Raw genomic sequence first — 137,165 nt, forward strand, 5'->3', positions numbered from 1 at the left:
GAAGTGGGGGGCGGGCACGCGGGGGCGACGACGTGCGGTCCCGCCCAGAGGTGCGAGGCTCGGCCGCCCGGAGCAGGGGCGAGAAGGAGTAACGGGCCGGCGGCCAATGGGGAGACGCGCCGGCGGCGGGGGCGGGCCCGAGTGTGGAGGCCCCGCCTCCCGGGTGCGCAGGGCTGGGGGCGGGGCCAGGCCCGCGTCAGGTGGTCCCCGGCGTGCCCGCGGCGCGGGGGGCGGGGCGCCGAGAGGGGAGCGGCGGCGGCGGCGGCGGCGCTAGCAGGTACCGGCGGCGGCGGCGGCGGCGGCGGCGGCGGCGGCGGCGGCCAGAGCCCGGCAGGGGGCGAGCGCGGAGGTGCGGGCCCGGACCCGCCGCGCGCCCAGCCCCAGCTCGCCGGCACACCCCGCCCCGCCAGCCCGGGCCCTACCTGCGGCGGCCGTCGGGGGCAGGGCACGGGGGGGGGGGGTGCCCCCAGTTCCGCGGAGCCGCATGAACAATAGGCGGCGGCGGCTCCTGCGGGCGGCGGCAGCCCCGCACCCTATGGGTCGGCCGCTCCATGGAGCCCTCCAGAGCGCTGCTCGGCTGCCCGGCCGCCCCGCCGGGGCAGGATGGAGCCGGGGCCGAGGAGGAGGAGGAAGAGGAGGAGGAGGCGGCGGCGGCGCCCCCCGGGGAGCTGGGCTCCGACGCGCCGCTGCCCTACTGGACGGCCGTGTTCGAGTACGAGGCGGCGGGCGAGGACGAGCTGACCCTGCGGCTGGGCGACGTGGTGGAGGTGCTGTCCAAGGACTCGCAGGTGTCCGGCGACGAGGGCTGGTGGACCGGGCAGCTGAACCAGCGGGTGGGCATCTTCCCCAGCAACTACGTGACCCCGCGCAGCGCCTTCTCCAGTCGCTGCCAGCCCGGCGGCGAGGACCCCAGTTGCTACCCGCCCATCCAGTGTAAGGCGAAGGCGGGGTCCCGGGGGGGGGGGGTCCCCCGGGATGGGGTGGGAAGGGACGGCTGGGTCCCGGGAGGTGGGGGTGAGGACGCGCGCGCGCGCCCTCGGCCAGCGCCGGCTCTCGGGTGTGCGCCGGAGGAGCCGGGACCGACGGACACTGCAGGCCTTGCCGGGAACCTCTCCGGGCACTCGGGGTTCCTAACCTTCATCTGACCAGTGCGGCCGCCGCTCCTGGTGTGCGGAGCGTCCCGCCACGACCACCGCTCCCCCAGATCGGGACGGATCTCCGGCAAGCTGGTGTTTTCTGCCCTAACCTTACTCCCCAAATCAGAGACCTTGGCGACCTGGCCTCTTAAAGGCTTTATTATCATTATTATTATTTTTTGCCTGGAGGAATTTTGGGGGGCTGGTGTGCCCCGACGGTGGGGCTGGCTCACAGCTCCCGGAGCCCGTGTGAACTCCTGGCTAAAGTGTGAGATTTCTAGGATCCTAATATTGTAGTTCAGAAGTCGTGCCTACCGGAACCCACTGGAAAATGTGCTGAGAAGTGTGTGTGTTTGTGTGTGTGTGTGTGTGTGTGTGTGAGTGAATGTACCTGTGAGATAGTATGTGTGTGTCTATATGATCGTGAGTTTCTGTGTTGTGTGTCTCTGCCTTTGAGTGTGTGTGGGCTTCTTTGGGAGTGTGTGGGTGTGTCTGTGTCCCAGTGTCTGACGTTTGTGTCCCTATGTTATATGTGTGAGTGTGCCTGAGTGTGTCTGCGTGAGAGTGTGCATCTGCCTCTGTTGTGCGAATGTGCCTGTGTGTATGTGTGTGTGTGCGCGCGTGCGTGCATGCTTGCGCCCTTGCAGGCCTTTGGGAGAGAGAAATGATTAAAGAGGGTAAAGTGTGTCATTTCCCTGTGAGAGATCAGGGGCGCAAGGTACAGCGGTGGCTAAGTCCCAGTCTCTTGCGTCTGTGCCTATGTTGGTCAGACACTGGTTCAAATCATCTGCCTTCTTCTCATCCTAGAATCTTGCTTGGATTTGGTACTTGCCACATCTCAGGGGGACCCTGCCCATGGGTCCCTCCCAGGGCATTTCTTTCTATGCCCTGGTTTCCACCGATTTCCCAGGAGTATCCAGTTCCACACTCTGTAATGAAATTTTCTTTTTTTTCCCTCCCCAATGGAATTAAATTGCCACTAGAATCTCAAACGTTTATCCTAGGCCGTTTCAGAGCAAAGAAGGAGCTCTCAGGTTGTGCAGGTCGCACTACTTTAGATTTCAGGGTTTCCTTTGTTTCCTGTTAAAAAAAGTATTGTTAAAATATATTTATTATTGTTTATTCTTCATGGTGTATACTTTGTATCTTAATTGGTTTATCCAGGTGATTACAGAGCCTAACTTTAAACTTTTAGCTTTTTAATTTCCTTTCTGTTTTGGGTTTTGGGGCCACATCTGGTGACTCTACTGAGCTATTCTTTTTTTTTCTTTTTGGGTCACACCCGGCGATGCACAGGGGTTACTCCTGGCTCTGCACTCAGGAATTACCCCTGGAGGTGCTCAGGGGACCATATGGGATGCTGGGAATCGAACCCGGGTTGGCCGTGTGCAAGGCAAATGCCCTACCCGCTGTGCTATCTCTCCAGCCCTCCCTAGCTATTCTTGACCATGCATCAGGGTTCATGAGAGACTGGGGATCAAACCTGGACCTCCAGCTTGTCTGTATGCCACCCTGCTCTTTGAAACTATTTCTCTGGTCCTTAAAATTTTAGTTTTTAAATTTCGTGTGTAACAGATACCTTTCTGGCCCTACAACTTTCACCTGAACACCTTACATTACTTTATCTGAAGATGTTTTTTAAAATACTATCCTTTAATGTTAACATTTATATTAACCTCTTTCCTTATTTTTCTACTCCATTTTTATTGGCGTTCAGATGATTACTCTTTTTGTTTCTCTTTATCTCTTTTTATATTGAGTTCTTAAGAATACCTGGAAGCAACAAATTACTTGAAATTGTTTCTAAGTGTTACATCTTTTTTTTTTTTTTTTTTTTTTTTTTTTGCTTTTTGGGTCACACTTGGCGATGCTTAGCATTTACTCCTGGTGGTACTCGGGGGACCATATGGGATGCTGGGAATCGAACCTGGGTCGGCCATAGTTGGCTGCGTGCAAGGCAAATGCCCTACCCGCTGTGCTATAGCTCCAGCCCCATCTAAGTGTTACATCTTTTTGACACCAGTAGCACTGTAGCACTATCCTCTCCTTGTTCATGGATTTGCTCTAGTGGGCACCAGTAACTTCTCACAACAAATTGTGAGACTTGTTGTTACTGTTTTTGGCATATTGAATATGTCATGGGTAGCTTGCCAGGCTTTGCCATGGGGGAGGGATACTCTCGGTAGTTTGCTGGGCTCTCCGAGAGGGGCGGAGGAATCGAACCCAGGTCGGCCGTGTGCAAAGGCAAATGCCCTATCCGCTGTGCTAAGGTAAATGCCCTATCCGCTGTGCTGTCGCTCCAGCTCTTTGACAAAAATAAGTGTTTTTGACACGAGTACTGGGAAGATAAAGGCTGAGAGCTCTAGCATAGCTTGGGAATATGGTTGAAGAGTAACTTGATCACAGATTGGAAGACAGGTCTGATAGGTAAGAAAACATACATGGTACAGGACCAAGATGCTTACCTTGTATCCTGCTGACCTCGTTCACTCTACACCACAGTGTGGTCCCCAAGCACTGCCAGGAATGGCCCCTGAGCACAGAGCCACAAGTAAGCCCTGAGTACTGCCAGGTGCGGTCCTGAAACAAAAATTAACAAAACAAAAAAGAAACACAGTTGTAGATTTAAACTGAAGCCAGATTTCAGGTTCTTAGTGGGTGAGGGTTTGTGGGGTTTCCCCCCCACTGTAAACATTAAAGACTCAGTAGATGAATTATGGGAGGTTGATGAGGCAGAACTCAGTTGGACAGTGTGCGCCTCTGGCTTTTGGAGCAGTAAGGCATGACTGACCTGGGCTGAGAGAACCTGCCCAGAGAAGGTTAAACACACTGACCAAGTACCACTCTGCTAGTCGTTCCTTGTCTGTTAGGTGCGCAGCACTGAGTCAGCCGGAACAGTGACCTGACAGTGGATTCTGTGTATCTTGAACTCACATTGTGAGACAGTAGCCGGTTTCTTTGCTGTTTGAAAACTTGACTTGAAGAGCATGGCATTTGAAGGGAGGGATTTTGTTTCACCTTATTCAGAGGTTGCATCCTGGCTGGAATTTATTCTTAGTAATTCAGAAAACTTGACTCCAGTCAAAGATCAATGTCTGTACCCAGTGAGAGATGGAAGCTGAGTTAAATACCAGGGAATAAATGAATGGGGAGATCAGGAAGTCACTTGAATGCATCAAGGAAGATGGGTGGTATACATGCATTAGCTCTGGGCTCGGTGAGAAAGCTGCACAGGACATTGCTGAGGACTCTGCCTCTGACCCGTCAGCTCTGGCCACTTCTGGTTCACTTAGTGTCTCTCAACAAGTAAAGGTGATTGACAATCTGGACTCCAAAAACTTGGAATGAATTTGAGCCATTGACAACTTTTTCTGGGTTGCCTTTTGAACTTACCCTCTGGGGCATATATTATGACATTAGCTCAAGAATAGAAGACAGATAAGTGGTAATATTCAATTATAGCTTCAAATACTGCTTTTCAAGGTGATAATTTTGTTTCAAACAGAAGAGGGAGAAATTGTTAAGTTGATGAAAAATAAATAAATAATAGTGATCATAAATGACTAATCTGAATGAACATAATGCTTTTATTCTCTCCAGTGTTAGACTCCAGCTCTTCACTGGACTGGCAAGTGTATAAATAAGTCAGGAGCCTGCTCATCTTCTTCCTTTTAGTGAAGAGACAAAAATATGCACTTCCAAATTTATCATGTTAGAGATATGTAATTCTAGGTTTAAAAAAAAAATTCTATTATTGGAGAGTCATGCCTGTTTCTCAGTAGGGTATACATGAAGGTTATTACTAATTTATATCTTCTCACATCCATTCAAGATAAAAGGATTTATGTTCAGATGTACTTCAGATTTTTCAATTCCCCCATCATTCACCCGCTCCTAGCCCTAGCCCAACTCACCCAGACATGCCTGTATATTTAGTTTCCAAGGACTAAATAGGGGCAGTTAATACTATGATTTCACTGGTGAGTAAGGCCATGTTCCTAATGGTCCTGAAAAATACCCTTCTAGAGAATTGCAAAACTGTGTGACCACAACTTGACCTAATGCTTACAACCAGTTCTTGACTGGAGCAGGGAAAGGAAGGAGAATCAAGGTCCTCCACTGTAACTAAAGCATCTTCCTCCTTCCCAGAGGACCTGTTCAGTGGGGGAGGAAGGAAGCCCCGCCTACTGCACATTCTATCTTCTATCTTTTGAAAGCTGAGTTCCTTTGCTTGAAAATTGGTCATGATATTTCCTGAACAAAGTAGCAAGAATCTGAGAATTTTTGTTCTGTCCAGCAAGGCGTTATTATTGCTCTGTCTTCCCGACCGAGATGGTCCTTCTGGCAAATGCTACTCGCTCAAGGAGCTGTCCTTTCAGCACCCCTATAAAATTCTGTCTTTTCAGTCCTCACACGCTGTAATAAATATTCAGCACCTACTGTGTGCTCACAGCAATGCATTAGACAGGCGGAGAAGGGAGGGCACAAGGGAAATGGTTCATTTTCTTAAGGAGAATGAAAATACTCAACTGAGAAAATGGTAACTGTAAATGCAGATTTATTAAATAGCTCCATATCTTTTTTGTCAGTGTTGGGGCTGGTATGGAGAAAGCATCCTTTTTTTTCTCTCCTCTCTCATACCATGTATATTTCCAAGAGGGTATCTAATCTCTCTTAAACAAAGCCATACTTTTCTCATATAGATGAGAAAAAGCTAGAATTGATCATCAGACAATATTCATTTTATTTATTTTAGTGGGGTAGAATGGGAGTCACATACCCAGTACACAGGGCTTATTCCTGTCTTCACATTCAATAGTGAGCTCTGGGAGTGCTCACGAGATCATAATTCTGTGCCGGGGATTCGAACCAGGGTCATGGGTGGACATTGCCTCATGCAAGGCAAGTGCTTTACCTCTTGACCAATCTCTCCTATAATTCATTTTGGAGTCCATTTTCAAGCTGTTTTAGACAGGAAAGGAAGTGCTTATGAAATTAATTGGGAGACCAGTGAGCTGGTGGACAGAACAGATCCCAGAACATCATAGACCTGACCCACCCAGTGAGTGACTGTGTCTCCATTTGGGAAGATCCAGTTGCCACTGAAGTTGTTGACTGCAAGAACACCTTGCTATAGCTGCAGTGTAGAGATTAGGCAACTTCTTGGCCACACAACATTCCTCCTCACACCCACAATGATTGGACACTGGCATGCAGTTGCAGAAACCCCACTCTCAGTAGTCACGCGTCCCATGAGAAGCAGCTCAAGTGTAAGTAAGTAAAGTAAAGTAAAGGCCCTCCCGTTGATCTTTGATTTGCTCGAGCGGGCCAGTAACGTCTCCATTGGAGACTTTGTTGTTACTGTGTTTGGCATATCGAATACATCACGGGGAGCTTGCCAGGCTCCTCCAACTGAATTTCACCCTTCAGATATTATGCTTCATATTGGCAGAACCTAGTCTGAGCCAGTGCTCCTGCTACCGGAACGTCTGAAAAATATGGGTTTGAGCTTCCTAGCCTTCGGAGTGCTGACAGGCTAAAAGGATTGCCAGTCTATGGATTCCACCACACCTTTCATGCTTTAGGAAGAGGACTTGGTGGATGAGGCGATAAGCTTGAACAGTGGGAACTTTGCAGGGCTCAAAATCGGTTATACAGCTCTCTTTTTCTAAGACTTTGCTTTGTGCAGATTGCCAGTTATATCACAAAATGCAAATGAATGACTATTTATTTGTAGCCTCCCACTGGGAGGGAAGTACCACAATTAAACAGGAACAGTTTCTAGCACTACTGGTTTCCGCATGGACGGTGGAAGCACTTTAATGTTGCAGTGGGCATTTCCCCTTTTGGTCCATGAAGTGCGTGTGTGTGTGTGTGTGTGTGTGTGTGTGTGTGTGTGTGTGTGTTGGATGAATGTGCCTCTTCTCTGTATTTGTTTCAGGAGGTCTGGTTCAGTGTTGTTGCTATGTTTTCAGATCTATATTGGGTTCACATCCCTCCCCATCTTTCATCTGTCTCTTGGTCACCTGTTCAAGGTTCAGTGTGATGAGTACAGTGGCAGAAAAGACAGATGGAACACACCCTCTGGATCTTACATTGTAGCAAGATGACAGACACCGAACAAGTAATTGTAACCTTGATTAGTCTTGCCAGATAGAGACTGCTATGGAAGAGCTTCATGGGTTCATGGGGGCCTGACCTTATTGACTCAGGGGTTAGGAAAAGTTCCTCTAGGAGCTGGATATTTCAGCTGAAACCTAAGAAAGAAGTAAGAGTTAACCAGGTAAAGACAAAGAGACTGAGTTGACAGAACAGAAATTTCTGAGAAAAACATAAAATAGCACTTTTCTCATGGAGCAGGACCACATGTAGCCCAAGACTTTGAATCCCTGGTAGTTGCCATTACCTGTTCGTGGAAACCTTTTCTGGGCTAAAGACATCACTGAGAACCTTAGATTCAAACTGTGAACAGATGTGTAATACTGGGAATTATGTGTAATACTGGGAATGCAGCTGTGGCTTGGAAGGCTGCTGGAGGACAATGTCTCATGCACCAGGTCTTAGTCACCAGAATGCAATTGCACAATCAGGCTTTGAAAGTCTCCCAGTCTACCCCATAGATCCCAGCTCCATGGAACATCCTCATGCTCACCTGCTTGGGTCACCTCTGACCTCCTTAGAGACTCCTTTTATTATGTATGGACTCTCTTCTGGATTCTGTTATACACGGCTGCCAGAGGTGTAACAGAGGCTGCCTTTCCAACTCAGAGGTCAACAATAATCCTCCTTGTTCCTCCTCGATCCTCCTCCTCCTCCTCTTCCTCTCCTCCTCCTTCTCCTCATCCTCCTCCTTCTCCTCCTTGTCTTCCTCTTCCTCCTCTCCTCCTCCTCCTCTTCTTCCTCCTCTTCCTCTTTCTCCTCCTTCTATTCCTTCTCCTCCTCCTCCTCCTCCTTCTGGTGTGTATATGTTTGGGAGGGCTGTTTAGGTTTGTGGATCACACATAGTGTTGCTCATGGCTTACTCTTGGCTCTGTGCTCAGGGATTACTCCTGGTGGTGCTTGGGGGTCAGTTTGTGGTGCCGTGGATCAAACTAGGGTTGACCAGTTAAGGCAAGAGCCTTAACTCTAGTACTATCACTCATGCTCAACTGTCATTTCAGCTGTCCCTTGGTCACCTGTTGAAGGTTCAGTATGATGAGTGCAGTGGCAGAAAAGGCAGATGGCACATGTCACTTCCAGAACTTCCAGACTGAAGTGCAAATCCCTCAGACTAGCCTTTTTTTAATAGTATTTTTTTTCATTTCATTTATTTATTTATTTATTTATATTTTATTGAATCACCGTGAGATATAATTACAAGCTTTCATGTTTGAGTTACAATCACACAATGATCAAACACCTCTCCCTCCCCCAGTGCACATTCTCTACCACCAATATCCCTGATATGCCACCCCCCCCGCTTTCCCACCCTCCCCCTGTCTCCATGGCAGACAATATTCCCCATATTCTCCCTCTACTTTTGTCATTATGGTATGTAATACAGATACTGAGAGGATATCATGTTTGGTCCTTTGTCTACTTTCAGCACGCATTTCCCATCCCAACCGACAAACTCTCTTTAAAACATTTCATGACCTGGCATCCTCACACAAGGCTTTGAGCATCATTTCCTACCTGAATGCACGCGAGTTTGCTGCATGGCGCTCTCTAAAGCGCCTGATGAGTGCTGTCCTCTCCTGCTCCAGGTTCCTGCTCGTGTCTTGCTCTCCAGTTGAAATGTCCTTTTCCACCCTGATCTCCATTGACTGCAGGGGTCACTCCTACTCATGCTTTAGGGCAAACATTTCAAATATTGCCTTTCCTGAGTAGGCATCTCCCACTCATCCCCTGCCACCAGTGGGTGTTTGTCCTCTATTCCTACCACCCCGCAGGAACAGCTGAGGACGTTTCATAAGAATGATCTTTCCCGGGGCTGGAGTGATAGCACAGAGTGTAGCCAACCCTGGTTCGATTCCCAGCATCCCATATGGTCCCCCGAGCACTGCCAGGAGTGATTCCTGAGTGCAGAGCCAGGAGTAACCCCTGAGCATCGCCGTGTGTAACCCAAAAGCAAAAAGCAAAAAAAAAAAATGATCTTCCCCAATTTTCCCTTTCATGAGAAGTGTTGGTCCTGCCAATGAATATTTATCAAATGCATGTTGTGTGCTGGTTCTTCCGTATAGGAATGCTTCACCTTCCCTGCCTCTCTGGGTCTTACCTTGTCATGGGGGAGGCCAAAACCCCGACTGAGCAGTGGTGACAGTTCAGGTCAATGGGCGACCACAGTTCTGACTTGCTTCTTTTCCCCTTGTCTTTTCTCAGTGTTAGAGATTGACTTCGCGGAGCTGACGTTGGAAGAGATCATTGGCATCGGGGGCTTTGGGAAGGTCTATCGAGCGTTCTGGGTAGGGGAGGAGGTGGCCGTGAAAGCCGCTCGCCACGACCCTGATGAGGACATCAGCCAGACCATCGAGAATGTCCGTCAGGAAGCTAAGCTCTTTGCCATGCTGAAGCACCCCAACATCATTGCCCTCCGGGGCGTGTGTTTGAAGGAACCCAATCTCTGCTTGGTCATGGAGTTTGCTCGTGGAGGACCGCTGAATAGAGTGTTGTCTGGGAAGAGGATCCCCCCGGACATCCTGGTGAATTGGGCTGTACAGATTGCCAGAGGGATGAACTACTTACATGATGAGGCCATTGTCCCCATCATCCATCGTGACCTTAAGTCCAGCAACAGTGAGTATGGGGTAATGGGCTGGCAAGTTCCTAGTTGTGTACCTTCTAATAGGGTCCTAGAACTCCCGGTCTAAATTCTTCCTCTCCGGCAGCTGAAACACAGGGGTAGAATTGATTCTGGGAACCATGAGGAGAGAAGGATGAGGGGCCGTGGGATAGGGCTGAGTGCCTCCCAACACACTGGGTTGACAAGGTGTGATGCTATCTACTACAGAAAGTCAAAACTCAAAAACCCATAGATGAATTTTCCCACTCAAGGGAAGTGGTGTCTCTTATAATCTCAAAGGGATCATCCTCTTTGGTGGAATAGCTGGTAATTCAAACCTGCATGACTTGTTTGAATGTTTCCCTAAACATTTGAGGTACCTCCTTCACAGAGAAGGGGTATTCAGAATGGCAGGCCAGTGGTTTAGGTTCAGAGGTCAATGCCAGTGACTTGGGTCACAGACCTCTTTATAGCCCAGGATGGATGAACCTCATTAATTGGTGGACGAATTTATAAATTTCCATAACTGCCAAGTGTTTAATAGCTGGGAATTGAGCAGGAACTGTGTTTTGAAACATCCAGAATCTATAAACCTGATTGTAAAAGCAAGTGTTAGATATAATTAGGTGGTGAGCTGGTAGAGAAGGCAATCTCTTTCTTTGGCTGCATTGTCAGTGACTGGGAATGGGCTGCTTTTATGTGGTAATTTGTGCTTTCCTTTGCTGGAAAGGAGTGGTAGAGAGGCAGCAGTTGTTCAGCAGTTTGTACTGGAAGGATCCTGAGCATCCTTCCCAGGGAGGAAGACCTGAGACCTAGACGTTGTGTGTGCTCAGAAACTTTCTTCTCTGCCTCCATTGGCTTAAAACCCAGAAATCCTTCAGACTCGGCTTCCAAGCTGTTCAGATATGGTTTATTTTTTCTGTTGATGCTGTTGATGATCTGTTTCCTTTTTAAAGTACATTTGGGAGTGATATAAGTAGATTTTTTGGTTGTTGCATGAAAATGTATACATATAAATAAAATGAAGAGGAAGATAATCCACCATAATGATACTATATTTGGAATATTCTTGCAGTTATTTTGAAGATCTCTCTAGTTTGTATATACAAATATGCTATTGAATTTACTTTAAAATTGCACACATTAACGTCATTTTTTTTTTTACCTATACACTCTTTCTCCTACATAGTAGAAAATTTCTCCCTGTGAGAATATGAGAGATGAGATATATTTGTTGGGGGGCCAGGGGAAGAGCCTCCTGGCAATATTTGGGGTACACCAGGCTTCCACCTGGTGGTCTTGGGGAGTCATGCTATATCAGGGATCAAATGTGGGACCCTATGTATCCTGGGCATGTACCTCAACCCTTTGAACCATCTCCCGGCCACTGAGACTTGTATATTAGATGCCCAGTCATGGGTCACTACATGATGGGGCTGCGGTCTGAGAAATATGTCATTAGGTGATTTCACGGCCTTGTGAATGTAGTCGAGTGTAAGTGCACAAACCTGGTTGGGGCGGCCTGCTTCACACTGATGCTGTGTCTCAGGACTGCCTTCCTGTATGTAATCAGCATTGACCGCAATGTGGTCAAGTGACTCGTGGCTATAATCTGTGTGCAGGATTTAAGTTACATAAAATAAAGTCTGATTTCTCCTTGCCTCCTGCCATTAACCTCTTTACCACATAATTATCTTTCCTTCGAAAGTCTGTTCTTTAAATGACTACACTAAATTGACCTCTTTTAAAGTAATTTTCTACCCAGAGATCATTTTGGGTGATGGGATAAGAATAAACAGATGTATCGACGGAAAATGTAAGATGGAAGCTGAATCGCCTTCTTTTCTCTCTTTTTTTTTCCCTTCTTATTTTGCTGGGAGAACTGGGCAAAGTTCTTTAATGTTCTATAATCAAGACAATTAAAAAAAAAAGCAGGCTCAGATAACAGAAGGGTATGTGTTGCCTCTATGAAGTTCTTCAATTGAGGCCACACTTTTAAGCTCTAATTGCCTTTATTGGAAGTCCAGGCCCTACCAAGGGGACTGCTCACTTCTAGTGCTCTGCTATTGACCAGAAAGAAACTGAGAGACAGTGTGGCATTCTGGAATCTCTACTGGTGTTTTTTTTTTTTTAAATTTTTATTAGTGAGACACCATGAGGTACAGTTGTAGACTTAGAAATTTTTGTGCTTGGGTTTCAATTATACAATGATCAAATACCCATCCTTCCACCAGTGCCCATTTCCTACCACCACGGATCCCAGTATCCCTCCCACCCCCATCACCCCTATCCCACCCTGCCTCTGTGGCAGGGCATTCCCTTTTGTTCTCTCTCTCCTATTGGGTGTTGTCGTTTGCAAAAGAGGTAATGGGTGACAATCATGTTTGGTCTATAGTCTACTTTCGGCATGCTTCTCCCATACTGGGAGGATCCTCCCAAGACCCTTTATTTGGTGCTCCCTTCTCGATTTGAGCTCCCCTAGCATGTGTGGCTGGCCTCCAAGCCATGGAGTAAAATTCCTGGTACTAATCTCAGCCATTCTTGGGTGTTAGTCTGGTGTTTTACACTTATAGACAGGCACCTGTCTATGAACCAGTGGTTGAAGACCACTGCCACAGTCCAAGGGGCAAAGCCCTGCTTCTTTATGTATGCTGATATTTCTGTGTGTTATAAATTCTGCATGTGAGTGTAGGTAGTGCTGTGCCGTTCTAACTGGGTGAATGTTAGCGTGGGATTGGAGCTATACACACACACAGTATATGTGCATACATATGTGTGTGTATATATATGTATATGTATATATATACACACATATATGTATATATATATATCCTCAAGCTTTGATGGCACCATTGTTTTTCCTCCATTGCTGTATGTGCCTGACTTGAAAATCATTTTAGACATGTTGCCTCCACAGTAAAACATATGACTTCTCTACCTCTGGTTTGAGAGTCATAATTTTGTGTTTTGCAGACCCAGAACACAGGTCTATTGCCTCTTTTATTAGGCATTCTAGAGAATTGAATTAGGGAATTAGGGTCATCATTGTATGAGGACAGAATTCTATGAATCTGTGTGCTAGTTGACTTTGGGTCATTAGAGAAAATAATGTGTGTGTGTGTGTGTGTGTGTGTGTGTGTGTGTGTGTATGTGTATGTGTACGGCTTTGGTGGAGAAAAAGTAGTAGGTGATAAGTATTTCATTGTTACAAAAGGTTTGATCCAAAAAGTGGTTTAGGTATTAATTCCTTTGTGTTTCTGAGGAAGCCTGAAGGGCGTTAGGGTACTTCTGCAGTGTCACTAGGGTCAGGAGTCCTAGTTTACATATCACCATCCTTGTATATGACTTGGGGTGGCATTGCAGTCCAAGATTGCTGCTAACGCACCAACGTTTTGATCCGAGTCACAGGCCTGAATGAAGGAGAGTTGCAGAAGGACAGAGAAAGGTGCTCCTGGGTCATTGGTTACCAGAACCTTCCCCGCATCATACACCTGCATGTGCTAATGGCCAGATTGAAGTCCTCAAGCCAGGACTGACTTCAGGGGAGCTGGGAGAGGGAGGCTTGTATCTGGGTGACAGTGAGCTCAGGATCTTTATCCAGTAAGAGGCAGAGCATGGCTGGCAGGGGAGCCGCAGCTGCCTTGCCTTGGAATCTAAATGCAGGCTGTGTGTGGCCAAGAATGGTTAACTCACATACTTAGAATGAGATAGCCAAGAAAGTTAGCCAGGTGGGTGGTTGAAACTCCTGATTGAACTCATGCTCTGTCCCTGTGTTTCCCAGTTGCAGTCCAGATGCCTCCCAGTGGGTGAGGATACTCTAAGGTGGTCAGAGGTGAACATTACATGAATAGGGGGCCACAGCATGAGACTAGGGGGCCAACATTAGGACCAGGGGAGGACGCAAGAAGGAAGCAGTCAGAAAGGGACCGGAGCTGGAGCAATAGCACAGCGGGTAGGGCGTTTGCCTTGCACGTAGCCAACATGGCCAACACAGGTTCGATTCCCAGCATCCCATATGGTCCCCCGAGCACCGCCAGAAGCAGTTCCTGAGTGCATGAGCCAGGAGTAACCCCTGAGCATCGCCGGGTGTGACCCAAAAAGCAAAAAAAAAAAAAAAGGGACCTTGGTGGGAAAGAAAGGTTGAGAACTATTGGTTTATCCTACTTGACCACACTGTGCCATTAATTTAAATATCACATTTTAAAGCTACTTGTTAAAAAACAAAACAGAAAAACCCTTGGATATCAAAATGGATCTAGGGGGTCTCTGTTTCCCCAGATTGGGGAAACCAATTCCATGCTTGTGAGCAAAGGTGTTTGTGAAGGGTGATCTTTTAGTGGAAAGTTTGTTTTTTCCAGGAAAGTAGAGAAACTCCAGGATTTTGTGTAGTAGGTACTGTGGCTCAAAGGCAGAATAGCAGTTTAATAAACTGCTCATTAAAAGTTAAATGAGTCTAAAAATGGGATCAGAGGAATACACTTTGGAAAATGAGAAGCTATGTCAGTGTTATTACTTTTATTATTAAACAATGTGTTTTCTTTTCAAAAATGGAAAAGCAGAGAGGCGAAAGCTTGTCCTGTTCTTTTTGAGGCATTTGTTTTCACGCAGGAAACCTAAATGCCCATCCCTCCCGTGACAGCTTTCCTTCCCCACCCAGCCCATGGACTGGGGCCACTTTCTCTTGCAGACACAAATTCTCTGTGAGATCTGGAACAGTTGCACAGTATTCTGTTCCTTCGTTATTAAATGAAACTGAATCCCTAAATAATAGTGATCATGAATGATGACAGTATTAATAGCTGATGCTTACCCAGTGCTCCCTTTCGGTCAGACACTGTCTTTTGATTTGTTTGGGGGCTGCAGCCAGTGGTGCTCAGGGCTTAGTATCAACTTGATGGCTCAGTGATGACGCCCAGTGGTGCTTGGCCAAGGGTCTGGGGAGCATGCGGTGCTGGTGATCAAACTCAGGGCCGCACACTTGCCCGTTGAGGGCTTTACCACTGATCCACATCCCCAGCCCAGGTCAGGCAATGCCTTCGGCATTTTTTGGTGGATTCTCTAGCTGCCTTGCAGAGTGAAGATGTGTCTGTTTTACCAATGAGAAAACCAAGGCCCAGAGGGGGTCAGCCAGGTCTCTTGGATTTCACCGAGGCCAGATTTGAGTCTCAGGTCTGCCTTCCCAGATTGTGTTCCTCCTCACAGGAACATTGTCCACATGCCTTTGCTGGGCAGCTGGGAGGTTTCAGGACCTGCTGATGGCCCTAGCGTCTTGTGTCAGTGGAAACAATATTTGTCTCATGGAGCCCCAGAACTGTGTTTCCTTCATGAACGCACCTTTAATTTCTTGCTGAAAGAACAGGTGGGTGCTGAACCACCTTTGGTGTGGGACCAACCCTACTTGCCTTTCTCTTTTCAGCTATCAGCTTAAGCCCTTCTGGGAGGTGCTGCTGAGATGGCTCTGAAGAGCCTTCTGCCTCTCCTTCCTCTTCAGTGACTTTGGGGCTCTCTGGCAGTTCGCTCGGTGGGGCAAGAAGTAACTTGGGACGCCGAGCACCATGGAAGCATGTGTTGAACTTGAAGCAGAAAAGTGCACTGGCCACCTGATACATGTTCCTCTATGTTGGTTTTGTTGTCGCAGTGACCAGGGGTCCCACACACCTGAGGGAGGACTTGTGTGGTGGTGCTCACACACATTCTGGTTAGAATGCGCAGCCGCCGTGGCAAGTGCCTCTTGGCCATGGTCTGTGCATCTCTTTCTCATTGGGGCTCTCACAAGGCGTCACATCCCTTAGTTGCAGGTCTTGCACGTACCTAGCTGTGGTGTAAGAACCAGAGCTCCCCTCACACTGACAGCACAGTCCCCAGTAGACTCTCGAAGCTGTAAAGCTCTCCACTGGATGCTCCTCGTGAAATCCCCCACTTTCACTCCCTGCTTTTTTTTTTTTCTGGAGTGGGATGGGTGGTGTTGGGTCATATCTGGCAGTGCTCTGGGCTTACTCCTGACTCAGTGCTCAGGGGACCACATGGAGTGCCAGGAATCAAACTTGGATCAGCCACATGCAAGGCAGGCCCCTGTGCTGTCACTGTGATCCACATTCCTTGGCTCTGCAGATGTGCATTTGGGTTGCAGTGCCTGTCGGGGCCTCATACCTGGCGGTGGTGCTTGCACACTTCTAGTTGTGTTACTGGGTATCTCAAATCCCAGGGCTAGACTGCTGGGGGCAAGGGGTGCTTGCACTCATGGCTGCAGGTTCACCGGGGAGGCTCTTTGCCTTGGAGCTAACCCATGGGCCCCTTGGTAGCTACCTTTGGACTCTGGGAGAGCTTTACCTTCTGTGAAAGATAGGAATAGAATTAGGTCTCTGGACTCTGGTTTTCAGGTGATTCTTTCTCCTATCCCCTTTATCATCTTTGTCCTGATTTGAACCATGATTGCTTTGAAAGTATATTGTCCCCTTCTCTGCGTTCTTCCCCCAGATAGACCTGGGATCAGCTCTGGACTGACATCTACCTTTGGCCAATGGCCTGTGGCTCAGGATCAAGATTTAGGCTTCCTTATCTCCAAGGAGGCAAGACAAGAGCCACAGGTTCCTCTCTCCTGCTCTCCTGGGGAACTTTCCATCCTTAACTTGGTGCCGGGCCATATTGCCATGAGGTAGCTCAGGGCCTCTTAAGGGGGAAAAGTACTCGATCCAGAGAAAATGTCATTTCTCCCCCAGGTCATCTTCCCTAGGTTTCTTCCCAAGCTTTTCCCCTGCAATACCCCAGTCAGTGTCTTCTACCACCACCACATTTCTGCCTCTTATTGATGAGGGTTAGCAGGGGCCCGGGAGCCTGGAGTCTCACAGACTGAGTAGTTTGGGGGTGAGAGTCATAATTCTGAAAAATACAGGACTCCGGGGTTAATGAGCACTGTTACCAGTTCATAGAGCAAACTGGGAATCTGTCTGGGTAAGAGGGAGACTTACTCAGAGAAGTCAGAGGTCCTGGGAGGCACTGAAAGGGGTGCAGAGAGGACCCCCTGTTTCAGGCTCTGAGTGAACCCCTTGACTCTGACTGGCTGGGCACTTCAGACTTACCTTGCGACCTGTCTGAGCCTCAGATTGCTTCATATCAAGCAGGATGATCCCCACCTTTCCCAGGATGCAGTCTGGGTGCAAGTATGTAGGGGGACTACACACTCCCTCCCCGCCCCTCTCCCCCCCACAAATCTGTGTCAGACCTTGCGTGTCCAGGCTTTTCCAATTGCTATTTCCTTTTGCAGAGACCAAAGCTCCTGGGGTGGGAAGGAGTTGGGAGCTTTGAGTTGAGAAAAGGGTCGCTGAGAGCCCAGAGGGCTCCCTCACCCCCTTTGCTGCCCAAGGCATGGCAGATGGCCTTTCGGACCCAGCCACTTGCAGCAGGACACGGAGACCCAGTAAACCAAGGGCAGCCTTTATCCTATAAGCAAAACACAATCAGATGTCATTTCTGTCCTTGGAGGTGAGTGGGGGACCTCCTGATGTTCATCCCAGAGCTTTGCTCCTGGCTTGTCACACAGGGATAAGGCTGGATGGAACTTGGTCTGTCCACCTGCCCCTGCCAGGGAACCCCAGATGGAGATGTGCCAGAGGGCGGATGTCAGCAGCAGGCGGAGGGTGGGGGGAAGGTCGCCTGCTGCCTCTCCCTCCCTGCTTCTCAAACATGTTACTTTCTGTGGGAAGCCTGGACGCTTGTTTAAGAAGAAGGCATTTCCCCCTCCAGCTCGGTTTGGAGACTCACTGGGGTCTAATGGAAAGCACCTGGCTCGCTTCACTTTGAATTATAGTTGTTGGTTCGTTGGATCTTCAAATTTCAAGATTAAGGGACAGGTCAACAAGTAAAGCACGTGTTTTGTTCTTTGACTGCTGGGATGTTTTCCTCATTGGAGGGCTTGCTGTCCTTCTGGAGCCCAACACTGAGAGCTTCATGGTTCTCTTATAAACTGTGTATAGTACCAAAATGAGCTGTGTTGCTACTGTCACTTAAAAAATATTTTAAATTATAGTTTAGGTGACATGGTTATAATAGTGTTCAAGTATATGGCATTGATGTACAAAGTCACTGTACCCCAACCCACCCACCCAAGTGCCCAGGACCCCATCCCTTTCTGTGTCACCTCTTCTAAGCAGACTTAAAAGTTCTAGGTGCTCATGTCACACAAGACTACACTCAGCAGTGGGGAAACAGTCTTTTCCTTTTTTTTTTTCTTGTTTAAAAATACATTAAAAAATTTTTGGTATCACTCAGTGGTACTCCCAGCTCTGTACTCATGGGGTCTCTCCTGGCAGTGCTCTCGGGACCATGAGGTGCTGGAGATCTAATCTGGGTTTCTTGCATGCAAAGCATGTCCTCAGTTACCATGATCTGTCTCAGTCTCTTCCTCTTTTCACCGAGTAGGAGAAACATTCTGTTTCTGGTTATTTTAAGTGTACACAAGATATAGTTAGTTTTCCCTTTTTAAAATAACAAAGCTTTGGGGGTTAGTTTTGGGGCCATACCCTGCTGTGCCCAGGGCTTACTTCTGGCTCTGTGCTCGGCAATCTCTTTTGGTGGGTCTTGGGGGATACTACATGGTATTGGGGTTTAAACCTGGGTGCGCAAAGCACGTATGTAAAGCAAGCACCATGCCTGCCCTTCTGTCGGTCTATCTGGTTTTCCCTTTTAAAAAGAGGGGTGAGGAATATGCTCTTTTCTCCTTAGTTTGAAGCCCCTCTGGCTACTTGGGCCTCTTGCAGGAAAGACTTATGCCGCTCCTCTCCTCTGGACCCAGCTTCAGTTTGCAGCCTCTGGTCCCTTGGGAAGTGCTGCTGCTCCTTGTTATGGCCTTTGGCCTTATTGGACAGGGACAGCTGGCTGGTATTATGGCATTGCGGGCCTCTCGGCTGATTATTAAAATGCCTTTGCCCCAGGAGAAAGGCAATACATTCTTCTCCCTCCCCTGCTGGCTGTACTAGTCTGCTGCCCACTGAGGTCAAAGGCAATGCCTGCTGTCCCAGCCCCTCCTGACCTTCAGTTTAGCTTGTTCTTGCACAACCTCTTTGAGGACTCTGGGATGTTCGGGCAACTGGAGAGATTGGAGTTTGGAGAATGGAGCATGGTGGCTCCTTCTCCGTCTTTGGATGGGACTTCATTTCCCTCAGCTAATCTAAAACTGCTTTCGCTGGTGCTTAGCTGGTGCTCAAGAAGTGGTGGTGATTTTGACCAACACGGACACAAGCACTGTGCCTTTGCCCTAGAAGGGTTATTAGGAAGGTAGTAATAAGCCTTTTGCCAAGACATTCTCCAGGCAGTCCCCCAAACCACCTCCTTTGCAGCCCACATTAAGGATAGGATTCCCCCTTTCCCACTGGGGAGGGGCCCACACAAGCTCTAGATTTGAGTCCTAGTCATGTTAGTTGCTAAGCTGGAACTTTGACGCCATTCTTGGTGGCTCTCCTTAGCTTTTGTAATTGTAAAATGGGGACCATTGCAACAACCCCAAACATCTCATTGACAGGGTAAGATGGAGGATTGAGATGCATCGTCTAGTGAAGCTCTTTGTATGTGCTCCATTGAGTGATTGGTATGATTAGATTCCAGCCACTGCTTCTATCCAGCTATAGTTACTTAGACTTGGGGCCATACCCAGTGGTACTCAGGCGCTGCTCCCAGTCAGTTGCTTAGGAGTCACTGTAGGAGGTGCTTGGGGGACCACGTAGCCTGGGGGTCTGAATCTTGCCTCCTTCGTCCAAAGCACACGCACACTGGCCCTTTCAGCTGTCTCCTCAGCTCCCCCCTCGTTATTGAGAGGCACAGTTTAGGGCTGAACTTTAGAGTATAATTTGTCTTCTACGAGCATTTTCAATATTCTCGCCCTGTTTCATTATTCTCATCCACTCCAAGTGCACCTCAGACTTTTAAAATTCCAAATGCACGGCACACACAAAATGGAAACAGGACAACATTGAAATCCAAAGAAAAATCGATCTCATAACTTTGCTTAAACCTTAAGTTTACTTCTGAGAAGCAAATGTAATGAAGTCTACTGGCCTTTCCCTTTGGGGGTGGAGGGGTTGTTCTCTTAGAATAATTTTTTTCCCCTTTGAAAGCAGGAATCCATCATGCTGTCCATCAGATTCCCAGAATTTACATTATACCTGCAAGCTTATTCCTTTTGGCCAACTCCTCCACCCCACCCCGCCCTCCCTTTCCCCTGCTCCCTCCTCTGGCAGCCACCATTATGCTGTCCCTATGACAGCAGCATCCTGAGAATCTGGTTTAAGGTCTTGTCTCTCTCTAATTTATCTCTCTAACTAATCTCGTAGCTCTGTGCTCTCAAGGTTCATTGCTGTTGTTGCAAATGGATTTCTTCTCTCTGGGGCTGAATGATACTCCATTGCTGGTGTGTTTTTATATGCTGACTTCCTTTCTCTGCAGGCAGGCTCTTAGACTGCTTCTCTCCCTTGACTGCTGTGACTAATGCGGCAGTGAGCACAAGAGTGCAGGCCATGTTTCAGTGTTCTGTTTTCATTTCCTTTGGATTTAGACCCAAGAATGGAATTTTTTTTTTTTTAATTTTGTGAAGGGCCACATGACTGTGCTCAGGACTTACTCCTGGCTCTGTGCTCAGGGATCACTCCTGGCTGTGCTCAGGGGACCAGGTATTGAATCTGGGTTGGTTCGTGCAAGGCAAGCACCTTTACCCCGTCCTCGCTCTCTGGCTCCAGGAATGGGATTCTTAAATCACAAATCACATAGCAGTTCTCCATTTCGTTCTTTGAGGCATCTCGTACTGTTTCCATAGTGGCTGCTCTAATTTACATTCCCACCAACAGTGCCCACAGTTCCCTGCCAATACTTGTTCTCTTGTCTTTTGATAACAGCCGTGTGACTGGGTGGGTTGTATCTTAACAGTGGTTCTGATGTGCATTTCTCTGATGGCTGTCAGTGAGGTTGGGCACCTTTTCCTATACCTGTTGGCCTTGTGTTTGAAAACATGTCTGTTTTTCTTTTATGCCCTCTGTTCTGCTGTGTGTTTTTTAAAATTTTTATTATGGTAACATTGGTGCATAGACAGTAAATGTTTACATAAAGTATTAGGAGTATAATGTTCTCCTCCCACACTCATCAACAAAGTGCCAATCAGTAAAAATAATATCTGAAGCAGAAGATAGTACAGAGGTTAGGGCATGTGCTAGGCCTGTACCCAACTCAGGTTCGAGTTCTGGTGCCAAGTGGTCCCCTGACCGACTCTGGGTATAGTCCCAGGAGACCCAGGTGTCTGCAGCACTGCAGGATGCAAGCCACACCACATCCTCAGACCCTTGCACTCAACCATACGTCTGGCTGGCTGACAATCTCTGGTGGGGCGCCCAGGCCTCCTGAGCACTGCTTAGGAGCTCCTTTTAACCCCCCTCCAAATAATCCCCCTAATGCTAGTATCCCCCGCACCGTGGTCCATAAGAGCCAACCCCCTTAAGTCACCTCTCTTCTGCGTCTAATGTCTAAGCATTTATTTTCTTTGGATACTGTCTATTCTCTTGCTTTGTTTCTTTGTTTTTTGTTTTTTGTTTTTTTTTTAATGTGCAGGAGTGATAGTATGGAGGTCCAGACACTTGCCTCTCATACAGCAGACCCAGGTTTGCACCCGGGCAAACCACATACTGTCCCCCAAACACTACCGGGAGTGATCCCTGAGTGCAGAGCTAGGAGTAAGCCCTGAGCAACATAGGGTATGACCCAAAACTCCCCCAGCTTTTTTTTTTTAACATTTTTTCCCCATGCCAGGGACCCCAGACTCTGGGTTGGAATGTGCACACCACTGGGCCTGCAACTCAAGACCTCTTCTTAAGCTCTGGGCTCTCATTCCCCGGTCCCATCTCCCTGGGGACCACTAACAGGAGGTTGGCAGGATTTTCCAGGTACTTGCCTGCAGCACTGTAGTTTAATACAAGGCCTTGTGCTGCCAGGCCAGTGCTGTTGAGCATCTTTTGAACTTTCTCACCCCGGATCACAAACAGAGGAACTGTCCTGATCAGCTCAGCACAAGCACTGGCACCAAGGTTTGAACTCATGTCCTTGAGTTTGCCAGGCAAATGTTTGAAGCCACTGAATCATCTTTTGGCCTATACATTCTTTCTTTTTTTTTTTTTTTTTAATATACCTTGTGGGAGTTAGGTAATCCCGCACTTATCTTTCTTCTGATTAATTTTCCTTACAGTGACTCCCTTCTGTTCCACCCATGTTGTAACAAAGGGCAAGATTTCATCTCTTCTTACAGGCCAATGCTGTTCCATTTTGTTTATATACCATGGGTTTTTTTTATTCACTCATCTGTCCTGGGGCACTAGGTTGTTTATGCATCTTGGTTGTCATAAATAATGCTGAAATTAACACAGGTGTGCATCTGTTACTCAGAATGAGTACTTTTGTGTTCTTGGGTACTTAGAACTGCTGGATTTTTTGCTAATTCTGTATCATTTTTTGAAGGAATCTTTGTACTGTTTTCCATACTAGATGGAACAAATTATAGTCCCACCAACAGTGAACTTTTTTTGTTCACTGTTTTTTTTTCCATTCATTTTTTTTTCTCCATTTATGCCTCCACCAGCTCTTGTTGTTTTTGGCTTTTAAAAATATATATACAAAATCTTCCTTTAATATTGCCCCCTTTATTTAAACATTGTAGCTTACAAAGTTGTTCGTGATACATACAGGCAACCAATATTTCAACACCAGTCCCACTACCAGTGTGACCTTCTCTCCACCATTGTCACCATTTCTCCATTCCCCCCCCCCTGTCGCCTGTCCCCTTAGCAGGCACAAGATAATTTGTTTTATATTGCCTGTTATAACTAAATGGCTAATGGAATTATCAGAAATTACTTCAGTAAAAGAAAATTTGTGAAAATTTTTATATCTCAGGTGCCTGAGCAATAGCACAGCGGGGAGGGCGTTTGCCTTGCACACAGCCAACCTGGGTTCAATCCCTGGCATCCCATATGTCCCCCGCCCCTCAGAATCGCCGGGAGTAATTCCTGAGTGCAGAACTGGGAGTAACCCCTGAGCATCACTGGGTGTGATCCAAGAAAAGCAAAAAGAAAAAAAAAAAAAGAAAATTGTTATATCTCACCATGAAGTCATTAAGTTCTTGTCTGAGGGTTTACTTAGCTGTTGTTGCTAGTTGAGCCTTCTGTTACCACTAATTTGGTGTACTCCTACCGTAGAATTTGGAGGTGTTGTGCTACAAGTGCAGCCACATAACTCCAAAAACTCTAGGATATTTAACTGGGCCATGGGTGCAGGTGTGGCTGCCAGGACTTCCAAGAAGTATTAGGAGGTGAGGCTAGGCTGCCCGCCCCCAGTCCGAGAAGACCCCAGAGTTCTCAGTCTGAAGACCAACCCTCCCTGGAATTATCAGCAGATTGGCATCTCTGTAGATATTAGTCATGAGACAGTGAAGCTAGGCTGTGGGCATGGCAGCAGCTGTGGGGGTGTGTGTGGGTGCTCGGGCTTCAGTAGGGCAGGAACTCAGCCAGCCCCCTCCTCAGGGAGCCCCAGTCTTCAGCCAGGAGATCGGTGTACCATGAATTTTTTTGCATCTTGCTTGATCTCTTCCAAGATTTAATCTTGAATCTGTAAAGCTGGACTGTTGGATGAGCTTACCTGGCGATGGTTGTGGGATGTGGGCCTATTTCTGGCTTTTTGGATTTAGGCCATTTTTACCGGTGTGAGAAGCTATCTAGTTTACTTTGTTTGTTTGATTTTGGACCCTGACTGGTGATGTTCAGGGCTTTCTACTGACCCTGCACTCAGATATCACTCTTAAAAGTGCTCATAGGACCATTTGTGGTGGTAGGGATTGAGTCTGGTTCTGACTGCAAGGCAAGTGCCCTACTCGCTGTACTATCTCTCTGGCCCTCTGATATTTTGACTTACATTTCCCTAATCGTCGGCCATGATAAGCATTATTTTTCATGTGCCTGTGACTACTTGTATGTCTTTCTTGGTGAAGTGTGTTTAGCTCTTCTCCCCATCTTTTGGGCCATACTGGGCTGAGCTCAGGGACTAGGCCAGCTTCTGTACCCAGAAGTGACTCCTGGTGGTGCTTTGGGGGCCACATACATGGCAGGGATTGAACCAAAGTCTGCTCCATGCAAGATGAATGCCTTATCTCCTGTTCTATCTCTCTGGCCTTCTTTCCTCATTTCTTGATGGGATTGTTTTGTTGTCATCCAATTAAATATATATGTGATATATATATATATATATATATATATATATATATGCTATTAGCCCTTTATTTGTTACATAATGTGTGAATATTCCATCCATTTATTTTGGGCGGTGGGGAGGGTTTTGGACCTTCTCAACAGTACTTAGAGACTACTCCTGGATCTCTGCCAGGGGATTGCTCCTTAGGGCAGTGTAGGGGGACCATACACCATGCTGGAGGTTGAAATGGGGTTGGCCACATGTGAAGCCCATATTTTACCCACTGTACCATCTCTCCAGCCCTCTGCCCATTTTTTACTGGTGGACTTTTGTCCCCAAGGGAGGAATCTGAGGGTCAGTCACACTCCCTTTGCCACTGATTCATCACCTCTTTCCTGCAGGAGAAATACTATTTCTGATGGTTTGTGTTGAGTAACAATAAAATTAGTCTTTCCCACATGCATGTTAGCTGGCAACAAGGAGGAACACCCCATCAGGTCCCCAGGAGGGCTGTGAAACTAGTGAAAAATTTTCCCAGAGCTTGTCTCAGATGATTTTTTTTCTTTTTGGGTCACACCCAGCGATGCACAGGGGTTACTCCTGGCTCATGCACTCAGGAATTACTCCTGGCAGTACTCGGGGGACCATATGGGATGCTGAGAATCAAACCCAGGTTGGTCGCGTGCAAGGCAAATGCCCTACCTGCTGTGCTATCGCTCCAGCCCCTCAGATGATTTTTGATGATCAATGAAATATGGCATTATTTGATTTCCCCTTAGTTTGTAATTCCTGGTGCTTGCAATCAATGCCCCTTCGTTCCCCTCACCCTCTGCTTCCGGCTCCGTTCTTCTTGAAATGGCATAAAGGTGACCATGTTTATTATGTGGGTTTTTGGGGTTTTCCTCCCCATACCCGGCATTGTTCAGAGCTTACTCCTGGCTCTCTATCAGGGATCACTCCTGATAGGCTCGAGGAACTGTTCGGGGTACTGGGGATCAAACCCGAATTGGCCTCATGCAAGGCAAGCACCCTGCCTGCTGTACTGTCCTCTAGCCCCTGAAGTATGACTGTGTTCTATATCCAGGGCTTAAGGGTAGATGTGAAATGGTACCTGTCTGAGGTGCTCTAGAGAGAGGTGGTGGTTCCCCCTATTTTAGAGCCAAGGGAGAGGAGGTCAGAGAGGTTAAATGTCTTGACTGAGAGCACAGGGCTAGAGAACCAGGGAGCCTGTGCTTGACCCCCATTCTCTGAGTTGCCTCTTCTCTGCACTGTGGGAGCAGGTCACAGGTGGGGTATTTCTCCAGGCTTATTCTGCAAGGACTGTGACTTAGGGACTTACCAAATCTGGGTATGACTGGAACAGTGTCCCCACTTTATACCTGGTCTGGGACCCTTTGTGGGGTGGATTGTCCACACAGAAGGAGACCCTTTGTGGGGCGGATTGTCCATACAGCAGGAGCAGTGGGGAAGAGGGTGCTTCCCTGAGTTAGGAGCTTGGATCTCATTTCCCTTCTTCCCTTGACATGGACCTTAGCTCACATTGTCACCTCAGCTTTGCTTCTTGTTAACATTGGGCTGAGCCAAGATTGTGCTGCCTACAGTTGTTCAAAAGTTGAGCTATGCTAGAAGTTTCCAATTCATTGGACACTTGTTTTTTCTTACACGAGTGTGGTGGTTTTGTTTTTGCATTAATAAGACAAGCATGAATAGATTTCAGTCAAATTCATAGATAATCAGATACAGAAGTGTGTGTGTGTGTGTGTGTGTGTGTGTGTGTGTGTGTGTGTGTGTGTGATGCCCAGTGATGCTCAGGGCTTACTCCTGGCTCTGTGTCCAGGGATCACTCCTGGCAGGAATCAGGGACGATATGGGTTGTTAGGGATTCAAACCAAGGGCAGCCGTGTGCAAGGCTAGTGCTATCTCTAGTGCCCCTATGCTATCTCTCCAGTCCAGATTTTAACTTTTTTTTTCTTTTTGGGTCACACCTGGAGATGCACAGGGGTTACTCCTGGCTCACGCACTCAGGAATTACTCCTGGCGGTGCTTGGGGGACCATATGGGTTGCTGAGGATCAAACCCAGGTTGTCCGTGTGCAAGGCAAATGCCCTACCCGCTGTGCTATCACTCCAGCCCCTAAACTTTTTTTTTTAATTAAAAAAAAGATCATGTAAACATTCCCAAAGTGTCTGGATGCATTTGATCATGATAGTACCATGCTACACAGCTGCCACAGTTTTTGGCATCTGGAAGGTGTGTAAACCCTCCCTGGGCCTTGGCCTTGAGTCTGTAACCAGATGTATTGCACAGGTCCTTCCGCACAGAGGAGAGCAAAGTGTTTTTTTTTTTAAGCCCACTTAGATGTTCGGATTAATATCCTGAAAGATGAAAGGTACTTTTCCTTCCATTCGTTTTGTTTCGGTCTGCTTCTGGGGCCATACCTGGCACTGCTCAGGGCAAGGCTCCATGCTTAGGGGTTGTTCCCGACAGTTCCTTAGGGGTCCGTGCAGTGATAGGGACTGATCTGGGTCTTCTTGGGCCTTCCTCAGCCTGACAGGCAAGCACTACAGCCTCTGAGTGGACAGCTGCCCAGCTGTGTCCTCCTCCAGACTCAGGAAGAGAATCTGGACTTTCTTCCTACTTTCAAGACTTTGTGATGGGAAGAAAGGAGAAGTGGGAGACGAAGTGATAGTACAGCGGGTAGAGCATTTGCCTTGCACGCGGTCGACCCGGGTTCGATCCCTGGCATCCTCTATGGTTCCCCAAGCACTGCCAGGAGTAATTCCTGAGAGCAGAGCCAGGAGTAACCCCTGAACATTGCTGGGCGTGACCCAAAAAGAAAGAAAAAGAAAGGAGAGGTGGATTGGACTAGAGTCCTACAGATTGCACCAGACAGAAACACTCTTGAAATCTAGAGCATTTCCTTAAGTGCTTGGGGGCGGGGGGGGGGGGGGGGGGTGCCAGGCCCTGCTGGTATCCACCAAGGTCAGATTCAGTAGTGCTGGAGGTGAAAGGAAGGTTCTAGAAAAGGCATCTTTTGCACAGATGGAAAAGCAGTGAGACAGAGCAAAGGTAGTCTTAGCCTAAAGAAGTACGTGAACTTGCCTACTCTGAGATCAAAAGGGTGAAGAGTGATTAATGGGAAAATTTAATCTGTGCTTCCAAGCTTCCCAAGGCCACGAAGCACACAAGGGTCAAAGTGGCAACTCCCATTATTTTGAGCCTTGTGTCAGGGTTTCCTTGCCTGCAGGATGGGTAACAAGGAGGCTTTTACTGTTTCCTTCTCCACCCTCATGCTTTCTTCTCTGTGGAAGACCGCTGGGAAGTGCGCAGGTGCAGAGCCGGGGCATGTCTGCAGGAGTGTGGCATTTGCAGTCCAGCAGAGTTTTAGGAAACCTGAAGTCCCTGCTATTGTTCAGATGCTCCAGAAAATAGGGCCAAGATTCACTTTCCACTCCAGGAAACACAGACATTTCTTCCTTGACGTCCATGACGTCCTGTCCTTGCTCAGGAGCTATACGAGGCCAATAAGCCTGATGTGGTGTGGGACGGGGTGTGTGGAGGGGACACGAGGTGGTGCTGGAGAAGGCAGAATCCCCTGAAAGATTGAAGTGGAGGTGTGAAGACTTAAAAAAAAAGAGCAGCATCTGCCGGGAGTTGGCCATTGGGTGGGCCTGACCCTATTCAAAGCCAACTTGAACTTGATTCGATGGCCTGCCTCCCAGGTTCTCTGAGAGATTCCTAGAATTGAACTGTTGAACAGTCCCAAGTAGCGGAGCTTTTCATTTTGAAACATCTTTAAGTGGCCGGAGAGCAGTAGTGTGGCAGAACTCTGGCACCCGAATCAGCCTGTTCTGATTTTGGGGCAGTCTTCAACCTCAGAGCCTGTTTCATCTTCTGCAAGGGAGATAATCCTAGTATGAACCCGGAGCCTTGTAAAGCTGTGGACAGAGTTTTGCATGGAAGCCCTCACAGGCTGTCCTATCCAAGCCCATGCTCCGTAAAGAGGAGCGTTTCCATCCTGACGAATATGCATCCCCAAAGCGTGGGTCAGGAATCTGGAGAGTCTCCACGGGAAAGCCTGGTTCCTGCTTCTTAGTGTCTAGAGGCAGGATATGAAGCCACAGGTGAAGTGGCTGAGGCAGGAGAGTGGAGGGACAGTTCCCTCTTGTCTGGAGCCTGGGTGGGAGGACTGGATGAAAGACCGGGACTGGGGATGGGCTGCCCCTGAGTCCTTCTCCCATTAGCGTGGCCATCTCAGAGGCTGCTGGCCTGGTCAATGACTGGAGCAGAGGCTGCCCATGAACCAGGCAGGTGTCAGGGCTTCTCTGATTTCATTTAGAAGGCAGACCTGGGCCTTCTGCCCTCATTATCATTTATCTTGGGGCCCCCAAGATAGGACAAAAGTTGAGATGCTTACTTATTTTTACCTGGCTTGCAATGGCCACCGTCATAGTTTGAATCCTGGCCCCACTTACAGTCCCCTCCCCACCCCTAGCACCACCAGGAATGATTCTTGCAGTGACCACTGAGCCTAGAGCCAGGAGTAACTCCTGAGCATTGCGGGGTGTGGCCCTCAAACAAACCAAAAAATGTGAGCCTCAATTCTACCCGGATGCAGGTGGAGAGGCCAAGGCAGGGAGCAGGAGGGTGTCAGAGTCCCAGTGGAGAAAAGCACAGACGATGAGGAATCTGGTCCCACCTGGAGAAGTGTATCTGCTGCTGGCAAAACTTGGGGATACAAGGTTGCGGCAGCTATGTGGCAGCTGTGCCCTGTGCTGTGTGTGTGTGTGTGTGTGTGTGTGTCTGTGTCAAGGGGATACTCGGGTCTGGTGTGCTGCCTGTTTGGATCATTTGTAGCTGTGCCTTCTAGGGCAGGCCGGGAGCCTTTCCCAAGTCCCTCTAAGCTGGCAGGGGGCCAACGCAGGCAGCTATTGGACAAATTCTCTTATGTGCACTATTTGGGTCAGGGCAGAGGGTGGGAAGTGGCTCCCAAGTGATGCTTAGGAGGTTCCGGCGCTCCATTGGTGACTCTCTGCTATCCAGACCATTGGCTCCATCCAGGGGCCCGAAAAAAAAAATGATGTTGCTATCATTCATGATAGCTTCAAGCTATCCCCACTATGCTGTTGTCCTCCCAGGCTGCACCCACTGATGCTTCAAGGACCATGTGAATAGAACCCATGTTGGTCACATGCCAGGCATGCTCTCAAACCTCTGTGCCATCTCCCGCCCTTGAGCGACCTTCTCTAATAAGGAAAACAGCAGTACCAGCCTCTCTCCTACTAGTGGCAGCCACGTCTGGATCATCTCAGGGCTAGTTACACATGAATGATCAGGACTGAGTCTGCACAAGGCGGCGAGCCCTGTGAGCACGCCTGTCGGGTCTCTGGGAGCACATCTGTTCTGGATGAGCAGAAACCAGGGGGTCTGCAGACAGTGGGAGGTACAGCCTGGGTGGCACCAAGCTTGCTATTTCATCGCAGGGAGCTTGGCTTTCATTTAGGAAACCTCTACTCAGCAGTGTGAGGAGGTGGAAGGGGAGGGGGGTCCAGCATCCAAACAAGAACAGCCAGTGGAGTTCCTATGGAAAGCCGCGGTGGGGAGAGCGGTAGGTGGGAAGTCGCCCAACGAAGGACGAGGATCCATACTTCCTGCCTGAGAGCGGGTCTGTTCCCCTATGGACACAGCTCGGCCTTGGCTGGCCCCTTTCATGGCAGCCCAACGAGGTGGCCAAGGCCCACCTTGGAAGCACTTGGCCAGCCCAGGAGCCAGGTGCACTCTGAAGAAGGCAGGGACCAAGGCCGAGGAGGGGGTGGAAGGGTGGGGGGCGGTGGTGACTCAGTGGAAGACCACATGCATGTCATGTGGGAAATCCTGGGGCTTCCATCTGGGGCCCTGTAAAATGTTAAGGAAAAAAAAACGGTTGGTGCTTTGAGTTGTTTCACTGGTGTGGGTGCATGTGTTCACAGCTGATCTTTCCCCCTTTAGTACTTGCTCATGAGACCGCCAGTGAGAGCCAGCTGGGAGCAGTCTCCTGCAGCCCTGGGCACTCACAAGACTTGAACCCAGGACCCAGCATCACTGGGCCAGCCACTCCTGATTCTGAATGTCACGCTTGAGGCCCAGGTGCCTGTGGGACAGACTCTGCAGAACAGCACAGGAGTTCGTCCTGAGGTGCTCCTTTGTCATTTATGTCATTTATCCCTGACTGGCCCAGTTCTCAGCCTTGCCTTTCCCTGAGCTCTGCTGTCGGCACCCTGGGGTAGGACTGGCCTCTTGTCCTGCTTGAGTGCAGGATAATGCTGCTTTGACACGTAGTGTCTACGCTGGGCCTGTCAGGACGCTGGGCCTGTGTGGCCGCAGCCGTGGCAAGTGGCAGTGCATGAGTTGATGGCTTAGGTGGAAGGTGGGTAAGAGGCTCCAGGCGTGGCAGAAAGGAAGAGTGGATGGGGGCTCCCTGTTGGCACGATGATGGGGATCTGGGACCTGGGGCTCTGTCCTCACTAATGGCTCCCACTTTGCATAAGATTAAGCGTGCCCCGGAGTGCTACTGGAACAGAGTAGGCCTGTGAAGGCAGAGAGACTGAACTAGGGCTCACAGGCCACTTGCCCCCTGTATGTGTAATCAATTGCCACCTCTGGTTGTCCTGCCTCCACGGCCCCAGTTCCTCAGTCCATTCCTACCCCCTCTCCTAGACGCATGTCAACGAAAGTCACTAATTGAGCACTTACTGCCAGTCTCCTGCTTTCACAGTGCAGTCGGCCTCACCACAGCCAGGCTGGTTCCGTAAGACAGGATTCAGATCACACCCGTTTCCTGCTTCAAAGCTGCCTGTGGCCAGTTGATTCCAGGCGCCTCTTCCTGGCCCGTGCCCATTAATGACAAGCCCAGCTTCTTCCTCTTCCTGTCTGTGGACTTGGTTTCAGCTGCTAGTGACTGTGACTGTGGCTAATTTCCTGAATATACCCTCCTACACACACACACACACACGCACACACACACACACACACACACACACACACACACACACACGAGCTATGCCCTGGAATCACATTACTGCCTCTCCCCGAGTTGTCTTCCCCTACCCCACTCCAGGGACTAAGCCCTGTCTTTGCTTTGCCGCTCTAAGAGCAGCATTTCCTGCTCCCCTTTCAGCTGTTTAGTTCCTTTGGATCTCTATTGTTGAGGGGATACTCTAGAGCAGAGGCATGGGCGAGAGGGGCAGGTGTGGATTCGGAGCCTTGTGAAGCGCATGGCACTTGAAGTCCCTGGCTGTGTAGCTGAGAGGACTCGCCCAGCGGCAGCCTGTCTGTGAGAACCAGGTGCCCACAGACACCCAGCTGCAGTACGGCCACAAATTGCAGGAGCAGCCACTGGGGACCTCAGGGGGCAGAGCTGCTAGGTGCCAGCGGAGTTACCAGGTTCACACTTAGCACATTTGGCATGTGGCACTTCTGGGGATCAGACTCAGAGATAGTCTCATGACTGCAAGGCAGGTGCTTTACCACCTGCTGACTCCAGACCCCTCTTAAGGTTTGTGGGTTTTTTTCTGTAGGCTTCCAAGCAGTGCTTAGAGGGCCTAGGGCCCACTCTCCGAATATTCCATCAGCCAGGGCAGAACAGATTAGTACTAGGGCTGAGGATGAGGTACCGCTCAGGCAAGTAGTGCTCTAGAGCTACCAATGCCACACTCAGCAGTGCTCAGGGGGTGAGGTATAGCCAGAGCAGGATTCCGGTCTCGACTCTCTTCCTAATGCAGGAAAGGAACATCACCTCTGAACCCAGCCTCCACTTGTACGAAATGCACTTGCGGCCCATCTCGCGAGGCTGCCTGCAGACGGAAAGATGGCACAAAGGTGAACATCCTGGCATTGTGCCTGGGACATAATAGGCACACAAGAAGGGGCAGCACTGCAATTTGTATTATTATCATGGGAACTTAATTTTTATGTGAACAAAAAAAAAATGCCATGTTGACTGTAGACTCTGACAGTAAAGACAGATTGTCACCCCAGGTCCCAGTGCCCAGAGATAACCATTGAAATAGAGAAGCTTCAGGGCATTTCTGTGTGTAAGTAGTAGACTGTAGTACTGTAGCAATGTCTTCCTGTTGTTTATCGACTTGCTCGAGTGGGTACCGATAACGTCTCAAAACAAATTGTGAGACTTGTTGTTACTGTTTTTGGCATATTGAATACATCACGGGTAGTTTGCCAGGCTTTGCCGTGCGGGCGAGATACTCTTAGTAGTTTGCCAAACTCTCCGAGAGGGGCGGAGGAATCGAACCTGGGTCGGCTGTGTGCAAGGCAAACGCCCTACCTGCTGTGCTATTGCTCTAGCCCAAGTAGTAGACAGAGTATTAAAAAAAGAAAGAAAAAGAAAAGGAATCTAATCAAAACATGTATTTTCTCTAAATGCTTTATTTGAATGTAGTTATATATTCATTTGCTTTTGCCACATCTTTTTGTTATACACCTTTTTTCAATAACTCTCCTCTAGTATGCAGTGCAAATGATGTCATTGGGCTTACCATGAAAGACATGACTCCCTGAATCTTCTTCCTGGCTAGTGATCCCAAAGGGTTTTTTGGTTTTGTTTTTTTTGTTTTGGGGCCACACATGGTGGTACTTAGGGGTTATTCCTTGCTCTGCACTCAGACATCACTCCTGGCGCTTAGGGCAGGCACTGAGAGTAGAACCCTGGTTGGCTGTATGCAATGCAGGTATCTACCCACTGAAGCAGTACTCTGGCCTGGAAGTCCATGTGAACATCCCCTACCTAGCACAACACATGTGGACCTTTTTTTTTTTTTTTTGCATCCTCATACTTACCACAAGTCGTAGCTCCTGCCCCCCCCCCCCCCTTTTAGGGGGAAAAATTTAGGTCTACACTTACAGAACATGACATGACACTGAAGAAATATGCAGCTCAAATGCATTTCAAGTGGATCCATTATAAAACAACATTGAAGGACGTCTGAGTCTTTGGCCGTGTATGATAGACATTTTACTGACTGGAACGCAGCCTTTAGTTGAGGCATCCCATTGTAGTGTTTATTATAAAGGGATTTTTGTGGCAGTTGAATTGAACTTGGTGTTCCTTAGATTAGGTTAGCTGTAAGAAATAGATGCCCAAAGTAACAAACAGCAAACAGCGGCAGAAATTCTGCTTCCCTTGCAACAGAAAATTCTGGCCACAGGTTTGGCCTGGCATTTATTCCCCGCACCTCCCCGTTCTCAGCTGAGCCAAGATTGGGGGGTGATCAGATGGATGGAGATGGCAGCTGGACCTTCCGCTCATGTTCCAGGTGGTGCAGCAGACAGAGTGAATGGCCAGAGTTCCTGAGCTGCTTCTCTTCCTACAGGCCGCTGGGTTCTGTAGGGCTGGAACAAGGAGTGTGGTTGATGTTGTAAGCGGCCGTGCTGTGCCCATGTTGATACGGAGGTTTTTGTTGTGACCGGAGGAGAGAATGCTGGGAGGCGACTTGGGCCCCCAAATCACAGATTCCAAATTTCTCTTTTGCTGAGTGCTTCGCTTGCTCTGCCGTGGCGTGTGCCAGCGGTGCTCAGAGAGCGATCTGTTCCTGCTGTGGCGTCCTGTTCTCAGCAATGCTGCTGACTCAGTTCTGCAGTTGTCGCCCAGGTCTACTGCCCGGGAGTCACAGGCCCTAAGAGGTGTGCTTGGATATGGAACTGCAGAGCCAGGCAGGTCTTTCCCCGAGGACAGTAACCAGCTGCTTTCTGCATAACAGGCTTCAATGGTTCTGGCTGGTGGGCTGCAGACGCTGGGGACAAGGGCTGGTGCCAGCACCCTCCAATCTAAACAGGGTACAAAAGATGTGAGCTTTCCTCTTGCTGCTTTTCAGAGGGGCATGGGTGCTGCTGTGTTGAGGCAGCACATGTTCATCTAAAACCTTTCTTTTGGTGTGCAGTGAATGGCGTGGGGGTCTAATTTCATCCCACCCTGGCTCACATCCTCTTTGCCTCTTACCATGTGTGGGCCGGCCTCTCTGAATTTCAGTCTCATTGAAAGTGTCTTTGAGAACTATTATTTTTATTTTTTCTTCCAGAATTATTAAGGGAATCAAATAAGAATGTGATGTGTGGGGCCAGAGAGATAGGACAGGGGTTATTAACCTTTGGTTAGTATAGCTAAGGATTCTTGCACTTGGCTGACGGTGGTTCGGTTCCCGGCACTGCATATTTGATCCCCAGAGTACCACCAGGAGTGATCCCTAAGCATGGAGCCGGGAGTAAGTTCTGAGCATAACTGCCTGTGACCCAACACCCCCAGATCTGTATGTAAATTGCACTTAGCGCAGTCTATAGTACACACTAAGGTCCACCCCAAACATTAGATCTGGTTATTGTGTTTTTTTTTGCTTTTTTTTTTTTCACTTTTGGGTCACACCCAGTGATGCTCAGGAGTTACTCCTGGCTCTCCACTCAGGAATTACTCCTGATGGTGCTGGGGGGACCATATGGGATGCCAAGGATCGAACCCGGGTCGGCTGCATGGAAGGCAAACACCCTACCTACACACTGTCCTGTCGTTCCAGCCCAGTTATTTTCTTCACGATCAGCGTACTCTGAAACTTGAACCACTGTAATTAAAGCGTATTCTAAATATTTGGGTTTAAAGGATCTTATTATTTCTCTTCACCCCCCTGCAGGCCCCTTCCCTTGATTGCTGCTGCTGTGGTTGATGTTGTCCCTGTGGTAGGAGCACTCTTAGTTGAGGCCTGAGTCGTGGTCGAGGTACTCACCCATGGACTTGCCAAGAGTCACACTTACTGGCTGTGGTTCTTGCACACCATTTTAGCTATGGCAATTGCTGGAATAGTCACACCACCCTTTTTTGGGTACTTATATGGCCAGAAGTTGCATGCGGTGCCAATGGCACAGACCACAGAGTAACCAGACTCCAACAGCGCATGTGGGACACCAGGAACTGAAGCCATGGCTGCGCACTTTCAAGAGAGGCACTCTGAGCCCCGGTGCTATTCCTCTAGGCCCCATGCTAGTTTTGTTCAGGCTATAAAGAACATTACCCGGGACGCCCCTGGAGGCCTTGAGCACCACCCTGGTGACTTAGGTGACACTGCAAGGCCTCTAAGCACCACATTTTCATTAGTCAAGAATCTCTAGGAGGGGCCCCAGGCCTCCTGAGCACTTCTTGGGAGATCTTGGGGGCCGGGGGGCGTGGGCAGAACATATTTTAAGAGGTTAGGTAGAGTCGAGGAGATAGCTCACATGCCTGGCAAGGGGCAAGACCCCAAGTTTGAGCCCCAGCAAGCGTGGCCAGGCTGGCTGTGGTGTCCCTCAGCAGCGTTGGACCCAAACAGCACCTCGCCACAGGTCTGAGCACTGAACTATCTGGCAGGCCCAGGGAGTTGTCCTGGAGGGACCCTGAGCACAGCTTGGGATCCACCCCATCTCAGAAACCGGAGAGGTGGGCCTCGTTTGAAAGGTGGGCAGGCGCGTCCGTAGCTCCTGTGGTGACCCTGGGGTAGCCAGCACTCAGAATGGTACTTGGGGACTAACCGCGTGGCCTGATTGATCAGAAATCTTTGGGGATGATGTGTAGTTCATTTGTTCAAGTCAAGACCATTGATTATCTCTGCCTCGGGAGCCTGCAGCCATAAACAACGGGGCCTTTGCGCTCAGCTTTGTTCCAGCTCTGGTTACTGGACTGCGTGTTTTTGGGCTTTGCCAGGAGTGCCCTGAATGGACCATTCTCCCTTATTTTGTCATCTCTGCCACAAAGAGGCACATTTGGAGACCCCAGGGGCCCAATGCCTCCACCATCCTGCATTCCCACAGGTCGGGAAGGCAGCTCTGAGGACGATGCTGAACCCACTGGGTCTTAGCTGCTGCCAGTTTCTCCCTGCCACCTCTGGGCAGCACCACACCTCTGCTGAGGCTGAGAGCTGGGCAGTCACGGAGGTGAATCATGTACCTCAGTGAGCAGGTCTGGCCTCTCTTGGAATGGCCCAGAGTAGCAGAGTAGGCCCAGACCCAGGCCAAGGTGAGCATGTGCGTATGTGCGTGTATGCATGCATGTATGTGTGATCACGTGCACGCGTGTGTGTGTGTGTCCCCACTCTGCTGGGTATCGATGGGGACAAGCCCTTGGGGGAGGCCTTGCTGAGTGAGCAAGGAGGCGGCCAGCTCCGTGATCCGCAGGTTGGCAGTCTGGCAGCTGGGTGGGGCTGGCGCCTGAGAGCTTCTTTCCTCCACTGGAGTCAGGGGTTGTAGGAAGCAGATGTCTCGGGGGCTGACTCAGGCGCCCTGGGGCCCGGCTGCTTTTCTGGGGTGGCGCCTTATCGCCTCACTCTTCTCTGTTCTTGGGTTAAGCTGCCTCCAGCTTCTTCTCAGCAAACACTGACAGGGCTCTCAGGGAAGCACAGACTCCAGAAGAGGCTGTGGTGATGTTGGGGTGGGGAGAGGCCGGGGGGGATGGTTGAAGACTGTGGTGGAGGCAGAACCCATCGCTCTGGGTTCTCATTGGGGGCTTCTTTCTGTCTGGCTTCAGCTCTGACTGTGTTGTTTTTCTTTCTATTTTAATGAATCATCATGAGATACAGTTACAGACTTACAAATTTTCGTGATTACATTTCAATCAATGTTCAAGTAGCCATCCCTCCACCAGTGCCCATTCTCCACCACCAATGTTCCCAGCGTCCCTCCTGCCACCCCTCACCCTACCTCTGTGGTAGACACATTCCCTCTTACTCTCTCTCTCCTTTTTTTTTAAAAATTTTTTTAAATATTTATTTCTTTATTGAATCACTGTGGGAAAAGTTACAGAGCTTTCGGGTTTAGTCTCAGTCATGTAAATATCAAACACATTTCCCTTTACCAATACTTATTTTTAACCGGGAACCCCAATAGAACCCCACCTCCCACCCCTCCCAATTCATGTGAGGCAGATGAGTTCTAGTTAAAACTCTATCTACTTTGACTAGATACATTGTTTCGATAGAAGATGCACAATTATTGTTTAGAGTTTACGACCCCCCCCCCCCCCCAATCAGATATGCTGAAACAGTGTTGTGAAATGATTTACTTTCTACAGCTGGGTTTAAGAATAAAATGAATTTTGGATTTCTGCTATTTTACTTATTAACCCTGGAAGTATTTCTATTAAAAGTTAGATAGTTAAGAGATTGGTTTCTGTGCTCTGGAGTCGTGGCCGTGCTGGAGAGCCGCTCGTGGGGGGCAGCTGGTGACCTCGGTCGGGTGTGAAGGACAGCCCAGAACGCCCCCCTTCCCATGAGGCCCCTGTTGCCCCCCACCCCTGGCTCAAACCTGCTGTCCACAAGGCTCCCGTGCGGCCGCCATCTTTCTTTCCAGAGAGGATTGGGCGAATGGAGCAACACCCTTTCCCCTCCGAGCAGGCATGCTGGCGCGGTTTAACACATAGTCCATTTGCTTTTCTGCACCAAGCGGGTGGCTCTCTGTGCTAAGTCCTTGTGCCTCCGGGGCCGTGGCCTTGCCGGAGAGCCGCTCGTGGGGGGCAGCTGGCGACCTCGGTCGGGCGTGAAGGACGGCCCATTACGCCCCCCTTCCCATGAGGCCCCTGCCGCCCCCCACCCCCGGCTCAAACCTGCTGTCCACAAGGCTCCCGTGCGGCTGCCATCTTTCTTTCCAGAGAGGATTGGGTGAATGGAGCAACACCCTTTCCCCTCTGGGCAGGCATGCTGGCGCGGTTTAACACATAGTCCATTTGCTTTTCTGCTCCAAGTGGGTGGCTTTCTGTGCTAAGTCCTTGTGCTTCCGGGGCCGTGGCCGTGCCGGAGAGCCGCTCGTGGGGGGCAGCTGGTGACCTCGGTCGGGCGTGAAGGACGGCCCAGAACGCCCCCCTTCCCATGAGGCCCCTGCTGCCCCCCATCCCCGGCTCAAACCTGCTGTCCACAAGGCTCCCGTGCGGCCGCCATCTTTCTTTCCAGTCTCTCTCTCCTTTTGGGTATTATGGTTTGAAACATAGTCACTAGCCATCATGTTTGGTCCGTAGCCTACTTTCAGCACTTCTACCATCTCGAGAGATCCCTCCAACCATCATTTGCTTAGTGGTCTCTTCTCTATCCCACCTGCCTTTTCCCACAGCACGTAATATCAGCTTCCAAGCTATGGGCCCACCCTCCTGTTCTTTATCTCTACTATCCTTAGGTGTTGTTATCCTATTATGTTACTTTATATTGCACAAAAGTCAGATCAAAGTGGATTAAAGACCTCAACATCTGGGACTGGAGCAATAGCACAGCGGGTAGGGCGTTTGCCTTGCATGCGGCCGACCTGGTTCAATTCCCAGCATCCCATATGGTCCCCAGAGCACCGCCAGAAGTGAAGTGATTCCTGAGTGCAGAGCCAGGAGTAGTCCCTGTGCATAGCTGGGTGTGACCCAAAAAGCAAAGAAAAAAAAGAGACCTCAACATCAGACTAGAATCCATAAAGTACATTGAAGAAAAGGTTGGCAAAACCCTCTACAATGTTGAAGCTAAAGGTATCTTTGAGGACAGAACGCCATTGACCAAGCAAGTAGAAACAGAGATAAACAAATGGGACTATCTTAAACTAAGAAGCTTCTGCACCTCAAGAGAAACAGTGACCAGAATACAAAGATAGTCTACAGAATGGGAAAGGATATTCACCCAATACCCTTCTGATACAGGGTTAATATCAAGGATATACAAGGCACTGGTTGAGCTCTGATAATTCTTAGCAAGGTTAGTGTTGCACTCCGAGCTCGGGCAGGCACAGGCAGAAGTGCGGGCTTTGTGTGCTGGGAGAGACGGAAGAGCCAAGGAAAGAGGGAACCCTCTCAGGCTACCTATGGAAATGTCCATTTTGTCCTCCCTTCTCCCTCCTAAAAGACAAACAACCCTGAAGTCAGACTGGATGCATACGGGTACTCCACATTTGAACACAGAGAAGCAGTCACCTTATTACAAACTTTATTTTTCTTTTTGGATCACACCTAGCCATGCTCAGGGATTATTCCTGGCTCTGCACTCAGGAATTACTCCTGGTGGTGCTTTGGGGACCATATGGGATGCCGGGGTTCGAACCCAGGTCAGCCGTGTGCAAGGCAAACGTCCTACCTGCTGTGCTATTGCTCCAGCCCCTATTCCAAACTTTTTATTCCAACAAGCTTCTAAGTAGTCTAGGAGCTAGTTCAGAAATGAGTTCAGCAGGTGAGTGGGGCTGTACTAAAATAAAAAGATTGGGTAGCAGCTGTACAAAATGCATGTGGGTCCCACGGATCTCTTCCTCCCCCCCCATTCCCTGCATCCCCTTTCCTTTAAGAAGGGCTGTAGCTGTTTCTAGACAGGGGGCTGTGCAACGTGAAGCTGGGTGCCTTGCAGAGCTGCCTTGAAGTAGTTCTCTGCAGGCACTGGTGACTTGGTTCCCAGCATAGCTGGGATGAGCACTGTCACTGAGTCTTGCTCTTCGGGAGCTGCCCAGTTCAAGGGAAATGACCTCAGAGACTCTTTTTTGTTGTTGTTGGTTGATTTGGTTTTTGGTTTTGGGGGATAAGCTCTGTGGTGATGGGGTGGTGGGAATTGAACCCAGGGTTCCCGCATACCAAGCATGCAGTCTTTGTCCCCCTCAAGTGAGGCAAAGTCCTCGCTTGTGCGTGGGACCCTCCTCGTAGCCAGGGTCCTGGAGATGTGATTGAGTGACAGTGAGGTCATGTGGGATAAAGAGGCCCCTCTCCTCAGGCCTGGTGCTCTTTGGTTTGGACACAGACACAGAGAAGTGAGAACTGTGCCAACACCCAGAGTGTAGGGGCCATCTGAGGAGACTGGAGGGTGGCTTCCCCATGCCCAGGGTCACCAAGAGTTGTCAGAAGTCCCTGGAAGCTAGAAGAAACCAAGCAGATGCTACCCAAGAGCTACTTGAGCCTCCTCTGCCCATATCTGGATGTTGGACTCTAGCATCTAGAAGGGTGGGTCCGTCCCTCCCTCCCTTCCTTCCTTCCTTCCTTCCTTCCTTCCTTCCTTCCTCCCTCCCTCCCTCCCTCCCTCCCTCCTTGCCCCCTCCCTCCCTCCTTTCCACCTCCCTCCCTTCTTTCCTCCCTACTTAACTTCCCTTTTTCCTTCCTTTTCTTTTCATTTTTCCTTTCTTCTTCCTCCTTCTGTCCTCTCTCCCTCCCTTCTTACTTCCCTTCTTTACATTTCTTCCTTTTCTTCCTTCTTCCTCCTTCCTCCTTTCTCCCTACTTATCTTCCTACTTTACTTCCTTTCCTTCATTATTATTTTTTTTTTTTTTGCTTTTTGGGTCACACCTGGCGATGCTCAGGGGTTACTCCTGGCTTTGCACTCAGGAATCACTCCTGGCGGTGCTCGGGGGACCATATGGGATGCTGGGAATCGAACCCGGATCGGCCGTGTGCAAGGCAAACGCCCTACCCGCTGTGCTATTGCTCCAGCCCCCTTTCCTACATTCTTTCCTTCTTCCTCCTTCTTCCCTCCCTCCCTACTTCCCTTCCTTTCCTTTCTTCTTCCTCTTTCCTTCCTACTTACCTTCCTTCCTTCCTTCCTTCCTTCTCTTTCTTCCCTTCCTTCCTCCTTCCTTCCGTCCTTCCATCCTTCCCTCCCTCCCAGGACCTCACCCATGTAAAGCCTTCAAGGCAAGGACTCCTTCACTGAGCTACAGTCCTAGCCTCCAATGTGGTTTGTGGTTTTTGTCAGCCACCAAATCTGTAAATCTGTGTTTATCATAGCAACCTCAGAAAACGAGTTCACTCTCTTGTGCTTCTCTCTCTCTCTCTCTCTCTCTTTCTCTCCCCCCCCCCCCCCCAAACTAATAGGATCTTGAGGGATGTATATGTTGGTGGTAAAAAGATAAAGAGAAGTAGAGGAACAACTAACCAAAGTCAAGATTGTGAATTGGGGAGCAGCAAAGGGGTATACTGGGGAGGAACACACGAGTCTGGGGGCTGGATGGAGTCCTGACTTTTACTTCTTTAAGCCCTGCATTCGTGTTTCATATACTCTTCTAGATTTTTATATACAGTTGACAGCAGATTTGAGGTTCAGGGAGTGGAGCAAAACACAGCCTTCCAGAGTGAGCTCAGTTTACTTAATCTGAGAGATGATGCTGAATCATTTGAACCAAATGAGAGCCTAGGGCTGGGCACCTCGGTGCCAAGGTGAGCACTTAGCAAATTGGAGCCCCTGGAGCTAATGGAGATGAATAATAAATAAGAAATTTCAAAATGATAAATCATCAACCAAAGCTAAATTTACCATTAGGACATAATGGGAGAGTCTCCTTAGTTATGCCAAGCCTGGCCACCAGCTAAATAATATTAGGTCAGACTCATGAAGCCTGTTTCTGCCACCAACCTCCAGCCAAGCATGCGCATTCTCTCTCTGATGATGGCTGGAGGGCCATGTCAGTGATCTGTATTAAAGAAAAGTGTCAAATCCCATAGAAAGTCATTCAGCCTCTCTATTCGTGAAGGATTGGAATTTTTTTTGGTGCTAGTTTGTCTTTAGGGGGTGGGGGTGCATCTCAGCTGGCTGTGTTCAAAGCTTACTCCTGACTCTGTGTTCAGGTATCACTCCAGGTGGGCTCAGGGGATGCTGTGGGGTGCCAGGATCAAACCCAGGTGACCACATATGCGGCAAACATCTTACCTCCTGTACTGTCTTTCCAGCCCCCTTTAGTCTTCCAGTTTTTCTTTTTTTTTTTTTTTTTGCTTTTTTTGGGTCACACCCAGCATTGCTCAGGGGTTACTCCTGGCTCTGCACTCAGGAACTACTCTTGGTGCTGGGGAAGCCATATGGGATGCTGGGAATCGAACCCAGGTCGGCTGCGTGCAAGGCAAATGCCCTACCCACTGTACTATCACTCCGCCCCCCCCCCCCCGCAGTTTTTCCTTTCTAACAAAGCAATCCTCACTATCAAAATTGTAATAGTGAGATGTTAGAATTATGTACTTGGGACACCATCATTAACAGTATTATAAACTGTAGAACTCAATTTTAATTTTTTTTTTAAGTAATAATGGTAACATCTCCAGAGACATTGTAGCATTTAGTATTTCATCTCATCTTCTTTGTACAGGTCACCTAATATTAGGAGACAATTTCTTCTGTATGTAATAATGCTAAAGATGTAATAATAATAAAGAAATAAAATTTCTGCTGACAAGTTTCAAAGTTAAAGAAAAATATAGAACGGTTCACGGTTGGTGCCCTAATTTGGAAATCATCAAGAATGGAGTCTTTGGGTTACTTAGATTTGGAATAACTATAAATATCTTATTGATTATGGCAAAATTTTGGCCCTTCATTATGCTTACTTTGCTGGGGCTAGTTTCGGGTTTTATTTTTTATTTTTATTTTTTGTAGTTGTGGGACTTGAACCCAGGGTCTCATATGTGTAAGCAAGGCATGCACTCAACCACTGAGCTCATCCTCAGCCCCTGATTTCCCAAGCCCCAAGAAGGCCGTGGCAAGGCAGAATCCCCAGCCACGTCAAGCTCCAGTCACATGTGATACAGCTAGGAAGCCAATGTGATGACTTCCATCACCAGCTGGGCCTCCCAGCTTGTGTGCACCCATCCCCCTGGCTGTCTCAGGGATGGGTGCTGTGGGCAGATGCCCCGATACCCAGCAGCACTGGATTTGGGAGAGTGGAGGTAGACACACACATAGTCCTTCAGTCAGGCGAGTGACTGCTGAGAGGTCGGTTCCCTTAGAAAGTCTGGTTCTGAGCTCAGGTGTTGGGGGGAGAAGGGTGGGCTCCAGGGAAAGGATCATCATGAGTTTGCCCCTTAGAAGTCACAGCCATCACGTTCTGGAGTCGAAGGATGAGACACATCCGTTGAAACACAGCTGAGAATGGTGACACGTCACATGCCACTGGGGGCCTTGGTTCTCGGAGGACAGTTCAGAGCCAAGGAGACTCGTCAAGGACAGCTTGCGTGATTGGGCAGCAATGGAGATCAGTCTTCCTCCAGCACGCACACACTTCCTCTCTTCTCTTCTGGATCTGTGTTTCTCACCCTGTTTCTATCGTTCCCCCTCCCCCAACCTTGCTTCCTTCCCGTGCTGCCCCTGTTCTGCTGGTCGGCGTTTAGCCGTGTGTCATCCTCCTCCCACCACCCCATTTATGTCATTTTCACCCTTGGAATATCCTTGGGGGGGGGGCACAGGGGTTTCTTTGGCCCTGATGGAGAAACGGTGCCCTGAACTGTGTAGCGGGCGGAACCTTGGCTTCCCGCCTCTCTCCACCTCTCCCTAACTGCACACTGACTTAACCTCTCTGTGTGTTGGGTTCAGCATGGGGGTGGGGGGTGAGAGGGGATAATGACAGGCCTTCACAGGGCTGATTGCAGGATCAATTACAGGTGACGGGCTATGAACGGTTTTGCATTCGTCATGTAAAGAGCATCAGGCGGCTTCATAGTAAATGATTGTTCGAAGGTGGCAGTTAGCATTAATTAGCCAACCACTCCGTTTATTTTTATAGCAAGTAGTTACTGCCATGGTTCTGTGTCAGGGCTCCCCACATCAAAAGCTTGAATGTGGAGTCTCATGGTTCCACTTGTGTGCGAGACACTTAGTCATAATGGTGGTAATGATGGCCGCAGTGTCCTGGGTGTCTGCTTCTGTGTCATTCACTCTGCCGGGTGCTTTGCTGCTCCATCATCTGTCATCTTTATCCCCTCTTTGTAGAAGTTGGGATGAAGGAGAAAAGTGGGTTTTTTTAAAAAAAATTTTTAATTGAATCACTGTGAGATAGATCCTTACAAAACTGTTCATGATTAGATTTCAGTCATACAATGTTCCAACACCCATCCCTCCACCAGTGTCCCCAGGTTCCGTCGCCCCTCCCCAAGCCTGCTGCTGTGGCAGGAGCTTTTCTTCTCTGTCTGCATGTCTGTCTGTCTCTCTCTCAGCAAAGTTTGTCAAACTTTTCTAAGGTCATTTGGAGAGGGTCAAGCTTGGAACTGAAATTGTTTGCTGCTCCGATTTGAATGCATTATTTCTTTTTTTTTTTTAATTTTTTTTTATTAGTGAAACACCATGAGGTACAGTTGTAGATTTACAATTTTTTGTGCTTGGGTTTGATTATACAATGATCAGATACCCATCCCTCCACCAGTGCTCATTTTCCACCACCATGGATAATATCCCCCCCACCCCCATCCCCCCATCTCCCCCTGCCTCTGTGGCAGGGCAATCCCCTGTGTTCTCTCTCTCCTTTTGGGTGTTGTGGTCTGCAAAAGAGGCTTTGAGTGGCAAACATGTTCAGTCCATAGTGAATGCATTATTTCTTACACTGAGCTAGGCTTCCTCAAGTGGACTTTGCTTCTCAGCTTCTCAGTCAGCACCACCAGCTGTCTCGTCACCCTCTTCCCAAGGACTGAAGACCTCCTTTGTCTAATCCCCTTTATCTGAACCTGAGTAGAATTCTTGCCTCGCACACACAAGACCCTGGTGTGGATCCTCAGCACCACAGAAAGGCAGAAGCCATGCACCTGGGGGAATGACAATGGCCCAGAGTACCAGCATTGAGACCCTGCAAGCACATGGCCATGAGTTCAAGTCTCCAGCATACCCTGGGTACTGGGCTTGATCCTGGCTGCTCTGCTGATGGATGGAGCCTTGGACGCCCTGCTGTCTATGACTCCCAGTGCCTCAAAAAAAGGAGGAGGAGGAGGAAGAGGAGGAAAAGGAAGGAACAAGGGGAAAAAGAAGGAAAACAGAAAGGGAAAATCCTTATCTATCTGACTTAACACTGTGTTTTCGATTCAAAGGCATCTTTTCTTTTTTCTATTTTGAAAGGAAAGTGCATTTCATTTCGTTTATTTATTTGGGGGATGGTTGGGACTCTTCCTAGTGGTCCTCTAGGGATAGTCCCTGCTCTGTGCATGAAGGTTGCTCCCTGCCATGCCTGGAAGACCATGTTGTGTGAGGAATTGAACACAGGTCAGCCGCGTACAAGGCAGGTACCTTTAACCCCTCTCTGACCCGTCAGATGCATCTTTACAAATTCACTTGGTGTTTGTTCTACTGTCCTAACATGAGGAATTTACATGCCAGTTTCTTGGATTGCAGTAGGCTTTGAAAAGATACTCATAAGTTTTCCAAGAAGTAAAGCATAATCATTTGTCAGTGGTAGGAGTGGACTCGCCACGGGCATGGATGAGTAAGCTCCTGTGAGGTCACCTGCCTTACCTGGTAGAGGATGTTGGAAGAAAACTGTGCATCACTGTCTTTAAAAGTGAAGGTTTTCTTTTTAACTAAATGGTGCTGGGGCAACTGGAAATTTGTGTATAAAAGAATGAAGTTGGGCTGGGAGAAATAATACAGGGTTACGATGCTTGCCTTTCATGCAGCCAGCACAGAACATAACACCCCATATGGTCCTCCAAAGCCAGGAATAAGCCCTGAGCACAGAGCTAGGAGTAAACCCAGGAGCACTTCCAGGTGTGGCCCCCAGATTTTAAAATAACTGAGAAATTAAGTTAGACTGACCCCTATCTCATATAATATATAGAAATTAACTTTAAAATGGATAAAAGAGCTGGAACCATGAGACTCTTAGAGGAAAATATGTAAGTCATGAACTTGGATATCATGATGGATTCTTCACTGTTATACCAAGAGAATGTATTATAAAAAGAAAATAGATAAAGTAGACTTCATCTAAATTAAAAACTTTTGTGCATCAAAAGATATTATCAAATAAGATTTTAAAGCATCTATAAATATGGAAAATATTCGATAAGTATCCACTATTTAGAATATAAAAAGAATTCTTATAACTCAACAGTAAGAAGATAAACAAGGAATAGATATTTCTTCAAAGGAGATAAACAAATGGCCAACAGCATATGCAAAGATGTTCAATACCATTAGCCATCAAAGAAATAGAAATCAGAGTCATAATGAGATCCCAAAAAGGGAAGAAGAAAATGGAAATTACAAGATAGCAAGACTGTGGATTTGGAACCCTCATTCATTTCTAATGGGAATGTAAAATAGTTCAGCTGTTAGGAAGCTTGACCATTCCTCAAAAAGTTAAGTAATGATAATATTATTATAATAGAGGGCAGAGCAATAGTACAGCAGGTAGGGCACTGCACTTGTCTTGTACACATCTGAACCAGGTTCTATTCTTGCCACCCCATATGATCCTCTGAGCCCTGTCAGGAGTGATCCCTGTGTGCAGAGTAAGCCCTTAGCACCACCAGAGTTCTCCCAAAATGAACAAAGTACCATACTATAATATAGGATCATTATTACTATGGAATGATTCCAATTCTAGGTATATGGTTCAAAGAACTGAACACAAATGTACATCAATCTATGTTGGGTATGTACTATTCGCAATTAGTGACAGGCAGGAACCACCTGCATATCTATTAGTGGACACATTGATAAGTGACTGGTGGTATAGACGAACAGTGGACTAATTAGTTGCTGTTAAGGGGAATGGAGATGAAGCTCTCCCTCCTTACATCGGTAGCCTGCTTCCTTTATCAACAGACCACATGCAAGTGGTGGTCCCGAGGCTTTATCCTGTCTAGCCTCAGGGAGTGGTTGGCCCTGCCATCCAGGTTTGAACCTACACTTCGTGGTGTTCACACAGCAACAGAATTGCTCCATGGCCTATTCCTTTTAACTTCACGTCCCTGTTGTTAAGCGACATATTACTGTAACTGGATGAGTCTTGAGAACATCATGCCAAATGAAGCAGTCAGATGTGTCACACTAGGTCATGTGTCTTGATTCCTTTTGTATGAACTGTTCATAAAAAGCAGCTGGTTTGGGGTGGTCACCTGGGACTTGCAGAAGGGAAACTGAAGAGTTGTGACTAAGGATTCCTTCTGGGTTGATGAAAATGTTTTAAAGCCACATAGAAGTGGTTGACTGGTCTAATTATGGATGTATGAAATGCTTCTGAATCGTTCACTTCAGAATGAATCATTTCATGGTGTAAGAGTACATTGTGACTACATTGAGGGCCAGTGTGATAGTACAATGGGTAGAGCATTTGTCTTGCATACAGCCAACTTGGGTTCAATCTCTGGTACCCCATATAGTTCCCTGAGTCTTGCAGAGAGTGATCCCTGTGCACAGAGCCAGGAGTATGCCCTGAGCACATCCAGGCGTGGCCCCCAAAACAAACAACAACAAAATTTTTCTGCCAACCCAGGTTCGATTCCTCTGCCTCTCTCGGAGAGCCTGGCAAGCTACCAAGCGTATCTCGCCCGCATGGCAAAGCCTGGCATGCTACCTGTGATGTATTCGCTATGCCAAACACAGTAATAACAAGTCTCACAATGGAGATGTTACTGGTGCCTGCTCAAGAAAATTGATGAAGGATGGGAGGCAGTGCTACAGTGTAGTGCTTTAAAAATCTGGAAGCTGGAAATATATCCCAGCTGATAAGGCGCTCGCCTTGCACACAGCTCACCCAGATTTCAATCCTATACTACATCTGATATCCTGAGCACCACCAGGAGTGACCTGTGAATGCAGAGCTAAGAGTAGGTCAACCAGTCTTCAAACCGCAATCGGGGGTACTTGGGTTCATGCCGTAGAGCACCTTAACCTCTGTTCCCTCTCTCTGGTCCCTGATGACCATCACTGGGTGTGTGCGGTGTTTGGGCAACACCCACTAATGCTCAGAGCTGACTCCTGGCTCTGGACGCAGGAGTGACTCCTGGCAGTGCTCAGGAGACCATGTGCGAATACCCTGAGATAAAGTGAGTGTAGGCCAGCTCTACCTAGTCCTAGCTACTCCCTTCCATCCAGCTGGCCTCAGACACTAATGCAACATGGCCCCTAAAACTAAATGAGCTTTTTCATAAGCTCCACCAGCCCAGTAACGGCATCTCTGGACACTGCTGTTAAGAAATCCCCCTGCTATCTGTGTCAGGGGAAGGGCCCCCTGAATCTTTGGGCAGAAGGGCAGCTCAGAAGAATGGCCAGCAGCTGGCGACCGCCTGTTGAGGGAATGGGACTTTTCTCCAGTGCCACTTGCCCAGCCTTCGGAGTGCCTGTTTGTTTGTTACCTCTGCCTAAGGAGGCAGGAGAGAGAGGCCTGGAAGAATCTGGAAAGTTATTTGCCATCTGATGAGAATGCAGTTTTCTATGTTCCAATTGCTCAAGCGTTTCAGAAACCTGGGGCCTTACAGGAAGCCGGGCATGGGGCAGGACTGTGCCTGGGGAGTGGGGAGGGTGTGGAGGAAGCGACTCAGTCCATTAGTTCTCAGGGCAAGGCGGGCGCTGTTCCTTTATGCCTCCAGCTCTCTGGCTGCTTCTAATCCCTCCTCACTGCTGGGGTTCTGAGAGGCACACAGAACCCAGAACTCTTTGGCTTTCATCCTTCTGGTATGCAGCGATGCACCAAACATTTGTTGAAGGGAAGGGGCAGGAAAGGAACTGTTGTGAGATTTAGGGGACCCTGCCCTGCCACCTGGGGCTGGAGCGATAGCACAGCGGTAGGATGTTTGCCTTGCAGGCGGTCAACATGACTGACTCGAGTTTGATTCCTCCACCCCTCTCAAAGAGCCCGGCAAGCTACCGAAGAGTATCTCGCCCGCACGGCAAAGCCTGGCAAGCTCCCTGTGACTATTCAATATGCCAAACACAGTAACAACAAGTCTCACGATGGAGACGTTACTAGGCCCGCTCAAGCAAATCAATGAACAATGGGAGAACCGTGAACCGTGAACCACCCTGCCACCTACATAACCCTCTAAAGCACTCTTGAAAGTTCAAGAACGTTCAAATGCAGACAGCTCTGAGAGATGTCAGAGAGGTTTCTTGGGGGCCCTTCAATGGGAGAAGAGGAGAACCCACCGAGAGAGGATGGACCCCCCACACACACACCGAAGGGCTTGCATCTGATGGCTGTTTCTTCACAGCCTCAATATTTTTACTGTAAGAGAGCTGGCCGACTGGCATGAGCTTGGGATTTTTCTTGTTAATTCTGTGCTTAGTGGATTCCTTCCCTCACTCTCTCTCTTTGGACTTGAATGGCAGGGCTGGAAGCCCCTCCCCTGCTTGAAAGCTTATGCCCACATCCCTGAATTCCAAGTGGCCTGGCATCTGACCTTCACGAACTGTTCTTGCACCAGGCCCTGGGAACACACCCACTGGTGGAGTGAGGGTGTGACCTCCACAGGTCCAGGTTGTGGCCCAGCCCGGCATGGGGGCCCTCCAGTCAGTGAGGGTGCTTGTGCCATCCAGGAAGGTTGGGTTACTGCCACAGTGACACCGGACTTTGGTGCTGGAATGGGGAGATAGTCTAAATAGTTCTTGGATTAAGCTTTTTTTTTTTTCTTTTTGGGTCACACCCGGCAATGCACAGTGGTTACTCCTGGTTCTGCACTCAGGAATTACTCCTGGCGGTGCTCGGGAGACCATATGGGATGCTGGGAATCAAACCTGGGTCAGCCGCATGCAAGGCAAATGCCCTACCCGCTGTGCTATCACTCCAGCCCTTAGTTTCTGGATTAAGGAGAAATCTCTGTGCCCAAAAGACATGTTTTCTTTTTTTCCTTTTTTTTTTTTTTTTTTTTTGAGGAATGGGGAACACACCCAGTTGTGCTCAGGGCTTATTGCTGTGTGTTTAGGGATCACTCCTGGAAGATTTGGGGGGATCCTACTGGGTCCTGCGGATTGAACCCAGGTTGGCCTCGTGTAGGGCAAGCACCTTAACCCTGTACTCTCTTTCCAGCACCAGAAAGCATGCTTTCTTAAAAATTTAGGGGGCACTGGAGCTATAGTACAGTGAGTAGGGGCCTTGCCTTGCACACAGCTGACCCAGGCTCCTCCCCAGCACTCCATATGGTCCCCCCAAACCCACCAGGTGTGATCCCTGAGTGCAGGACCAGGACTAAGCCCTAAGCACTGTTGGGTGTAGCCCTCCACCCCCCAAAAAAGTAAACAAAAACAACAACCTCAATAACAACTAAAACTTAGGAGAATTTACTTGGAGAGGTTCTCGGGAAGGTCCAGATAGGAAAGCCTGCCACACCCAGCGTGCCCCTCCCTTTTCTGGGACATAAGTGCTCGACCCACATCCTCAGGGGTCCTGAAACCCTGAGGATGGGCATGGACCCATGATCTCAAGCTTACCTCAGGCTACCTGGGCTCAGTCCTGGATGGCTGGTGGGGTGGCCTTGAGAAATGCATTTTATGGTGCTTAGCTCAAGTTCCTTACCTATAATTTGAAGCTGGTGATAGTGTAATTCCACTGTTGCTACAGGCAGCCAGTCAGAGGCCAAATAATGGGTGGAGAAAGAACAAGCATTATTTTTTTTTTCTTTTTTTTTTTTTTCCCTTTGTTTTATTTTATTTTTTTTAAAGTTGTAGATTTACAATTTTTTGTGCTTTGGTTTCAATTATACAATGATCAGATACCCATCCCTCCACCAGTGCCCATTTTCCACCACCATGGATAATATCCCTCCCACCCCCATCCCCCCCATCCGACCCTGCCTCTGTGGCAGGGCATTCCCTTTTTTTCTCTCTCTCCTTTTGGGTGTTGTGGTCTGCAAAAGAGGCATTGAGTGGCAAACATGTTCAGTCCATAGTCTACTTTCGACATGCATCTCCCCTCCTGGGAGGATCCTCCAAACATCCTTTATTTGGTGCTCCCTTCTCTATCTGAACAGCCCTTTCCTCTAGGATACCCGGCTGGCCTCTAAGTTATGGAGTAATCCTCCTGGTGCTGATATCAGCTATTCTTGGGTATTAATCTCATACTTTGTTACTTTATATCCCCCAGATGAATGCAATCTTTCTATGTCTATCCCTCTTTTTCTGACTCATTTCGCTTAGCATGATACTTTCCATATTGTACCACTTGTATGTAAATTTCATGACTTCATCTTTTCTAAGAGCTACATAGTACTCCATTGTGTAGATGTACCAAAGTTTCTTTAACCAGTCATCTGTTCTTGGGCATTCAGGTTTCTTCCAGTTTCTGGCTATTGTAAAGAGTGCTGCAATGAACAAACAAGTGCAGATGTCACTTCGACTACATGCAAGAAAATAGGCTCAGAACTCTCCCTAACAGCATGTACAAAAGTAAGATCAAAATGGATTAAAGACCTCAACATCAGACCAGAAACCATAAGGTACATTGAAGATAAAGTTGGCAAAACCCTCCATGACATTGAAGCTAATGGTATCTTCAAAGATGCCACGCCACTGGCCGAGCAAGTGAAAACAGAGATAGATAAATGGGACTATCTTAAACTAAGAAGCTTCTGCACCTCCAAAGAAACAGTGACCAAAATACAAAGACAGTCTACAGAATGGGAAAGGATATTCACCGAATACACATCTGACAAGGGGTTGATATCCAGGATATACAAAATACTGGTTAAACTCCACAAGAAGAAAACATCCAACCCCATCCAAAAATGGGGCAATGAAATGAACAGAAACTTTCTCAAAGAAGAAATCCGAATGGCAAAAAAGCACATGAGAAAATGCTCTACATCATTAATCATCAGGGAGATGCAGATCAAAACCACAATGAGATACCATCTCACACCTCAGAGACTGGCCCACATTCAAAAGAACAAAAGCAACCGATGCTGGCGTGGATGTGGCGAGAAAGGGACACTCCTTCACTGTTGGTGGGAATGTCCACTGGTTCAGCCCTTCTGGAAAACAGTATGGACGATTCTCAAAAAATTAGAAATTGAGCTCCCATTTGACCCAGCAATACCACTCCTGGGAATATATCCCAGAGAGGCAAAAATGTGTAGAACAAGCATTATTAAGCCTGCAGGTTGAGCTCACATTTTCGGAAAAGCCATCTTGCTTGCTTGCATGCACTTCAGAAACAGATTATATAGGAAAAGAACAGGGAAATGTGTTTTGGGGAATGTTTCAGGCTGGTGGGTATCAGACTGATGGATACGTTCTCTTGCATTTGGTCCCCTAAGGCACTCTGTGATACATTTGTACTTCTTAATCAAAGATTTTAGATGAAGGGTTATCTCCTGGTGATAGGGTCTAGGAGGAAGGAGCAGCTATGACAGTGCCTTTCCTTTTTTTTTTTTTTAATCACTCCTGACAGTGCTCAGGGGACTATAGGGGATGCCAGGGATCAAACCCGCTTTCTTTGCTTGCAAGGCAAGCACTTTATCCACTATACTATACTATTCGGTTCCGACAGTACCCTTCTTAAATGCCCTTCCGAGAAATTTTCTGGCTTTTAATTTTGAATCTGGCTCTTCTTTGGGGGTAGCGGGACAATTTCCATAGTACCTGCTTCATTTTTAAGGATGGGGATGCGATGCTGCTCAGGTCCCATGGTGCTGAGGGTACCCAGACCACCCTGGGGGCGCTGGGGTTTCCCAAGTTGCACCTGAAAGTGATTGGGGGTCTCACAGGCTGCAGCCCAGTGATGCTTGGGGGACCCTGTGATGCCTGAAATCGAATGCACCGTAACCATTGTACTATCTCCCAGTCCCTGGTCCCTTGCCTCTTAAGGTTGTTGTCAGGGTTAGAGATAATGCCTCTCACATCCTTGACACAAAAATGGATGCTTTATAAGTGAGTAAGACATGAGGCCTCCTACCATCAGTCCTTATGGTAGTTGCAGGGGGGCTCCCACAAGGGAGCGAAGGGGCTTGGCAAGAGGAGTCTAGATGCTGTTTTCCCTGTAACTGATGCACAGTCTCTGTTCTCTTTTTGTCTTTTGTCTTCCCGTCCTTGCCCAGTATTGATCCTCCAGAAGGTGGAGAATGGAGACCTGAGCAACAAGATCCTGAAGATCACTGATTTCGGCCTGGCTCGGGAATGGCACCGAACCACCAAGATGAGCGCCGCAGGCACCTACGCGTGGATGGCACCAGAAGTCATCCGTGCGTCCATGTTCTCCAAAGGCAGTGATGTGTGGAGGTAAGGCCCGGGCATTCCCTTGTCTGTGGGCCTCAGGTCTGTTTGGTCGCTTGCATGTCTTAGGGCACGGAGAAATGAGGATATGCAGAATTCCAAGCACCCCGAGTATGTCTCAGTAACTCCTCCAGAGCAGCATATACTAATGCCCACCTTGCCAATGACAGTACTCAGTGTCGTTAGCTACAAAAATCACCCCCAATGCAGTGGCAAGTACCGAGCCGATGCACGACCTTTGGTGTTGATGATTGCTCCCTATGAAAGACCACTGGTATCTAGGGGAAATGTTTGCTACCACCCAGTCCCACCTGTTGTCTGGTGAGGGCAGCAGTCACTCCTGGAGACCTTCCCTGGCAGCATCTCCCCGGCTTCCTCAGCAGCAGTGGCCATTACTACTGACTTTGTCACTACATGCTCCCATGCTGGTTAGTGTTCTTGTTGCAGTATCCTTGTGGGGAGGGGGGGGGGGCGCACAAGGGAATGAGGGCAGGGAGCCAAAAATGACCTTTTCCAGGTCATCTACTTATTTTTATTTTTTAAATTTTTATTAGTGAATAACTGTGAGGTACAGTTACATACTTACAGAATTTCATGCTTGCATTTCAGTCATACAACGATCGAGTACCCATCTCTCCACCAGTGCCCATTTTCCACAACCAATGGCCCCAGCATCCCTTCCACCACCCCCATACCACCCCCTCCAGAGTAGCCTTTATAGAAGTACTTAATATTTTTTTTTATGAAGGCTCTGTCTATTGATAGAGAATTGAGAAAGGATGGGGCCCAAGCAAGGTGAGAGATCAGACTAACAATTCTCCCGAGGCATGGAACTTGTCCTCACTCCTGAGAGGGTAGACCTCAGCCAAGAGACAGCCTCATGATCGTGGAACACTGGGGTCACTCTGGAATACAAGGAGAGGCCCAAGGCTTTCATTGTATTTCGTCCCCAAAGTTGGTGCTTCCCAGGGATATGCTGTAAAGAGAGCTGCTAGTATGTTTTCCCCAGCCCCCTTCTTCCCTTACCCCTGTTGATACTGGTACTGTGATGAGCAGGAGTCCCACACATGCAGAGCTGTGGAGTCTGCAGAGTTTCAGTGGTGGTACTTAGCTGCTTGTGGGAGTATCGGGGAATCACACTTTAGTTGTCGTGCTTGCGGATGTGCTGGCCAGGGCCCCACAGTTCCATTGTGGTGCTCTGCTCATGCTGGTTGCCTTGCTCACCAGGGAGCACATTCCTGGTCATGGTGCTCACCCATCTTTTTTGTTGTGGTGCTCTCCAGGGGTCACACCCTGGAGTCACGGTGCATAATGTCTCACTATTAAAAATTTTTTAATAAAAAAAAATATATTGTCTGTAAAGGTAAAGGTAAAGGCCCTCCCGTTGATCGTCGATTTGCTCGAGCGGGCCCAGTAACGTCTCCATTGGAGACTTTGTTGTTACTGTGTCTGGCATATCGAATACTCTCGGTAGCTTTCTGGGCTCTCCGAGGGGGCGGAGGAATCGAACTCGGGTCGGCCATGTTGGCCGCGTGTAAGGCGAACGCCCTACCCGCTGTGCTATCGCTCCAGCCCATATTGTCTGTAAAAAAAATATATTAAAAAAAATGAAGTGCAGCCACTACAGTGCAGCCAGAAGCACTTAACAGTCTCGGGGATGTCAGACAGCACCGCTGCCGGGTACAAAGGCAGTGATATCCATATGGTGCTCAGTGCAGGTGGTGGCCCCAGAAATCGAACTTGCAGCCTTACACTTGTAGGACAGGTGCCTTACCATGGCGCCATCACCTGGCCCCATCACCTGTGTGGAGTCTAAATGGAGGTGTTATCAAAATACCACTCACCTAACATAAAGGTCATCTTTTTGAACATATGTAAACATATGTCAAGTATTTTTAAAGCAGGCTTATTTGCCTAGTTGTGTATCTTTTCTGAGTATCTGCTCAAATCCTGTGTCAGTTTCAAAATTGGAATTTATGTGGCCAGAGAGATAATACTCATATGGTCCCGTGAGCCACTGCCAGGACTGAGCCCTGAGTTCAGAATTAGGAGTAACCCCTTAGCATCAAGTATGTGTGGACCCAAACTCAAAACTTGAAACATTTAAAAGTTCAAAATTGAGTTATATTCCATTGTATTTACACCAAACATTATTTGTTTATTTTTGCGCCTCATCAGGCAGAGCTCAGGGGTTACTCTGCTGGGTTTGGGGAACCATATGTGGTACTAGGGACTGATCCTGGATCAACTATGTGCAAGTCAAGCATCCTTCCACATAAACTACTGCTCCGGACTCCATATAAAAAATTATATATTATGAATGTAAGTCTGTTATGAGGTATACAATTTGCTAATATTTAATATTTTTCCATTCTGTGGATTTTGTTTTTAGTTGAGTGTGTGTGTGTGTGTGTGTGTGTTGGAGGGCCATACTATGCTGGCCACGTGTGCTAAGCATGTCTGTGTTTGTGTTTATGTCTTGTGTGTGTTTTGCTGGAACTCAAACCCAGGGCTTCACACATGCAGAACATGGGCCCTGCTACTTTTTCCCTCCCACTTTCTTTTCTTTTTCTTTCTTTCTGTCTTTCTTTCTTTCTTTCTCTTCCTTTCTCTTTCTTTCTTTCTTTCTTCCTTTTTTTCTTTCTTTCTTTTCTCTAACTTTATTTTTCTTTCCCAAGATGGTTTTTGCTCTCTGGGTCCCTTGCATTCCCATGTGAATATCAGGATTTTTTAGTCAATGTCTGGAAAATATGCAACTGGGATTTTGATAGGAGTCATGTTAAATATGCAGCTCTCATTAGAAAGTTATTGTCCCTCTTAATATTGTCATCCATTCGTGTGAAATGTCTTTCCAAGTATTTAGGCTTCCTTTAATTGCTTTCAATATGTTCTGCAGTGCCTGTATATTGGATTCTTATCTCAACACACATTAATTGCCAAAGTGAAGTTACTGTGAAAAACAAGAGTCGTCCTTAAAATATCTGACCAGGAATTGTTAGATTGAGCTGTGTACTGATACACCAGTCTCTGGTGGAGCGGCTCTGCCCCAGGAACTCAGGTTTTTTTCAGGATCTTTCAGCACATTGTTCTAGTTCAAGCAGTTACATCTGAGTGATAGAGAATGTTGGCATTGTGTTTTGCAAAAAGAAGGAACTCCTTTTCGCACAGCACAGTGCAGCAAGAAGCAGTGACTTGGAGGCAACTTTGCAGGTGTGAGTGTCACTCTGTGCACAGCAAATGCTGTTCTGGATCATGTGGGCACACCTAGCTCCAGGGCGCAGATGAATGGAGGCTCTCACAGGACCTCCGTGCTCCCGGCTCAGTCTCTGCTTCCTTGCTTCCCTTATGTCTAAAGGCCACACTCAGTGGCATCCCAGAGCTACTAAGGCTACACCCAGCAGTACTTGGAGGGCCATGCTCTGCCCAGGGCTCAACTCAATGCCATGCATACTAAGCATGAACTCCACCATTTGAGTGATCTCCCTGTCCTCCTGCTCCCGCCTGCTGCAAAAATTCTTAACACCAGAAGAAAGAGAGAAATAGACTTGGGGAGGAGACAGTGACCATCCAGTGACCACTCTGAACTTTACCTTTCTCCAGGGGAGACCATGACTCCTCAGCCACTTGATCAGTTGCTGCTTCCTGTATTCCTGCTCATCTCTTCTGCCAGCTTGGCTGTGGAACCTTTAGGTTTTAGTGTCACCCACTCCAAGGATTTCTGCTGCTACCTTAATTTGGATAGAGTTGTTTCTGGGGTGCATACACTTTTTTTGTCGGAAGGGAAAGCCCAGGAATCTGATGAAGAGTCTCGTCATGGGGACAGAACTGTTAGGGAAGGAAGGGCAATACCAGTACCAGGGATTGTTCATCATAGAAGGTGGCAGAACCTGTCAACTTGTACCCAGAGTGTCCTCGAGGACAAACTTTGAGGTCTTGTCCTGAAGCCACAGATCCTGAAAGCAGGCTTGAGATGTTACTGTACTCTCTGGAGGGAGGAGCTTGGAAGCAGATTCCAAGTCAACTGCACTTGGGATGAGGCAGCTTGCAGATGGTCACAGGGTCTGTTGCTACTTTAGTTTGGTGGATGAATGTGGTTTGAAAAGAGTCCACCGTGCTCCCTTCCAGCTTTCTTAGCATCCATGCTACAGCATTTCCTTTGAGAACACTATTATTGAAACCACTAAAGGGGCCTTTGATCCCTCCCTCCTCAAGACGTTCATCTAAGTGGCTGCAGATGATCTTGCTCCTTTCCTGGAGAAAACAAATGTGTCCGTGACGGCATGTCTAATGCAGTTACTGGTACAGATTGTGACAGGCTAGACTGTGTCAAAGACTGCATCTTAAAAAAAAAAAGTTTTACTCAAGCATTGTGAATTACAAAGTTATTTGTAGTTGGATTTTGACATACAATGTGCCATCACCGCCCCACCACCAGTGTCAGCTTCCTTCCACCAGTGTTCCCGAGTGCACTCTCCTCCCACCCCTACTTCCCAGCCCCAGCCTGCCCTCTTGACAGGCACCTTTTGGTTATTAAAGTTCGGGTCTCATGATTTCAGTGTTGTTGCCTGTGGTTTGGAAATCTAGCTGTACCATTTCTTAACACCACCCATGTCCCTGAATCCCCTTGACCCCTGCCCTCGTTGCGTCTCTTCTCTAATCACCTATCTTCCTCACAAGATTCCCCCACAGAGGTCCTGTGATTTCCATTTACAGATGAGGTAACCGAGACATAGAGGACTTAAATCATAGCCGGCTCAGGTGGTAGTGGTAAATCTGGGATTAGAACTTGTTATGTGTCTCCTTGGCCAGAAATCATTGATGTCAGCTCCAGAATCTGGGCTGATCTGGTTACCGAGAGCAGGAGCCCATTCAAGGAAGACCGTCTGGGTCACATCTCAGAGAGGACTTGGGCATGTCAGAACTGACAGTTGGACCCAGCACTGCCGCAGAACTAGCCACTCCGATGCTTATCCTTACTGTGTACTGCGAAGCAGCCCTCCCCACTCTACCCCTGCCACACAGCGTGAAGATCTGTGCCTCTGGCTGTGGTTAATTATTGACACCAGGTGAATTCCTGAGGGTTGAAGTTTGGCAGTCGAAATCACCTGGGAAACTCCAGCAGCCCTGGGCACTGGTGGCAGTCTGGTCCAGCCACAGGGGCACCCTGGGGCAGTGTTCTAGTTAAGCTGGTCTTCCAGGCTGCTTGTATATGGTCTTGAAGGGGCCTCTTGTCCTTCCCAAAGCTCTGGGTGGACATCAAAGGTAGGAGACACCCAAGATGAATTCATTATCTGGGGCAGGCTCTTGTCTCTTAGTTGTGGAAGATTGGAAGCAAGGGAGTTGGCCAGACCCACACAATTTTACTGGAAGGGGGATGAAAAGAGAGAAAACAGGGAGGAGACTTCCCAAGAGGGAAGGGATCGATCCCAGAGTGGGTTGCCAGTGAAGAGAGACTGTTTCCCCTTAGATGTATCGGAAAATAGGCAGACACAGGACATGTCTCACAGACAATACAGACACAGACAGACTAGGTAGCCCAGTAGTTTTTATCTTTTTGTTAATCCCAGGACAGACAGATGCTAAAACAGACAGGTAAAATGGAGACAGAGTAGACAAGTGGGGCTCCCTTTATCTTTTTGTAGGGGAGGACAAAAAACATTAAAATATATGGGCTGGAGCGATAGTACAGCAGGTAGGGTGTTTGCCTTGCATGTGGCCAACCTGGGTTTGATCCTCGGCTTCCTATATGGTCCTCCAAGCACCACCAGGAGTAATTCCTGAGTACAGAGCCAGGAGTAACCCTTGAGTATCACTGGATGTGACCCAAAAAACAAACAAACAAAACATGAAAAAAAATTACATATGGTTATCAGGCCTTTTGTCTGGCCTGGCCCTGAGACATTCCATTTATTTCATCTTCAAGAAATTTCTTCTTTCCTTAATTTTTTTTTGGCTTGGTTGGTGTTCCCCATATTTCCTATATCAAATTGAGTCCTCCTCCATCTATCCCTGGGGTTCAGAACCATCTACTTTGGTTTCCCAGTTCCCTTATTGGACTTGCTTCTCTACTAATGGCATATCAAGACTTTACCTACCTTCTGTTAGAGTAATTAGAGGAGCCTTTACAGAGGGATTCTGTGGCAGGGTGTGGCATCGCTGGAAAAGTTTCTCCTCTGAATGCTGGGCTGGGGTGGTGTGTGCCTCAGCAGGGCTCCCTCTCCCAGGACCTTGGCAACTGCCCCTGTTTCTCTCCAGAAATAGTCTCACGTTCTTATGTCAGATGCTCTCCTGTGGAAAAGACACAGCCATCAGCAGGCATTTTTGCATGAGGAGAGGCCCTCTTGTCTAATCCTTGGATCTCTCTGTGGGGGGAGGGAGGGTTCTATCTGCCTGTCTTAGGTGCCTAGAGAAGGATGGGTCAATGGGTCGAAGTTCTGTCCCTTCTCTTTGTCATCACGACCTCCGAAGGCAAGAAGGCAGATGATTGGCTGGGGGTGGGACTGGAGTGGTTCCTCCTGGGCTGCGTCCTCTGCAGGGGGGCTGAAGTATCCCTGTTGCGCACCCAGGGCTCTGTCAATAGGCGGATGTGAAGGTACAGACAAGACGTGTGTGTGTGTGTGTGTGTGTGTGTGTGTGTGTGTGTGTGTGTGTGTGTTGGGGGGGGCGTCTGAAACACTTCCATCTCTCCACATCGTGAGGGAGCAGACACTAGTGACACTAGTGGTTTGTGCCTCCAGGGAAGAAAGGAGCGCATTGAGACCGTGGGTTTTTGTTCCTGGGGTGTAGGTGGGTGCTGAGATGAGAATTGCCCCAGCCTAAGAATCTTAGCAGCGGTGCTGACCTGAGGGCAGCTGCCAAGCCTGGCCACTACCCAGCCACTTTGACTTTGAGTCATGTAACTTTGGCAGGAAGTTTTCATTGTTTTCTTTTAGGGCACCTAGCAGTGCTCATGGTTTACACCTGGCTTTGTACTCTAAGGGATAACTCCTTAAGGACTGGGGAGACCATATGTAATGTGAGGGATCAGACCCCAATTGACTGCATGCAGGGCAAGCGCCTTCCCCACTATACTGTCGTTCCAGCCCAATGGCAAGAAGTTTTGTAGTAAAATTCTTGATGGCATGTAGGGATTATCCGAGGTACTAAGGGTAGCCTACAGGAGCATCTAACCATGTACTCATTCCCACACCCACCAACGCGCCCACTCTCAAGGCCTCAGGCTGAAATTGAATTCTTTGTTAAGACAAGACCTGACCAGCAGCTGTCAGCTGGATATTTCTCCTGTCAAAGTACACAGAAATGTTCATACAGTTTTCCAAAACGGCTAGACCAGTCAGCATTGCAACCAGCAACGAACGAGAGTCCCTTTCTCCCCATATCCACACCAACACTGGTTGTTCTTGTTGTTTTTGATGGGTGCAAGTCTCTGTAGTGTGCAATGATATCTCATTGTTGTTTTAATTTGCATCTCCCTGATGAATAGTGATATAAAGTACTTTTTCATGTGCCTTTTGTCCATTTGCATTTATTCTTTGAGGAAGTTTCTGTTCATCTCTCTGCCCATTTTTTAATGGGTTTGGATTTTTTTTTCTTGTACAGTTGTAGAGTCACCTTATGTATCTTGGATATTAATCCCTTATTGGATGAGTGTTGGGCAAATAATTTTTCCCATTCTGTGGGCTGTCTTTATATTCTGGTCATTGTTTCCTTTGAGATGCAGAAGCTTCTTAGTTTTTTGGTTTTTTTTTTAAACCTGAATTCTTTTTTTTTATTATTTAATTTTTATTAGTGAAACACCATGAGGTACAGTTGTAGACTTACAAATTTTTATGCTTGGGTTTCAAGTATACAATGATCAAATACCCATCCCACCACCAGTGCCCATTTTCCACCACCACGGGTCCCAGTATCCCTCCCACCCCAAAACCCCCCACCCCACCCTGCCTCTGTGGCAGGGCATTCCCTTTTGTTCTCTCTCTCCTTTTGGGTGTTGTGGTTTGCAAAAGAGGCATTGGGTGGCAATTCCATTTGTTTATCTTTACATCCACTATCTTGGTCAGTGGTGTTTCATCCTGGAGGATGCCTTTAGCTACAGTGTCATGGAGAGTTCTGCCTTTGTTTTTCTTTATTATTACAGATTCAGGAAATAACCCAAGTGCCTAAGAACAGATGAGTGGATAAAGAAACTATGTTACATTACATTTACACAATGGAATACTATGCAGCTATTAGGAAAAATGAAGTCATGAAATTTGTTTATACATGCATGGACCTGGAGAGTATCATTTGTGTGAAATGAATCAGAGGGATAGGGACAGACACAGAATGATTACACTCATTTGCAGGATATGAAAAAAAAAACCCATACTATGAGAATAATACCCAAAGACAATAGAAACGAGGGGCAGGACTGGTCCATGGTAGGAAGCTTTCCACAAAGTGAGGGCGCAGGGTGTGTATGGGGGACACATGAAACTGAGGGTAGGACAAAGAAGGGACCACTAAGATCAAATAATTGGCAATGATCACTCTGGACAAGAGCTGAGTGCTTAAAGGAGGAACAGTGATATGCATCATACCCTTCCAGTAACAGTATTGCCAGCCACAGTGCCTAAGTGCTGAGGGGGAGTGGGGGAGGGAGGGGGGAGGGAGGGAGGAGGGAGGGAGGGAGGGCAGGAGGGCAGGAGGGAGGAGAGAGAGCAAGGAGAGAGAGGTGTCTGTTATAGAGGCAGGCTGGAGTTGCCGGAGGGAAACTGGGTACATTGGTGGTGGGAAACATACACGGATGAAGGAATGGGTGTTGGAACAGTGTATGACTGAAACTCAATCATGAACAACTTTGTAACTGAGTATCTCATAGCAATCCATTCTGTGTGTGCACACCAATTTTTCTTTTTTAAAGCACACAGAGAAAATGGTAGTATTTGGAAGTGGTCACAGAGACAGACCAGCCATCTTAGGTCCCGTGTGTGGGGTCCCCTGGGGTGGCCTGACACTGACACTGGTTGGCATGTGGCTCTTTGGAACCCTGCCAGCCACTTGAGTGTGTTTGAGGGCCAGCCCAGGCCTCTGTGTGTGCTAATCCCCTCTCTGGGGCGCTGGCTCTTCCCTCATGTGGCAGGGCCACCCTGAGCCCTGCTTCCACTCTGCTCTGGTTTGGGGGACTAGATCACACCCTCGTCGTGTCTGTGTTGTGACTCATCTAGCTACATATTTCTCCCCACCCTGCTCCTTGCCAGGCCAGGGATCAAACCCAAGAGCTTGCTCTGCAGGGCATATGCTATACCACTGACCCACAGCCAGCTCCTCTCTCTGTTTCCTATTGCTCTTTCCCATTTTTTTTTCTTTTTGGGTCACACCCAGCAATGCACAGGGGTTACTTCTGGCTCTGCATTCAGGAATTAACTCCTGGCAGTGCTCAGGGGACCATGTGGGATGCTGGGAATTGAACCCGGGTCGCCCGCATATAAGGCAAATGCCCTACCCGCTGTGGTATTGCTCCAGCCCCCATGTTGCCCTTTCTCTTAACCTCTCTGTAAGATCTTTTTTTCCCCTACTTGTGTCCCAGTGCCCGGCATTGAGCTTGTTGCTTAGGAAATTTTCAATAGAAGTTTAATGTGAACACGATGTGGTGCCTTTGAAACAGTTCTTGAAAGACAAGATTTTTAGCAAGCAGAGAAATGTCAGAACATTCAAGAGAAAAAAAAGAAATGAGAGTTAATCCAAGAACAACCATGATTTATTCCCTCTGTGCCCTCAGTTTATACCAACATACCTATTAAACTTGATTTTTCTATCTGCAAAATGAGGGTTCTAACCGGGTTTGTTGTGAGGACTCAAGAGAATGTTTATAAATGCCTCAGCATCCCTTTGTTCACTAGACACCATGATAAAATAACCACTGGGCTTGCTGCCATATTATGCAGCTTTTGGTTGTTCACTGCCGGTGAGGTTTGAGGTTTGCAGTGAAGCTTCAAGGAGCGCCACTATTCCGACTGTTCGTACCCTCTTTGTTTCTGGCCCTGATTTTTTCCTCAGGGGGTGGAATACTCATGCTTTTGTCTGCTCCTGTGAATTATAGAATAATTGTCATACTGAGTTTCATATTCCACATTCTCCCTCACGAGATCTGTGCAGCCTGCAGAGGAGAGAGGGGGCCCCTGAGCCCTCCCAGCTGCCGCACTGCTTTGGGTCTCCCCAACAGCTCCCTGAGTTACACAGAGGTCCCTGATCAGAACTTGCTCACTAGTCAACCTAGTGAACACTGAAAGAATCCTGTAGAAGAGCAAAGCCTTTGTCTGGTGCAGTTAACTCCTTGCATGGCTTAAATATGACTGTGACTAAAATTGAAGTTCTAGTTTTCTTTCTTCCTTCCTTCTTTCTTTCTTTCTTTCTTTCTTTCTTTCTTTCGTCTTTCTTTCCTTCTTTCTTTCTTTCTTTCTTTCTTTCTTTTGTTCTTCCTTCCTTTCTTCTTTTCTTTCTTCTTTTTAGGTCATACCTGATGATGCTCAGGGGTTACTCCAGGCTCAAAACCGAGGAATTATGCTGGCTGTACACAAGGGACCATATGGGATGCCAGGAATTAAACCTGGGTTAGCAGTATACAAGGCAAAAGCCTCGCCTGCTATACCATCACCCTGGCCCATCTTTCTTTCTTTTTTAAAGAACTGTCAGAGTCTTCACAGTTACCAAAACCATGCGTAAATGACTAGGGAGTGGAGATGGGTTTTTGAGCTACACCAACTATGCTCAGGGCTTATTCCTGGCAGTGCATGAGGGACCCTGTGGAGTTCCAGGGATCAAACCAGATCAGCCACATACTTGGCAGAACCCCTCTATTATCTCTCCAGCCCCCTGAAGTTTTCTTAAAACAAAACAAAAAAGGTATATACTTGGGAGCTGCCTCTTCCCTTGGCTTATGACATTATGAACAAGAGCAGAATAGCTGTGGCTGCAGATCCCTGGCTTGAACACGTGTTTAATACCATGGCAGCCCGTGAGCTTGGTAGTGTTACTGCATTTGGCAAAGGGCCGGAGAACTTGGGAAATGAGGCTGAAGCCCAGAGCCCCTGCTCCCAGAGGTGTCAGCTGGAGCTCCTTTCATGTCAGTCAGGCTCTTGGCAGATCTGATTTGTTAGTCTCCCTACCTGTTGGGGTGCTGGGCATGGCCTCACCTGCTCTCTCAGTGAAGTTGCGCCGGTGGTTCATTACTTCTCTCTTCTTCCTCTCCTTAGCTATGGGGTGCTGCTTTGGGAGCTACTCACTGGGGAGGTGCCCTTCCGAGGAATCGATGGCTTAGCAGTGGCTTATGGAGTGGCCATGAACAAACTGGCCCTTCCCATCCCTTCTACCTGCCCAGAACCTTTTGCCAAACTCATGGAAGGTAAGTGGCCCCCGGCCTGAAGCAAAGTAAAGACCGTTTACTGACCTACCAGCTCTTAGTCTATTTGGGGCAGTTGTGCAGAACCAGCTACTAAAAGAGAAGATCAGGTTATTGGTCACCCCACGGGGAACGCCTGTGAGCACTGAAAGAGCCTCCTCCAGGTGCCTCTTCATCCTGCCACACTGATATCTCAGAAAGGTCCCCTCTGTCCACCCACACCAAGGCTGTAGAGCTGAGTCAGTAAAGTCTACTGCCCAGTTTTCCCAAATACTGTTTTCTAGTATGAAACAAGAAAGTAGAGCATCTTCTATTTCCAATGTCTCAGTGCATTGCACATGGAAATGAAGGAAATCGGTAAAGAATGCAGTGCCAAAAGGTACCTGATCCACTTTTGCAAATGAGAACCCCAAAGCCCCTAGGGGTAGCCACTTCATTTAGTTAGTGACTGAGCAGAGAGGAGAAAGAACTCACTTCTCTCAGCTCTCTCTCCAGTCCCCTTTCTCTTTGCCTTCCAGTCAGCCTTTAGGGGTGGTGGCTGCAGTCACTCCCTTATTGATCCAAATCAATAAACCTGAGGTGCAGTTGCTTATTGCCAGAACTATGTCCTGCAGTCGCTAGGACATTGTGAATTGCCCCTGTCCCAAGGATTTTCTTTCTTTTTCTTTTTTTTTGTATTATTGTTGGGAGCCACACCTGGCTGTGCTTGGGGGCTACTCCCAGCTTGCAACTTGGGGGTTGCCCCGGGCCTTGCTCACGGGACCACGTATGGTGGTGGGGATGGACCCCAGGCTTTCTGCATGCCGAACATGAGCTCCAGCCCTTTGAGCTGTCTGCCCTGGCCTGGACTTGCTTTGTTTGTGCTGAATCAATAGTCAGGATTGGCTGGATGAAAGTAGATCCTCTGCTTTCCATTTCTAGTTCCACTCTTTCGGTGGCAGCTTGCTTGACTTCCCAAGTCCCGTTTGAGGTGACCTAAATCCCAATCTGTTTCATAAAGGAGAAAAGGAAAGATTTCTTATGGTTTGAGAGGTCCCATGGTCGCCTGCATGCTGCGTTTGCATCTGACCGTTCATTCTCTCTGCTCACATGTTCCACACAGATTGCTGGAATCCTGACCCCCATTCCCGACCATCCTTCACGAATATCCTAGACCAGCTCACTACCATTGAGGAGTCTGGTTTTTTTGAAATGCCCAAGGATTCCTTCCACTGCCTGCAGGATGATTGGAAACATGAGATTCAGGAGATGTTTGACCAGCTCAGGGCCAAGGAAAAGGTAAGAAGAGACTAGGATAAGGCCCTTGTTGAACCAGAGGGCCTTTCCCCACTCCGGCCCCTGGGCTGATTCCCACATGAGTTTCTCCCTGCGTGGTTTGCTCTGTGAGGCACTTCCCTTGACTGTGTCCCCCTCTCATTCAGAGGTGGGATCTCCATGTCTCGCGTGTGTTGTACAGTGGGACCTGCTTGACTTCCTTTGAGGATGTGGCAAGAGAAAGGAGGAGGAGCCTTGGGGACCTGTCTCTTCTCCCAGGGCCCCTGCCTTAGCATTCACAGAAGAGGGCCAGTGGGGCAGTCACAGCAGCAGCTGCCCAGCCCTGCCCACTGAAAAAATGAGAAGGTTCTAGAAAAGAGAAAAGGTTCCGGGGTGGGTTGGCACCTGGTAGAGGGATCCTTCAACCTGGAGAACAAGTATCAGAATACCCTATTTGTGTCTGTTCGTAAAAGAATCAGAAATAGCATTTGAGCTAGAAATAACCTCAGGTTTGAAATGGTGGGCAGTTGGGGGGAGGGACGTTTTTCATGTTTTTTTGTGAGGACTCTAACCCTCAACCAGTGAGAGAGTTCAGAGATTCTTCGCCCATTAGGTATCTGCTTTTTTTTTTTTTTTTTTTTGTCTTGGTAGCCCTTCTCTCTGGACACCCTGGTGTCTGGATGATGGCCAGTGTCCGAGTGAGGAGGCCAATCAGAGACAGGAGTGTCGCTCATCCTATAAGGGTGGGGCAGGGACTGGGGCTATAACTGGGACCATGACTCAGTTTCTCTTCTTCCCTGCTCCCCACCATAGGAGTGTGGGACACAGCAGGTTGATACTTAGAGCTAAAGTTGGGTAGAGAGATAGCTCAAAGGGCTGGAGCAGGTACAGGGTCCTGGGTTCATTTCTCTAGCATCACTCAGCTTCCTGATCATTGCCAGGTGTGACCCTGGTGACCCCCACTATCCAGCAGCACTGGAGAGGTACTCAGCCCCCACAAAATGAACTTAGTAGCCAAATTATATATGTCTTTATGACTTCAAAGCTCTTTCCTTTGCAAGAGCTGATAAAGGGGCAAAAGAGGTAGTACAGTGCTTAGGGCGCAAGCCTTGCACGCAGGTGATCCAGGCTCCATCTCTGGCACCACATACGGTCCCCTGAGCACCTCCAGATGTATCCCCATCTCCTAAGAAAAATAAAACAATGGAGACCTTGATGTTATGGTGATTAGCATAGCTGCCTTCCCCCCAAATAAGGATCTGATGTGATCTTTTCATCCAGGTTTTCATTCCTAAGGTCTTAGAGTACTGGCACTAACATCTAAAGTGGATGTTGGGTTTTTTTTTTTATCTCAAAACTCATATACATGAAGAAGTAGAATCATAAGCCTAAGTCATTTAATTAGAATCATCTTCTTTTCAGTGTATTACTATTTCTCAAAACAAAAAACTTAAAAAAATAAATAAATTATTTCTGGAGCTAATTTTAAGGTATTAAACTTCTTCATGCAACACCACAGTTCTGCAAGCTACCGAGAGTATCTCGCCCACACCACAAAGCCTAGCAAGCTACCCGTGAGGTATTCAATATGCCAAATACAGTAACAACAAATCTCACATTGGAGACATTACTGGGCCGGCTCGAGCAAATCGATGAACAACAGGAGGACAGTGCAGTGCAGTGCTACCACAGTTCTAAACACAGCATTTTCCATCAAGTCACTAAGCACTGTGCTGGGGTGAGACTGAATTTATGTGAAATCCAGGGAACCTCAGAAGGAGCAAGGGGTGAATCTATACTGACCACTAAATGGAAGGAGAAAAAGATGATTTCTATGACGAATGCTTTCTTTGCCTTCTGGTTTGAGGGTCACATCTGGAAGTATAGCCCAAGGGGGCTGTACCGGGCTCTGTGCTTGGAGTTGTTTGCAGTGGTGCTCAGGAGACCGTCCCGTGAAGGGATTGAACCTACTCCTCCTGCATGCTGAGCTGTTGGGCTTCATCCCTGGTTCTCTAGGATTAATGATGCGCCAAAGAGAGGAGACCTTCTATTTGGTTTTTGTTTTGGGGGCCACACCCAGTGGCACTCAGGGGCCGTTCTTGGTGATTCATAGAGACTCTGGGTACTAGCAATTCAGTCTGGGACTCCTGTATGTAAAGCAGGTGCTCCCGCCCTCTGAGCTCTCTCCCCGTACATTAATCTCTTGGTAGATCGCTAAGTCTCTGGCTCTTCCTTATGATGAAATTAAAAAGTACAAGTCAGGAAGAAAAATCAAAGATGGGTTTTGTCAGTAGGTAGTTACCAGGAAAAGTCAAACTCGTTCTCACAGTACTTGATATTTGTAGCACATGTATTATGCGTTATGCCATTTTAAAGCCATGCATATTCTTACATAATCTTGATGTCGGTTACTAGTTATCCGATATAACACAAGCCTGTGATGTCAGTACAGTTCACCACATTTTGTATCTGATTCCCCTAATAAGTTGCCTAGAGGCTACTGTTCAGCCATTTGTTCCAAAGTCCTTGCTATGCTGTGCTGCCTCTCTATTAAAACTCGGGTAGTTGGGCTCAGTAAGGGAGAGTGCGATGGAAAAAGAACTTTCTCTGTGGAGATTCCTCTTAAATCACTGAATGTGGAAGATATGGTTTGTCTACTGTGAAGTCGATCCCCAGATAAGTGTTTCACAGAAGGAGACTGACTCTGTTGGGGGTCCTCCAACAACTCGATGCTGTAGGGCAGCCCTCTTCAGACTCCAAGACTCAGCTCACTCCTCAGCGGTCTTCATTCTGCTGTTTGTAGGTCCTGTGAGCATGGATTGGTGACTGGATTGCTGTTTGAGTACCTGAAATGAAGGGACGTCAACCCAAGTCTTCCATGAGATGAAGGGCAGGCAGGGCAGGAGGGTTCTGAAAAGCTAACAGTAACTTCAGCCCTTGTGCCTTTGATGTTTAGCACTTCAATGGACCAAACAAGGGTATTCTTGCTTGTTCTTCCATGTTTGTTGCTTTTGTTTTTCTTCTGATGGAAAAAGAAAAAAAAAAAACCAACAAAGTAGTAGGTAGGTAGGACAAGGGAACCAAAGATTTGAGTTATATACAACAATGAATCTTGGGGGCTTTATTTCGCCATAGAAGTTCACAAGTTCAAGCTCGTCTCAGACACTTGACGTGCATCTGTGCTCCCATAAAGAACTGCGTTTATGAAAGTGTCTTCTATCTACTCCTTACTTTGCATTCATGTATTCACTGACTCAACAGTTACTCAATAACTTCTGAGCATCTGCCACAGACCAGACAGTTTTCAAGGTGCTAATCCTCCCTCGTTTCTCTCCTTCTCTATCACTTTGGTGACTATTTTGATAGTCTCCTGGGATCGGGGGTGGGGGGAGAACAAGTTGAATGAAAATTTCTAAACATCAGATTTTTATTCCCATCTTGTCTCTGTTCTCTCTCTCCCTGCCACTCAGCTTCTCCCAGGCTGTTTCTAGCTCTAGATTTCCTCTCCACAGTAATTGGTCCTAGTCCAGAATGACATCTTATGAGGGATCATCTCATGGCTGCATTTAAAGTTTCAACCACAAAAGCATTGCTCTGGCTGTTTGTCAAAGAACCTCCCCCCACCCATTTTCAGACAAGATTCTCTCAGGTTGATGACATAAAAGCTTCTTAAATTTTATTTCCTCCACCTGCCACCCTCTTTTCATCCCAGACCTGGGATAACCAGAGTTAACAGTTTAGATTCCAGATTTTCCCATTGGAGTCACATGCTTTGTCCTCTTGGCTGTTTTTTCTCTTCTGTTTCCTAATTATGTATCCTCCAGCCTGGTGAAGGGGACTCAGTACTGGATTTGTTTACAAGTTCATGCAAGAGGAAAAGCATCCTCATGCAGGCAAGAGGTTCTGCCCTCATGCAGGACAGAAGGGAGCAATCTGGTGAGGATAAGGGTTCCAGATGGCACATTATCCCAGTTCTACCCCTCCAGCCTTCTGGCTCCAACTCTCCTGTGGACCAGTGTCACCGCTGCCCTTGAGCTGCTCCAGAGACGTGTCCTGCTCTGAGGTTCATCCTTCCTTTTCATTGAACAGTTCCAAGGGTGTGTGATACAGCAGCAGCAAGTTTGGTTCCAGGGTGAGCACTTGGCAAAGCCTGCAGGAAATGTTCCCTGTCCTCTTTGCCGTGTGGTCACAAGCCTTCCCTGGCAAAGACTTGTCCTTTGCCGTCAGATGAGAGTTCAAACCTCTTGCCTTGGTAGATTCACTCACTCTGTAAACACATCGAGGCCTCATACCTCACCTGCCTTCTCAGTAGCCACCCTGGAAATCTATTTATGCCTGTTTAAATGTTAAGTTATGCCTGAAGCATGATTCATTTATAGCAGACATGCTTGAAGGTAGATCACATTTTGTTGGCTCTGTTTTGCTTGGTTTTTTTAATCCTTTATGAGGTGGGGTGGAATATAATCAAGCCGGTGGTGTAAAATTCAAATGCCTGCTTGTGTCTTCTGCCCAAGCCCTCATTTCCCCATAGTCATGGGCAGGTTCATTTGTTTATTTGGAAGTTGGGAGGCCTCCCAAGCAGTTGTTCAGGAGACCTGGAGTGGGGTGGGGGTTGGGGGGGCGGCATTGGTAGCTGAGCCAACCTGATCAGCAGTTCAATGCAAGACTTGAGAATGCGGCGCTTCTCTGGCCTCGTGGATGCTGGCATTTCCTAGGCAGCCCTGGCAGTGTTGGAGGTCTACAAGGCCATACTTGGCAATGCTCAGAGTGGGAGGGTGGGGCATGTAGCCAAGTCAAGCTCAGGCAAGGTCCCTCAAAAGCAATTTTCACCGGTCCTGAAGGAACATCTGGGTTCCCCTTGTCTCTGGCACTTGGCCTTTAGCCTTAGTTACTCTCGTGATGTCCTCAGGTGGCTGTTGTGAGTTTTCCTTTCACCATGCATGGGAGTCAGATGGTGATTTACCAGCTAACTAGTGAGCCCCCTTGAGATGTGGAGGAGCTCCCAAATCTCATCCCCCATACTCCCATGTACTGAGCACCCCACTCCTCCCTGGGCACCCCACTCTCCTCTCTGAGCTCCCCACTCTCCCCCCTGAGCTCCCTATTCTCATCTCGGGCCGTGCTGCCCACCACATAGGAGCTTCGCACGTGGGAGGAGGAGCTGACCCGGGCCGCGCTGCAGCAGAAGAACCAGGAGGAACTGCTGCGGCGGCGGGAGCAGGAGCTGGCCGAACGGGAGATCGACATCCTGGAGCGGGAGCTCAACATCATCATCCACCAGCTGTGCCAGGAGAAGCCGCGGGTGAAGAAGCGCAAGGGCAAGTTCCGCAAGAGCCGGCTGAAGCTCAAGGACGGAAACCGCATCAGCCTCCCTTCTGGTCAGTGGCCAGGCCCCCGGGGAGCTGGGAGCTGGTCGGCCGCTAGCGTGTGCTGAGGGATCAGTGGGAGCAAGGGACTGAGCATGGCCACGTGAGACCCCGGCTCCCAAACTCGAGCGAGATCCAAGTGGGCCAGCCTCTTCCTTGGAAAGCCTAGTCTGTTGGAATGAGACCCCCGCTTGAGATTTGTCTGTTTGGGGACCACCCTGGGCAGTTCGTAGAGCTCCTTTGTGCCCAGCCCTTTGAGATCAGGTGGAAGGAGACGCTGAATGTGACTAAACACAGAATAGGAAGTGGCAGGGCTGGAGAGATTGTAGAGTGGCTAGGACTCTTGGCCTGCATGTGGCCGACCCGGGTTCAATCCCCAGCAACACATATAGTCACCTGAGCCCCGCCAGGAGTGAACCCCTATATACAGAGCCAGGAATAATCCCCGAACACTGCCAGGTTTGGTCCAAACCTTCCCAGCCCCAAGAATAGAAATGATGTCAGAAGAGAGACTGATGGACCCAGGCAGCAGGGCCTGCATGAATGGTGCTTGCTCATATAGGCACCAGTCACGTCTCATTTGAAGCAGAACTGGAGGAGACGAAATTGCCCAGTGTGTATGTGTGAGACAAGAGAACTCGTGCCTCTATCAAATAATTCATTCCAAATGTCTATTTTTTTTGTTGTCTTTTTTTTTTTTTTTTTTTTTTTGCTTTTTGGGTCACACCTGGCGATGCACAGGGGTTACTCCTGGCTCAGCACTTAGGAATTACTCCTGGTGGTGCTCAGGGGACTATAAGAGATACTGGGAATCGAACCTGGGTCGGCTGTGTGCAAGGTGAACGCCCTACCCGCTGTACTTTCACTCCAGCCCCTCATTCCGGATGTCTTTAGAGAGTTAGATTTCACTAGCATTGTTGAGAGTAAGATCAAGGTATACTCATTTTATTAACATACCACATTTCAAAAACACAACAGCCCAACAAAGGTACTTTTTTAATGGCATGCATAGGCTAGGGAAAGTGCAAGAGAAATGTGAAACTATGAATTAGAGTCTTGATGGTGTGTAATGTACCCAGGAAGAGAATTGAGTACTCAAGTGTGTCTTTAAGATGGAAAAAAAATTGTTTTTTCATTGTATTCTGAAGCTAATTAAAAGTTAAAGGAACCAAAGGGAAAAGGCCCAGCATGAGTAGCACTGGATGGTTTTAAGCACTGGGAACTTGTTCAGTGACATTCCATGAATGTGTTCCTGGGACATGTTTACCATTACACGTTTCTTTCTTTGCCAGCAACACAGTCCTTAAGCCCTCTGGAGCTGCTAGCCTGTGCCAGTGTATTGCTGACTAGGAGAGAGCACAAAGGAAGGGGAGAGTGTCCCCGCCCTGGGGTTTTTTCACCAGAAGTTGAGGACTAGGTACAATCAAAGGGCTGTTTTGTATATCTCGCTGGTAGATGAGAAACTCAGAGCTGTGTGTTTTATATTCCTTATGGATGGCTGCCCATGACATGCGTTGGTCTTGGGGTCCCCCGCTTTCCTAGGTTTCCTAGGTCCCCTTAGTTCTTGTTACCCTTTTCTGCCTGCACTTAGTGAGAAGCATCCCTCAGTCTTCCTGCTTTGGTCCCTGAGAAAAGGGTCATGTACTAATGGATTGTAGAAAAACAAAGAATTTGAGAGGCTGTAGAGATAGTACTGTAGGTAGAGTACTTGCCTTGCATGCTGCCAACCTGGGTTTGATCCTGGACATCCCTTGTGGTGTCTTGAGGACCACCAGGAACGATCCCTGAGTGCAATCAGGAGTAAACTCTGAGCATCACTGGGTATGACCCAGAAACAAATGTGTGAATGAAGAGAGGAAAGGAGGGAAGGGGAATGGAAGAGAGGGGAGGGGAGGGGAGGGGAGGGGGAAAGAAGTTTTAGTTGTATATCATAGAATGATTAGCAAGGTCTCATGATTCTGTTATATGTGTGATCTTTTTATTTTTGTATTTTTTACTTTTTGGTTTTTGGGCAAAGCTCAAGGGTTACTACTGGCTCTGCACTCAAGAATTATTCTTGTCTGTGCTTGGAGAACCATATGGGATACTGGGAATCAAACCCAGGTCGGCCTCATGCAAGGCAGATGCCCTCTACCTGCTCTACTATCGCTCCGGACCTCTACATATGAACTTGTTCTAAACTATTCTTAATGATACAATCTCTAAGCGTATCTACGTTTTATAGGCAGCTCCATGCTGTCGAATATGGCCCACGCTCATAATGAATTTTCCTTCTCCACATTCATCTTGCTATGCATCTTTTGCAAAAGACATCTCAGAAACAGAACTTTTCCTGCAACTGCCAGAAACAGCTGCTGTGTTTTGGGGGTCTGCCTCTTAGTCCTGCCTGGAAATGTGCATTGAGTTGAATGGGAGGGAGGGAAATTCTAATACATGCACCTGGTTTGTCTTTCCCAAGCAGATTTCCAGCACAAGTTCACCGTGCAGGCCTCCCCCACCATGGATAAAAGGAAGAGTCTCATCAGCAGCCGCGCCAGCCCTCCTGCAAGCCCCACCATCATCCCTCGCCTTCGAGCCATCCAGTGTGAGACTGTTTCCCAAATTACGGGGCCAGAACACACCAGGGGCACCTGTTCCCTGCTCTGTCCAGCCACCGATGGTCCGGGCTTGCTCCATCCATAACTTCTGCCACCTCTCCTCGACAATGTGTCTATCCATGCGCATATGTACGCAAACCCTCAGCCCTCCCCTTGTCTCTCTCCATGAACGTTACCGCGGCCTTCTCGACCCTTGACTGTCAGTCGCATACCAGCCAAGGGGGTTGTGGGTGCGGACAGGAGCTTCAGGCAATCCCAGAGCATTTTGGGAACTGGTGTGTGGTAAGGGTACAGGCTGGTACCCTGACCTGGAAGCCTGGGGAACTCCCCAGTGTTTGGGCCATCTTTTGTTTCTCTTTGGTTCATGCTCCCAAAAAGGGTTTTCTCAAAATTTAGGTCCTCAGTAAACTTGCCAGATAAAAGTTTAGGAAAGGCTAACCCTGGACCTATTTTATTTTAACCACGGTGTCCACATAAAGGAACTTATATATACACACACCACAAATATGTACATATGTGCATGTATATGTACATGTGTATGTGTGTGAAAAAATAATTTCCCTAATTTAAAGAGAGACTTTTGTCTTAAAACAGCAACCATAAAACAACTGAATTTCTGACTTTCCTGGAAAAGTTAGTTCCCCTCAGTGAATTTCCATTCTCACGTGGCCTCCAAATGACTGGCTTTGAGGGCAGGCTGCTCCGCCCTGTTCCATAGCGTGCCTCGGGGCCCTCAGTCCCAACTTCTGGGTAATTGGGTCATTCTATGATAGAAGCCCAGACTTAGGAGCCTTTGGCTCCCCGGCTTGCTCTCCGTAAGCAGGAGCAGAACTGTTCCTTTTCCTCTTACCTCTCTAGGCCTCTTCTTTCCCCTCTCTGACACCTCACTTCCTTGTCCATTGTCCTGAATTTCTCCCTTCCTTTTTAGCACTTGCCCACCAAAATTCCTGTGCCACTTCTTCCTTGCCCCTGATTTATTTTTCACACCTACTGGCTTCCCCCCTCTTCAATCCCCATTCCAGTGCGGCCTAACAAAACAAATTCCTGAAGTCAGACCTGCTCCGAGTCTGCTATCTGGCTGGTCCATAACTCCAGCATCACGTGGGGCTGATGAGAATCTGGGGAGTGTCCCCTAGATTTTGTACGTACTTCGAAAGTACTTACGGATTGGTGACTGAGAGCTCCATTACTTGCCTAGAAGACTCCCTTTGGCCAAGGAGTTTTTGAAGAAGCCTTAACTTCCCTGCTGCTCCAAGTGTGTGCGTGCGCACGCATGCATGTGTGTCCAAAGTGTGCATGTGTGGACATTCACATGTACACAAATGTGTGCATGTTTTGCCTATGTGGGCATAGGTGTGTGTGTGTATGCATGTGTGTATACCTGCACATATTTCTGTGTTATACATGTGTAGATCTGTGTGTGCATGTATATGTGTGCGTGTGCAGGACTATTTGTGTGTGCATGGTTATGTGTGTTTACGGATGTATGTGCTTGTGTGTGTGCATGTGTGTGTGTGTGTATGTGTGTATGTATGTACCTGGTGGGATAGAGGCTAGTTTGGGAGGATCCTGTGTCTGTTTTCCAGAGACCATCAAACCTTTATTATTCACAGTGACACCAGGAGAGAGCAGCAAAACCTGGGGCCGTAGCTCCGTCATCCCAAAAGAGGAAGGGGAGGAGGAAGAGAAGCGGGCCCCCAAGAAGAAGGGACGGACGTGGGGGCCTGGAACGCTGGGTCAGAAGGAGCTTGCTTCAGGAGATGAAGGGTAAGAGACAGACAATGGGGAATTGCTTTTTTTTTTTTTTAACTTGTGAGTAGGGGCACCATTTTTCTAAAATGCAAACTGCATTTTCCACTCCCCCTTTGTTGTGTTTTGCCACGCTCAGAGACAGGCGTCTTGATCTTTACAACAGTTTTCCAACCTGCTTGTTCCCTGCACCCACCTGGGCTGGGGTGAACAGAAAGGGTCAGGTGATGGGTATTTCTGGCTTTGTGGGCAGGGCAGTCTCTGTTGTAACGCCTTAACTGCAGGGTCAGACCCAGGAGCAGCCACAGACCATGAACGATACAGAGGTGGACGGAGTATGACTAACCTCAGACAAGCAGGTGGTGGCAGGATTTGGCTCACTCCACAGTTTCCCGACCCCCTGGGGGTATCCTCAGAGTAGGGAGGGCCCCCAAGCAGTCCCTAAAAGTAAGGAATTTGCTTGAGTGCTCTGCGAAAGCAATTGGTGAAAACCAATTTCTTCCTCTGAAAAGAACAACCATTGAGAGGAAAAGAAGGAAGAGCAGAGGTTGTGGGGTTTTCTTGACTGGGGGGTCTCCCTGAAGCAGGGGCAGGCAGAATAGCCCAGCCCTGACTTTGGCACCATTTCTAAAAGAACTTCCTTCAGATCTCAGCCCCACACACCCCTCTGGACAAAACTCCAGGCACACCTTTGTACCTGGGATGTGTTTGGGTTCTTACTGGGGACTTGTGGCTTCGGAGCCTCGGGTTCTTTCTGGGCCAGCCTCTCCCCAGAGACTGTGTTGGTCACTTGCAGTGACCTGGGTGTAGGCTGCATGGTGCCTGTGAATGGGTGCTGGCCCACAACCTGGCACTGTCTCCAGACTGGTCCCCTGGAGTCAGTGTGGAGTCAGTGTTTGTGTTTGTGAGGCATCTGGATGCAGAGCTGGCATTTGGGGTAGGCATATGGTGTCGAGTGTGATGGAACACTATTAGTAATCCCATGCAGAAATTATTATTTAATAATTTATTGTCTAATAATTCCATGCAGAATTTTCATGTGAATTCTATTTTACAATAGTTTATACCTTCTTTGCTTGGTCTTAGAATTCAGATCCAAATTTCCTGGCTTTCTAAGGTGTGAGGATAAGCAGCCACGCCCTTCACCCTTTTCAGTGGCTTTCCAAAGAACTTCTGAGATTGGACTTTAACATTGGACATAACAGGTGCCTTGAATTTGTAATTGGCCATAGTACGCATTCAAATACAGCTTTCTATGTCTGAAATCTGTTTTCCATGGACTGTGAAAATGACACTTAGGTTCATAAGGATTACCTCTTTGCAAAAGACTAAGCTATAGAAATCTCTGGATACCTTAGAATAGAACATTTATGTTGTTTCCTTTATTGCAAGGTGTGTGGGGGGAGCTTTGAGGCCACAACCAGCAGTGCTTCAGGGGATCCTCACTCCCAGTGATGTTAGGGAACCACATGGGGCTTTGGATTCAATGGGGGTCAGCTGCATGTAAGGCATATGACCCAACCTCTGTACAATCTGGTCAAAGAATAGAACATTCAAATATATAGGGCAAGTTCCTAAGCTACTTGAAAATCCATTTATTAAATCCTCGGGATTTGGTAAATTTTTTTGGCTCTGTTCCCTAAGAGCAACAAACTCCTCGGTTTGTTCTTTGAACCCTGGACTAGAATAGGGTTGAGCTGGGAGTTGGAAACTTAGTCATTCTGAGCCCCCTAGTGTTTCCCAAGTTAGTATGATTCTGGATTATATATGGTCAGTGGTTCTGTGGGACTGCTTCACTTAAACATATTTTTATTTGTTTGTTTTATCATGCTATTGAATTTCCTTTAGTTCATGTTACAAAATATTGTGTTTGTTTTGTTTTGTTTTTGCTTGGGTGGGAGGGTCAGATGGTGCTATTGGGACTAAATTTGGCATTACTCAGGGCTTTCTCCTGGCATTGTGTACAGGGGTTACTCACAGTGGTGCCTGGGAGACCATATGTAGTGCCAGAGTTTCAGCCCAGGATCGGCCTCATGCGAGGCAAGCACCTTAACCCTTGCACTATCTCTGACTCTCATGTTACCAAATATTAACTTTGGAGTTCTCTTCCTCCCATATATAGATTTCTTTCTCCCATATATAGATTTGCCTTTATAGACTTTTGAAGCAGTTCAAAATAGCTTACTCTTTCATGATTTCAATTCCTGTTGGAGAAATAAAAGTATCTTCTGTTCAGTCTCAGGAAAGACCTCTCTGGTATTCGAACTGTATGCATGTCTAAGATATTTCTAATTTTGGTCCCTCTTGACTAAAGGAAGCATGTTCTGGCATAAACTCAATGCTGTTAAGTGAACTTTCACCTTTTGGAAGAATATGGTGCACCGATGCAGGAACCATGGGCACTGTGTGGAGACTCACAGACCCCTGCAGTCATGCTCTGGCTGCCTGGGGACCCTGCTGCCACTTGTTGGAAGTCCCTGGGCCAGTGACAACTCAAGCAGGGCCGTCTGGCTAGGAATCTGTTATAGTGTAGGCTTTGCTGTCTGCTCGTGGACAAGGGGAGGGCCACTGGCTCTTTAATCAGAGTCCAGCCTTGGCATTCTGAAATGGGTGAGCTGGATGTACCCCGCTGTTGCCTGCTACTGTTTTTCTTTATTCATTGAAGATCCCCTCAGAGACGTGAGAAAGCCAATGGCTTAAGTGTCCCATCAGAATCTCCACATTTCCACTTGGGGTGAGTCCAGTCCTCACCCTTCCGTCAAAAGCGTTGGTAATCCCTGCTTCCGTGTCCGTGTTTTCTCAGTGTACCCCCATGTAACCAAGCCTCATTGTTGCCAGGGCTGTGCTGACTTTATTTTGGGAAGCAACACCATGGTGCACCTTGGGATAGTTCTATGTTGGTCTGACTCTCCCTTGTCTTGCTTTCCTGTTCACTCCCGTGGTCGGGTGCTCCTGGCTCCCACAGGGTTGGGGAGACTGGACTGACTAGCCTTCCCTCTTTAGCCTTGGCCCTGACATTTTCATCTGAATATCCTGAGACCCAGAGCTGGATGAGAGCCTGACTGTTCTATTAGCTTAATGAGGATCCAGAACCCCTGGTTTGGGTTGAGCGGCACTTCTGACTCTACTAGTTGAAATCAGTCATGGCTGAAATATACTTTAGTTCTTAATTATTTTTGTGGGGTTTTTTGGTGTTACTTTTGTTTGGGGGGCCTACACCTGGCTGTACTCAGGGCTTACTACTGGCTCTGCACTCCGGGATCACTCCTGGCAGGCTCTGAGGACCATAGGTGGTGAAATTTGGGTCAGCCGCATGAAAGGCCAATGCCCTACCCACTGTACTATCACTCCAGCCCAATTCAGGAGTATCTCTGATATTACTTGAAACAAGAGATAAAAGGTTAGGGGGGAAATTGGTGTCTCTCTCTCCTCAGAATGGGTTGGGACTCTGAGGAGAGTGAATTTTCTTCGAATAACTCTTTCTGGCCCCAACATGAGGGCAGTCTCTGGTCATGAGCCTGGTAACTAAGAGGCAACCATTGCCCATCAGTTCCTCAGTCTAAGCTCCCGGTGACTGTCCTTCAAACAAAGGACCAGATCTTTTGGGCTTCCGATGCCCCCATCCGAGATGGGGGTCTGTGGAGGACCCAGTCTTTGCCCTCTGAATGCATGGGCTAATGAGATTGAACGGTCAGCTTCTTTTCTGTCCTCTCCGTTCCCAGACAGACCAAGGGCTTGAGTCTAGCCTGTTGTGCTGTCCACATAGGTTTGTCCCAGAGTGCACTCGCATGGTGTAGCTTTGTTGGTTTCTGTGGTTGTTTCATTTGTTTGTTTTTGAGAAGAGGCTGGCTGCAAGTTGCCCGAGCATGCCCTCAGCCTGGAAGGGGAGACTAAGAGATGGTGTGAGTGGAGTGGCCTGGTCCCAGTGCTTGCCTGCACAGCACGTCCTTGCATCTTGTTTCTGACACCCCCCCATGCACTGGGCTGAGTGTCAGTGGCTGGACTCAGGTAGCCCCGTGCCTTCTGCCCTCTTGCTAGCCTGCCCTCACAATCATTTTATGCAGCATGTGAAGGGGGGAGGGAGGGCCATCTCCTGCTTTTTCCCTCCCACACACGCGTTCACTTTTGTTGATGAAGCAGGTGGGCTCTGTGAGGTCTGTTGCCTGTACCCCAAGGCTCGTGGGCTCTGATGTGATTACACAGACAGTGAGAAACATCTGCACTGGCCCACAGAGCTGAGGGTAGACAAGGAGGATGACCTGCCCTAACAGTTTCTTCCTGTCCTCTTACTCAGCCTCAAGTCCCTGGTAGATGGATACAGACAATGGTCCTCCAGCGCCCCCAACCTGGGAAAAGGCCCAAGGAGTAGCCCCGCTCTGCCAGGGTTCACCAGCCTTATGGAGATGGGTAAGCATCGCCCTCATTTTCACTCGCTGCCTTCTCCCCAGGGGAATTCTTTGTCAAGCCTGTTGATGAAGGATGATTTAAGGACCCCTGGAAGTAGTTTATGGGATCGTTGCCTCTTACTTACCCCGCTCCTCCCACCACCCAATTCCCTCTCAGTTTACTTACATTTTTATTGAATCTTCTCAAACCATTCACTCCTGCTGCCATGAATCCATCCTTGGCCTCCGATCCCAGGGGCCAGTATAGTCCCCTGGGTCTTGAATCAGGCACTGCCCTCCCTGGGTCTGTCTCCTAGTATTTATTTGTTTGCTTGTTTGGGGAGGCCACACCCAGCGGTTCCAGAGGTTACTCCTGGCTCTGCACTCAGGAATCACTCCTGGCAGGCTCAGGGGGCCATATGGGATGCCGGGGATGGAATCCTGGTTGGCCAAATGCAAGACAAATGCCCTCCCCACTGTAATATGACTCAGGCCCCTTCTTGTATTTTAAGGTGGGAGTCTACCCCACCAGGCTGTGAGGGCATACAGTCCCATGTTGCCCCCTGACTGCTGGATGGGTCAGACTTTCTCTGGGCTGTCCCCAGAGAGCACTGCTGTCTTTCTCATCTTTAAGTATCCCTGCAGTCAACATAGGCCAGTGTCGAGAGTGGACAGACCTTCACTGGAGTCTGGTTTAGAGGTGGCCCTTTGAAAGATCTGAGGTGCCTTCCAGGTTTTTTTTTTCTTTTCTTTTTGGGTCACACCCAGCAATGCCCAAGGGTTACTCCTAGCTCTGCATTCAGCAGTTATTCCTGGTGGTGCTCAGGGGACCATATGGGATGCTAGGAATCGAAACCTGGGTTGGCCACGTGCAAGGCAAATGCCCTACCCACTGGGCTATAGCTCAAGCCCCAGTGCCTTCCAGTTTTGAGGTGCAAAAGCATGCGGGATCTCTGCCTTACTCGAACATTCCAACTCATGTTCTAAGACCCTGTGACTGCACTTCCTGTGTTGGGGAGAGGAGTGGGGGTGGGAGGGGGTTAGGGGGGTTGTCCCAGTGAGAGAAGTAGCAAATGCGCAAAATCACCCCATCTGCAGCTTGAGGACAGTAGACTCTGAGAATGGAAGTGGCTTCCCCGGGTTGGTCCCCGTTGAGTGCCCAGGAGTCTAGAGGCCTCTTGGTGCCATGCCCTTCAGCCTCTCTGACCTCAGTGTCCCTGGCCCTCACTCTGGGCCATATTCCCATGCTCGGGGCTTCCTGCCCATTTCCCCTCTACCCCTGTCGCCTGCACAGAGGATGAAGACAGTGAGGGCCCGCGGAGCGGGGAGAGCCGTCTCCAGCACTCACCGAACCAGTCCTACCTCTGTATCCCATTCCCTCGTGGAGAGGACGGGGATGGGCCCCCCAGTGACGGCGGAGCCCACGAGGAGCCCACCCCCGTCAACTCAGCTACCAGTACCCCCCAGCTGACACCCACCAACAGCCTCAAGCGGAGTGGCAGCCAGCACCGCCGCTGTGAGGTGGCCCTCCTGGGCTGCGGGGCCGTCCTCGCCGCCACGGGCCTGGGCTTCGACCTCCTGGAGGCGGGCAGGTGCCAGCTGCTGCCCCCGGAGGAGCCCGAGCCGCTGCCCGCCCGGGAGGAGAAGAAGCAGCGGCGCGAGGGTCTCTTCCAGAGGGCCAGCCGGCCCCGCCGGAGCACCAGCCCCCCATCCCGGAAGCTCTTCAAGAAGGACGAGCCGCTGCTGTTGCTCGGGGACCCCTCGGCGTCCCTCACACTGCTCTCGCTCTCCTCCATCTCGGAGTGCAACTCTACCCGCTCCCTGCTCCGCTCCGACAGCGACGAGATTGTGGTATATGAGATGCCCGTGAGCCCGGCCGAGGCCCCGCCCCGGGCCCCTTGCACCCACAACCCCCTGGTCAATGTCCGAGTGGAACGTTTCAAGCGAGACCCCAACCAGTCCTTAACGCCCACCCACGTCACCCTCACGGCCCCAGCGCAGCCCAGTGCTCACCGGCGGACTCCTTCTGATGGGGCCCTCAAGCCCCCTGCCATCACCACCGACTCGGCCAGAAGGAGCCCCTCCAGCAGCGGGCTGAGCGCCAGCCCCGGAGCAGGTGAGCACTCTCGGCCTCTTCCCGCTCTGTCCCGGAGGAAGCAGCAGTTTCCAGAAAGCGTCAGACTAGGGGAACCTCCCAGGGGGTGACCTGGGGGTGTGAGTGCATGGCAGTGTTTTCAGGGGGCAGGAGGGGAAGGAGCCTGGCCTTGCCCCTTTCCTGGAAGAGGAAGCTGGAGTGGCCAGCAGGAATCCATGGGCCCTGGGAGAGTTGTCCTCTGTCAGGTAGCTGCGCCTTCCCTCGCCGCAGTGGTACAGACATGCTCCCCAAGCAGGTGTCCTCTGGACCTCGCCCCTTGACTCCACCCACATGGGAGGGGGGGAATTGGCTCAGTGGCTGTGCTCACACTGGTGCCCACTGATACTCACAGGCCCCTTCCCAGGTGTTCCCCCGACTCTGCCTGGCCCACTGGGAGAGGGGAAGGAGCAGCACCCTTTTGGTGAGGTGGCCGTGCACACCCACTGGGTCTCCTGCCCCTCCTGGGCTTGTTGTTTGTTTGTTTGTTTCCTTGGTTTTGCCACACCTGGCGGTGCTCATGGCTCACTCCTGGCTCTGTGCTCAGGGCTCACCCCCGGAGAGCCTCGAGAATCATATTGCAATGCCAGGGAGGGAACCCAGATTGGCCTCATGCCAGACCAGCACCTTCCCCACTCTTCTACCTCTCTGGCCTTTGCCCCTTCTGTTATTTATTTTTAAATTTTATTTATTTATTTAGCTTTTTGGGTCACACCTGGCGATGCACAGAGGTTACTCTTGGCTCATGTACTCAGAAATTACTCCTGGTGGTGCTCAGGGGATCATATGGGATGCTGGGAATCAAACCCAGGTTGGCCGCGTGCAAGGCAAATGCCCTACCCACTGTGCTATCACTGTAGCTCCCCCCCTTCTGTTTTTTTTTTTACATATTTATTGTTGTTGTTATGCTCAGGTATGTCACCCTATTTGGGGATGAGCCGCCTGGCAACTCACCTTTAGATTGCTAATACCTGGCTTGGTTCCTGTTACATGCTTGGGTTTAATGGATGAGCACAGTGGGAATGGACATATTGGTTCAACCCCTGGTGGTCCCCCTGTTATCAGGTACAGGGGCCGTGACCCCCTAACACACTGTGCCATCCCCAGAGCCTCCCAAAATACTACCAGGCACATATTAGGAACATTGGCTACCACACATGTCAACAGCCACACAACTTAGGAATCTGGCACAGTGAGGCGGGCATAGGGTATCTTCGCCCTAGACACACGGCACCACAATCTAATGCTTCCCCTTCTGCCTCCCTGTCCAGGACCACTGAAAACCCCCAGCCCCAGCCGAGACCCAGGCGAGTTCCCCCGGCTGCCCGACCCCAATGTGGTCTTCCCCCCGACCCCACGCCGCTGGAACACACAGCAGGACTCCACCCTGGAGAGACCCAAGACCCTGGAGTTCTTGCCCCGGCCACGCCCTTCTGCCAACCGGCAACGGCTGGACCCTTGGTGGTTCGTGTCCCCCAGCCACGCCCGCAGCGCCTCCCCGGCCAACAGCTCCAGCACTGAGACGCCCAGCAACTTGGACTCGTGCTTCGCCAGCAGCAGCAGCACGGTGGAGGAGCGCCCGGGGCTGCCGGCCCTGCTCCCCTTCCAGACTGGGCCCCTGCCCCCCGCCGAGCGGACGCTGCTGGACCTGGACGCCGAGGGCCAGAGTCAGGACAGCACCGTGCCGCTGTGCCGGGCCGAATTGAACGCACACAGGCCTGCCCCCTACGAGATCCAGCAAGAGTTCTGGTCGTAGCGCGGGGAGCATGGGGGCGGGCAAGGGAGGGGTGGGGGGAGCCGGAGGCGAGAGGGGTGGGAGGAAGCTATTTCTCAGAGTTGGACCCCCTCCCGTCCCCCAGCTCCAGCCTCGGCTTCTTGCACTGATAATGCACTTTGAAGATGGAAGGGGGAAGGGGCGGACGTGGGCCCTCTTTGGAGTGTCTCCTGCCCGGGGTGGGGGCTAGAGGGTGTGTCCCTGCCCCTGACCACGTGGAGGAGCTGTGGCCAGAGTTGCGTGCATGTCCCTGCCCTCCACAGTCTTCCTCGCCTTCAGGGTGACTCCGTAGCGTCACTCGGCCAAATCTGTCTGCTGCTCCCTCTCCTCAGCCCCGTCCCCCTTCCGTCTGCCCACCCAGAGCTCCTGCTCTGCCCCAGCCTCAGCCTTCCCAGATGCCAGTTGGTGGGAGTGGGGTCAGGGTGGGGGGCGTTCTGTGACGGATGTGACTCCTCTTCCCCCCCAACACACCTATGAATGGGAACTGCATCTGGTGTGAGAAATGAACTTTTCTGGGTCCTGAGTCCGGTTGTACCCACTGGAGGAGGATAGAGGCAAGGTGCCCCCCATGGGGGAGCGTGGGGGGAAGAGGGAGGAGTGGCCTACATGCCCGTCCTGCACCCATAGGTGCCCCCCACTTAGCTATGCGAGCCAGCGGGTGGTAAAGGGACCAGCCTCTGTGTCCGTGCGCATGGTGGGGAGTGCAGGGATTTAGGAGAAATACAGTTCTGTTGCCATCCAGAGAGGAGCAGTCTATCTTCTTCCTTCCATCAACACTCAAAAATGGGGCAGGAGCCCAAACCCGTTGAAACCCCTCTCCCCCTAGCTCCTTCCTGGGGGTCCAGACCTTGTGAAAACTCATTCTGGGAGAAACACCTTCTCCTCCGAGGAACAGTCGCTTGGATCCCTCCCTTACAGGTGCGAGTCTTGCAGTCCGAGACACTCATCCCAGTGCTGGGGCCACTTGTGGTCTGATCTCTGTGTTGTGTTCCCACCCCTCGGCCACTCCTTGCGTCCCTGCAAAGGAGCAGGTTTGATGGGATGCATTTGGAGCAGAGGGCGAGCTCTTGGGGCTGAACCTGAGTAGCCGCTAGGGGTGAGGCCTGGGCTCCAGGTACTGAATAACGGTGAGGATTCCCTCTCAGCCAGACCCTCCCATTCTGCAAAGCCCTTGAAGAAGGACGGAGCCGTTACTCACACCTTACCCAAGGGCATGTGGTGAGGGGCTGGTGCCTGGGAAATGCTCAGTGAGCCACCAACATGGCGCGATGCCTTTCGAGTCCCAAGCATGAGAGACTGACTAAAGCCCTTGGTCCTCTGCACAAGTAGCCCCCAGTGTTGGGCAGGAAAGATGCCCCCCCACCCCCAATCTTTGGGAAGTGTTTCCTTAACTGAATTGTCCAGCTGTGTCAGGAGCTTCCTCCTGTGTCCAGAGGGCACCCTGGTCTTTGGGGACAGCACCTCGATGGGGAGTTGAGTCCCTGGGCCAAGTCGTTCCTCCCCCGCCCCCATCCCACCCCACCCCCCTTTGTGCTCTCTGCTCCTGCTGCTGCTGCTCTGCTCTCTTTTGTTGTGTCCTATTTCTCCAGCTAAGTGGGAGATCGGCCTGCAGCTCCCCAGGAGTGCAACCCTGCAGCCCAGATGGAAGAGGGGGTAAGGGAATGCATGCATCACTGCTCTCCCTGTGCACTCACGCCTCCCCACAAGATGACAGGAAGAGTGACCCCGGTTTCCAAGTGCTCCTTGCCTAACGAGCCCCCAAGCACTGTGGTCCCAAGTGCCCACCAAGAAGGAGGTAGCCCTGGTCCCCAGGGCCAACCGTTTCTGTGATCGCACCTCATCTCTCTCCTTCTCTTTGTTCAGACAAAACAGGATGTAAGAGTTTTTGTTCCCCTGCCCCCCGCTCTGTGGCTGGAAAGAAAAACGTGGATCCTATCAGCAGTTCCAAGCAATCCAGAACTGGACAGGGCCACCAACATTCCTGTCCCCAGGCCCGCTATGGTCTTAGTCCCCAGCAGGCACATCTCAGCAGTCCTCGGGTGGATGGGAGCGCACCTCACAGCCTCATCCGAGCCATGCAAGCCTTGGGGTATGAGACCGAGATATTTGCCCCCTGCATTCAATCTCTACTTCTCGTCATTTAGTCCATGAGGAACTGTCTTTTGTGGAAGAGTTCTTGTCACAGGTGTAGTGTAAACAGAATGGTGGTCACTGGCCATCAAGGATGAACCCACTTCTCTTACTCATTCTTGCAGAGGAGGACAAAGGTGATAGGGTGTCTGCTGAAGGCAGTCTTGTGCCCACCAGCAACAGGAGCAAAAGCAGGGGTGCCTGCCAGGCAGGAGCTTCTATGAGTGAGTGTCCGTGAAGGTGGAGGGGTTGCCATCTCTGTCTCTGATCAGGCCAAAGCTGGGTTGGGGGTGTGGATCTGTATCAGAGGACACTTGAATTGCTTTCTGTGACTCATAAGTCTGTGGTCATGTTCACGGGCCCCCTGGGCAGTGGGGATCAAGCCCCCTCAGTGGCAGTGTCCAGCCACCCCTTTCCTCTTGCCTTCTCTTTCCTCTTACTGGTGCTCACCCTGTGGGAGATGGTGACAGGAAATACTCTGCACCCATAACTCCTCCATCTCTTTCTCGCATCTTTTGGCTCCTTCCATTCATTCTAAACACAGGTGTCCTCCATTCACCGCTTTGGGCTGTTGGCCACTCTGCTAGGGCCTGCGTAGACGTCCCACTTCCCTTCATGAGCTGTTTCTAAGAGGCTTGAGCTAATGCACTGTTCGTTTGGTCTTTGCTTTGTTTTTTTCTTTGGGGTTTGGACCACTGGCCATTCAAGATGAACCCAATGCTTGTTCCTTCATGCAGAGGAAGACGAGGGTGATGGAATGTCCCGGGAGTGCTTAAGGGGGCTAATCCCGCTGTGCTGCTCATGGACCCAGGCAGAGCTGGAGGTGGAACGTGGAGCTCCCCCCACCCACCCACGAGTGTGCTCCAGCCTTGGTTCTCTCACCCTGTCGCCTTTAGTGGATGTTCTAACGCTTCTCACCCTGGAGTAGCCAGTGATGATGGTAGTGACGGATGATCTCGTCTGACACTTGGACAACTCAGAGAGTGCTGGCCTTGCCTCCTTTACTCCTTTACAAAACTGCATCTCCTTCCCCCCTGCACCCACCCCATCTGATATACTTGGCGGGTAGTGAAAAAGAAATGCTTGAAGATTCAAGTGCAGAGAAATTTCAGAGCCTTCGGAACGGATTGCTGAGTCAAGTGCACCCAGCTCTCAGTCCTGGGCACGCTGGCTCTGTTCCCGTTCTGCTTTTGTCGGCTGACCTCAGGCTGCTCTCTGAGCCCCTCTCAGGTTTCCTTCCTGTAAAATTGAGCATCGGCTGGTCTGCTGCCTTCACAAGGGCATCAGGAAGGGGGATCAGAGCCGGGTCAGCACAGCAAGTGCGCCACCAGGGCCACTCAGTTCCCACTCGGTTCCGGCACCTCTCGGGGGACTCTCCTCCTCTTTCTTCCACTGGTTTCTGGAAGAAGGGTGACCTGGAGTGGATTTTGCCTGACTGACGGGAAGGCGTGATCAGGCCCAGGCTCCCCCACCACCTACTCTTGCCCCTGGAGAACGCAGGCGACCTCCTCCAGCCCTGCTCGTGGCTTCCCATCTCTCAAGCTCTGCAGCGGGGGCAGGAGGCGGCGTCCGAAGGACGGTCTGAGGGTTTTGAGCTCTTGGGGTCCTCACTCGGAGTCTGGACTGTTGCAAGGCTGCAAGCAGGCCTGTTCCTGGCAGGCTGTCTGGGAAAGCATGTGCTGGCCTTTGGAACAGCGTGTCTGTGCTGGACAGAGCATCCCAGGAGGGAGTCCCTGGCACCACAGGGCCTCAGGTACCCAAGGCCCAACCACCTGCACTCCTGCTCCGCAGCTTCCACCTGGAGTCTCCTCCCTCTTCTCTCCTGATCACCCTGACACCCCCTCCAGCCTGACTGTACCAAAGCAGAAGGGTAGGAGGACAGCAGTGCCTGGGAAAAAGGTCCCTGCAGGGGCCTGCTGTGGGTGCCACGCCAGGGCCTTTCTCTGCCATGTCTGATGAACCCTGGGTCTGCAGCCCAGGCTGAGGGCCCCACTGGTGGGAGAGCGGCACCCCTGCTGTCTCCTGAAAGATGGTGGGGGGCAGCAGTCGCTACTCTGCCGGAAGGCTAGGCTTCCACCAAGGGCCGTGCCAGAGTTGGACACCAGGGTCTGTGGCGGGGTCAGCCTGCAGGCATGTGAGCGCAAGTGCACAGGTGCTGGGAGCAGCGGGGGGCTGTGAGCTGAGCGGCCCACCGACAGAAGCGTCCCTTCCCTGGACCTCAGCCCAGCCTCGGGGGAGGTTGCTGCTGTACAGCAGGTAGGGCGTTTGCCTTACACCCAGTTGACCCGGGTTCAATTCCCAGCATCCCCTGAGCACAGCCTCGAGTACTTCCTGAGTGCATGAGCCAGGAGTAACTCCTGTGCATCACCGGGTGTGACCCAAAAAGCAAAACAAACAAAAAAAAAACAGGATCCTGTCGGTCGAATGTGGGGGCCCAGGTGGCAGCACACACGCCTTGCCTCTGAAGGCCCGGGGTTCAGTCCCTAGCACCACACTCTCCCCTCTACCCCACCCAAAATAGTGGATGGTGCTGGCGTCCCAAGCAAGCTTCTCATAACTCGCCTTGCTTTGTTGCTTCTCCTTGTGGAGAAAGCGTGTGTATGAGAGAGATGGAGACAGAGAAGAAAAAAGAAAAGCAGGAAGCAGCAAGACAGCCGCCATTTCCCTGGGTTCAGCCACCCCTCTCTCTGCCTTCAGGCCTGGGGATGATCTCTGGTCAAGTCCTGGTCCTTGTTGGGAAAGGATTCCAAGATATGTGCCTCGATCCAGCGTTTCCCTCGCTAGGGCGCTCATACATCTCGATGAGAAGGGAAAACCTGCTGATACTTAGGGGCAGCCTCAGCCACCCCCCACCCCAACTCCCCCTCCCCCCCCACCACATACGCATTTTTCCTGAACCTTGGAGACTGGGCGCAAGTGCTGGGAGGTAAGAGGCAGAGCCGGCAGTTCGGGCTGACCCGAGCTAATTAGGAGGCTGAGTTACCTAATGAGCTTGGCCCAGACCTGGCCTTCCGGTTGGTGAGCCAGACCTGGAGAGCTTCTCAGCTTGTTGACTGAGTGTCTGGTCTCTCCCGCCTCCCCCCTCTCCTTCTGCCGTCACAGGCCCTGGTCACTCAGGCATGTGTCAGAACCCAGGGCCTGCTTGAGCGGGAGCCAGTGGCACTGGTCCTTCCTGGTTCTTACCGCCTGTTGGGTTCCCTGTATGTCTTGGTTTCTTGGCCCAAGCTTACAGCTAGAAAACGGTAGGACCTCAAGGCTTGGCTGGTCACAAGATCAGGAACATGGCCACCGCTCTCTTCAGTTCTGGAAACCCACCCACCTGACCCATCTCTCCTCCTGGCTTGGCTGAGCTGACCCACCCTCCCTGCAAACACCCACAAGCCTCGTCTTCCTAGCGTGGCCACTGTGATGGACCCGGGCATACAATTCCAAAGACAGAGACTGCTTGGGGTGGGCCTCCAGCGACAGGCATTCCTGCAGACAGACGGGGCTGCAACGAGGGGCTGGTGCTCCTGTCACTGGCTCTGCCCAGACTGAAGGCCACCACCCAGTTTCAGGAGGCCAGCGCTGCCCACGTGCCTGCTGCCGTCGACACCTCAGACCCTGCCTCTCTCACCCTGACATGTCTGAGACCGTGTTCATCTTCAGCTGTTTTTTTTTTCCATTTTCTCTTTTGTAATAGTCTGCAGTGGAATGGGTTTTGTCTTGATGACAAAGTGCTTTTGGTGCGGCAAGGCGGGCACCTCCCCCGGGTCATCTCAGGTCTCCACCCCGCCTGCCCCTCCGCTCCTCTGGAAGTGTGAACACGCAGGCAGGACCGGGGCAGTGGCTCTTGCTTTCTTCCGGGTTGCCCCTCGAGAACGGAGGTGCCAGCTCCCTGAGCCTGCTTGCGTTTCACTTAGGAGTGCCTGGGGTTCAATACCCCGCAGCAGCTTGGTGAGTCCTCAGCGGTGGGTCTGCTTTATTTATCTTATTTCCTCGTGCCACCAGGGAGCAAACCCAGGGCCTCCACATGCGCCAGATGAGATTCTACTTCTGAACCATGTGTTTTGGGATTTTTTTTAAGTTAGGGTCTATAAGTGAGGATTGCTTCCTCTCAGCCTCCCTGAGCCCCAAAGCCCCTGAGAGGTGGGTGTGTAGGGGGAAAGGAGGTGGTTTTACTGGAAAGCACGCTTTTTTTTTAAAATTTATTTTTATTAGAGCACCAGGATTTACAAAGTTGGAAATTTCTGCAGACTGACTTATTTTTGGAAACGCTTTATTGTTGCTGACGCTCTGCTTCTGCTTCCTCCTGGGCCTTCAACATCTAACCACCCCTGATAACAAAGTTGATAATTCAGGTGGCTGAGGTTCTCTTTTTGCTTCATCAAGAATACTCTCAGGAAGTCCTTGACCCCAGCGTCACCATTCCTTCTAGCCACTGTGTTGAGGTCATTGAGAAGCAATTCCAGTTGTTTTTCAAGTTCTAGAGCAGTTTTGATAGCTGCTTTGCCAGTTTCCCAGGTTTGTATATCGGGTCGCTTAATCACTGGAAGGGAGATTTTAGCTCCACTAGATTTCAGGAATCTTATGAACTGCCCTGCATGTTCCTTCTTCACTTCAACTTGGACTTGAAAAAATCGAGTAAAACGAGGCACCTCTAGATCACCAGTGTAGCCAAAGGCCATTGATAAATAGGCATCACTGATATTCAGCTGAAAAGATGTTATATGATTGAGAGCAAGCCTGGACTCCTCATCTCTCTGGGACTCCTGTCCTCCTTCGCTCCTTCATTTTCAGGAAGGACTGAAGTAAAGGTGGGTCATCAGACCCCAGCCGCTTGCCCAAAGCTGTGCTCCTAGTGGGAAGCTCGGCCCTCTCCCCACCCACCCCCGGTCTTCCCCCACCCCCCATATTTGTCTCTCCTATCTTCATTTTTCCTCCCCATACTTGTCTCTCCTTTCTTCTTGTGGCTCACCTCATTTAGCTCTACCTCCAGTTCCAGGCGCCTTGCTGGCAATGGCTCCATCACAGAGTGAGGCCTGGGTTTATCCCGGCCGACACCCCACTTCAGGGTGTGGAAACTGAGGCTCCGATGCTTATGTAACAGCCCAAGGCCCCAGCTGGGAAGCCGCATGACTGGTCCCCGTGGCTTTCAAGTTGCCTCTCGTTTCTCTCTTGAGCACATCGTCGGCCACTGTTTAGAAACCCTGGGATAAAGTCGGCCTCACCTAGGTCCTGGAAGACTTGAAAGTAGCTCTTTGGCCAGGAAGAGTACCCCGTGGCTAACGCGTCGTCTGGCATCATTCCTAACTTGTGAGCTCCCAAGAGTTGTGGGCTTCCTCTCTGCTCCTCGGTGGAGGCTGCTGATTCCTCCACCGAGTCCCTGCCACAACTTTTCAGGGCTTTTTTCTCACTGAGGGGCTGACTAGGGCCATTCTGTAGGTCTCTGCTGCCATCGCAGGCCCTGGGGGCCCTCTCTCCTGATTCCAGCCCCCAGCGGCACAGTTCCTGTTGTTTGCCTCTGCTGCAACCCTCCTGGTCTTACGAGTGTGTAGGCCTTATCAGAGCTCCTCCATGGAAACTTGAAATCTGGCTTTGCCTTTTTGCCCTTTCCAGCCACATGTCCTTGGTACCCAGGGTAGCAAAGAAAATTGATGAGCTTGTCAACTTTCCCCTCTCTCATTTTCCTCACTAACCATCACCCACGCACACACACAGATACACAGGCTTATCCATTCTCACACTCAGATGTTCACACAATCACACATTGATTCTAAGTCTGTCTTTGCATCTTCAGGAGAATCAAAGAAAGGAGTTGGAGGTGTTTTTCACTTTGTGTGCAAGAGGAGCTTTCTTTGGGATTCCCCTCCCTGAGAGCCATTGGATCTGGGGAAAGTGTATGTTTCCGTGTGTTCATTTTGCTCCTCTGTAATTAGCCGTTAGTGTTCCTCCCAACGCCTTCCCTACTCCAGTGTCTTGTCCCTGTGTCCTGACCCTGTGTCCTTGAATTCCCATTTTGCTTTGGGATTAAGTTATTGTAACTTGTCGAAAAAATATTTAAAAATAGAAAAGTCCTGAGGAAATTCATCAGGTTCTTTTCTTTGGCTTTTTTTTTTCAAGGTACTGTACTTTGTTCACTAGGGATGCCAAGCAGGCTTGGTTCAATGGCTAAACCTCTTATTGTATTTACAGTGTAACGCTGATCTCAGCCTGGTCTCACTACCAGAGCACACACAGACTTGAATAAAACTGTTATAACAATGACTTCCGGTTTGCCTGGTGCTGTGTAAACTTGCCCCTTCACCTCTTTTAATTTAAGATGTCCAAGTAACTGGCTGTTATGGGAGGTAATTTCCATAGGAAGGGAAAAGTTGTTGTGGAGAGGGATGGATTTGTGAGGAGGTGGATGAAGAACTCACTGAAGAGCCTTAGAACTCCAGCCAGACCACAGGAGCTATGCAACACTTAATCGTACCTGCCCAGATCATTTGCTCACACCTCACAACTGTGCAGAGCCAGGAATAACCCCTGAGCACTGCCAGATATGCCCCCTCCGCACATCAACAAGCGCACAAATGTGGACAACATTGTAGTTGGTAATGCTTGAGGCTTACTCCTGGCTCTTTGCTCAGGGATCACTTCTGGTGGTACCCCCCCCCCCGCCCCCATCAAAAATAAAAGTTCTAAAAGACCTTTAAATCTTCTGGGAGAGTTTGAAGTAAAAGAAATTGGTTCTACATAATGAGGTCAGTGCTGATATAGTCTTGGGAAGTGTGCCAAGAACAGGGGTTAACCTGAACTGAGGCTTCATAGATGTTATAACAAAGTTACCTGACTTGGCCTCAGGAATGTAGGGGGACACAGTGTAAAGGCATGAGAATATCCCCTCTCACATCAACAAACACACAAATGTTTGGATAACACTGTAGTGGGTAGTGCTTGGGGCTTACTCCTGGCTCTGCTCAATGATCATTCCTGATGGTGCTCAGAACATATGTGCTGCTGGGGATCAAACCAGGGTCAGCTCCATGCAAGCATGCCCCCTGTACTCTCTCTCCACCAATGAGTATCTTATTTTGGTGATGCTCCCAGCCTGATGCTGGGCTGGGGCTGAGGGGCATACATTGTCAGCTATCTCCCTTCTAGCCTCCATTTTTAACTTTTTTTTTTTAAATAACCACTTGTGATACCTACCCTACAGTTCTATCTCTGCTCATTTGATACAGCATTATGTAATATTATGTCGGTAATAAAATCACATTCCGGTCTGGAGAGACAGTACAGCAGGTATGGGGCTCGCTTTGCACACAGCTTTTGTCCCAGGGTCCGAGAGGATGCCTGGGGCGCTTGCATGGAGAAAGCCAAGTCCCGGGTTTGAATGCTGGCAGATAAACTGACCTGGGTGGGGAAGAAGATCAGCACAGTGTTGGGGACGAAGAGGAGCAACAGGTGACCTGGGTTTGATCTCTGGCACCTCATATGATGCCTCGAGCCTGCCAGGACTACTGATGCCCTGAGCTCAGAGATAGGAGTAAGCATTGCCTGAGCATTACCAGGTGTGACCCAAAAACTGCAGCAACAAAACAACAACAACAAAAATCACATTATTTAAGAATTCGGGAAATAGGAAAATGTCAGTTAAAAGGTGAGATTAAAAAAAAACCTTTAAAATCAATTGAATTCAATTAATTATATGCAGATAACTGCTGTTATTATATAGAGATACTATGATCTAACCCCTCTCGGAGAGCCCAGCAAGCTACCGAGAATATCTCGCCCGCATGGCAAAGCCTGGCAAACTACCCGTGATGTATTTGATATGCCAAACACAGTAACAACAAAGTCTCACACTGGAGATGTTACTGGGCCCACTTGAGAAAATCAATGAACAACGGGAGGACAGGGACTATGATCTAAAATAATTGGAGGGCGGCTGGAAAGATAGTACAGCAGGTTGGACCTTTGCCTTACACACAACAGATCCCAGTTTGATCCCCATCACCCCATACAGTCACCGAAGGGGTGATCTCTGAGCACAGAACTAGGAACACCTCTGGGTGTGGCCCCAAATTTTTTAAGGTATTTTTTTTACTTTGGAAGTCTTAGGGCTTCTCTCTCTCTCTCTCTCTCTCTCTCTCTCTCTCACTCTCTCTCTCATTTTTTAAGGTTTTTTTTTTACTTTGGAAGTCTTAGCGCTTCTCTCTCTCTCTCTCTCTCTCTCTCTCTCACACACACATACACACACACACAGAGTGAATGTATGTTATTTTTGCATTGAGAAAAACACGGCAACTGAAATAGCTTCAAGGTAATTTTCATGAAAAGAGATTCTTCTGCAAATGTCCCAGGGGTTTAGGCCACCTGCTTCCAGGCTGGCCCCTTCTTCGAACACTCCAGTAAGATGCTTCCAGAAAGCTGCCTGGGTGCAGGGAAATAGGCTCAGGACCAGGGCCAGCATCTTGGACCCAGTGGGATATCCCCTTTACCCTTTTCTTCCCTTTTTCCTCCCGGTGAGAGAGTATGGCTGGGTCATGTGCAGAGGACACAAGCAGAAGCTAGAACAGACACACGGCCAGTGAGTTCCAAGAAGAGATTCCAGAGGGCAGAGCTGGCCCAGCTGCTCAGCACGCTGCATGCTTGTACATGTACCACTCACACACACACACACACACACCCCTCTGACGGGAGCTGGGCAGGGCCGGAGCACCGCGCCCTGTCTCCTTGACTACATACAGAATGTGCTTCCTTCAAGGCCCGGACTGCCATGCTAATCGGCTTAGCCCTCCCGTCCCACCGGATCTAGTCAGACCAGCTCAAGTTGGAGAACATGTTTTGGCAAAGGAGTGTAGGCTGGTGGCAAAGGGTGGGCGTCTGCTGCCCTGCCCTGCCCCTCCTCTCACACTGGTTACACTGCAGCCGCCCAGTGGGGAAGGCCGTGTGCACAAGCTGGTTTTTTATTTAGGTGCCAAGAATGAAACCCAGAGCCTCATACAGGGGATGCATGTGCTCTTTCAGACTGAGCTATGGTCCAGCCCTAAGGTCATCTATGTTCTAAGCGTGTTAGTGGTGGTGGCACATTTTCAGTTGTGTGCAATCCCATAACAGGCCCTGAAGACTGGAGAGGAAGGAAGGGTCGCAGGCAAACATCAGCCCTAGGAAATAGAGTCCTATAAGGTGTGACTGCTATACAACAGTGTTTATAGGAAAAGACTCAGTTTATAGTGTGGTCTCAAAGGCCTTTCATCTCATCCCAAACTGCACCCCTTATTTCCCCCCAAGTCAGTCATAATTTCCTTCAAGTCTTGAACTTTGAGAAACTGCTCCCACTGGAGGAGAAATTGTCTGCCCCAGGAACAGGCTCTCTGCTTCCCAGCCTAGCGTCACACTGACTAGGTCAGTGGTTGAACTTGACCAGGAGTTAGTTAATCGGGGAGCAAGGGAGGTGGGAGATGGGGCATAGGGGCAAGTTAGAGTTGGATAGCAGAAAGAAGAAAGGAAAAGTGACGAAAGGCAGACTAGATTCTGCCCTCTAATGCTCATGTTCTCCTTGGTGAGACCAAATATACTGGGAAGCCTTGAGGAAGGTTATGAAGCTCCATGGCCTCAAAGAAAGAAACACTGACTAGCTTCTTGCTCTGAGATTTACTCAACCTAGAGAGAAAATAATTGACCCCTAGAAAATAAAAAGACCTTCCAGAGAGCTTTCTGAGTGCCTCATTTCTGGACTCGGATGCAGTCGGCAAATTTCATTTCCGGAGGGCCCCTGCGTGCCAATGTGGATGCATCTTTCTATGACAGATAGGATGTAATGGTTACTATGGTGATCAGAGACATGCCTAGCTAAAGGCACCCACTTTATTTATTTTTAATTTTTAAAATTTTTTTTTTTATTAGTGAAACACCAGTGTTTATAGGAAAAGTACAGTTGTAGACTTAAAAACTTTCATGCTTGGGTTTCAGTTATATAATGATCGAGTACCCATCTTCCACAAGTGCCCATTCTCCACCACCAATGATCCTAGTAGCCCTCTCACCCCCACACCCCATCTCCCCCCCACCCCCCCCGCCTCTGTGGCAGGGCATTCCCTTTTACTCACTCTTTCCTTCAGGGTCTTGTAGTTTGCAATAGAGGTATTCAGTGGACATCATGTTCAGTCTATAGTCTACTTTCAGCATGCATCTCACATCCCGAGCGAGCCCTCCAAACATCGAAAGGCATCCACTTTAAAAAAGAAATGCTCAGGGCTAGAGAGTACATGGATTAAGGTGCTGACCTTGCACACAGTTGACCCAAGTTTGATTACCAGTTCTACCAGGAGTGATCCCTGAGCACAGAGCCAGCAGTACTAATCCCTGAGCATGGCCAGACATGGTCCAACCATCCCCATAAATTATATAAACACGTGTTTGCTTTGTTTCAATTCTTGAGTGAAAGAGAGAAAGTGACTGCTATGCTTTCTTTTAGAGTTTACCATCTAGTGGGGAAAATCCGGTAAGGCAGCAGACATTATTCTCATAGATAATTAGATCTATTAGATAAAGATATACCTTTTTTTTTCTTTTTGGGTGACACCCAGCCCATGCTCAGGGGTTACTCCTGGCTCTGCACTCAGGAATCACTCCTGGCGGTGCTTGGGGGATCATATGGGATGCTGGGAATCGAACCCAGGTCGGCCGCGTGCAAGGCAAATGCCCTACCCACTGTGCTATTGCTCCAGCCCCAAGATATACCTTTTTTTTATGTAGGAGTACTGCTATTTATTCAGCCACTGATTAGCTGATTGAATTGTGCATGAACTCCACCTTATTTTTTTTTCATTTTTTATAATTTTATTTATTGAATCACCATGAGAGCAGTTACAAGGCTTTCAGGTTTAAGTCTCGGTCATACAATGAAACACCCATACCTTCACCAGTGCCCATTCTCCAGCCCCTACAACCCCAGTATACCCCCATCCCACACCCTCCCCCTATTTGTGGGGCAGATGATTTCCACATTACTCTCTACTTTGATCACATTCAATATTTTGACACCAGACCCACTATTATTATTTGAGATTTAACCCCAACACTCAGATCTGCTGAAAAGACAACAGTAGACAATTTGTTTTCTATTGCTGGTTATGAATAACATATGATGTCACGTGGCTGCAGTAGCGGCCACGCGATTAAGATATACCTTTATAGGGGGCTAGAGTGGTAGTTCAGTGGGAAGGGCGTTTGCCTTACACACAGTCAACCCAGGTTCGATCCTCAGCATCCCATATGGTCCCCTGAACACTGCCAGGAGTAATTCCTGAGTGCAAAGCCAGGAATAATGCCTGTGCATCGCTGGCTGTGACCCAAAAAGCCAAAAAAAAAAAGATATATCTTTATAGCTAGATATACCTGTTTCCATCAAACTATGTCTACCTCTATAAAGCAGGTAAGATTTTACCAGCAAGGCCATTAGAATACTAGGATCACCACATGTAGATCGATCTGAAAGATGGGAAATGATGGTTTCGTTGAGAACTGAAAGTGAGTCTTTTAAGTAAGTCTTAAACACACATGACTGGGTGGCAGTTGTCATAGGTATTCAAAACATTTAGTGCAGCTCATGAAAAGGGATTCCCTCCATCTACCCTTCCAAATCACTTTTCTTGTATTGATCACCTCACAGCATACTTTCTTGCAGAAGTACTTACTTTCTTTTCTTTATTATTAGAGTTATGTTAGGTGCTAACTGGGAGAGATAAAGAAAAGATCAATTTTGGCATAGGTGGGAGGAAGAGTGGGTGCTTTGCTTTCTGCTGAGCTCTGCTCTGGGGTGAGGTGCCCCTAAGGACCCCTCACCCCAGAGTCAGAGTATGGGGAGTCAGAGAAGGACAATGGGTCCTGGGTAGCAGAGTCTGGACAGAAGGGCATAGGGATCTGTGCATGAGGAAGGGGTTCCTTGAGCTCATCACTAATCACGGGTGATATTAATGTCACACCAGGATATCCTCCCTACCTGCTGTAACCCAGATTGGGAAGTTTGTCCCACAGTTCAGTGGCTTTCCAAGTTTGGTTCATAGACCCCCCCCCCCACCCGGGGTCGGTGAGATGAAACCTGTCTCTCCAATAGTATTAAGTTGCTTCTTGTCTTTTCATGCTGTTGATATCCACAAAGTGGACCATAAGCCATGGTGGACACAACTCCCAGCACTTTAGTGCATGTCGGGGCAGTGACAGGAAACTGGCATGGACTCCTTGTCCCATCCACCATCCTGCCCTCTGTCCTCACTCACAGTGATGTCCTCACTCACTTCACTTATGAGTGTTACATAAAGAAAAAAAATCACTAATTTAATCCCACCCTGACTCATGAGTCTATCTCTTTAACATTCTGTGTGAGAACTGTGAGGGTTTCACAGTCGTCTGTTACTTATGGAAGTTCAGGGTTATCTCTGAAACAGCACTGTGGGGTTGAGGATGAGCCAGCCTAGCTGCTCCCCTACTTTCCCTCCACACAGGCCCCTGGAACACTACTGTTAAAATAGTCATCAACATTACTGATCATTATTCCCCAGTCTTGCATATTTAACATGGATAATTTCAGAAATGAGTAAAGTGGGCCAGATAGAAAGAGAGAAAGCTCTTGGAGCTGGAGCACAGACGGTGCCAGCAGGATGCCCGGGCACCACATGGTCCCCTTATCAGTGTCAGAAGCAATCACCAGGCACCAAGCTGGGAGCACCCACAAACCCCAAACCAAATCAAATAACTAAGAGAAGGCTTAAAAATAACAATAATAATAATAAAGTAAGACTTTGACTTCAAGCGGGGAAAAGGTAGCATTTTTTTTTTTTGGCCAATAATAAAATTCATGCTTCTAAGTGAAAAGTAATTGAAAAGTTTGGGAAGCTGCATCTTTCACATGTCTCCCACCTCAAAAATAAATAAGTAAGTAAATAAATAAGAGAGATACTCCTCTCTTTTCCAATCACATATCTTTTTGTTTTTTGTTTTTTCTTTTTTTAAAAATAAATTATTTATTGAATCACTGTGGGAAAAGTTACAAAGCTTTCAGGTTTAAGTCTCAGTCATGCAATGATCAAACACATTTCCCTTCACCAGTACTTATTTTTCACCACCAAGAACGCCAATATACACCCCCTCCCAGCCCTCCCAGTGCCTGTGAGGCAGACGAATTCTAGTTAACACTCTATCTACTTTGATTAGATTCATTATTTCGACAAAAGATGCCATTATTATTTAGAGTTTACCCCAAAATCAGACCTGCTGAAAAGGCATTGTGAAATAATTTGTTTTCTACAGCTGGTTACAAGAACCAAATGATGTCATGCGGCCGCAATAGCAGCCACGCGATTTTGGATTTCTGACATTTTACTTATTAAGCCTGGAAGTATTTCTGTCAATAGTCAGATAATTATGAGATTGGTTTCTGTGACTCTGGAGCCATGGCCGTGCCGGAGAGCCGCTCGTGGGGGGCAACTCGTGACCTCAGTAGGGCGTGAAGGACGAGGCGGGAATGCCCCCTTTTCCATGAGGTTTCAGTTGCCCCAGCACGATTGCTCATACCTGGCTTTCCAAAAAGCTCCGAGGCGGCCGCTATCTTGCTGTCGAGAGGGAAAAAGGTGGAAGGGAGCAACACCCTTTCCCTCCCGGGCAGGCATGGTGGCGTGGATTAACGCATAGTCCATTCACTTTTCTGCTGCAAGCTGCGGGGCTCTGCATGAAGTTCTTGTGCTTCTGGAGCCATGGCCATGCTGGAGAGCCGCTCATGGGGGGCAACTCGTGACCTCGGTAGGGCGTGAAGGACCTACATATCTTTTTAGGTCATATTTTCTTCATATGTTTTATCAAATCAGAATGTAAAAATAGACTGAATGCTAAAGCAGATATGAAATTTGAGCTGTCTTTTATTAAGGCTAGACAAGCAAAGTTTATAAAGAAAAATAATTCCAGGCTTTTCATATGTGGGGGGGTTGACAAAATTATCTTTATTAAAATGTTCTTTAAAGAACTGGAGAGATAGTACAGGGGTTAAAGTGCTTGCTTTTCATGTGCCTACCCCAGGTTTAATCTCCAGCATCACATGTAATTTCCTGAGTACAGAGAGATTACTCCTGAGAACAGAGGCAAGAAGGGCCATATTCTTTATGCTAATGTTATTTATGTTAAACACTTCATAGTTTTGTTTCTACTTTTAAATTAATCAATTAAACATTTATGCTTTATTTTCCAGTGATATCGATACATATAATACATAAGATAGATGTGTATAATGGGTATAGTCCCTTAGGGGGATCTTGGATATTAAGTTCTACATGCAATGCTGAAGGATTTGAGTCACCACCAGATGGCACTATTGAAAACAAAATGTGTTGCTAAGGGAAAAGGCAGCTCAGATAGAGAAGGGAGCACCAATTAAAGGGTGTTGGGAGGATCCTCCCAGTTTGGGAGATGCATGCTGAAAGTAGACTATAGACCGAACATGATTGCCACCCAATGACTCTTTTGCAAACCACAGCACCCAAAAGGAGAGAGAGAACAAAAGGGAATGCCCTGCCACAGAGGCAGGATGGGTTGGGGGGTGGGAGGGATACTGGGATCAGTGGTGGTGGAAAATGGACACTGATGGAGGGATGGGTACTCGATCATTGTATAATTGAAACCCAAGCACAAAAATTTGTAAGTCTACAACTGTACGTCATGGTGTTTCACTAATAAAAATTTTAAAAAATAAACAAATAAATAGGGTTGGAGCGATAGCACAGCAGGTAGGGTGTTTGCCTTGCATGCAGCCAACATGGCCGACCCAAGTTCGATTCCTCCGCCCCTCTCGGAGAGCCCGGCAAGCTACTGAGAGTATCTCGCCCGAAGGGCAGAGCCTGTCAAGCTACCCATGACGTATTCAATATGCCAAACACAGTAACAAGTCTCACGAAGGAGACGTTACTGGGCCCGCTCAAGCAAATCGATGAACAACAGGAGGACGGTGAAATAAATAAAATTGGTCCTTTACTTCAAAGAAAAAAAAAAAGAAAGAAATGTGTGTGTTGTGACCAGAGCGATAGGACAGCGGGTAGGGTATTTGCCTTGCATGTGGCTGACCCGGGTTTGATCTCCAGCAGCCCATATGATCCCCCGAGTACCACCAGGAGTGATTTCTGAACGCAGAGCCAGAGTAACCCCTGAGCACCACTGGGTGTGTCCCCAAAACTACAAAATTTGTGTGTGTGTGTGTGTGTGTGTGTGTGTATGTTTTGGGGAAGGGGAAGGGAAAAGGATATATAAAAGTAGGATTTGTAGTAATGAGTTTTGTGATATGAGATTTCCTAATGGCAAAATTTATAGACTACAAGGAACAAAATCTCAGGCTCCAGATTTAATCAAAGGGTTTTCCCAATCTGAAGTAGATAAGTCGGAGATTGCCAAATACTAGATTGGGCCTCTTTTTTTTTTTTTTTTAACTTCTAACAAAAGCCAAGCACATTCCTTGGAGAAGGTTCCCGTAGCCTGGGAACTAAGCAGATTAGACTGCAAGAGTCCAGTCTTTTCCATTTTCATGCTGCTAATAAGATAAGATTAATCTCTGGAGTCTTGCAGTGCAGCCTGGTCAGCCTCATCCCAGACCGGAGACTAACAGACCCTCACAGTCCAAAGCTCAGACCTGCGGGCGGGTCTCGGGAAGCCCTGAGTGGGGGAGGAGGGGATTAGATAGGAGTCTAGGGGATGGGCTGAGAGGGCCACCTTTGAGAGAGGAAACTGGGCCTCTGGATGGCAGAGGAGTTAAACTGCCTGTGTTTGAGGGATTGAGAAACTACGCTCTGAAAATTTTGAAAGCAAATGATTTTTTCTTTCAAAAGCTCACTATGAAATCACTGCTAGAGAATTCTCGTCCAGAGGGGAAGGATTATTGGCAATGCTCCTTTCAAGGAATACCTTATGGCTGTTCTCTGCCAACTGGCCCAGTGTTAGGATCTGAGATTATTGCAATGGAACCACCAGGAACCACACCAGCAGAGTTTGGGGACCTCCAGGGCCACACCCTGCTTGGGAGACATGGGTGGTCAGGGATGGAATCCATGCAATGCCTGTGTTCTGACTACCTCCCAGCCTCTGGTGCTTTGAGGGCCTCCCAGAAGAGGCACTGAGCCAGAAGTGGGAGGGCTTGCTCTCTCAATGGCTTCACTGTGGGAAAAATGGGTCTGCAGTCCTGTCAACCTTCCTACCTGCTCCAAGCTGGGCATTCCACGCCCTCCTCTGGTTCTTCATCAGTTGGCCACAAACACTGGGTGCCTTGGAAATGCTGGGCGTTCATTCTACAGCATGTCCACTGTGAAGACTGGAATAGACCTGGCTCTGTCCCCGTGGGGGTGGGGATGGGGGTTGTTGTTTTATTGAATATTTTTTATTGAATCATTGTGAGATAGATCCTTGCGAAGCTGTCCATGATTAGGTTTCAGTCATACAGGGTTCCAATTCCCATCTCTCCCCCAGTATACATTTCCCAGCACCAGTGTCCCCAGGATCCCTCCCCCGTCCCCTAGCCTCTATGACAGGTGCTTCTCTCTCTCTCTCTCTCTCTCCCCCCCCTCTGTCTCTGTCTTTGTCTCTCTCTCTCTTTCTTTAACCTACCCTACACTTAACACTCAATTCTTGTCCAGCTGATAATTTCCAGCTATTATTGTCATACCAGTCTCTTCTCTATCTTACCTACCTTCTGCCCCCCCAAACACTCGTCGTTGATTCCAACCATTGACCAGTCCCCCTAAAGGGGGCTGGGGGGAGGGCTTGTTCAATCAAAACAAAATCAATACAGAAAAAATGTAGATATCTTTATGCCACACCACCCTATGGACCCTTTACACACGTGAGGATCTACTGAGCTTGTTCTTGAGTAAAGAGATCGGGGCTGTTGGTGGGATTTGTACATAATGATGATGGTTGAGAAGCAGGCTGCAGTGTGTGCCGTTTCACCTTTACTGGCCTCTGTCCTTCCTTCCTCCCTTCCTTCTTTACATACCTACCTTTTGAGCGACAGCTCACAGGTCAGCACCAAGGCAACAAAACTGAGCGAGACCTACTTGTTCTCTAACCTGGTAGAGCACACAGTGGTTTTAACCACAAGAGTATCATCACAGTGTGTGCTTGGGGATAGGAAAAGCGACGTGGGCAAAGACCAGCTTCAGGCAGAGACGGACAAGGAAGAAAGGAAAGTCACCTCTCCGAGGAGGTGACTTCAAGTCACTCTTTCTCATTCCTGAGCACACTAATGTCCTACTGTGAACCTTTTGTGGGGTGGAAAGTCCTGTGGCCTCTGACCACAAGATGCTAGTTTTACCCTCCACCATGTCTGTGACAACCGGAGGTGTCTCCAGACACCACCGAATGTCCTTTGGGGCTCAAAATTGTTTCGGGTGAGATCCACTGATGTCAGTGGGGACATGAAAGATGAGGAGAGTTTGCAGAGAGGGGTTTTTCAAGGCCATGGTAGAGTTTGGATTTTATTCTATGGAGAAAGAATGCAGGGTTTTCAATCAGGGGTGACATAATCCACGCTGAATTTTGAAGAGCTCATTTAGGCTGTAGAATGAATGGATTGATTGGAGTTCAACAGAGAAAACTGGGGGAGGCGGCCACAGCTGTCTGCCCGACACCCAGAAACGAAGGCAGCCTGGCCTGGGAGATGGCACTGGCAGAGAAGAGGGAGAAGTAAATGGTCAGTCACCCCCTCCCCCCTCCAGGGACAGAGGACAGGTCTTGCTGAGATCTGATGTGGAGAGTCTGCCCCTTGGTGCTCATCATGGTGCCATCCTCGCTCCCTGGGGAAGGGGAGACATTTGCTCAGCAGTTACACTTTAAGCCAAACCCCTCTCAGATTAATATGGAGAGGGGGAACTGAAGATGCAGGTGTGTGGGAGTGAGTATCGAACTGCAGAGAACTTTGGCCTCCGTGAAATCTCTGACTGATAGCAAAAGTCTCTTAGGCTCTGCCTTCCGCTTATCAACCCGGAAGGGCAAAGGGAGCCTGCTGGTGGGAGAAGGAAGGCATATCTCATCTCACGCTCAATCATAAGAACCACAGGGATCACACAAAATCCACTCAGACAGCCCCATGTCAGGGTCCTGGTGTGGCACTCTTGAAGCCCCACTGAAAGGAAGCGTAGTTCTCTGTTCTCTGTTTGGTGGATCTCTTGATGGATGTTGAGAATGACGGATACATGGGCACAAGGAACAGGGGAGGGGGCTGTGGGGTAAAAGTGGGACAAACTCTAACAAATATGAGGGGTACCTGGTAGACCTGTTTTGTTAGTCTGCTTTCCACTCCATAGCTGCCAGGATTTTAAATAGCAATGCTCCAGGCATGTAATTAAGGAGAGGGATTTGTTGGCACAAACTGGGATACCGAGTTGTTGATGTAGCTTGTGCTAGTGATCACCTGACGTTATGATTGAAATTCAGAGGCCAAGTTGGGAGGAGGAGGGGACCCAGTCCTGTCTATAGCTCCCCCTGGGTGTCCAAGCTCCAGGCAAAAGTGACCCTCCGCCTTGACTGTGGTTTTTAGCTGCTGTGTGAAAATTCAAATGAGGCCCCTATCTGGCTGCTTCTGACACCAAGCGCAAGGGGTTTCTGGATCCAAATTAATGCTCTGTCATGTCAGCACACTCACAACCATCCCAGTCACTCCATGACAAAACACTCCAAGCTTTCCTTCTGCTCCATACCACACAGTTCAGGGCTGATCGTGAACCGAACAACCACCTTCTCATTTCACAGTGGACACGTCTGAGGGCAGGGGTGGTGCTCTGACCTGCTCAAGGCCACAGAGATGATGGATAGCCTCAGGACCAGGGTTGAAACTCGGACCCGGGGTCCTTGTTGGTGCCTGGAATCCCCCCACATGGAGCTGCACTCTCTTTGAAACACCGGCTCTGTTTTCTGCATCAACAGAAATGCTTTGCGAAATGGTGGACGGTCATGCCCGAGTCATGAGCCACGAGGGAACCATTTCACCTTGGCAAAGGCAACGGAATGGGCCATAATGGCCTGGAAGAGATCCTGGCCCTCCCCAAAGGAGCCGCTTCCTATCTTCAGTTCTGCCCGCAGAGGCCCATTACAACATAGACGCCGTGTGTTTACCTGCAATTATCTGGAGTGGGAGCCAGGCCTTTCAAGAAGTTCTTTGATCCTTCCTGGCAATGTCCTCAGCACAGGGGAGGTAGAAGGGAAAAGGTCCACACCCAGGGCTCTGGGATTGACAAGACCTCGGGGGCCCCTGGGCCTCTCCTTCTCATCTTGCTCACATGGTCTTTGCTGCTACATCAGCAAGTCCAGAATGTGAAAGCATTCACACTTCCCCACCCCCGGGTTGCTGCAGGAGGAATTTCTCAGGTGGTACTCATTCAGGCTGAATCTAGGAAAATGGCTCTGCAACTTCGGCATTGGAAAAGCACTTGGCCCTGAACTGTGTGGTATGGAGCAGAAGGAAAGCTTGGAGTGTTTTGTTTTAAGTTGATCCTGTCCTTGGGTGTACTGCTTTAAAAATAGTCTGTCCTGGGCCAGAGAGGTAGTACAATAAGTTAGGCACTTGCCATCCTGTGGCCAACTCGGTCTGATCCCCGGCATACCATATGTTCCTCTGAGCATTGCCAGGATTGATACCTGAGTGCAGAGCCAGGAGTAAGCCCCAAGCACCTTGGGTCTGGTCCCAAAACCAACCAACCAAAAAAAAAAAAAAAACAAAAAACACAAATTAAGTAGTCTGTCTTATCTTCCTTATGGACTTACTTACTTACTTACTAAAACAGCCAAAGTTTTGGTTCTGAAGATCAGATGTTATCCTTTTTTTGGAAATAGAATTTTCCACATCATTCCCTGATACTGGTCTTTGACCCATGCAGATCCCTTCTGCAGAGCCGGAAATCTACTCCATTGCAATTACCTCAGTCATCTAGGGAGTCTGAGAGGCACCAAGCAAGAGAGGCAGGCAAAGAGGGTCACAAGGGGCTGGGAATCAATTCTGAGTTTAATTCATAACTTCCAACACCAGGGCCCACTTCTCCACCCAAGGAACCTCCCTGCACAGCAACATACCAGCCTCTTGGCTGTTTATCTAACATTTGCTGGCTGCCTCAGGTCCTTTGCATTGTTCTTTGCAAGCTCAGGTCCACAAGCCCCATCTTCAAGCCTTTGCTCAGGGCCCTCACAGGCCCTCCCAGAAGTTCTAAAATTGGGTCTCCTTCTTTTTCTTTCTCTCCATCCTCATTATGGGCGCTTTCTTGTCTTTTTCTTTATTTCTTTTATTTTTCGCTCGGGCTGGAGCGATAGCACAGCGGGTAGGGCGTTCGCCTTACACGCGGCCAACATGGCCGACCCGAGTTCGATTCCTCCGCCCCTCTCGGAGAGCCCGGCAAGCTACCGAGAGTATTCGATATGCCAGACACAGTAACAACAAAGTCTCCAATGGAGACGTTACTGGGCCCGCTCGAGCAAATCGACGATCAACGGGAGGGCCTTTACTTTTATTTTTAATTGAATCACTGTGAGATACACAGTCATACAATGTTCCAACACCCAACCTTTCACCAGTACACCAATGTCCCCAGTTTCCCTCCCCCGCCCTCCCCCAAACTCTCTCTCTCTCTCTCTCTCTCTCTCTGTCTCTCTCTCTCTCTCTCTTTCCCTTTTGAGGCTCTGTGGTTTGCAGTACTGTTACTGAAAGATCATCATGCATATCAATTTACCTCCTTTCAATACTCAGTTCTTGCCCAGAGTGATCATTTCCAACTATCACTGTCATAGTGGTTCGTTCTCTGTCATAGTGGTCCCTTCTCTGTCCTAACTGAGCTCCTCCTCCTCCTTGGTGGCAAGCTTCCTACGGTGGACCAGTCCTCCAGTTCTAGGCATTTTCTACCCTCTAACAGTGCCACAGGAGTCGAAGCAGTCACAGGTGAAAATCATGTAAATTAGGCTTCACAGCATGAGATTCCCTGTCAGTGCAGGGGTGCCCATGGGAAGGAAGCAAAGCAAAAAGGCTGCAAGGCTGAGAAAACGTTGAGCAACACTATGGGAGCCCATTTAGATTTTGTGTCTATTGTGTGTCCAACAATATCGAGAGCTTCCTGAGGGCAGGATTTTAATGTTATATCCCCAGGGGATAGACGAGCAGTAGGCTCTTGGCAGGAGCTTAATGAGTATGAATGAATATATAAATATTTCTAAGTCTCTGTTCTCTCTTTCTCTTGAAAGTAAGAATTAAATAAAGACAACTGGTGTCGATAAAAATAATAACTAAAATATGAGCACTGGGTCCCTGCCAGTTTTCAGATATGCTGAATGCTTTGAATTATGAATTATTTTGCTTTGTCCTCCCCCAAATCTGATGAAATAGTCTTCATCTCCATGTTACGGAAGAAGAACATGAGGCTGAGAGAAGTTGAGTCACTTCTTTAATGTTGCATGAAATTCTGGCCCATATTTGTGTGAGCTCAGAGTTCTCTCTCTCTCTCTCTCTCTCTCTCTCTCTCTCTCTCTCTCTCTTCCTCCTTTTGGGCATTATGGTTTGCAGTACAGATACTGAGAGGTTATCATGTTTGTTCCTTTAGCAGAACAGCACAGAGTAGAGGGCCTGGTTTGTCGCCACAGTGTTCCGGCTGCAAATCACACAGTTGTGAGGGGGTGAGTGTGTCTCTCTTTTGAGAACCCATCCTCTTGCTGAAACCTGACGTCTGGGAAGCAGCTCAGTGTATGAAGCCATGTGACGGGAGGTTTGACACTAATTTACACTGGGTGATCTTGGGCGATCACTCCCCACTCCCTCCACTGCCACCCTCTAACCCCCACTCCCCACCTGGGGCTCAGGTTGTGCCAGTGCTGAGAGGCGCTCAGGTCTCTCCCAGCTCTGACTGCTCTGGGGGTCACTGGGCCCCACCTCAGGATCAGTGTATATATCTCGGAGGAGCCTGCCACAGTGTGGACCTTGGTTCCTCACTCAGCTCCAAAAGCTTTTCTTAGAAAATGAATTTATTTATTTTAATATTGTTGCACTGTAGCACTGTCCTCCCACTGTTCATCAATTTGCTCAAGCGGGCACCAGTAACGTCTCCATCGTGAGACTTGTTGTTACTGTTTTTGGCATATCAAATACGCCACGGGGAGCTTGCCAGGCTCTCCGAGAGGGACGAAAGAATTGAACCCAGGTCAGCCGTGTGCAAGGCAAACGCCCTACCCCCTGTGCTAATTACTTTTTAAAATTGAATCACTGTGAGATATACAGTTACAAAGTAACTGTCATGGTTAGGTTTCAGGCATTCAATGTTCTAACATCCATCCCTCCACCAATGTATATTTCCCACCACCTATGTCCCAGATTCCCTCCTGCCTCTACTTCTCTACTTTGCCCCATGCCTGTCTTCACCCTGTGTCTATAGCAGGCCCTTTCCTTCTCTCTCTCTCTCTCTCTGTCTCTCTCTCTCTCTGTCTCTCTCTCTCTCTCTCTCTCTCTCTCTCTCGCTTTTTCCTTTTGGGAGTTATGGTTTGCAATACAGATACTGAGAAGTTATCATGTTTGGTTTTTGCCTATTTTCAACGCAGTTCTTATCCAAAATGATCATTTCCAACCAACTCTGTCACAGTGGTTCCTTCTCTACTGCCTTCCAGAAGCTCGTTTGTTCCAAACACTATTAGCCTTTCTCTGTCACTCAAGACTCTTGAACTTGAATTCCAGCCTGCCTGATTTTGAGTGGGAGGAGGGAGGAGGCCACAATTCCAGTGATTTTTGCAAGACCAAGAGAAAGCAGAAAGAGTTTGAAAGTTCTTCATACCCTCTGCAGGAAATGAACATCCTTTGGGAGTCATAGGGAGACACATTCAGTGCTCAGAGCACACGTTTTTGTCATCTTTTGGTTTGGGGGCCCCACCCAGTGCTCAAGGGTCACTCCTTGTGGTTCTGGGGGGCAGGGAGGGACCATGTAGTGCTGGGGATCAAACTTGAACTTCCTACATGCAAAACATCTTCTCAGCCCCATGAGCTATCTCTGTGGCCCTGAAACATATCAATTTTTATGGGTTTTGCTTTGGGGGTCACAGTTGGTGGTGCTCAGGAGACCATGTGGTACCAGGAATAAACCAGACCTTCAACAAGCAAAGTTTGCAGTCTAGCCTTCTGGTCCCAAAGCTCTCTGGTGGGTTGTGGGGCTGCTTGTGAAGAGGCATCTGCCCTAAAGCACCTTTCCTCTTCCCACACCTCACCTCCTGCCAAAAAGAGTCCCAGAATTCCTGGATTTGCAAACCTACAACTGTCTCATTTTAGTTCTCCCCGCCAAAATTAGAATTTTTTTTTAAGCCAGCCAATGTTTTGGGTTATTTTCATTATTCATTCACTAATTTACTCAACATCTATGTGCTAGACTTGTTGCCAAGATTCAGAGGCAATTAGGCAGATCCTGCCAAACTTTAAGCTGAGCAATTGGTAATTTGGGGGTCATTTCGCAAGAGACACTATTTTCAAAGGAGAGGGCAGAGTGTAGAGAAACAAGGGAAAGTATAATACTCTGGAACCAGGAACATCAGAAAGAAATAACCCACTCCACGTTGCAGGAAGAAGGGAGGCAGAACAAGAGACCCATGTGGAACCTGGTGGGAGAACTGGGCCATCTTTGGCGAGGGATTCAGGTAGGGGGTGGAATCAAAATTGAATTCTCTCTCCCCTGGCCACTGGTTGAGCTCCCTTGAGGGAGACTGTCAGATTAACTTCTTGGGGCTCACAACAGAAAGGTCATGTAAGAAGTGAGGGAGGAAAACTAACAGATTCCTAGGTGGAAATCACGCACAGGCGCTGCAAAGGGTTTGCACATGCTCACGTGAGACCAGGGTGAAGATGTAAATGGAAACCAGGCTCAAGGTGCTACTAAATCTGAGAGAAAATCTAAGAGATGCTCAGAGCTCAGGAGAGTGTTGGAGGGTTTTGTATGCATGGAGGCTGGGGGAAGGAGGTGGGTACCTGGGAAAGGGACGAATAAATTGTTTTTCAATGGTGAACAGGCCTCTTGGAGGAAGTCATGTCAGCCCTGGGCCCTGAAATATGAGTATAGGATAAAATACGAAATAAACTAGGAGAAGAAAAGAAGTCAAGGCAGTGTGAAAAATATGAAAACATGGAGCAGCTGGCAGCTGCAGCATGGGCTAGAACTCTGAGTAGCTGTTAGTAACATCATAGAATGAAGAGGGCAGAGCATTTAGTGGGTCCAAAGAGACAAAGCTGAAGGGAGGGGGGCCCAGAGCTTCAAGAATTCAGAGACAAGAAAAAGATTTGGGGGATTTTGTCTAAGACAACTCCTTAAAATTTTTAATCACGAGTAGGAGAAAGAGCTCAAAGGCTTCAGCACACTGCTTTGCCTGCAGGGGACCTGGGTTTGATCCCTTGGGGCACCACAAGGTCCCCCAAGTACCACTGGGAGAACCCCTCGCCAAATACCAGTGGATGTAACGCCCGAACAGAACAATCACAGCAAAATTTTAATCAGGGTAGTGATATCATGGTATTTATGATTCAGAAACTCACTGGTTGTCGATGAGAGAGAGAGAGAATTCAAGGCAGAGAGATTAGAACAAAGGTTGCTTGTGTAATTTCTGACAGACGTCAGTGACCAAAGTGTAGGGGCAGAAAAAGGGACAGAAAGAAGGATTATAAGGTCAAACTTGAAGAGCTGTGGGGATTGGATTCAGAAGTGAGAGTTTTGTTGCAGGGAGACAGAGGATATATCCCTGAGAGGATATCTTTAGAGAAGGAAGGGCGTGCATGCGTGCGTGCGTGCGTGTGAGGGGAGGGGAGAACTAAGAGGGGAGACAAGGGAACCCAGGGTGGGTTGTGTGGGCCGCTGGGCCTGTGGGCTGTCCAAGGAGGCCTGTTGGTGCTCTGAGTGAGCTGTCAGGTCTTGGAAGCAGTGGCTCTGACGAGCACCAGAACATACATGACGATGGCGGTTGTGGTCTACAGTCACCTCGGAGCACCTTGGAAAGAGATTTAGCTTAAGAAAAGAAGTCATTGATGAGCACTGCATTTTTTTTTTTTGAGGGCAGAGGGTTTGACCACACCTGGTCATGCTCAGGAGCTATTTTTGGTGTTATGCTTCGGAGGGATCTTTGGTGGGGCTTGGAAGGCCATATGCAGTGTTGGAGATCAAAGGAGGGTCAGCTGCATGCAGGGCAAGCACCTTAACCCCTGTATCATGGACACAGACTCTTTCGAGAGAGATCAAGGCAGAGGCCCTCAAAGAGGTGAGAGGGAGGAACAAAGGGAACCGAGAGAACCAAGTGATGGACAGCAGAGTACTGAGTGCAGAGAGGTGGTAAGAGGAACTGAGTCAGACATTATTGAGAGGTCCTGAGCACAAGAGTCCATTAATACCAGGATTGATGTTTGTTTGTATGTTTGCTTTGGCTTGGTTTTTTTTTTTTTTTTTTTTTTTTTTTACATCTGGGTGTCATTTCATCGTCAGCTGGGTTGTTAGGGGCTGAATTGTGTCATCATTGTTTTTCCCACCCCTGCCCAAAGAGTGCTAGAGTCCTAATACCTCCTAACAAGACTGTGTTTGGAGCTAGAGGAAATTTAAAGAGGAAATCGAGGTCAAATGTATTCATAAATGTGGGCTTAGGCCTGGTAGGTCTGGCACTTGGAGAAGAGGAGATTCAGACATGGGTCCACCCAGCCGTGTGAGCGCATAAAAAGACATCTCCAAGCTAAGAGAGGTCCCTCACGGGACACCACCCCTCAAATGTTCGACCTCCAGAGCTGTAAGAAGATTGATTTCTGTCGTGTAAGCCAGTGTTTTCATCTGCCTGCCCACAGGTGTGGAAAGGTTGAAAACCACTAGTCCAGGCTGCCTAATCATGGCACTTCATTATGCACTTTAGCAAACTGATCAATGCTTTACTTTGGGGTTAGAAAAAGTAAAGAAAAGTGGGTCCAAACATCACTAGTGCCAAGGATGAGAACTCCTTGAACTTTTTCTATGAAGACCCCATTTCTTTTTTTTGATTGGTTTTGTTTGGGGGCCACACCCAGAGATACTCGGGCCCTACTCCTGGCTCTGTGTTCAGGAATCACTCCTTGAAGGGTTTGGAGGACCATAAGGGGTGTCTTGAACCCAGTTCAGTTGCAAGCAAAGCAAGCACTTTATCTACTGTACTATTGCTCTAGTTCCAAGAACACTCCTACCTTGCCATGGCACAAAATGGAAGGATGGGAGTTTAAAAGGGGGATAGAAAAGGCTGATCTAGGAGAAAGAGGGAATAGGAAGAAACTAAAGGCCATCATGTAGACCCTGTCAGGGGTCAGGGCTGAGACTGGTGTGGTGGGATTGTGGGGACTGCAGAAGGTGGTCGTGTTCTACTGCCTTCCTGCTTGAGCACCTTCATCTTCCAGGGAAGTCCTGGGTGGGGTTAGACTGGTAAAGTCTAAATCTGCCCCGCACACACAACTGCATGGCATGGTGCCAGGGTCCCACCAGACCCACCAGACAGCCATCAAGTTGCACCTGAGGACCCCTTGATGTACTAGGGTGGAACATAATCCCCCCACCCGAGTTCTTGGAGAACCGTGGTCTCAGGATTGCTTTTTTGCAGGAAAAGGAAAGTCAATCTGGCCTCCACGCTGGTGTCCCAGGTTCGTTGACTTCACAGAACAGAATTTCTAGAGATTAATAGTGAAGTCAATCAGTTTTATTTAGGAAGTGTCAGGAAAGAGAGAGAGACACGCACACAGATGGAAGCAGAGAAACAGAGAGACAGAGGGACAGAGACACACAGAGAAACATGTTCAGGAGAGAACATGGGCTTCTTCAGCGAGCACTGCTTGCTCCTGCAAAATTGGTTTTATAGATCCCCCCACACACACACACTTCACCCCCACACACACCCAACTGTCCTTGCTTGGGGCTTTCCACATAGATAAGAGTCTGTAGCTAGGGTATTATGAAGGGGGAAAAGACTGAACTTTCAGTGGGTCCAATTTCAAGTTCTTATTTAAGGGTCTTCTTTTCCCCTGGCAGAAGTTGATCCTCCCCAAGGGGGACTAGCCCTTTCTGGATTGGCACTGGAGCCTCTCCTAAGGAGATCCAGCTTTTAAGCCTTTGGGGCTGCTTTTGGGCTAGTGACTCAGTAACTTCTTTAGATCATATCTTGATTTTGTCACCTCCTGAAACTCATTGCCAGCCCTCCCCCTCAGCTGCCTACCTGCTTCAGCACCAGGACCAGGGGAATGTCTGAAAGGGCTAGAGCACATGCCTTGTATGGAGAGGGCCCCAAGGATCACCAGGTGTGACCCCTGGAACTGAGCAGCACTGTATTCACATCTTAAGTGTGAACCATGGTTTCCATCAAAGTGAACCATCTGGTTAGCTGATTATCACGGGGAGCAGTCCTAGGTCTCCTGAGCATCCCATCCCAAATAAATGAGAATAACTGAAGGTCAGAGGCAAGAACTTCAAGCAGAGAGAGGATGGGAATGGAGGAAGTAGACAGACATGATGATTCCATTTCTCCTGCCCACCTCTATGCCCTCCTCCCCCTCCCTTGCTCCCGCTTCCCACAGCTCTCCACCCCCCCACCCTCATCACCATCTCTGACCCCCTCTTGCACCCTCATTCTAGGCTTCCTGTAGGTCTGTGTTTCCACTCCCTGCTCGGTTCCAGGCGGAAATATCTGAGCTTTCGACTTTTCTCCCCATGGCAAGACCAGGCCTAGCCCTGACAGACACAGTGAACCATCCTTTCACTCTTGCTTCCTCTCCATTTCCTGCTGGAAGAGTGGGTGAAAAACAAATGATGGCAACAGAATAGTTGTAAAGATAGAAATTGGCTCCTGGGAGAGCCCTGGGGGAGTTTCTGACACATAAGAGGAAGGAAATCCTTTGTCTCAGTTTTGCTGTTGCTTCTGGGGTTTTTTTTTTTTCAAAGAACTCTGGCTGGTTGACAAGATACCCCAGGGCCCTGGGGGTGGCCTTTCTCACTTACCTTCATTCCCTTCCCGTTCTTGTACCTGTCTTGGCTCTAGGCTAGGGAACCAGAAATGCTGAACCTGCCCTGGGTCCTGCCTGGAGAAGCATCAGTGATTGGTCATCTCTGCTTCCCTGCCTCTCTTTCCTGTGCACTGTTGAGATGCTGCTGGCACAAATTTGGTCAAGAAGAAAGAAGCAGGGACTGGAGTGGTAGCACAATGGATAGGACATTTGCCTAATACAGCCAACCTGGATTAGATTGCTGGCACCCCATACGGTCCCCTGAGCCCGCCAGGAGTTATCCCCGTGAGCAGAGCCAGGAGTAAGGCCAAACACAGCCAGGTGTGGCCTAAAAGCACACAGAAGAAAGAAGAGGAGGAAGAGGAGGGAAGAGGAGTGGGGGAGGGAAAGAGGGGAGAGAAGAAGGAGATGAAGGAGAAGGAGAAGTAGGAGAAGGAGAGAGACAAAGAGGAGGGGAAAGATAAGGAGAAGGATGAACAGGAGGAGGAGAAAGAGGAGGAGGAGGACGACGACGACAAGGACGACAACAACGACGACAACAACGAGGACGAGGACAAGGAGGAGGAGGCAGAGATGGTGACTAGAGTGCCTGTCTTGCAGTTTGAGGTCATGAGTTCAGTCCCCAGTGCTGCTATATGGGATGATCCTGGCATCTCTGCCATCTATGATCCCTGAGAAATTTGGCAGTAGGAGGTTTCCAGCTGTGCCACAGCCTGGTGTGCATGAGTATAGCCACAGAAAAACTGTGACACTTCCATCCTTGGGAGCATCTATGCAAGCATCTTATTGCAGGTCGCTGGGAAGGGAAGTCTAATATGGATTGGGAAAAACTCTGTCTGGAACCCTAGGCAGCCCAAAGGCATGAAGACAGTTGAAATACAGGACCCATCTGAGGACACCCACAATGCTCTGAGGTGCAGAATTCCAGGCACAAGGCATGGTTGAACTCCTGGGAGGAAGGACCCCAGCGTAGGAAATAAGAACTGTATAGGAATCTCAAAGAAGGGGCCAGAGCAATAGTAGAGCTAGTAGGGTGTTTGTCTTACATGTGGCAAACCTGGGTTCGATCCCCAGCATCCCATATGGTCCCCCAAGCACCGCCAGGAGTAATTCCTGAGTGCAGAGCCAGGAGTAGCCCCTGAGAATTCCCTGGTGTGACCCAAAAAGAAAAAAAATAATATCCGGGGGTATGGGGCCGCCAACAGGTCAATCTGTACCTGTGAGGCGAGTGCATCAGCAGCCTGATGGCACTGTCAGACTTTCAAATAACCCAAAATTGCTGCTGTGCCTTGACCAGACCACAAAAACTTGGGGCAAAGTTTACCAAGAAAGTAAGTGGCCAAAAGTTAGGTATGTGGGAAACACACCCACAAACCAGCTCCGGCTCAGCTATATAATTGGAGGCATGGCCTCTCTGGTTCCTAATCGAACTGCTTGACAGCCATGATCCCAGAGACTCAGAAACGAATCTTGGAACCCAAAAGCTTTTGGCAGAAATCTGTCCTGTTCCTGTAGAGGGCTACTGGGGCTGGGCCACTCCAGGTGGGAATAGATTTCATGCCTTGACCTATTCCCCTTGGCAGCCCAGTGACTGTCATCCTCCAGAGGCCATTGGACAGTCAGGTTTGGGTCTGCAGTGATGAGACACGCGGGGCCTCACCAGATGGGGGTGGAACCGGCCCTTTCCTCCCCATCCCAGCAAGACCTCGAGTCGCCACCTACAAACGGCCTCTTTGGCTCCTGATCAAGCAGATTAACGGCCATGATCCCAGAGACTCAAAAACAAATCTCGAAACCCAGCAGCTTTTGGCAGAAATGCATCTGGACCACATACACGGCCATGGCTCCAGAGGCAAAAGGACTTAATCCAGAGCTCAGCAGCTTATGGCAGAAAAGTGAATGGACCATGCATTAAACTATGGCGCCATGCCTCCCCGGGAGGGAAAGGGTGTTGCTCCCTTCTGCCTTTCGCCCCCCCTCCCCCCACCGGCAGCAAGGTGGCTGCCACCTCAGAGCTTATTGGAAAGCCAGGTATGAACCGGCGATGACGGGGCAACTGCAGTCTCATGGGAAGGGGGGTGGTACCAGCTCATCCTTCACACCCTACCGAGGTCCTGAGTTGCCCCCCACGAGCAGCTCTCTGGCACAGCCATAACACCAGACACACAGAAACTAATCTCGTAATTACCTGGCTCTTTGCAGAAATCCAAAATTGCACGGCCACAATAGCGGCCGCACAACATTATATGATTCCCATAACCAGCTATAGAAAACAAAGTATTTCACAATGCCTTTTCAGCAATTCTGATTGTTGGGGGGAAATTCTAAACAATAATGGTGCATCTTTTGTCGAAATAATGAATGTAATTAATGTAGAGAAGAGTTAAGTGGAAATCATCTGCCTTACAGGCATTGAGAGGGGTGGGAGGGGGGTATATTGGGGCTCTTGGTGGGGAAAGATGAGTACTGGTGAAGGGAGAGGTGTTTGATCATTGTATGACTAAGACTTAAACCTGAAAGCTTAGTGACTTTTCCCACAGTGATTCAATAAATAAACATAAGAAGAAAAATAAAACTATGAAAAAAAAAAGTAAGGTGGAGCTCATGCCCAATTCAATCAGCTAATCAGTGGCTGAATAAATAGCAGTACTCCTACATAAAAAAAATAATAATATCAAGGAAGGTTTGCAACCGTTCTAAGCTCACCCCATTGACTCAACTTGGGCGATAGTTTGGGAAAATTACAAGAACTAACTTGATAGAAAAAACACTATTTCCCCATCCTGAGGTGGAGGAGTGACCCTCATCACTGCCTCAGATTCGTCCCCTTGAGCATTCACCCTCTCAGGCATTCACCAACAGCTCTGCTTGCGATGTGTGCTGGGACCTCTCCACTTGGAGCAAGTTGACTCTTGAGTGTGAAACTCTCTTTCTACCCCCTCAAGCTTCCGGAGTGCACTTACCTTACTCCATGATTCACCTCCATCCTGAAATTCTTCTCTGAGAGGATTGGTGATGGACTAGAGGAGAGGGAAGCTGGGGGGGGGGGGGGAACAGAACTGATTTTCCTTTTCCGCAAAGAGCAGTTCTTTGCTCCAGTCTGAGTTCCAATGTCTCCGCCAAACAGCAGGTGGCAGGAATGTAGATTAAGTGGGACTCAGCTGCAGTGTGATGGCTGCCCCGTGGAGCTGGTGAGACATAAGGTCTGCACTATGCAGGGGCATGCAGGTCATGGCCAACTTTTCTCCATCCTAAACCTCCCCGGGTATTTCCTGGGTGGTCAGGTGGATAAAGAGAAAAGCGGACTCCTCTTTCTGCAGACTGCCATCTGTCCTTTCCCTACTTTAAGGAAGTCACCTGCAAAGGTCTCAATCCTCAGCGGGCACTGTAAAGTTTGCTCGAAATCACACTGCCACCTCCTCCTCAAGACTGATTTCCACCAGGCTGCATTCCATCCGCCCTCTGTGGATAAAAGAATGCCAGACCAACTGTACCATCCTCTACCTCCCTCCTGGCCAAGAGCACACCTTCCTTTTGTCCCCTCCCTGTCAAAGAAACCACATGGTCCTTTGTTCCCCTTTGCGCCAAAGAGACCAAAATCCCCCTCCCCCCTAAGTCTCTCCCAGGTGCAGCTCTACCCCAGCCCCTGAGCCTCAACAAGGACTGGGGGGGTGGATTCCGCCTGTGAGTTTTCCTCTCTATTTCTCCACTTGATAATAAACTTCTATTTCTTCACCTTATTTGCCTCTGTCCCTCTGTCTGTTCAGGGTTCTTTTTTAATTTTGGGGTCACATCCGGTGATGCACATCTGGCTCTGCACTCAGGAATTATTCCTGGCGGTGCTCGGGGGACCATATGGGATGCTGGGAATTGAACCCGGGTTGGCTGCATGCAAGGCAAACGCCCTACCCTCTGTACTATCGCTCCAGCCCCTGTACAGGGTTCTCAAATCTATCAAGCACCATGACTAAGTGTGAGGATGTAATCTGATGAGTGAGCCCCAACGGGCACAATAGCAAAGTGTGCAAACACCACAGTCAGCTCTCCACAGTGAGCCTGTGATCACCATAGCAACAACAAAAACAGCAAAGAGGGGAGATATTGGAAAAGGCTGCAGTGATGAATTAATGGTCATCAGGCCTTAAAACTGAACCAGCCACTGTCCAGGTCAAGCATGACTCCTGACTCCTCTACACTCAGGCTCCTGGCTCTGCCACGACCTCAACCCACTGCTCTCGAATCTCGCCATCCTGGTGTGGGCCTGGCTGCTCACTCCCTCTCTGTCCAGGGCCTTATTTCTTCTCTTCTCACTTTTATCCCCTCCCATCCCATCTTACTTCCTCTGCCATGAGAACCCAGTCTGGGGGTGCAGAAGAGCCAGTTCTAGTTTCTCTTTGGCCTTGGACTCTGCTCTCTTTTCTCCACAGGCACTTTTTCTTTTATTTTTTTCTTTTTTAATTGAATCATCACGAGATACACAGTTACAAGGTTATTTGTGATTGGGTTTCAGTCATACAACATTCCAATACCTGTCCCTTCACTTGTGTACATTTCTTATCACCAATGTCCCTGGTTTCCCTCCCACCATCCTCTCCTCCTCCACAGCCTGCCTCTAATGCAGGTACTTTTCTTCTCTCTCTCTCTCTCTCTCTCTCTCTCTTTCTCTTTCTCTCTCTCTTGTCCTTTTCTTCTGGGTATTATGGTTTGCAATATAGGTACTGAAAGATTTTCATGTATATCCCTTTACCTACTTTCAGCACTCAGTTCTTGTCCAGAGTGACCATTTCAACTATCATTGTCTTACTGGTCCCTTATTGCCCACCCCCTGCTCTTCCACTTGTGGCAAGCTTTCTTCTGTGAATCAGTTTTTACTGTTCATGGCTATTAGTCTCATATTATATTTTTTATATCCCACAGATGAGTGCAATCATCCTATGTTTGTCTCTCTCTTTTTGACTTATATCACTCAGCATGATATGCTTCATGTCCATCCATTTATAAGCAAATTTCATTACTTCATTTTTCTTGGTGGCTGCATAGTATTCCATTGTGTAGATGTACTGTGTTTTTGATCCAGTTGTCTGTTCTTGGGCACTTAGATTGTTTCTAGATTCTGGCTATTGTGAACAGTACTGCAATGAACATAGAAGTGCAGGTGGAGTTTCTGCTGTGTGTTTTCCAGCCCCGAGGGTATATTCCCAGAAGTAGTATTGCTGGGCCATATTTTTCTCATTTTTTGAGGAATTCCCATATTGTTTTCCAAAAAGGCTGGACCAATTGGAATTCCCACCAACTATGAATGAGAGTCCCTTTCTCCTCGCATTCGTGTCAGCACTGGTTATTCTTGTTCTTATTTGATGTGTGCCAGTCTCGGTGGTGTGAGATGATATCTCATTGTTGTTTGATTTGCATGTCCCTGATGACTAGTGATGCACTTCTTCATCACCCCTTCCACTTCCTCCTGCTCTGAGGAAACAACTGCCTTTCAGTCCTGAGTCATTTTAGTGTATGATATTCTGGAACATGCCATCACTTTTGTCTTGAACGATTTAGCTCACAATCCAGGTTCTGTTCCTCACACACAACTATGGGCATGTTCACAAAAGTTAGTGTTCCACCCACTTCACCTCCAACTGGAAACCAGGCTAACGACAGTCTACACCTGGCAGAGTTGTACGACTTCAATGAGCATTGTTGTAAACCCAGTGGGCTCACCACTGTGTTAGAGCCAACCTGAAAGTCACAGGATCAACCGCCAGGTCAGAAATAGGTCTGAGAGAAGTTTTACTGCCTGTGAGCCCAGAAGACACAGGGCCTAGTGTCCCTGAGCATTGCCTTTCCGAGGGGAGGCTGCAAGGGACCTATTGGCAGCTTTCCAGAGCCAAGCCCGGTGTGAGGAGAATGGGGAAGGCGTTTTCTCAGGCTTCACAGGGCACAGAGCCTCGGGAGCACCCAACAGATGGCTTCAGCTTCGTTCATCATCTGCTGGTTCAGTTATTCTTTCTGCTACAAAACAGACTTATAAATCATCTGTGGCAGTTAATTTATTCTTTCTACAAGGAAAGCAAAGTAAGACAAGTAAACGATTAACTGTGGTTTCAAGCTAGACAAAGTGGGTGAGGGCAGAGTGATAGGTTTTGCCAAAGGAGGAAGGGCTTGTAACTAGGGGTCTCATCAGCTCTGGACTGAACTAAGGGGGCACAGTCTTCTGTAACTCCATCCAGGGATTCATTAGAATCCTGTGGGCAGTGTCTGGCCCTTGAGAATGTATATTGAGCTGTGATGATGCAATTCAGTGTTCTCAAAGTGGGTACTAGCACCCCTTGCCCTGGATTCATCTGTGGCTCCCATCTGAAGTCGGCTAAGCAGATCCAGGGGTGAGCAGGAGCAGCCAGATCGGAGTCTTGCCACAGACACAAAGTCCCAAATTGGCAGAGCCATCTTCTGACTTCGGGCTCCAAAGTGAATGCATTAAGGTCTTCCAGAAGATTCTCTATATGAGAAGGACAACAGTTATTATTAAAGAAACATCACCTTGGAGCTGGAGAGATAGCACAGCGAATAGGGCATTTGCCTTGCACGCGGCCGATCCGGGTTCTATTCCCAGCATCCCATATGGTCCCCTGAGCACCGCTAAGGGTAACTCCTGAGTGCAAAGCCAGGAGTAATCCCTGTGCATCGCCAGGTGTGACTCCCCCACCTCCACCCCCGCCAAAAAAAGAAACATCACCTGAGCTCCTTGGGCTGAGGCAACTTCCCCAGCAAAGAGCCTCAGAAGGTGGGCTCAGGGCTTTGCTCAGTCTAGAGCACCACTCACTGCTGCTCCCTAGAGTTGTCCTGTGGAGTTGGGTCTATTTCTGGACTCCCCTCAGGATCCCTTTTCTCTGGGATCAGGGAGGACTGAGGGCTGGGGGCCACATGACTGCAAGGGAAGAATCAGCCACGGGCTGGCCCCTCCTTTCTGAATGCTGTAGAGGAAGCTTTGCAGATGGTGATGGGGGAGCAATAGCGAACCCACAGAGCCGGCTTTCCCTGGTTTGGGAAGAGAAATGCCTGAGCCAGAGCTGCAGTACTGTGTTTTTTCCAGCACCTCTCATAGCAATGGAAAGGGAGATCAGCGATAACTGATGCTGGGAGCACCAGGAACAACGGGAGCTCCCCCAACCCTGCCAGGTGTGCCTGGCACTGAGGCAGTGTCCCGAATCCTGATAGAAATCCCTGGGATGTGCCTGGCTTGGGGATGGAACTTGCTCAGGACCAGTACCTGCAGATTCCCAAAGATCACAGTGGCCAGGCTGGGCAGGGCTGGTGGCCATGACTCAGCAGATGCTTCCCACAGATCCTCTCTCCTTGAAGTCCCCAGGAGGAACTCAAGGGAGACCTGTGGGTCTGACTGGGTCTGTTTGCTTTCCCAGTACTCTGCAGCAGCTGCTCTTCTGCACCTTCCATTCATTGATAAAACTGTGCGTGTGTGTTTTTTTTTTTATCCTAAAAAACACGCAGTGCAAAAAGCATGGTCAGCTAAGTCCCCTTGTCCCGGGAAGGACTTTCAACAGACATCTGTGCTCTCCTGGCTGCACTCCAGGGAGATTGTGGGGTCCTGGAGAGAAAGGCGCCTTAGGTGACACAGAGCAGTGGCAAGTACCAGCTGGAAGGCAACATATGAGGGGAGAGGGGAGAATAGAGTAGTTACTTTTTGTTTTCACTTTATTAGTAAAAAGCTATGTAATATTAAATTGATCATCTGAACCTTACTTTAAAGCACAGGTGAGCATTCAATGTCCATACATTCAAATGGCTGCTCTAGAACTGTTTCACCCTGGGAAACTGAAACTCCACCCTTGGAAACATTCATCCCCTCTTCTTCCACCTTAGCCATCACTCTTCTACTTATGGTTTTCAATACTTTAGAAAATTCAGGCGAGTGAAACCAAAGTATTCATCCTTCTGAATACTTGACAGGCCAGACTCACTTTGCAGAATGTCCTTGAAGTTCAAAGTACTTTATTATATTAACCACCTAGTTGCCAACTCTACCCAGCTCCCCACCCTGCCCCCATCAATTCAAATGGGCAGATGCTCTGGAAGTTATTCATTGTTTGTTTGTTTTTGTTTTAGGGTCATATCCAGTGATGCTCAGGGGGGTAATTCCTGAGGCTCAGGGTGACTCAGGAGTTACTCCTGGCAGTGTTCAAGTGACTGTCTGGGATGCTGGGGATCGAACCTGGTTGGGCATATGCAAGGCAAACTCTCTACCCATTGTGTTATCGCTTCAGCTCCCTGGAAGAAATCTTCATTTCTCTTTGTTTATGTTCTATTTTCAGATGACCATACCCTGTGATGCTTCAGCAATACTTCCCAACTCAGTGCTTGAAAGTCAATTCAGTGATCTTTAGGGGACTGTGAGGGGCTGGTTTTCTGCATTCAAGTAATACACTAACCCCCTTTCACCATCTCTCCTGCCATTCACGTGAACTTTAAAGAAACCCTGTTTTTCACGCCCCAAATCCCAATTTTCTACAAGCGAGTTTCAGACATCTCTTGGAGTGTGAGAAAACTCTCAGCTTTGGCCAGGTTTTCGGTCAAGGCCCCACTTACCCATGCTTCCTTTCTAGTTCACTCCCAAGGATTTCCTCTCATGAACCATGCTATCTAAAGGGAGTTATCACCATTTTTCAAACCATTTCATCGCCAAGTGTTTGCGTAGTTTCTTCTGTGTGAGATACTTGATCTCTTCCCATCATGTCTAATGTGTACCCTTCTGCTCTGACCAGACATAGCAGAAAACTCAAGTGTCACCATTTCCATGAAAATCTCCAACTTTTTCTGTCCACAAATCATTTTCTTTCCTTCTGGTGCCTTGAAGCTTCAAATGATTCCATTTTATCATCATTCGCTCTTGTTTATTGAGAAGCTCCTGGGTCATGAACATGTGTGGTGCTTACAGTCTCATTTGATTTTTTAATCTAGTAAAATAGTCATTTGTGCATTTCTTCCTTTTAGAATAATATAGATAAATGTGATCTTGCATCAAACAGACTTAGGTTTAGAACCAGGTTTAGTTCTGGCTATAAGACAGGAAAATTCTTTAGTCTCTGTTTCTCAGTCTAATTGTTGGCAAAATATAGATAATAATGCTTTACTTTGGATTGCAGTATCACATGAAATAATAGCTAGAATGTGCTGAATGCTGATTACTTTCTGGGCAGTGTTCTTCTCTATTATTTTATTTAATAGCTCAATTATTCATCAGAACCCTATGAGGTAAATATATTGAAAGAGAAACTATGACCAGGAAGTTTAAGCCAATAAAGTAGAAAAGCTAGAGTAAGATTGATGGCTTAGTCTCCACTCATTATCATGACCAACTTTAGCCTCCCTCAGGGTGGATACCGTCCTGCACAGGCTAGATAATACCTGCAGATTACTTGGCCCAGCCCTCATAGGCATTTCACAGGGGACATATGCTATTCAGGATTTTGTGTATGTGTGCCTGACGATTTTGGGGGCTGAGGACTTAACCCAAAGCCCCCTACATGCAAGGCATGTACTCTCTCTAGCACCTGACTCCATTCATATTTTCATCCACATTGCTGAGGACTACAGTGGGGGTATGTGTGTGTGTGTGTGTGTGTGGGAGTGGGTGTCCTATACACCTTTATTACCTCACAGCACCTCATGGCAGTCAGAGCTTGCCTTTGTTCAACATTTTCTTGAATTCCTATTGACCAGGAATTATGAGTGAAGGAATAAATGAGCAAATGAATGAATGGGACAAAAACTCTTGAGCAAGGGGCAGAGCCTCCCTGAGAAGAGGTGTCTCTTTGAGCTCATGGTTAGCCAGACAAGGAGGCCACACAGCCTGGGGGAGGCCTCCCGGGGACCTGACTTATACTGATACTTATACTGTAGTCATCAGTGTTTTCATTAATGACTCCAAAGATGGAGTGCAGAGTGTACTAATCGAATTGGTGAAGCCTGCGAGGCGGGACAGAGCGGAGCACTTAGGAGACAAGCTTGCGCCTGCAGACAGTACTTGACAAATTAGGGAAATAAACAGAGTCAATAAACGACACTGCAGGAGCTGTAGACTTCAAGTGGCTCCGAGGGAGCAGCTACCTCTAATGGACCAACCCAGAGCAGCCTTTGGCCCACTTTTCTCTCGATGTCTCCTATCTTGATTGCACAATGTTGCGACAAGTCCGAACGCGGTTCCCTGGATGGAGAACTTGAGGTGTGTGTGTGTGTGTGTGTGTGTGTGTGTGTGTGTGTGTGTGTGTGTGTATTGTTTTAGAGCCACACCAAGTAGTACATAGGGGTACTCCTGGTTGTGTGCTCAGAGGTACTCCTGGCATTGCCTGGGATCGAATCCAGATTGGCTGCTTGTAAGGCAAACACCCCTTGGACTATCTCCAGTTCAGGAATTTAAGCTTGAGGTCCCACGAACTAAATCTCTCCTCCAAAGACTCTGTTGTCCCCATCTCCTCCCTTGCCTCCCCCTGTTTCCCCTAGCCCTCTGCTTAGCAGTGTCTTATGGAAGGAGGACAATGGTTACAGCTGTTCCCCCAAAGTCTTAGGACTGTAAGAATGTAAACTTACCCTCAAATTGCCTTCCCCACCCACCAAAATGGAGCTGTTCTCTTTACTTCATTTTCATCATTAAGTAACTTTTGGTTTTCTTTTTCCTTTTTTTTCTTTTTAAAATTAAAAACTCTCTCTCTCTCTCTCTCTTCACCTAGGTGTGCTCAGATTTACTCCTGACTCTGTGTTCAGGTTTTGGAATAAATTCCTCCAGAAAGTCAGCCCTTTTCTGGAGGCTGGAGCTACAGTCAGGAACCTTCATGGTGTTCGCTTTCCAATGAAAGAGGAAGACAATAAATATGAAAAATAAGTTAATATGCACTGTGTATTGTCTGGTGCTAAGGAGAAGGAATTGGAAAGAGGTATAGAAAAAGGCAGGTAGAATGAGGGCTAGCATTTTATTTTATTTACTTTTTTGGTTTTTAAGCCATACCTGGCAGATCTTACTCCTGGTTCTGTGCTCAGGGATCCCACCTGGTGATGCTTAAAGACCATATGTCATGCTGGGGATCAGGCTGGGCATAAGGGGGTTCACTTAAATAAACTGCTTTTGGGGTTTTGGGGGGTAACCCATCAGTGCTTAAGGCTTGCTCTTAGCTCTGTACTCAAGAGTCACTCCTGGTGCTCAGGAGACCATTTGTGGTGCTGGGGATTAAACCTGGGTAAACTGCGTGCAAGGAAGTGCCTTACCTGCTGTACTGTCTCCTTGATAGTGCTAAAGGTCTGTGAAGTTTTCCTAATGTAACAGATTGTAGCACTGTCCTCCTGTTGGTTCATCGATTTGCTCCAGAGGCCCAGTAACGTCTCCATCGTGAGACTTTGTTGTTACTGTGTTTGGCATATCAAATATGTCATGAGTAGCTTGCCAGGCTATGCCGTGGGGGCGAGATACTCTAGGTAGCTTGCTTGGCTCTCTGAGAGGGGAGGAGGAATCGAACTTGGGTCGGCCATGTTGGCTGTGTGCAAGGCAAACAGCCCTACCGCTGTGCTATCGCTCCAGCCCCATTGTAACACATTAAAAATAATAAATAATAATAAATTAGTTCAGAGCAGCACTCAGCAGTGCTGGTGGGAGGGGAGTTTTCTCAATGTGCAGCTTGGGTCACTTCTGCCATTACACAGGACCACATGGTGCTGGGGACAGAACCTGAGTCTGGCCTACCAAGTGCATGCCCCAGTCTTAAGAGTTATCTTCCTGGCTTAAGTGTGACTTTCAGTTGTGAAGAGTAAAACCTACTCAGTTCTTGGGTGTCATCAGGTCACACTTCCTTCACTACATCTGTTTGGAAACATTAGCTGGTAGAAAGAACCTCAGCCCCCCCTAGCTTTGGAGGGAGGTAGGGAGGAAGGTCATCTGTTTCAAGATAGCCTCCTCGCTATCTTGAAATCAATGCGGGGTGCTACTCTTTCAAGTCAATGATACAGAAGCTTGAATTCTCCTTCCAAACTAGTAAATTACCCTTAAGACTATGTTTCCAAGGCCAGGGAGACAGATGAAAGTGGTGGAGAGTATACTTAGTATGTGTGAGGCCCTGGATTCAAACCCTGGTGTTGCAGAACCCCAACCCCTCACCAAGCACTTTCTGATATAGCCCCAGTGACCCCTAAGCATTTCCAGGACTCACTGTATATATAACTTGTAGCCATGCCTTATGGGCCACCCCCAGTGGCAATCAGAGGTCTCAGTTCATGAGGGTCTCTCCTGGTGCTGCTCATGTGGACACAAGCATGCACTCTAGACTCTTGAGCTGTCTTCCTGGCCTCCTTCCACTCCTGCCACCATCATCACTTAAGCTCCTCTGCAAAGCAAACCAAAAACCCTCTGCCTTTAACCAACATGCAAATGAAGGAGATAATGAAATATATGCACGGATGAGAAAGAATGGATTCTGCTTACAGTCAGCCACGCTATCCTATCACATATGGATAGGTTGGAAGAACTCACAGAAGAACTTCCAGTAGCTCAGTGATTCTTCAATATCAATTTATGAGTCAATATCAGAATCTCAGTCTTCTTGGGGTCAGAGCAATGATAGGAGGTTGGTAGGGCATTTGTTTTTGCATGCAGCCAACCTGAGTTCAATCTCCGGCACCCCATATGGTCCCCCAAGGCCACCAAGAGTGATCCCTGGATGCAGAGCCCAGGAGTAAACGCTGAGCACTCCTGGCTGTGGCTCCAAAACAAACAAACAACCCCCCCCCAGAATCTCAGTATCTAGAAAATGGAGCTTCCTAGACCCTGTCATCATATTGAGTGTGTGTGTGTGTGTGTGTGTGTGTGCATGCGTGTGTGTGTGTGTCTATGTGTGTGGTGAAGGTAATGGGATAGGAGGAGGAATGGGCTACCTCTGCCTGTGCTGAGGTCTACCCCAGCTCTGCTTGGAGGTTGCTCCCAGGAGTGTGTGGGAGACCATGTGGTGCTAGGGATGGAACTGGGTGAGCCTCGTGCAAGGCAAGCACTTAACACCAGTCCTGCGCCTCCAGCATTTACCATCGGTATTTTTTTTAAAGGTGTTTGGACCATTTCAATGTCCAGACAGATTTCTAACACACCCTCATCTGTCTGGGCTGAGAATGCTGTCGAGGAGGCATGTTCAAGTTCAGGTTTCTTTGGTTCTACTTTGTGTGCTCATCTGCATTCCTGAATCATGGATGTGAGACACAAACAGAAGCCTTAGGATGCTGAACTAAACCTAAACAAAAATAAATATTGAAGGAACATTTTGATAAGGCGAACTTTACCTGAGCTGTCTCTTGACTGAAAGACAAGAAGGGCCAGCATGTCCCGAATGTTCTTTCCTCCACCCCACCCACGAGCCTCTTCTCAGATTTACTGCTGTGAGGTTTAGGAGTGAGTGGTGTGAAGGAGATTGAGCCCCTCATGAACACTCTTAGTAGATCCTAAATCTTAGTAGATCCTTATAAGCAGGCAGACTTTATTTAGGACTTATCAAAACATAAAATCAAACCCAGTGATAAAATAGCAACCAAGGTAACCAATGATAACTACATCCATTGATAACCCAATAACAACGATTACTTTGTGCCAGGGCCCCTCAGATGCTCTTGGAAACTTTCATGGCCATCTAGGGATACCTGACTTGGCCCTCAGTTCTTGGAAACCCTTTGTTTCCAAGTGGGGAGTGCTCAAGCCTGTGCATATGATTCTTAGACCTACTATAGTCCTGCCCTCTCTCCAGGATGTGTCTGTCTACTTCCCTATGCCCATGTCCGCAGAACTTAGTATTTGCTGTCAACAAAGAGTGAGCCTCAGGGCTCGAGTGATAGTACAGTGGATAGCGCATTTGCTTGCATACGGCCAACCTGGGTTCCATTCCCAGCTTCCCATATGGTCCCTCAAGCACCGCCAGGAGTAATTCCTGAGTGCAAAGCCAGAAGTAAACCCTGTGCATCTCCAGGTGTAACCCAAAAAGAAAAAAAATGAGTGAACCTCTTTTCCATCAGTACTTCGCTGTGCTTATTGTCTCCCAAACTTGACCATGTGAGGGAGGGTTGTAGCTAAGAGCTGTGAGGACTTCATCTTTGTTTTTGTTTTATAAGTGGTTATTTGTTCTTTATTATATAAGATGTGGCATTAATACCGGAAAGAATTTTCTATCAAATCTGTAGATGGTATGAAGTTGGATAAATGAGCCAGACATCAATGATGGATTCTAGATCAAAGCACGCACAGAAAACAGCAAGAAAAGGCTGAGATGAAGATAATTACATTGAATGGAAGGAATAGTGTACATTAAGAAAGAAAATCCAATATGGAGATACTCTATTATTCCTTTATATGTATTTCAAAAACACTTCTGCTACCACAAAAGTCACTCATAGAGGTCAGAGATATAGTACAGCGTCTGGCATTTGCCTTACATGGTTAACCTGGGTTCTGTCAACAGCATCATATATGGTATCCTCCAAGTCCCACCAGGAGGGATACCTGAGCACAGATCCAGGAGTAAGCTCTTAGCACAACTGGATATTCTGTGCCCCCCGCCCCCACCCCCCACACACCTACCCAAGTCACCTTTTGGGCTAGAAATCAGAATAGTAGGACTGGAGAGATAGTACAGTGGCTAAGGCATTTGCCTTACACGCAGCAGACCCAAATTCAATTCCTGGCATTCCATATGGACCCCAAGTACTGCCAGGAGTAAATCCTGAGTATAGAAACAGGAGTAATCACTGTACTGAGCATCACTGGGTGTGGCCCAAACAAACACTGGGAAGAAAGAAAGAAAGAAAGAAAGAAAGAAAGAAAGAAAGAGAGAGAGAAAGAAGAAAGAAAGAAAGAGAGAAAGAAAGAAAGAAAGAAAGAAAGGGAAAAGAAATCAGAATAGTAATTCTCTCTATTAGAGAGGAGACTGACTAGAAAGAGGAATGAGAGAACTTTCTAGAGTGATGGAAATTTTATATTCTGATAAGTTTATTGGTTGCAGAAGTAACCAATTTTTTGTGGGGGGTCACACCATTTATGATAAGAGAGCTGTGCATTTTATGATCCATATTTATAACTCATTCATAATTTAAATAATTATCTCCCTAAATATTAACATTTATAAAGCTCTGGTACAAGTAGAAGTTTCACTTGGAGAAGGAGCCACAGCACACTACAAGTTCGCTTTAAATGATGTAATGGTAAAACAAAATGTGCACCTTTGCGGTGTAGAGTCACAAGTATGAGCCCATTTTCTGTGCTGGCCAGTATGGTTCTGTGGGTCAAGATTTAAGAGAAAAATGGGGTCAAATTTTAAGAGGAAAACAACTGAAAAACCAGGGCCAAAATTGGAAAATTAATCAGGGGGAAACTAGTGGAAGGAACTGGATAATACCATGGGAAAAACAAGACTTTAAAGAGAGCCCAGGTGGAAGAATATGAGGTGGAAGAGAAGATGGTCTTGCTCTGAATAGGGCCGAATCTAATTCCCAGTCCAGAACACCCTCCAGTGGAATGGGCGGCTCTCAAAATGCTCAGGTGAATACTAGAGAATGAACTGCTGGGGTAGTGTCAGTGTCAGTGTAAAGAGTTATGGTTTCTTTTTCTTTCTTTCTCCTTTAAAATTTTATTTTTATTTTTGTCTTTTTTGGCCACACCCCGCAATTCTCCAGGGTTACTCCTGGCTTTGTATTCAGGAATTACTCCTGATGGTACTCAAGAACCATATGGGATGCCAGGGATCAAACCCAGGTCGGCCACGTGCAAGGCAAATGCCCTACCCACTGTGCTATCGCTCCAGCCCCACATTTTTTGAATTTTCTTAACTTCATAATTGTATAGAATATTTTTAAAGTGATTTCCTACATTGGTTTTCTTGTTCAGAAAATTTTAATTAGTGTTTTTTTGCTGTGCTGGGGATTGAACCTAGGTATTTTGCCTGTGAGGCCTGTTATTTACCACTGAGCCACTTCCCCTGCTCCTTTTCAAAATATGGCCACTAGAAAATTTCACATTACACAATGACATAACACTTCACTTGTGCATTATATAATATAATGTATAATCCATTATACATTATATAGAATCTAAAACTATATCAAATTTCACCTCGTATAAGTGACTGTCCAGTCTAAGCCCAAGTAATGAACAAAGGTGTTCTATAATGAAGAGACTGAGATTAGAGAAACAAAGGGAAATAAAACAATGGAGTAGGTTTGGGGACCCAAGCCATAGGACAGCAAATAGGACACTTGCTGGCTTTGCCTGTGGCCCACTCAGGTTTGACCTCCAGCACCCATATGGTCTCCCGAGCCTGCCAGTAGTGATCCGTGAGCACCACCAGGTGTGATCCCCCCAAATAAAAACAAAACAGAATAACAGTAGAGTAGGTCTAGGTCTGTCAGAACTTTTGCCTCTGGAGTACATTCCTGACACTCTATATAGAATTTTCTTCAATTATGGAAATGACAAGTCTCCAATTTTTTTAAAAAAATTGTATTCTGAGAGAATATGTATAGCTCTTGTCCCTGTTCTTCAGAAGGAATTAATCTCCTCTCTGTGGCCTTCTGTGACCTCAGCCATTACCTAAAGGACAGTAAGAGTGACACTTAGGGCTGGAGGTGATATGACTTGGAGGTGGAGCACATGCCAAACATGTGCCTGTGTGAGGTTCTGGGTTTAGTTTCCTCCGACATTCACACACACACACACACACACACACACACACACACACGTACACCACAGACACACACACACACGTACACCACACACACACGCACACACACAGAGTCAAAAAGCATGAAATAGCAGGAAAATGGTAAGAAAAAACAGCTCAGGATGACCATCTCAAATCCTTTCATAGTAGATCCAGAAATAGGAGTCAGCTATTACCCTCCAGGCTGCCCAGATGTTGCCTCGTCTGTCATTTCTGTCCCAGCCACCAACGGCTTCTCAGGGATCTTTCCTCATCTTCCAGGTTGGCTACAGATACTCTTCTGTGTGTCCTTGCTGTGTGTGCAGTATTCGCAGCAGGTTTCACATTGTCTATTTCCCCTTCTTTCTTCCCTCTCTATTCTATTTCTCAGCAGAGACAGTAGCTTGTCAAACCTGGATCATTTATTATATACTGACGTAACTACAATGACAGAAATGAGTGTGGGAATGAGTGAATAGCATGTTTCTTCTTTGTTCAGGGTAATTTGACAGCATTCTAGTTAAAAGAGAGAGAGAGAGAGAGAGAGAGAGAGAGAGAGAGAGAGAAAAGACAGCCTCGTCAGCATGTCTTGGTTCAGTGGAAGCTGACCTGCGTTCCAGTTCTGGCCTTGTTGCTTACTTGCTTGTGACCTTGAATAAGTCATTTGGCTTCTCTGGATTTGGATTCCCCATCCATAAGATGAGCGATTATTCTATGGAGTTTTTATAGGCTTCCAATCCCAACCTTTCAGGAGATGTTGTTTGTAAGCAGGGAAAAATCTAGCTTTAAATTTTTTCCTTTGATTTTTCTTGAGACACCGTGATTCCCAATCCTGTTAGTGAGACGCCTTCATGCATCCAATGTTCCAACCCCACATCCACCACCAGAGCAAGTCTAGTCTTTAAATGTAGACTTGTTTCCAGACCAGAAATTCAGTGGAACAGCTGAGATTCCACCAGCCTTTTTTGACAGGGGACTTTCTGCCTCCTCCCTCTTCTTTATGTCTTAGCAAATATTAATAGCCGAGGGCCTTGCTGAGTGTGGTTTTTAATAGAATCCAATTTCAGTCCATTTAGAGTGGGATTTTTTGGGCTGACACGGTCATTCGAACTGACATGCCTGATGGACTGAACGCAATTTTCTGTCTGTGCTGCCCCGCCCGGGATTGCAGGAACAGAGAGCAGCATTGGGAACGGGGGAGGGGGCGGGGGGGGGCACCACCAAGTGGCTGCAGATGGGCTGCTACATTGGTCTTTCCTGCCCTGAGGCCGGTGTTGAGACTGCCTGAATATCAGGAGGAGATGGGGCAGTGACCGCTCCGCCCAATACAGGCACCTCCTGGCACAGCAGATTGGCCTGTGGGTAAACACACAGAAGGAAACCCAGCTGCTCCTTGGATGGGACTAGGATATGTTTGGTTCCGAAAGCCTCAGTGAAGCCAGTTGGTTGCTGTCTGGGCCTGACTGAGCATGGGGTAACAAGGCAAGGAGTGCCATGGATTCCTCTGTGTGTGTGTGCACGTGTGCGTGTGTGTGTGTGTGTGTGTGTGTGTGTGTGTGTGTGTCTCGGAGGGAGCACCCTTCCTTGCTCAGTGCAGAGTAGTAATACAGAAGGTGAACATGCCGGGATCAGAAGGTGCGAACAGTGGAGGATGGGGCAGGATACACATGTTCTCTGCAGACTTTGTACCAAGTGCTAGGCCAAGAGACACGTATTCTCTTGTTTGCTTGTTTGTTTGTTTTTTAATCCAGTGTTGGGATTCACACACTCAAAGCAAGTGCTCTACCACCAAATTATCATGAAGATCTACCATTATGATCCCAAGAAGATAGGTATCTCTTGGTTATAGGTTTTTGGTGGGTTTTGGGGGGGAGTGTATAGAGGGGGTGAGGCAGACCTGGCTCAGTGCTGGAAGGGTCCCATCTCAGTGTTCAGAGGTCACTCTTGGTGGTGTTTGGGGGCTCATGCAGGGCCAGAGATGGAACCATGAGTTTCATTCACTGCAGCCCTTTGAGTTATCTCTCTGGCCTCAAGATAGGTATCTCTGTATTCTCCCAAGATTGTTTTAAGAGTTATATCATTATCAAAGAAAATGAGAATCCAGGGCCAGAGAGACAGTGTGGGGTTAAGACTCTTTCTTGCTTGCGGGTGATCTGAGTTCAATCCTGACACCATGTGAAGGTTATCCCTGAGCACAGAGTTGGGGTTAGCCACTGAGCACCACTGGGTGTGGTCCAGACCCCAGGGAAAAAATAAAGATCCAGGGCATCAAACAAGGGGAGAGGGCATGGAGACCACTCAAAGGGCTCGAGTGTATGTACCTTGCGTATGGAGGCTCTGAGTTTGGTCCTGGCAACCCCCGGCACCCGGAACACTTCCAGATAATTGTCTTGGTGGCCTCCAACACCACTGGGCCTGAGCAGCGCTGAGGCTCATACCTTGGGCCTGAGCACTGCTTGTGAGACCCTTCCTGCAACATCCACTCACCCCTCAAAGTCATATGAATACCTAAACCTGTAAAACTTATAGAAGACAGAGCTACTATTCAAACAATGTTCCAAAGCTTCATGAATCCACTCATTTGCACGGAGAAGTAACTGGTCCACCTCAGCAAAATCTCCTTCACTAGGTGGTCATGAGTAATATGTCAAAACTTTATAAAAGTAACAAGTAAGAGTGTCCTGAGCATCATCCTTCTTATTCTGATTCAACAAATTTAAGCCAAAATGGAAAATTCTTTCTTCTTGTTGTTTTAGGGCCATACCTAGCAATACCTTGTTGTTTTAGAGCCATACCTAGCATGCTCAGGGGTTACTCCTGGCCTGCACTCAGGAATCACTCCTGACAGTGCTCTGGAGACCATATAGAGTGCTGGGGAATTAAACCCAGGAAGACTGTGTGCAAGTGCCTTATCGGCTGTGCTAGCACTCTGGCTCCCAATTTTTTTGGCAGGGAGGCTTTGGGCCACACCCGACCATGCTCAAGGGTTACTCCTAGCCTCCTGGCTCTGTCCTAAGTCTTTGTTCCTGACAATGACCATATGGGTTGCCAGGGATTGAACTTAAGTCAGCCACATGCAAGGCAAACACCCTACTCACTATTTCACTAACGTCACTAATTCTTTTTCTCTTTTTTTTAACTTCAAGTGATTCTGTTATTTTTTGGAAAGCACCACACTAGCACGTAGTTTCTCTTGAAAGTCATATCTTCGAGGATCTCTTCACTTCCAATGAGAACAGATTCAGTCTTATCTTTTTAATGTAAGAGTACTGTTATCTATTCAGCCATTGATTAAGCTGATTGAATTGGGCATGAATTCCACATTACGTTCTTAATTTTTTTAAATTGAATATCAGTGAGATAGGCATAACAAAGCTGTCCATACTTGGGTTTCAGTCATACAGTGATCCATCACCCATTCCTCTACCAGTGTAAATTTTCCACCACCAATGTCCCGTTTTCCTACCACCAATCCCTCAACACCTCAACTCCTACCCCAGCCTCTCTCTATGGGGGGGCACTTTCCTTCTTGCTCTCTTTCCTTCTCCTTTTGTGCATTATGGTTTGTAATACAGGTATTAAGAGGTCATGCTGTTTGTTCAGGGCATTCGGTATTTTTATCAGGACAGTAAGTCTGGAGTAGCTTTTCAATTGGGTGGCAGCTTTGGGGTGTGGATATGACTGCTGAGGCTTCCAGAAGTACAGGGAGGTAGGGAGAGGTAGCCCATCCCAACCCCAAGAAAGCCAGGAGATTTCAGTCACAAAACCCGCTTACCAGAATTGTCAGAAGATTATTTCTCAATGAGATCCGTCCTGAGAAGGTGGAGTCAGGCCAGGGGCATAGTGTGATTTTGGACTGTGGGAGCAAGCAGCTGCCGGGGGCTCTGCTTGGGCAAACACCAGGCTGACCTTCCCCCACCCCGCCTTTGATTTACCCTGGTCTGTTCAGCAGGTTCAAGCTTAACTGCGACTTCTGATCTCTTTCGAGATTTGTGGTTCTCTGAAGCAAGGCCAGTAGTAGAGCTTACATGGTGGTACTGGAGTAGGTTCGTGGGGGTGACTGCCACTGCTTCCAGGAGTATTGGGAAATGGGGTGAGCCCAGCCCAACTCCAAGAAAGCCTGGAGATTTCAGTCACAAAACCCTCATACCCAAATTATCAGCAGATTATATCTTGGTGAGGTCTGTCCTGAGATGGAGTCAGGCTGGGAGTATGGCAGAGATTTTGGATTGTGGAAGCAAGTGGCTGCCAGGGGCTCTGCTTGGGTGGGCTCCAGGCTTAGCCCCTCCACCCCCCACCCCCGATTTACCCTGATCTGTTCAGCCATGAGCAGATCCGAGATTACTTGTGGTTTTTGATCTCTTTCAAGATTTATGGGTCTCTGAAATAAGGTCAATAAATGAGCTTGTAATAGCTGAGGTGGAGGTGGCTTGTGGGTGTGGCTCCCACATACCTAACTTATGGCTGTTTAATTTCTTGGTAAACTTGGTCCCAGGTTATTGGGGTCCAGCAAAGGCACAACGGCAATTTTGGGGTACTAGGAATCCTGAAGGCACCATCAGGCTGCAGATGCACTTGTCCTGCAGGTACAGGCTGACCTGCTGGCAGCACCATACCCACCACAGATTCGGTCTTGCAGCACATTCCTTTCAAGTGAAACCATGACTCCATCATTTCGGGTTCAATGTTCAAGTGTCTGAGCACATATCAAGTGCTAGTCATTTTGCTTCGCATTCTGGCTGCATAAATAAGCAAACCACAGTGTTTGCCTCAAGGTGCATCCAGTTAGTGGGACAAACAAACATAAATAGGAATTTGAAGGCTTTCAGGGGGCCAGGAGTTAGCAAGACATAAAGCAGGCCAATGAGGCAGAGGGAACAGCAATAAAGCATATGAAGATGGAAAGACCCAGAGACTCAGAATGATGGACTCAAGGAATCATAAAAGTTGTGCATTAGTGAATGCTGAGAATCTTAGGAAGAGGACCATGAGGTGGAGCTATAAAATCAGTGGGGAAAAGTCATATAAAAGACTTTATGTGAATAGTTCAAAGGACTGGAGCACCTGCTTTGCAAGGAAGCCTTGGGTTTGATCCCTGTCACCTGAGCATCATCAGAAGTGGCCCCCTAAGCACTACTGGATGTCACCCAACAAGGAAAAGGAAAAACTCTCCTGTGTTTTATGCTACAAGTTTGGTCTTGATCCTAAATGTGATGCGAGAAATGTTAGGTTATGACAAGACATTACTGGTTGTAGTAAAGAAGGGTCACCTGTTAGAAATGGGAGAGAGGATGGACGATGGGCAAAGAAAGCTGGCAACAGAGGAACAAATTAATTGCAGAATTAAGAATTTATGTATGTCAAAAAGCACCATCAACAGAAGTTTTGAAAGAAGCAAAGCACTTGAAAGCGTATCTGCAATTTTCTTGACAAAAAGATATCCTTAATAAAATTACATACTGATAATAAAGTAAACATACTAATATCAAATAAGTACAAGTGATCAAAAAGTATATGAGCTGTTATTCACTAGTCAAAGAAGTGCAAGATCAAATAACAGTGACATGCTCTTATCTTCCTATCAAATTGGTTACGATTTGGTAAGTGATCACACTCCTTAGGGCTGCAAATAGGAGTGTGTTTTGGTACAAACATTCTGGAGGGCAGTTGGCAACATATGTCAAACTTCTTAAATCTAGCCAAGCAATTTTCTTGCTGGGTTTTATCCTAAAGGATTAGTGATAGGTGTGTGCAAAATTTAGCCATAGGAATGTCTGTTGCAATATTATTTACAATAAAAATCTGGGAAAATGAAATCATCACTAGGAGATGAGTCCTATGAAGATGGGTCTATCTGTGTAACAAAGATGCTGTTAAATATGAAAAAATATAGGACACATCAAAAAAATTATATTCAAGATAGAGGAAGAGTAGTCACATGAGGTGGAAACCTCATGTCCCATGGGCTACCATTTGTGAGCGACAAAAAATATATGTTCACATAGGTTGGAAAGGGCTCAAATGACTCTGAAAAGATATTCTGGTAATTGGAGGAAAACCAGATGCCGGCAGGGTGGGGAGGAAAGTGACTTCTAACTGCAGAGCTTTATGAATTTTGCATCCGTGCGTGTATTACATGTTCTAAAATACCCACATCTTGAAAAGTAACTTATTAGAGTATATACATTTGATCCAGTTTTTGTAAAAAAAAAAATTGTGCACGTGCATGTGTACATTTATACCAAGAAGAACCAAAAGATATATCCCAAAGGGTAGCAATGTTTACCCTGGGTGGTAGGGTTTTTAATTGGAGTTTGTCTTCTTTGCCCCCTAAAATTATACACAAGAAGCTTTCATGAGAATGAAAAACTAATATTGACCCCAATAAGTCTATTAACAAAAGTCCAAGAGAGAGAGGACAAAAGAGGTCAGATCCAGGCCCCCTCAGCTTGACCTGCAAATAAAGTGTGCAGTGAAACCAAAGTCCCCATTTTGGGGTGGGGGAGGGCTTGGGAGAGGGAGTTGAAGGTGTTCAAGGTGAACAGACCTGATTTTCCTTCACAACTCTCCAAAGTCTCTGTTGAACAAACGCACAGAATATTCTCTCCCAACACCCCAAACATCAACCATTTCTCCCAGACACTGCTTTTCTTTGGACTACTTGAACTTTTGGGTCGCAGT

General features: G+C 48.3%; 1 protein-coding gene across 1 annotated transcript; it reads left to right on the top strand.

The window, feature by feature from the left end:
- Positions 1-293: 293 nt before the first annotated feature.
- MAP3K9 (mitogen-activated protein kinase kinase kinase 9) lies at positions 294-83,634 on the top strand. Its single transcript, XM_056133546.1, has 12 exons — positions 294-933; positions 9,498-9,911; positions 52,832-53,012; positions 64,241-64,389; positions 65,489-65,664; positions 70,778-71,018; positions 73,468-73,590; positions 75,217-75,370; positions 78,018-78,086; positions 79,647-79,759; positions 81,032-81,853; positions 83,140-83,634. The coding sequence occupies exons 1-12, from the start codon at positions 552-554 to the stop codon at positions 83,622-83,624; spliced, it is 3,309 nt and encodes a 1,102-aa protein (XP_055989521.1). The 5' UTR covers positions 294-551; the 3' UTR covers positions 83,625-83,634.
- Positions 83,635-137,165: the final 53,531 nt, after the last annotated feature.

The sequence above is a fragment of the Sorex fumeus genome, unplaced genomic scaffold (assembly GCF_029834395.1).
Source record: "Sorex fumeus unplaced genomic scaffold, SorFum_2.1 ptg000098l, whole genome shotgun sequence".
NCBI classification, from domain to species: domain Eukaryota; kingdom Metazoa; phylum Chordata; class Mammalia; order Eulipotyphla; family Soricidae; genus Sorex; species Sorex fumeus.

What these genes read in the sequence shown, in the direction of transcription:
- MAP3K9 (XM_056133546.1), top strand. Translation starts at nt 552, where the DNA reads ATGGAGCCCTCCAGAGCGCTGCTCGGCTGCCCGGCCGCCCCGCCGGGG. An exon ending in TTGCTACCCGCCCATCCAGT is followed by an intron (nt 934 to 9,497) that starts GTAAGGCGAAGG and finishes GTCTTTTCTCAG; the next exon opens with TGTTAGAGATTGACTTCGCG. An exon ending in AGCTCAGGGCCAAGGAAAAG is followed by an intron (nt 65,665 to 70,777) that starts GTAAGAAGAGAC and finishes CCCACCACATAG; the next exon opens with GAGCTTCGCACGTGGGAGGA.